Consider the following 144,179-nt stretch of genomic DNA (forward strand, 5'->3'; position numbering starts at 1 on the left):
TTTAGTCTTAATGGTATAATGAATGTTTATATGTTTATTTTTCTGTTTTAGGATAAAGAAAGAGGGAGAGATTAGATTTTTATATTGTAGGTATTGACATTTAAAGAAAGTAATGTTTAAATTTGTGTTTTGGAGGGAGTTTATAAAGAATGATGGATAATAATATAAGTATGATATTAGAAAATGTTTATATATTATAACGTGTTTAATGATTGTAATTATTATTTTTTAGAGAAGATAATCTGTTTAATTTAATGTATTTAGATTTGCTTAGGATTTATATGTGTTTTAAGTTTTTTTTTGAAAAATTTTAATTAAGCCTGTACTCAACTCTGGGAAGGTTGGGGGAGGGTATGGGAGGTCTGGGGAGGGGGGGAGGGTATGGGAGGGTGAGGGGGGGGGTCTGGGGAAGGGATTTGTTTTGTAAAATTTAAAAACTTTAAATAAAAAAAATATTGTCCTAGTTTCATTCCTATAGACAAACAGGCCACTTACAAGTTCAAGAAAGTAAAACAAGATTTAAAAGAGGTTGGTGATTTCTTTAGCAGATCAAATTGTCTTTTATGTACATCTCTACAGAAGATGATCTGCAGTATCAGTTTGGTTCTAACACAAATACAAAATGTCTTCTTTTCAAACCTCAGAAGTCTACAAATCCTATCTTATGGTTCTAAAAAATTGAACATTTTACCTAAGAGCTGGTTGATCTCCATAAAGTCAGTCATAAAAAGCTCCTGCTACTGTTAGACCTTTAATTTACTAGCATTATAATAAATAGGGAGCTGTGAACTTGCTTCATTCGTATTCATTAACTTCTTATGACCTAACTCCAAGAATAAAACAATAACTTACGACAGTTAAAGAATAAATAATTACCATTACCATTAAATGATCCTATTTTGCTTAACAAATAGAGTAAGAAGCATTATCTTTGGCAGAGGGAAACATTGTACGGATATTTTTAAATAATATCCTTAGATAGTCTCAGGTAAAACCTGCTCTAATTCTGTTATTTTCTATGAAGAATACTGAAAATCCAAAGCAAAATGTTAAGAAGGTTCTTCAGAACAAATTTTTGAGTGCTCTTTTCCAGGATGTTTTCCATTAGATTAACAGCAAGTAAGGCCAATATGAAGGCTGCACTATAATACATGATCTTCTATTATCTGCTTAAATTAGGTTTAAAAACAACCACCATCAAGAAACCGAGCCATAGTTCACTTTTTCTGATCATCCTAGTGGCAAAATATGGCCTTTTCTCTAGCTATTCATGCCACTGGGATTTAGCAAAGCCAAAGAGAATAAACACATTATGGTATATTATGCTAGATGATTCCCCAGCCATTTCTCTATATTTTTTGGAGTTCTAAAAACTCAGAAGAGTGTTTTTATTGGTACATTATGATGGGCTGATAATTCCAGTGGAAAATATTCCATATCTTTTTATACTGCTCCCATTTCAATGGCAATAATGAAACTCATATAAGTCTTCCCACTACTGAATTCCCAGTATCACTCAGCTAACTTTATGTATTTTGTTTATTATTAGGGCCAAACATAGGTCATACATGAAAAGTAGTTACATTTTGTGTTATAGTTTGTCACCAATAAAGGTTAATGCCTACTTTAAGATGAACGTTGTCACTAGATAACAATATCTCTTCCTCCTTTCCTCTAGCTTTAATTTTTCTTTTCAAAACGGTTTTTCTTAAGATAGTTTTGGTAATGCTGATCTTGTGATTGAAGAAAATGGAGATAAAATAAGCAAGTGCAATTTATCAGATTGCTCTAACCCAGTGGTTCTCAACCTTTCTAATGCCGTGACCCCATAATACAGTTCCCCATGTTGTGGTGACCCCCAACCACTTATACATCACCGGGTGCCAGGGGCGTGGCCAAAGAAAAGGGGGGAAAAATGGCGGACAGCCTTGTTTGGCGACCCCCGTGAAATAGTCATTTGACCCCAAATGGGGTCCCGACCCACAGGTTGAGAACCACTGCTCTAACCATATTGATTGCTAGATATTTTTTTTTTTTGCATGCTGACCTTTCCCAATCATTCAGACTGTTTTCCTTTTAAGACTTGTGTAACTCTTAGGGAGAAGGAGCCCATAAATGAACTGGCAGCCAGTACAGATCCAACAACTTTGGAAAAATGCACTCCAGAAAGCAAATATGAAGGGTCAGTGTTGCGTCCTTGGCGGGAAAGCAGACACGAGAAGCAGCTGGAGTTCTCAGTTTCTTTTATTCAGCGTTCAGCTTACAGGAAGATGGCTTCAGCCTCGCCCAAACGCCTCGCAGCCTCTTATATAGGCAACTCCCGGGTAAAAGGGTTACTTTTCCCGCGCCAGCACCCGCGCATGCGCACGGCGCTGGCGACAGCCTGTCTGGTCCTGGGCAGCTTTGCACCTGCCCGGGACTGCCTGCAAACGCCCGAGCCGTTTGCAAAGGCTCGGGACATAACACCCCTTTCCCCCGGGCTAAAACTACTACCAACATACAACATTTATTTTATATGACATTTTGCTCCCCAATGTTCCCACTGTTTACTGGCTTTTGCTTTGCCAGCAATGTTATGTAGTCTTCTAGGTACTTGGGAGATTTCTTTGCTCTCTGTGACCTTCTTAGCTCTGGATTACTGGCATAAGTCCCCTGACTGGAGGGAGGCGTGAGCCTTTTCTCTCTATTGTGCCCTGGTGTCTTCCAAGGACTGTGCCCCAATGCCTGGCCTGCTCGCTTGCCCACCGGGCTCGTCAGGCCAGGGCTTCTGTTGCTTTGTGACCTGGTTGACCTACCTAGCTGTAGACCCTCAGGCCCCTTGAAGTGATAGCCGCTGCTGGGCGTCTCTGTAGAACCTCCTAGGTCAATCCAAGACCTGTCAGGAGGCTGTCCATTCCCTGAACCCCATTCTGTGTTCGGGCTCGTGTGGGTTTCTGTACTTTCCCAAAACTCAGGTGTTCCCTGATTTGTGCTAGGGTTGTTGTAGTCGGGACTTGGTTCCTCGACTAGCTCTGTGTATGTTGGACCCCCTGTAGGATTTGGGGTAAGGTCAGGCCAACCTTGGGGATTGTGTGCCAGCTCTCTTGCGGGGAATGATTTGTTGGGATGCCCCCGGGTATCCTCCGTGACTGGAGTGCTGTGTGACGTATGTGGAAAGTGAGTATGCCCCCGGGGTGACTCCCTGGCTGGAGTAGGCGTGAGTGCCTGTTGTGTGGGTAAGCTCCATGACTTTCTTTTCGGAGCAATTGCGGAACCCTGGGATGGGCCGTTTGTGGCTCCCTCAGTGGAGATGGGCAGTAGCTCTTGCCCTTCCCTTTGCTCCAAAGGGTCCCCCTCCCCCCCTGGAAAAGACCCAGGAGTCTCAGCAGAAAAGTCTCGCCTAGAGCGAAGTTGGTCGATGTGCCGACGTAGGACACGACCGTTGTCCAGGGCAACCTCGTAGGAGAGAGGACCTGTGATCCTGGACACAGAAGTGGGGACCCATGTATGACCAGGCCCGTAATTGCGAGCCCAAACCGGGTCACCCACAAGTAGTTGTCTAGGTGCCCTAGGATGTGAGGTAGATGAAGGCAGTCTGTCCGGATGCAACCGGTCAAGTCTAGTAGTAAGTTGGCGCCCCCAACGAAGTTCAGCTGGACTTCTCCCTGTAGAAGTGGACGGTGTGGTGCGATAAGAAAGGAGAAAGTCAGCCAACCTGTGATGCCAGTCCCCGTAGGTGAGTCTCTTCAAGGCGTCCTTTGCGATGCGCACCATGCGTTCAGCCATACCGTTGGTGGACGGGTGAAAAGGCGCAGACGTGGCATGACGAATCAGGTTTGCCTGTAAGAAAGCTTGGAATTCGGAGGAGGTGAATTGAGGGCCGTTGTCGGACACAATGACATCTGGCAGCCCGTGTGCAGCAAAAATCCCCCTCAGTACCTGAATAGTCTTTGCAGTGGTGGTGGATGAGACAGGCACAACCTCAAGCCATTTTGAATGGCTGTCAACAAGGACCAAGAAGAACTGGCCCTGAAAGGGCCCAGCGTAGTCAATGTGCACCCTAGACCATGGGGACTGTGTTTCCTCCCATCTATGCACAGGAGCTTGGGGCATCTCTGGGCGAGATCGTTGGCAGAGGTGGCATGCGTGCACCTTAGCCTCAATATCTTTATCTAAACCAGGCCACCACAAGTGGCTTCGTGCAAGAGCCTTCATACGGACAATGCCAGGATGACCCTCGTGGAGGGATTCTAAGACCCTAGTCCTCATTGAGGTGGGAATGACAACTCTGTTTCCCCAAAGCAGACAACCCTGAGAAAGGGACAGTTCGTTCCTTTTGGACCAGAAACTCTGAAACTCAGGACTAGGGCAGTGCTCAGGCCACCCGGACAGGACCCAGGAGCGGACACGTGAAAGTGTGTGATCTGTACCCGTTTCAGCGGTAACATCCCTGGCACTAAGAGGGAGCTCGGGCAAGGCTTGGATTGATAGAATGTTGACAGCTGGCGCGGGGTCAGCTTCTACTACTGGCAGAGGCAACCTACTGAGGCCATCAGCATGGCCCATTTCTTTCCCAGGCTTGTGGAGTAATGAAAAATCATATGCAGACAAGAAAATAGACCACCTAAGCATTCTAGGGGAAATGATGTGGGGAGTCTGCTTACGTGTGGTAAACAGTCCCAGCAGAGGCTTATGGTCAGTGAAGACCGTGAAATGCCTGCCGTATAGAAAATCGTGGAATTTTTTAATTCCAGCAACAACAGCCAGAGCCTCCCTGTCTATCTGAGCGTAGTTGCGCTCGGCAGAAGACAGTGTTCTGGAGTAGTATGCATAGGAACCTGAGTTCCATCAGACTTGAGGTGACTCAGGAAAGCTCCAACCCCGTAGGGGGATGCATCACAAGCGATGCACACAGGAAGAGACTCGTTGAAATGTGCAAGAACACTGTTAGAAGTGAGCAAGGCCTTGACTTCTTTAAAGCAAGCCTCATGTGCTTGTGACCACAGCCACACAGCTTGTTTGTCTAGTAGCCTGTGAAGAGGCTCAGCTACACTAGCTTTTATGTGGAAGAACTTTAGGCCTGGGCCTGCTTCTAAAATAGCAGTTAGTTTGGATTCAGCAGGATGAATCCCAGCAGCATCAATTTTGAATCCCAGAAATTCAGTAGAAGGCACCCCAATCTTGCATTTGTCTTTTCTGAGCTTGAGGCCTGATTCCCTGAATCTTAACAGGACAGCCCTAAGTCTTTCAGCTAGAATGTGTGTGGAGTCTCCTGCAATCAAGACATCGTCAAAGTAGGGGCAGACCCCTGGTATACCTCGTAGTGTGTTTTCCATTACGCTTTGGAAAATCCCAGGAGCGACATTTACTCCAAACTGTAGCCTTTTTACTTTAAAGGCTCCCCTGTGGGTCACAATGGTCTGAGCTATGGCAGCATCATCATCAACAGGCAGCTGTTGATATGCTTGAGCTAGGTCAAGCTTTGCAAAAACACGCCCCCCCTTGAGAGAGGCCAGGATGTGACTGACCACAGGAACAGGATAGGCATGTTGCTGCAATGCCTTATTGAGTGTGCATTTGTAATCAGCACAAATGCGAATGTCCCCATTTGCCTTTAGAGGCGTGACAATGGGGGTCTCCCATGGGCTGGAATCAACAGGTTCTAGGATTCCCTGTTGGATTAGTTTGTCTAATTCAGTGTCAATCTTACTTTTTAAAGCAAAAGGGACCCTTCTTGCTTTAATCCTAATGGGAGTGACAGTGGGGTCTAGCTTTAAGGACACAGGTGGTCCTTTGAATGTGCCCAGCTGGGGGCTGAAAACATCTGCAAATTCTTTGCAGACTTCCTGTAGGTCGAGTGTTTGTAAGCTGTTGAGTCCTGTGACGTGTATCCCCAGGGCCTCAAACCAATCGAGTCCTATGAGACTCGTTCGTTCACCCCCTACTACTAATAAGTCTAGTGGACCTTCAAAACTCTTGTATTGCACGTTAAGGGTGGCCTCCCCCTTAACACACACTCTTGAGTTCTGAAAATCTGTTAATACAATATCAGAAGGCCTTAACTTGGCCTTAGACCCACTTCTGGAACAAATCTTCCTAAATGTATGCAATGAAATGATGGACAGGGCAGACCCTGTGTCTAGTTCCATAGATAATGGAACCCCTTGTAGCTTCACGTTGAGTGACAGCTTTTTCTTCATGGGCTTGTGTGTGCCTGTTCTACAGATGCTTCTTCGCGAAGCGCAAAAACCTACCCTATTCTGGCTGGGGAATCTGGTACCCTTCAGGCGTTCTTCTTGGGGTTGTGCCTTTCGTCGGCCCAGACACACAGCTGCAATGTGCCCTTGTTTGCCGCATGCCCGGCAGATAGCGGAGCGGAACTTGCAGTCGGTTCTTCTGTGGCGACCTCCACAGCCGATGCACTTGAGCGGAGCCGAAGAGCTTCCCTTCTGGTTCTCTTCCTTCGCGGGGTGTAGACGGTCGACTTCCTCGTCCGGATCCTCCTCGGAGTTTCGTCGGACGTCTTCCTGGTGCACGGACGCACCCTCTGCACTGTTTCTGATCGGCCGCATGTTTTTGATGGCGCCGCCTGCTGCTTCTTCTGCGGTGACTTCCCTTAAGGCGTCTTGGAAGGATAATTCTTCCTTGGCAAAAGTCTCTGTTGTAGCTCTCGATGCCTTAGCCCGCACACGAATCGGTCCCTCAGTCGTTCCTCGAGGTCCTTGAACTCGCAGGGCTTGGCGGCCTTCCGTAGCGCGGCGATGTATTCCTTGGCTGTTTCACCGGACCGTTGATCCCTCTGCTCGAAGGTGTGGCGCCATGAGATAACGGACACCTTGGGGTGGAAGTGCTCTTTCAGCAGCTTCTTCAGGTCTGCGTAGCTTACAGACTCTACTGGAACAGGTGCTGCAAGATTTTCTGCGATTTCGAAGGCGTCTTGGCCGCAAACGCAAAGCAGGGTGGCGGCCTTCAAGCTATCTTCCCTCACTTGGTTTGCCTTGAAGTAGTTCTCCATTCTGGATACGTAGGACTCCCACCGCTCTGGATGTGAGACGTCGAATTCCGAAAGCCTTCCGATTTTCGCCATCTTCGGATCTTCAGGAGACGGGTCTATCAGCCAGCCTACCCCCGAATGCGCACCGGATTGGCGGGCAGCTGCCGAGTCGACGCCGTTCCTCTTCCGCCGCTCAGGACTCCTTGGGTAAGCTTACACTTCTTCCTTTCCAGGTAGTGCAAGGCATCCCATCCTCGTCGCCAGTGTTGAGTCCGTGGCGGGAAAGCAGACACGAGAAGCAGCTGGAGTTCTCAGTTTCTTTTATTCAGCGTTCAGCTTACAGGAAGATGGCTTCAGCCTCGCCCAAACGCCTCGCAGCCTCTTATATAGGCAACTCCCGGGTAAATGGGTTACTTTTCCCGCGCCAGCACCCGCGCATGCGCACGGCGCTGGCGACAGCCTGTCTGGTCCCGGGCAGCTTTGCACCTGCCCGGGACTGCCTGCAAACGTCCGAGCCGTTTGCAAAGGCTCGGGACATAACAGTCAGTCTGGCAGTATTATTTTGCATCTGTTGAAGTTGCTCAGCAGTATTGTAAATTGTACACCCAAAATGCCTTTCCTGGTCTGTTGCTTTCCAGATCTGTGGAATACAGCATTCCTTAGTTTTGGCTGGTCAGCATATAAGTAAGGAAGGTTATTGAGAAATGAGGATAAATAACTTGGACATATGGAAACTGCATAGATCTAAAACTTACTGGATAGTGTGTAGCAGAGACAATATGAAAGGCTATCAGTCTTTTTTATTTCACTTTTGGTAGGAAAGCTTCAAAAAAGAAGAGTAAAAAATAATCTTTTGGAAATGGCACAGACATAAAAAAATTGATGTCATTGCCATGATTTTCACAGCTTCATAAGATCCTTGACCTTAAGTCTGGAATTATGACAATATATTTGGAATTGTTATTATGTGAAAATATATTGTGGCAATATATCTGGAATTGTTATTATGTAAAAATTATGTTAAAATACGTGCATTTTTAAAATATGTGCATTAAATGATAAAACTTTTTTCAGATGCAGATTGTCTTTCATCATGCTAGCCATTGTCTATCCACTGCAGGATGAAAAGCTCTTCTGCATGTTTCCAACAGTACAGTCTTGAGCTTTCTTTTGCCAATTGGGCCCACAATACTTACTGATGTTGTTGCTCCATCTTGTTCTTGGTCTCTTTTGTGGATGCTTTTTATCAAGTGGAATCCATTCTATGACTGCCTTGGTCCATCTGCTATCAGTTCACTGCCTTTATTACTGATTATATGGTGAACTTTATCTTGCTTTATAAGTGCTTGAACTTTTTCTTTTATTTCTCATGATCAGGTTGAAGTTTATGAATTATTATAGCTTGACCTATATTACGTCTAGAGACTTAGACTTCAGAAGCACCAGCTTGATATTCATTTTTAACCTTAGGCTAGGTTCATATATCATATCAAAACCACAGAATTGTGAATCATAGTTTGTTGAACAAATACAATGGATGTGTTTTTACATCATATAATACTAAGCCGTAGACAAACAAACTATATTGCATTGCATGCAAGAGGTAATGTGTGAAATCATAATTTATGATTTCATGATTATAAATGAAATGAATTATGATTATAATTCAAGGACAAATTGGTTATACTCATAATCTAGATTCTCAGAGCTTTATAGCACATGACATTTTCTAAAAATCCATCCAGGGTTGGGAAAAAAAAAAGCTTGGCATGAAGTCATGTTATAACAGTGAAGAATCTAAGCTGCATGTTCAATTTTCATTTGTATGTGAGCATAATCAATTATAGCACTTTGCTGTACTGATATTGTTTACAACTCCATGAAATGGAAAGCTATTGATAAAACTCAGTGATATGGTTGTAAGATATAAAATGACTATTTTTGTTAATGGTTCTATTATTCTAAAAGCATTAAGTGATAAGTGCATTTATTCCTAAAATACATTTCACTTATAACATTTTAACCTGATTTTCAGTATTAAAAAGAAAGTAAAAAAAATCATTGTGGTAATGCTGCTAACCTCAGTTTCAGTTATCTAGGCAGTGCTCAGATTTGCTTGTTTCTGTGATTTATACAACAAAATATTCATAGAAGCTGGCACTGCATGCGTGTAGCAAAGCAAAACAACAAGCAATATCCCTGTTAACAGACTAGATAAAGTGAATCTGTTTTTTATTTATTTAGCATATTTATATAGCTGCCCATCTCACTAAAAGTAACTCTGGGTAGTGTAAAAATTAAACACAGCAATGCACTTTTAAAAACAGGCATTATTAAAAATGGAAAAAACAATCCATGTTAAAATGGAAACTACCAAACACAGGAGAGATAAATGATACGAACAATGATGGACTCAAAATGTCACTAGGCCTCTGGGATCCCCAGACTTGCTGGCATACCTAGGTCTTGAGGAACTTCTAGAACAATAATAAGGAAGGAGCTACCTTCACTTGGCATGCGGGAGAGTGTTAGGCTGGTGTCACAACAGAGAAACTTCCTCCTAGGACCTCTTAATGAGGTGGTTGCTGGTATATGGGACCTGTAGCATGTTTTCTATGCCAGATTGATTGAGGTAATTGAAGAGAGCTGGTCCCTCAGATAATCTGGTCCCATGTCATGAAGGATTTTAAAAATTAAAACCTTGAATTGGACCTAGAAGCAGACTGAAACCAAAGCAGCTTGCATCACAAAGGTGTACATGTGCTGTACTGTATGCACACATACTTGGCCGCACCACTGCATTCTGCACCCATTGAAGCTTCCAGATATTTTTCATGGGCAGTCCCATTATGGTAGTCCAATTTGGAGGTGACTAAAGAATGGGTGACTGACACTTGCTTATTTGAAAATAACGTGATGTTAATTATGCCATATCTGTCAATTGGCAAGATTTTGGCACTCTCAAATTCATTTTATTTTCTGTTTGTTTTCTCTAAACAGATTTGAAACTAAGAGCTGGAAAAATACCACACTCTGAAGTTAGATGATAGATCTATTTTTCAAGGACAATGGATGGTTATCTGATCTCTGCTTCTCTTAAGGTATTTGTGGCCCAACAAGTATTTCTTAAAAAAACTCCACATATCAAACCAGAAGACTAAATACCAATTATTTGATTATGTTCTATTAGCAGATGGAAAACTAGTTGGTTACCAAAAACACAAAGTCTTTCTAATATTGCTACTTCTCCAGTAATTACAAAGTTTGTCCTTTATAGTCACATTATAAACACAATGACATCTCACTGAACTGTTGGTCTGCTGAGTAATGTTTGGGGAAACGACCACCACGACAATGCATCTCACATAGTACATATCCTACTAAAATAATAATAATAAAAAAACCAAACCAAAAACAATTCAAACAGTTCCTCAGAGAAATAGTTGATCTCTTTAATTTAATCTCTTGAAATGCAAAATTATAACGAATGATTATTGTTTAAAAGTTAAAAATAATCTTAGCATATTAGAATTGAGGAGGATCCTTTGGCTCTGTATTTAAGAAGGATTCACACACCCCATGCCTGCTTTATTAAAATATGATAATACTACACTGGAAAAGATTATATGCACTTGGGATTTTTCAACACATGGACATTTGTATTATCAGAACATACACTAGTGCTCCCCACCATCTGCCCTTTATCTATGTTTGGATATGTTGGTTAGGAATACTTGGCATTGCCATACAGGTAGTTCTCAACTTACAACCTTTTGTTTAGTGATTGTTAATATTTACAACAACACTGAAAAAAGTGACTTATGACCATTTTTTATACTTGTAATCATTGCAACATCCCCATGGTCACATTGTCAAAATTTGGATGCTTGGCAACTGGCTCATATTTATGATGGTTACAGTGTCCTGGGGTAGTGTCATGCCTCAGTCCGAGCCTGACTCCGAGGAAGACATGGAGTTCTCTGTTGAGGCCCAGGAGGGGGTGTCTATGGCTTCGGAGGACGACGGTAGGGAAGAGCAGGCTGAGGCAGGCCAGGGCCCTTCAGGTTTGGAACAGGGAAGACAAAGTTCAGGCGAGGAGCAAAGCCCACCCCCACCTGATCCTAGAGAAAGGAGAACAGAGAGGAGGAGAGAACAATGGAGGCAGGCTCACTTGCTTGGGAGGAGAGCATCCTGCCCCACTCCACCTGGAGATTAGGATTTAAGGAGACGCTGTGGGATGGGGCATTTGCCGGGAACAAACGTGGGATCTTGAGATTGTTGTGACTTGTGCTCTTGTAACCTGGACACTTTGTATTCCAGACCAGTTTGTTTCCTGCTTCATGACCACAGACTACTGATCTCTCCTTGCAGTCTGCAGTTTGCAGGCAAGCTGAGAGTTAAAAGGACTCTTTCCGTTTTCTTGTTATCTGTCTTGCCTTGAGAACAGTGTAAACTTCCCTGGCTGTATTGTTTGAACTCATGCCAGCATATGTGGGAGCTTTTGAGTGAACATTGGCAGTGATTAAAAGACTGTTGCTCTTGCCAGCCGACTGCTTTGCCTCTGTTTGGGGCCCTGGGTCATCACAGGTTATGTGATCACCTTTATGACCTTCTGACAAGCAAAGTCAATGGGGGAAGCCAGATTCACTCAACAACTATATTACTAATTTAAGAAATGCAGTGATTCACTTAACAACTGTGGCAAGAAAGGTCATAAAATGGGGCAAAACTCACTTAACAATTGTCACGCAACAGAAATTTTGGACTTAATTGTGGTTGTAAGTCAAGGACTATCTGACCACCACAGAAGATACGAGGCTGGAAAAATGATCTTACATAATCAACTTCAACTGTTTTGCAGCCATCATTTTTGCACACTTTCTGGTACCTGTTTACCACTCTAGATAATAGTTTTTGAAACAATTAGTGTAGTGAGCAGACAGAACTTAATAACAGTAAGAGAACCTGATAGTCTGTAGGACACATGTGGATTTGAAACACATTGATACAGGTTGTCTGCTAGGAATTATTCATGGTATACCATGGATCTGAAATACCAATCTTTGTCTTTTCTGTTGCTTCTGAGACTTTGTGACCTAACACAGGTAGTTCTTGATCATAGCACAACTTCCAGTCCTAAGCAAGATAGTACGGTAGTTAAGTGACTTGTGACCTTTTTTTGTTTGGATATGTTGGCTAGAAATACTTGGCACAACAACACTGCAGTTGTTGTGAATCACACAGTCATTAAGTGAATAGACTTCCCCCATTGACTTTGCCTGTCAGAAGGCAGCTGGGTTGCAAATGATGATCACATCATTTTGGGATTCTGCAATTGTCACAAATGCATGTTGGCTGTTGAGCAGCCAAATTGTGATCTTGTGACAATGGGGATGTGACAGACATAAATGTGAAGACCAGTTGTAAGTCACTTTTTTCAATGCTGCTGCAACTTTGGTTGCTAAACAAATGATTGTGAATTGAGGACTACTGTAGACAACAGCTTGCCAGGATTGTCTGTCAGTAATACAGTAGTTTCTTTAAGTCCTTATTAAGCTCATCTTGAATTATCAATGACAGCACAATATTTATCCACCTTGTCTCTCTGCTCATCCTTTTACAATTGTATAATTTTTCAACCATCACAATGTATACAATCTTGCTTTCACAATATAAGTTCAAAATATCTAAGCTTTAATTCCTAGTGTTTCTAATGAGCTGTCTAGTTTTATTGTATCTATTATTTACTGATTTATTTACTGATGTGTCCTCAAAAATTTTCTCTAGCCACCTAAGTCAAATGCATTGATGCATTTACTTTAATTTGATTGTCTAGCTGATTGTACCATACGGAGTTCTTCCCCAGTTCAACTCTGAGCTACATATATCTCTTCTACTGGATTATATCATATTTTACAGTGGAAAGAACATGGTGTAAGGTAATTTTAATAATATACCATTAAATTGGAAAGCTGAATACAATTACATTGCAGCAGAATTAGTTGATTGATAAATTTTGATATTGGAAAGAGAATAGAAAAGAGTTACAACCCTCTTTATGGACTTATGCAAATAATCTTTTAATAGATTTGTTACTGTAAGCAGCATTTGATTGGATATAGACAACACTCAACTACTCAATAAAATATGTCATTATGAGATTGACGTTATCCTTACCAATTGAGTTAATAGATATACAAGTTAAAATAGGTAATAAGCATATAGATACAATCCCTATGCCCTAAGATTTAAATATTTTGTTGTGATCTGTGATAGCAAAAGCCATTGTTTAATCAATTAAAAACATGAATGTTATTTCCATTTTCACTTTAACAATCATCTGTTTTATAATCCACATTTTCCTCATTTCCAATATTTCTACATAGTTTGGGATTTACTTTTCCACATATTTTGCATCTTTGACTTCTTTAAATCTTTTTCAAGAAATATGTTGGCAGGTATGGAATTATTGAAGTTGGTTTAGTTATAAGTTTCTCTCCCGGTTTTTCAAAGTGCCTTTGAAATGTCTTGAGTGTCAGACTTCCGGTTTTGCACCATAATGCCTGGTTGCAGGATTGTGGACCTCCACACCCTGCAGCTAGTTTCACCCTGCCAGGGGACCCTATATGGGTCTAAGTTGCCCCGGAGAGGCGGCAAAGAAAGAAGGGTGCCCCAACGATTCTGGAACAATGGTGGTCATTTTCTTTGGTTCGGGGGAAGCCTTCTAACCTGACAGGAGAAAGGCTCATCACATCCTGTTGATCAGCCCAAACTACTTGCAGCCGAAGTCCAAAGGCACTAACCAGCATGACACTGAACAGCGTGCTTGAAACTGGGTGAGGAATTTGATCTCTTTCCTTTTTATATTTGATTTCCTGGAAAACTTTCCCAAGAAGCAAAAAGCCTCCCAAAGTGAGAAGTGTGTGTGTGTGTGTGTGGGGGGATTACCTTCTATAGATAGAAGCGGCGAATTAAACCCTTATGGGAAATAAAAACATAAAATACCACAGTTTGGATAAATTTGAAAGCTAACAAAAATGTTAAAACTCTCTACCTGAAAATGCATTGATGGAATTATATATATATATCAAAAGAAGAACAAAAACAACTCTTTGTTTTAAAAAGTTGAAAAATGAACAATGACATCTAGTGGAGGATTAGAGAAAACTATGGCAGCACTAACCCAGAATTTGGCAAGGCACTTAGAAGCAGCAAAAAAAAAAAAAAAAAAAAAAAAAAAAAAAAAAAAAAAACCCACAGCTGGGAGCAAAGCATTGAGTTATATAATACTGAGTGAAACTATATATGTTTAGAAACTGCTGACCTTCTGGGATTATAAACACACTGAATTACATTCTTAAATCTTAATTTAAGAACTGTTTGCAAAGAAAGAAAAATTTTGGCCTTTGCCTAATCTTCTAAAAGAGAAATTACTGGAAAACTTTTAGATCAGGGGTGTCAAACTGCCAGCCTGTGGGCCAGATGCATCATAGAGAAACCACGCCCATCCCATTGCTGGCAATAGCAAAAAAAATTGCGATATGTCGCGACACGTCACATGACATTGCAAATTTTAGATGGTCAAACACTTTGAACTGAATCCTCTCTGGCTGATAATTATAAGACCCCTGAAAAGAAAACTGCCACAAAATATTGTTTTCAGTGGTGTCTTGACAATTGGAAACATACTGGATTATAAAACCACTATATAAAGATAAGAACTACTTAAGATTTGGCAGTTTAGATTTTAAGATGGACTGTCTTGATAAAACTAATTAAAAAGATTATGACACAGATGGAAACTACTTAGAGGGGAGAGATAAAATGGATATTATATACCTATCTAAAAGTAATAGAAAATTATACCTAACACCTTTTCCTGAAGACCCCAGTTTGGAGCTTCAAAGATCTGCAGGAACAATGACTCAAGACAATACAAATACATTCCAGAAAAAAATATACACAATGCTGCAACAGATTCAAACGATAATTGTTTCAAACCATGATAAGATTAGAAATAAGCTTGACAATATAAACGAACATGTCTCTAACTTAAACCTACAACTACATGACACTCAAAAAATGACAAAAAAGAATGAACAAACAAATCAGACAACAGAATATAAATTAAATGAAAGTGATTTAAATAAAAAAGCTACAAATGAAGAAAACTACAATTTAATTCAAACAAAAAAAATCTGCTCCAGGACTTCAAAACAAATTTGAGGATAAAAAAGAACAAATAAAATGGATTAAAGAACTGTCAGAAGAATTATCAAAACATGGGAGACAAAAACCTTATTTGATTTGTTTTTTTTGTCCCCCAATAACTCTTACAAAAATACAACTTAGCAAGCCAAACTTACTGATTTGGAAAGTGATCTGGCAAAAGAAGATCAAAGTTGGAGTCAAGAGACATTATTCAACTTATCAGATGGAATATTATATGATTAAGCATTTGGTAATGAATTTTGAGAAAATTATGACTGATAAGAGTGGTCTGAATGCTGAGGGGAAACTATGCTTCAATAAGAATCTTGAAAACAGGACATATAATAATTTAATAAGATGACTTTTATAAATACAATGGAAATAAGCTGATTAAAACATGTTATATGTTGATGTTATTATATGCATAAATGGTAAAAATGTTTATATTCGGCTTGGTTTGTACTGAAAATATAAAGAATTATATTTGTTTAATGTAGACAAAAGGAGAATATTACAGAAAGAAGAGAGGATCAAGAAATATATTGTCAACATATTGATTAATTGTAGAAATTAATTATTGATTGTTTTAAATATATGAACCCAGACAACACACTGTTCATAAAGGACTAAAGATTGTTATTGTAAACAATTAATAATAAAAAAAAAATGTCTTGAGTGTCATACATTTATCTGTCATCTTGCAAATTTCACTGTTCTTTTCCTATCTAAAACTTTAGTCCTCCCTAGTGTCCAATTCCTGTATTCACAAAATCTCAAATTTATTTTTGACTTTCCATCAATATTTTATTTTCTCATAAACTATTCATATTCCCATAATATTGTTGTTTAGTTCTATTTATTAATTTTTAAAATCTCTTAGCAAAAGTCCTAAAATTACAAATTATCTGATTCCTTAATCCATTTAAAATGTTTAAATTTAAATTAGTTAACATTTTTATTTAGTTTTTTGTCATTTATTTCATGTTCTTAAATTTATTAAACTGTAAATTATTTTTTAGTTCTATTTTAGAATGATGTTTTACTTAGCAGGTACATTTTTAGACGTTGTTTGGAAATAATAAATCAGAAGTAACTAGAAAGTGAGATTATATGAACTTAGTGTTCTTAATGGCTCCATTGTGGTTGAGAACTTGATGGCTTCCCTTGTCTGTTGTATCTGACCTGTAGGAGAATTACTGTTTTGCAGTCTCCTCATAAGGAGCAGCCACCTGGAATACAACTGGGTGATCTCTCATCTTCTTATTGTCCATAGAGAGTCTGTCTGTTGAAGAAAGTTGCTGACGATCCATTCGTCATAGCCATATCATTGTCTCTGCCAATTCAGAGACATCTAAATTGCCACTTTCCTTGCCCGGAAATTTGATTTTGGGGTCTCTGAGATACAGTTTTTCTACATAATTATCCATCTATCCTTTGGATCTTCTTTCTTAATCAGATATTTGCTTGCTGGGTCTTTTTTTTTTTTTGATGACCATCTTTGTATAACCTTTCCTTTGATTTCTATAATTTTTAAATAGATCTCTTATATTTGTCTTTTGATAGTTGCTCTCAATTTCTTTGCATTGCATATTGAGATGTATCTATTTTTTTCTGGAATTTGGAATGTATTTTGAATTTTTTTTTATTGCTTCTGCTTTTCATCTTTCTGTAGCTATTATTAACTTATCAGTAGACAAATTCAGTAGACTCTATTAGTCTGTCAGCTGTTTTGTTTCATATACCAATAACAAAATTTCCAATTATTCCAAATGCTCATTTATTTATTAATTAATTTTTATATTTAGCATTCCAGTCACATATATTGAGTATGATATCTTTATTTGGGATGTAGGTGGATCTTGTATTGACAAGTTATCACAACTGGGCAAATAATTGTTTAGTAACAGCTTCACTGCATCTGTGTATTGACTTTAGCACTCTTGTGTAAATAATTATACAGAATAGAACACAGAATACAGAATAACAGAGTTGGAAGGGATCTTGGAGGTTTTCTAATCCAAACATGTCACACTCAGATGAACAGGAGATCCTATATCATTCTAGACTGATTTCTTCTTAAAAATCTGCAGTGATGAGGCTCCAATAACTTTTGTAGGTAAGCTGTTCTATTGATTAATTGTTCTGTCAGGAAATTTCTCCTTAATTCTAGGTTGGATCTCTCTTTGATAATCTTCCATTCGTTACTTCTTGTCCTGTCCTCAGGTGCTTTGGAAAATAGGTTGACTTCTCTTCCCTATGGCAGCTTCTCAAATATTGGAAGACTGCTATCATGCCACCCCTAGTTCTTCTAGACATACCTAGTTAATTATAAGGTTTGGCCTCCAGTCTCTTCTCTGCATTCTTTCTAAAGCAGAAATATCAAACACAAGGCCTGGGGGCCGGATTCGGCTCACAGAGTGGTTTCATGTGGCCCGCGAAGCCATCCTGGAAACAGTAAGGGAACAGCCCCCTCTGCCTTGGCCCTGGCCCTGGCTGGCTGGGAGCCAATGTACAATTTTGTGGTGGCTATCTATGCTGAAACACATTCAGTCTTAGCTCCATAAGCCCCCCCCCCCGCATGGCCTGAGAGGAACAGTGAGGCTCCTCCAGTGGACCATGCCTTGGCACTTGCTCTGGTGCCATCCTCTTCTGCCAGAGACCCTCAGATATTCCCACTCCTGCCCAGGCTCCCACAGGTACCCTTGACGCGAATGATGTAGAGCTGGCCACGCCCACCCAGTAGGCCACACCCACCCTGGCCACACACACCCGCCCCCTGAGGGCAACCGCAATGCTGATGCAGCCGTCAATGAAATTGAATTTGATACCCCTGTTCTAAAGCCTCAACACTTTCTTGTACTATGGTGACCAGAACTTAATGCAGTATTCCAAATGTGGTCTTACCAATGCAGTATAAAGCTTGTACTATCACTTCATGTGATCTTTATATCCTTATTCCTCTGTTGATGTAGCCTGGGACTGCATTGGTGGACTGCTGGCTCATATTTAAGTGATTGTTCACTATGACAGCTAGATCTGTTGAGCCATTTGCCACCTATTCTATACCTGCACATTTGGTTTTTCTTGTCCATGTCTAAGCCCTTACTTTTCTAAAGATTATTCAGTATCTAAAGCAGATCTCCCCAATCTTTATGGCTTGGTGGCCCAGAAGGAAAGAGAGGATCAGGGAAATGTGTGCATGCGGCCCAGTGAGCGCATGAGCAAATGGGTGCATGCACAGCAGCAGCACTAGCGCATGCACACATGCACAAACAGTCCATGAGCATGCACAAGCAGCCCGTGTGCATCTGTGGGGTGCTGGTGGTATGTTGGTTCCCATGCGCATGTGCAAATGGGCCGCTGGCACCAGCACATATGCGCAAACAGGCTGCTAGCACCTGCATGATGCTGGTGGCAGTGATAGCACTCCCATGCCTGCACATTTCCACTGCCAGCCATTCCCACTGCATGGTGGCCAATAGGCCCATAGGTTGGGGACCCCTGTTCTAAAGTGTTGGCTATTCCTCCCAGCTTTAGTATGCGTGTGTAAATAATTATGGCTGCTTAATTTCTTCCGTGATTTTCTTGTCCACTGTAGAAGAGTTGGTGTGCCTTTCATATGACATGAGACATTCTAGTCCATTTCAGTTTTTGATTCCTAGGATCTTAATTTTCAAGTCTTGACATTCATGCTATGACATCAAGTTTGTCTTGTTTTATGTTTCTAAAACATAAAACACGTACCAGTGGCATATACATTTTTGCAGCATCAAACCTGTTTACTTTACATATGGCAACATCACCAGTTAGACACCTTTGAGCTTTAACCCAGGCACTTCATAATCCCACTGGCCCTCTGCTCTTTCTGAGTGACTAATTGAATAATTTCCAAATTGGGGACTGGCTTCATCTTCCTGTGTCATGTAGACATTGTCCTAATTCTGAATATCCATTAGCAAAATACTAGACTGGGTTGTCTTTTTTAGTGGATCATGCTTAATCTAACTCATTATGTATGCACATCCAACATGAGTAATCTTCTGGGAATGCTTATTCTCAACAATGTAGCTTACAGAGTGATTGGCATGTGCAAACATCTTCAGCAGCAGAAGGTGGTTCATGAAGGGGGCCATGAAGGGGAGCATGAAGGAGATTCATGAAAGGGATATTTGACTAAGCCAGTGTTTCTCAACCTTGACAATTTTAAGGCATGTGGACTTCAATTCCCAGAATTCCACAGCCAGCATTGCTGGCTGTGGAATTCTGGGAGTTGAAGTCCACATGCCTTAAAATTGTCAAGGTTGAGAAACACTGGACTAAGCCATCCTAAGCTATTCACTGAGCCTTGTGGGTTACAATAAGGAAAGTATGCTTTTCCTTCTACTTCCTGAGTGAAACACATTTTGTATTTCAATGGAGCAGAATTATTAAGCCATGCTCTGGAATTACCCAGCATAATTTGTGACCCACTGATACCAGTAATATTCATCTTGAGCATCACATATAGACAGACAGCAAAATCAGAGTATTGAATGGCTAGTGGTTATAATTGGCTTGATCGATTGCAAGTTGCAAAAGCCTGAACTCAAAGCCACAAAATATTTTCAAAGGAATGATCCCTAATTAAGCACAAACCAGGGTCTCAAACATTTGCAAGACCTCTCATGAATTGGGGAGTGCTACTGTGCTTGTGTATTGCAACTTAAATTCCTCAAATGCTATAGAAGCGGCACTAATCATTTTATGAGGCATTTGATTTTGTTTCTCCTGCAGAGACCCAGTTGCTTATATACACACAGAACTGGCAGTGTTTGAATGGGAAAATAGTCAAAAAGCACCTTCAGGAGAGTTTTTTTTGAAAGGCAACTGTTGTATATCTCACTGGATGTGATAGCCCTTACAAAAGGCTTGAAGAATGGCAGACAACCCTGCAGTTGGCTGAAGGGTACTCCCTCTGCCTTTTTAACCTTGTCCTTATTCTATTCTTCACTCTTGTTTTTAATTATATGCCTTTTATATATTTTATTGTTTGTATCTGTAAGCCGCCCAGAGTCAGTTGGATAGTGAGGTGGGTAATGTCTAAATATGATAAATAAATAATCAAATAATGTGATTCCTTAGAAGCACTTAATTCACTGGGCACAAATCCATGCAGGGCACTAAGGGTGATATTTTACTCTTTCCATCTGCTGATCCAAAGCCAGGCTGTTAATTTTCCAACATGTGGTGCACATCTACAGTGCACAGCAACCATTGGCAGGCATTAGATACATGCTGATCCAACTGACTTAGCATGGGGTCACATTTGGTGGCAGTAAATCATGACAGAATTCCTGTGCCAGCACTATTTCAGTTTTATATCACAATGAAAATCCTCATTTTTCAAAGCGCACATGCTTATGTGACTCTATAAATAGAAAATATCAGCACTGGGTTTGACAAATGTTTCTCAGTCAGAGAAATGTCAGGCTGAATACACCTGTGGAAATATTGTACAGTACTGGAAGCCTGGCACGTGATTGTTTTAGCCCCAGATGACACGACACCAATAAAACATTAGGCAGTTGTTACAAAGTACGGAATTTCCTGAATTTGCCAAAATTAAGCACCATGCCACCTGTAATTTTGAAAAAATAAAAACCCTATAGTGAGGTCTCCAGAGTGACACCTAACTCTATGTTTTGTTGCTGTCTTTTAGGATAAATATATGTCAATCTTTTGGAGGATGGGCTCCATTCAGTTACCAGCAAGGAGCAGGAAATACAATAAAGGTGCAGCAAGTAGCATGGCCTTCATTTAGCCTTGGGTTTGTGTAAACTTGAAGGAAGTGGCTTTTTAAATTAATGGGCAATTTCAAAAACAAATAGTGTGAGAAAATATTATGATCAAATCTTTGCATGTAAATGAATTATTTTGTATGTTGGAGATAAACCACAATACATACTTGGCAAATATTATATTAGTATTTGCAAAATGCCACAAAGAGTGTACAATCTTTTAAGTTCTCCAGGATTCTTCCTAAGGTAAAGAGCAAATTTTACAGCAGGATCTCAAAAGCAAAGAATTTCAGACCCCCACTCCCATTATTACAGTCACAAATGGATGTCATACTTTCACAACCAAAATCTGAGCTAGAGAATTGATGGCTGTCTCATCTAATTCTGATAACACAAAAGCTTGATGCATTTAGATATGTCTCCTTTCTTGGACAAAGTTAAAAAAGCTCCTTGGCTTGGTATACTTGTTAAAAGAAAATGAAATTTTTATCAGTGGATGGAATTCTTAAAACTATTTAAATAATTAACAAACATCATTCTTTGCTGCCAAAATCTGAATCCTGTCTCTTCTTGCAGACCCACTGGTCCCTCTTATTATCTGAGGAGCTCAAGGAGGTGAAGCAGAGGACAGATATATAACTTTAAATAAATGGAAGGAGGCACCAGAGAAGACACCTGTGATTTTAGGTAATTTTTTTGTTTTAAGACAAATGCTAGTGAAGCTTTCACTACTTCATTAATGTGAAAATTCCCCTTTCAGTGTTGATAGCTTACCAAACTGCAATGCTGATGTTAAACATCCGGTTTGAATCTGGTGGATTGTTTTTTTCTGTAATGGCCAGATCCATATGAGAAGCAGAATCACATCAGCTCCAGCAACTTGGATGGATGAGTTATTTATATCAAAGCAATAATTTTGAAAGTGCTGTTCTATCCACACCCAATTATTTCATTAATGCATTTGCTCCAAGAAATGGTACGGTCAGCCAAATAAATCAGTAAGGCTTAAAGTTTCCGAGTGACCCATAACGATGGTGTCTTTCAACATTTTGTTTACCAAAAGAAGATCTGCTGAAACAAATTTGTTCCAGGGAATGCCAGCTCTAAGCCACATTACAATCAAATGAATAAAGTTTTAGATCTGTTAAAGCCATAGGAGACTTCTAAATTATTGATATTTCATATTTATTGAGGAAGTAAGAAATTATCCATACTATTGTGTACTGGGTTTCAGTAGGCAAGGAGCAGACCAGCATAGTTACAACATCATTTATTGACTCAAACTAGAACTAGAGAAGTGCAGGCAATTGCCTGTAATTTATACTCTTAGCCCACAGGGCCTTAGCCAATCACAATACTTGAAAAAGCCCGCCCAGATATGAATGTTCAAAGTTTCCCTCCAAAACAGTTGGAGTTAACAGTCAGGGTCATCTAAAGGTTAGTTTCATTTTAGCTTCACAAGCAGTTGGAGTTAAGTTAGTTTCACTTTAGCAGGGATTAACACAACTTTATATATATATTCAATACATAACACATACTATTTTTAACAGGGTGCATAAATTACAGTCAATCTGACAAATACATTTCCCTTTTATCAAGTAGTGTATAACTAAGCAAGACTTGGATTCTTTAAATTATTTGAGACTATGCTATCTTCTTGTGGTCCCAGGATCACTTTTAAGTTGATGGGCTCCATACTGTGCCTAAAGTCTAAAGTCAAGTCAGATGGGGAGAAAGGCACCATTTCCTCCTTACTAGGCCTGAAATAGTTACTAGCCAGGTTTTAGGCCTTCTGAACTAAGCTCTATGCTCCTACATTGCTACAATACAGATAGAATTAGGTTCTAGAGATGTATGAAGAATATCTCTTAAGAAACGTCTTTCTTTTATATTAAAACCACAAGAGGAAGTTTCCTCCAGCTACTGTGGTTTGCTCTGATAATTCAGCAGAGAATCATACTGTATAAAAAAGTCAGTGAAGGGGGGCAAAAAAGAAAGACAAGAGTCTGAATGTGAGCCACTAGTTGTCAACGCTGCTAATATTGGATATTCTTGTTTTGAAAAAACATGCAGAACTGTCTGGTTTTTTTTTTTAGAGTTAACTAAGATGATGCTGGGAGGGGAGGAGAAAGAATGTATATAGGGAGTAATTAAGATAAGGAATATTCAGGCTACAGAACCGGAAGTGAACCTTTGCCCTTTGGCTGATTGGAGAACGTGATTTATGACTGCAAAATAGAGGAGGGGAATAGGCTGGAATGTTATGTGCAGGGGACACTGTATTTACATGATTAAAGACTTTTTAGGATTAAACAATGCCTGGAGGTTCTTTGAAGTGTTCCATTAGTCGGAACCATGACACTAGTATTTTCATTGTAGTACCCCAGCACTTCTTCATGGCCCATAATGATGCTGTCTTTCGATAATTTTTTTTAGTAAAAGAAAATAGTCTCATGTATAATAGTAATCTTAGTTACCGAGCATGGATTGTACTAGCAAAACTGTATCTAAGCAAGTAAAGTCCTAGCTAAAGCAGAGAGTAAGCTGGTAATGGGTGCTTTTAATGACAGTAGTGCAACCAGAAACACTCCCAGTTACCAATGTAATATTTACTTATCTGAAGAAAGATATCAGATTCAACCAAAGCTCTTCAAATCAGAAGACTGAAGAGAAATTTATGACGTTCTTGAACAACAGAATTCTTCACCACCAATTTAATGTACTCTAATATATGCTGATATTGAATCAGTGTTCAATAATGCTGGCAACACGTTCCTTCATTTCCATATCATACTGATCAAAAATTATTAATAATTTCTGTCAAAGTCCAAAATATTGACTTTATACATGGTTTAGCAAGATCTGACACAGCTGCCTCAGTCTAAACTCTAAGCAGGAAAGAGATTCATAGGCACCAATGCCAAATCTGTTCAATTGGGAATGACAAGCAAGGCAACTTATGTAGGAGTACATGAAATCACAAAACAAGGAATGGATTATGTTTTGTGTGTGGAGATGATGGGACAAAGAAACCGAGTGAGAGAGAAAGAATCGTTACTGATAAAATCACTCTGAAAAAATAATTATAGGATCTTTTTACAGAGTAAAAAGTAAATGTAAGCTAATGAGTATTCCCTGCCCTCCTAGGAAGAAAGCTTTCCCTGATATCCATATCAAATCAGTTAACTAGACTCACTATGAAAGAATCCATGCTAGACAGAAATTAAACCTCAGAACATCTTTGGATCCTAAACTATCACAACGCTAAATTGTTTCTTATAAAGGTAGATTAGCTTTTGCTTTCCCTGGGGGAAAAAAATCATAAATAAACACGGTACATCTATGAAATTTTCATACCCTACTTTTTCTGCACATCACTTTAAATCCATTTCACTTGCCTACCACTTTTTTTAAACAATTCATCCTGGAAGGGGAAACCACAACTTGTAATATAGAACATCACAGCAGCAGACAGGATCCATTTCCATTTTCTATCCTCTTCTAGCTTTGAAGTTCAGGATAACATGCTGTGGCTAATTATATTTTGGATTGAGTCAAGTTTAGTTTAGAGAATAACCTTCTTTGAAAAGCTAATCGAAAGTCTGTGTGTCTCTCTAAGTTTAAAATAAGTTTATACATCTCTAATCAGCTTTGTGATCAGCTGTCTGCTAAAATTCGGTATACAACACCCTGGTTGAAGGGTGGTCATTAGCATTCTTACCAACATTTATTTCTTGGCAGGGCAGCATTTGATGAACAGAGTTTTCTTTTGCTAAAAGGACAGTTCACATTTTATCTGGGAAAATCCATAAAGAATGGAATATGGCTGGCAAAAGGCCTTTGCTGTTACTGAGTTATTGTGCACTCCGCTCATCCTTTGTATCTTAATTTAATACAAACATTAAATTAGCTTTCCTGATTGCTGGTCCCTCTCCTGTCTTTATTGCTTATTGTGGGGTACTTCATATGCCTCCAAGATAATAGGTTTACAGATTTTGGACATTATGAGACTACCTTTGGATGGTATCACAATGAAGAGAAAACTATTGCTTTAAGAATGAAGGACATAGCCTAGGTCAGTGACATAGGATTGCCTCATTTAAAAGCTGGGTATGAGATCAAGGTAGCATCATGGGGACGGGTCTACAATGCTGGACAGTGATTCTCCAAGACAAATGTAAAAGTATGGGGGAATGACCTTAGAAAACTGGGCCCAGAGATGCTGCCTAGGGAATTATGGAAAACACAGTCTGCAGCTAGATAATGGGCAAGAAGCTCAGAAAAGACCCTCACTGTTCTTAGGGGTACAGGAACTAGCAGGAGAATTGTGTTTTCAGACTTACAAGATTCTGCTAATGTTGCTAATTAAAGTAGAATTAGCTTATCTAGTGGTGTTTCCTATCTGGTCTACCTGGTAAGGCTGATTGCAAGGACTTTGGAAATCATAAGCTTCACTAGTAATTCAGGGAAAACAATATTTTGTGCAGCTGTAATAGAATGTGGGAATGCCAGTGTGCAGAGCTTGAGCTAGGTCAGACAAGAGCTAGTTTAGTTCATAGAAGGAATGTGGATGTGATAAATGTCTCAGACCTTTCCTAATTTCTTGGATTGTAAAGGCAAATGGGGGGAGAAAAATACTTTCAGACTTGCACGATTTTGCTAATGTAGCCTTAACATAAAGTAGAATTAGTTCATCTGGGCATGCTTCTTGTTTGGACTACTTTGTAAGACTGAAAGTAGCTGAGTGTGACAAGGGGGTTTCTTAAAAAAATGTTTTCAGCCACAACAAACATAGGAATGGTATTTAATGAACAGGGTCAATATTCTTACTTTGGGGCAGGGAAAGGAATAGTAAATAGTTCAGGAGATTAAGATTCAAGCATAAGCATGTATATTACCCCTCAGCAAACAAGCGGCATGGATTATCCAAAAATACCAATTTGCTTTTTAGAAGTTCAGTTATGGGCCACTCTATTTGACATAAGGGGGCATGAGGGCTCATCGGCTACAGATACTGACCTTTACCTTTTATGTTCCCACCGTACATAGGGGTTTCCCTCTCATTGTCCTAAAGCACAATTCTTGTCATTGGCTGAGTCTAATGGGGCACCTAATTTAAAATGTATAGATATTACAGTTTTACATATCTTTCTCTTAAAATCCCTATCTTCTTCCTAGGGCAAAACAGATCACTGTCGCAGATATGATTTTAACAGGAGCTTTAACATGACATCCAGGGTAATTTTTGCATCAGAATTCTACATAGTTGGAATTTAAGTTTTGTTTACCAAGTGTAATGCTGAACGAGAGCTTGGATGAAAATAGCTGCTTAACAAAAAGAGTTTCTGTTATGTTCGATGATCGGTGAGACATTGAAGAGGCAGCAGGTGCAATAACAACTCTTTATTTAAGGTTTAAACAGAAGCCTGGATAACTGCCGCTCCACCCCTATTTATACACTCAGCAACTAGGCGGTGGCCAATAGGATTCAAGTATTAGTTTCCGCTTTTAACACACATTAATGAGCATGTAGACAGAAAGTTTGACACTTAACTGACAGAGTCCTATGACTGTTTTTTCAACATTTCTAAATAATTCACACCAATACATTACACCCCTTCCCTCTAGATAGTTCATAAAGACAAATGTTGAACATATTCCCTTAAATACATTGGTGGCCTTTTCGCCTGTTCCAAACGCCTCAGAACTGCTGGAGGCCCCTGGTCTGTCAGGCTTGGTAGACTGCCAGGCTTGGTAGACTGGGGCTATGGGACCCACCTATTATGGGTAGAATTGAATCTCTGTGGCTGGTCTGTCCTGATAGACCTGAACCAGTGTCCACAGGTGGAACAGAGTCCACCGGTCCAGAAAATGGAGCTGTTTTCTGGCATTGCCCATTGGTTGAAGTATCAGTGTTTGGAACTGACTCACCAGACGCTAGAGCCCCGTCCCTTAGCTGGAGAGTTCCGCCATTGCTGGCAGATTCTACTGCAATCGTGCTCCTCCTGAGTTTGACTGTCACAAGAGTCATGAGCTAGACTGTCACTAAAGTCATGAGCTATTGGCTGGTTTGCTAACCTCTGCTGCAGTTGGTTGATGTGCCTGGGTAGCACGCGACCATCTTCCAGGACCACTCGTAAGAAAGTGGCCCAGTCACCTTACAAACCACAGCTACCACCCACAGTGCCCCTTGCCCGTAGTTCCACGCCCAAACTGGGTCACCAACTTGCAATTGCCGTGGTGCCTTTGGCTGCGTTGCTTGTGAGGCAACTCTATTTGTATGTAGGCGATCCAGCTTTGTGATCAAATGCTGGCCCCATCTTAATTCTGCTGGGCTTCTGCCCATGGAAGTGCAAGGGGTTGTGTGTTGGCAGAGTAGAAAATCTGCCAGTCTGTGTTGCCAGTTGCCAGTTAGTATCCTCTTTAAGGATTCTTTAGTTGTTCAGACCATGAGTTCTGCTTCACCATTTGAGGCTGGGTAAAAAGGGGCTGATGTGGTATGCCTGATCATATTAGCCCTCAAAAAGGATTGGAATTCTGGATAGTCTGAGACTATCACATCGGGTAACCCGTGTATGGCAAAGATCCTGTGCAGTTCCTGGATGGTCCTCGCAATTGTCATAGTAGGGACAGGTGTGACCTCTAACCACTTGGAGTGACTGTCCACCACAATGAGGAAGAGTTGTGCCTGAAAAGGACCTGCAAAATCGATGTGGATCCTGGACCAGGGTGTGTGTGTGGTTTCCCATCAGTGGACTGGGGCGTGGGATATCTCTGGTCTAGATTGCTGGCAAATGTGGCAGCTCTGTACCTGTCTTGAATGCATTTGGGTTAATATAAAAGGGGAAAAAATGACATTGCCATAGGTGTATACTATAGGCCACCCAATCAAACAGAGGAAATAGATGGAACTTTTTGCTAGTCAGCTAACTAAGGTATGTAGGAAGCACATCACAATAGTAATGGGGGACTTTAATTACCCTGACATCAACTGGGAGACAAACCCTGCACCAAGTGGAAAATCAAACAAATTCCTGACAAACCTAGTAGACAACTTTGTCTCCCAAAAAGTAGAGAACGGAACTAGGGGATTAGTCATATTGGATCTAATTCTCACTAACAGAGATGAAATGATAGAAGGTGTTGAAGCCACAGGAACCTTGGGGGGAAGTGATCATGTAATATTGGAATTCAACATTATGGATGCACAAGCAATAGAACACAGTCAAATTAGAGTCTTGGACTTTAAGAGAGCTAATTTCAATAAACCTAGAGAGGGCTTGGGAAGGATTCCATGGAGGAGAATCCTCAAGGGGAAAACAACTCAAGAAGCTTGGGAAATTTTGAAAAGTGAGATAATAAAAGCCCAGTCTAGCACAATACCAACAAAGAAGAAAAATAACAGCTCTCAAAAGAAACCAGCATGGCTGCATAAAGAACTCTCTGATAAATTGAAAGATAAAAAGGACAAGTATAGAAAGTGGAAAGAGGGGCACATAACTAAGGCAGAATATCAGCAGATAGTCTGAGCTTGCAAAGATGAAGTGAGGAAAGCTAAGGCTCAAAATGAACTAAGGCTTGCAACCAAAGTCAAAAATAACAAAAAAAAGAGCTTCTTTCAAACATGTAAAAAACAAGAAAAAAATAAGGAAATGATTGGTCCATTAGTGGGGTAAAGTGGCAAGAAGGTGACAAGCAACAGGGAGAAAGCAGAACTATTTAACTCATGTTTTGCATCTGTCTTTACAAAAAGGGAAAAATCAATCCAACCTATCAAAAATAGTACCATAAAAAACAGAATAGAAACACAAGTTAAGATAGGCAAGAAAATGGTAAGTGAGCACCTATCCATCCTAGATGAGTTCAAATCACCAGGACCAGATGGATTACATCCCAAGGTTCTCAAGAAACTGGCAGATGTGATCTCAGAACCACTGAACTATATTTTTTAAAGATCCTGGAGCACTGGGAAACTACCAGAGGATTCGAAAGAGCTGATGTAGTTCCCATCTTCAAAAAAGGAAAAAAAAATGGAGCCAGGAAATTAGAGACCTATCAGCCTGACCTCAATACCTGGGAAGATTCTGGAAAAGATAATCAAACAAGATCATGCAAAGTATTAATACCACTCTACAATGCCTTGATAAGGCCACACTTGGAATACTGAATTCAGTTTTGGTCACCGTGATGTAAAAAAGATGTTGAGACTCTAGAAACAGTACAGAGAAGAGCAACAAAGATGATTAGGGGACTGGAGGTTAAAACATATAAGGAAAGGTTGATGGAATTGGGTATGTCTAGTTTAATAAAGAGAAAGACAAGGGGGGACATGATAGCAGTGTTCCAATATCTCAGGGGCTGCCACAGAGAAGAGGGAATCAAGCTATTTTCCAAAGCGCCTGAAGGCAGGACAAGAAGCAACAGATGGAAACTAATCAAGGAGAGAAGCAACCTAGAACTAAGGAGAAACTTCCTGACAGTTAGAACAATTAACCAGTGGAAAAACCTGCTTCCAGAAGCAGTGAATGCTCCAACACTGGAAGTTTTTAAGAAGAAACTGGAAAGCCATTTGTCCGAAATGGTATAGGGTTACCTGCCTGAGCAGGGGGTTGGACTTGATGACCTCCAAGGTCCCTTCCAACTTTATTATTATTATTATTGTTGTTGTTGTTGTTGTTGTTGTTATTATTATTACTACTACCTGTAGAATCAATAGAATGGAACACATCCTTTTGGTACCTTGTGATCAGCTTTTCAGTTGCTGGAGCATCCCTGAAGCGGATGTTTTAGCCAGCTGCTTGATCCACCCGTATGAAGCCAGACAGAGGAAGAAACATAAACATTTCAACAAAACCTTTGAAGCAGTGGCAATACCTGTTGTTGACTTGAGAAATATACATCCCATTTGTAGCAGTGGTCAGTATTTTGTACTTTGATCAGTATTATAGCCAATGTTATATGGAATGTCTATTGATGTATAATAATTACATCTTATTTGTAAGCGTTAGAATTAATCAGTGGTCAGCTATAGAATTAAGTTTAAAGAAGGATTATGTGGGATAAGAATATGGATTTGGGAAATGGTATTCTTTTATTTTCAAATCATGAAATACAAAAACCACAACATCAATGACAATGATTATACAGTGATTATATGGTGAAAAACTAAACCCTAGGTAGATCATAATAAAAATAAACATGACAAAAGAAAAAGAAAAAAACCCCACATCCATATAATTACCTATGTCAATGCTGCAAATACTGTATATTCTTGCTTTGACAATATGCAAAACTGTCTGGTAATTACTGGGTTAATACATAGCTTAGAGTGGGGGGGGGGGGGAAAGCCCAGGAAAGAAAGAGGAAGTAAACTTTTGACCTTCACACTAATTGGATAATATGACTTGTGACTGCAAGACAAGGGAGGGGTTTAGCAAGAAAAGATTGATGCCAGAATCTGACTTCCTCTCACTGGCATCAATACGTCCATGATGGTGACCGGCAAAATTGTAGCTCTGTAATAAAGACTTTAGGAAACATGCCTGAAAGTTCTTTGAAGTGCTTCATTAGTCGGAACCTGTGACAACCTACACATTAACTGTGAAGTTAATTCAGTCTTTAAGTTTATCATTAGATCAATACAAGAAGAGGAACAGTAGATTTCCTATTGTAATATTTTGTAATAATTATTTTAGTCAATCTCCCATTGCTAAAAAAGCAACCCACAATTCTTGTTATTTTGACAGATTTCCAAATACTTTGGTTATGGTTAACAAGAACATGTGCATCTTCAATAAACAGCAGTTGGCCCAGAATGATGTTAACAGTCTTGTCAATGTCAGTTTTAAGCATAACTCTAATTGGACAAGACCACACCATATGGAGTAATGTTCCAATTCCCGAATTTATCTCCATAGCAAGATGATTGGAACCAACTTTTATTCAACTTGTATCTCTGAAACATCCCATATACATAGAGCACATTGTTATTATTATCCTCATTTAAGATCTCAGGAAATATATTTCACATTGCTTACTTGATTACACATTCATTTATCAGGAGCTTCCAGAATTTAGAGTCTGCAGTATATCTACCAAAATATGTAGGGCTATGTGCATTTTGAAAATAATTCATAAGAAATGCAACACATTTTGCACAAGCATATACTTCTCTGCTTCTCATCAGTTTCTATACCTGGAAGGGGGGGGGGGAAGAGATTCCAATGACTTTAGATTTTAGAAGAGAATATATGTAGCTCAAGGTTGCACTTGGCATCCTTGGATGCTCTCTGAGCTTAGTTGTTTATTTGCAGACGTTTCATTACCAGACTAGGTAACATCTTCAGTGCACTTCAATGCATTGACTTTAAGTAGCTGACTCTTTAAAGCAGGGGTCTTCAAACTTGGCCCTTTTATGACTTGTGGACTTCAACTCCCAGAATTCCTCAGCCAGCATGCCTGCTTTAAAGCAAAGACAGTATTTGAGAAGAAGCTTGGAAAGGGGCATGGCTGCATTAATTACTAGCATAAAAGCATGTCTTCTGATCATTATTAAAATATATAAAGCCGTAGTGTTCAGATAATCAACAATGACAATGGATTAAATCTGGAACATTGGTATGGCCTATATGGCCTTTACTTTCCCATTATGTGTTTCTTTGATGGGCAAAAAGTCTATAAGAAAGAACATTCTAAACCAATAATTTTCCTTAATAAGACTTTGGCATGAATAAAGAACCTATTACTTTCACGTCCTGTGCAAATCTAATGGTGCCAGTGCCATTCATTTCCCAGCTTAAATTACTCTGATGCTTGTTACAGCAAAAGACAAGGAATATGTTTATTGCTGTATTAAAAAATCATCCTTAGCTGAAACGTGTGCTTGTTCACTGTGATTGATGAGAAAGGAGTCTTTGCTTTTCCCTCTTTTTCAAAATAAAGTATGCATAATCTATTTGTCATTTAAATGGAAATGAGTTCAGATAATGATAACCCATAGAAATTAATGCATCCCAGTATAAGAATAAATGTTATATATTCATTATAAAATCTGGTTCTCAATTTAAAAGTGATTCCATCTTTTCCAGACTTGCAAAAAAGTTCACAAAAGTTGCTGGTCTGCTAAGCTTGTATGTTTTTTTTTAAAAAAAGTAAGATTCTTTGTCTTCTATTGTCTCCTGGTATTGATACATCAATTATCCTTACTTTCTTCTTTTCAACCACAGTTAAATATGGTATGTTTGGCACCAAGACTTTATCAGTATGTAGTAGGAAATCCCAGAATATTGTAACTTGCTCATTTTCAACTTCTTTTGATCTATCTGTTTCCATGTTCTTATTACTGGCATATATTACTGCAGATGTTCCAGTGAATCACTTTAGTGAATGTATTATGTTATTATTTATAATCAGTTTATGCAATCTTCTTACACAAACTGACTATATAATCTACTGTTATTCTGTTTCCTTGTATAGCCTGCAGTTTCAATGATTTTTCAATTCTGGTTTTGATTATATTAGTCTGAATAGCTTGCTCTTGAACAGCCAAATCAAGTCTTCTGCGGTTTTTTTTAAAAGTTCAAGTTATAATCCATTGCCAAGTTTTATCTTTATCCACTTTCCCTTCAGTCTTTTGTAGAAATTGACTATATAATTCTTTTCCTTACCAGCATTCTGTTTGTTTTTATTACATTATTTTGACATTTATGTTTGGTTTCTTATACATTCAGTAAGTTCCAATTTTTAACTTGCATCAATGCTTATTCTTGTTTGTTCTTTACATAATCAGCCAATGCATGCTTTTCTGTTTGAAAGTTTGCTTGACTTGAAGTAAACCTCTTCCTCCATTTCTGTGGAGCAGGTATAATATATAAATATCACCACAGGGATGTAATGTATAGTAAATATTCATCAATGTTCATGTTTTTCAGAACTATCCTGTTCAGCTTGTGTCCAGTTAATAATCCCAGCAGTGTATGGCTTAGGTATTAATGGCTTTAATGGTGTTTCCACCATAAAATTTCATCTTTAACAGTTTTACTACTCTTCAGATGTATTCTTTACTAATCACATTTCATGCTTGATGTTATCCAACTGTAAACTATCCAGGAAGTTGTAGGTTTGATCCTGATGGCTTCTGATGGTTTGGCCATGTGGCATTTTAACTCCATTAAGGATTTTCTCTCAAATTATTGCACCTGTACCACATTTCTCCAAACTGTATTCCACTGTTATATCATTGCTAAAAATTCTTACAATGTTTGTCAGTTAATGGATTTCAGTTTCTGCTTTTCCATAAACCTTCGGATCATCCATATAAAGCAAACAGTAACTGTGAGAGGGACCTTAGAGTCCTAGTGGACCATCACTTGATTATGAACCAGCAGTGTGCAGCAGCAGCCAAAAAAGCTAATACAATTCTTGGTTGTATAAACAGAGGCATAGAATCAAGAACATACAAAGTATTAATACCGCTTTATAAAACCCTAGTAAGACCACATCTGGAATACTGCAGCCAATTTTGGTCACCATATCACAAAAAAGAAGTTGAGAGTTTGAAAAAAATGCAGAGAAGAGCAACTAAGATGATTCAAGGCTTGGAGATTAAAACATATGAAGACTGGCTCCAGGACTTGGATTTGGCTAGTCTAAAGAAAAGAAGAAATAGGGGAGAGATGATAGCATTATTCCAGTATTTGAGGGGCTGCCACCAAGAAAAGGGGTCATCTTATTCACCAAAACACCAGAGGGCAGTACAAGAAATGATGGTTGGAAACTGATCAAAGAGAGAAGCAATCTGGAACTAAGGAGAAAGTTCCTGACAGTGAGGACAATTAACCAATGGAACAGCTTGCCTCCAGAAGTTGGGGGCGCTCCATCACTGGAGATTTTCAAGAAGAGGCTAGACAATCACTTGTCTGAGATGGTATATGTCCTCCTGGTTGAGCAGGGGGCCGGACTACAAGACCTCCAAGGTCCCTTCTATTTTAAATGTGAGATTTTGTTAACATTTTCTGTTTCTTAGACAAAATTTGTTTCAAAATAATTGAAAATGGGATCGTAGTAATCACAAATAATAAGCATGACAATGAATTACTCTGGAAGATGCCTTTCCTAATGCTGACAACCTCATATTTTTTATTTACAACCACTAATGATGTCTTCCATTGCTTCATTATTATTATTTTTCTATAAACATTCTAGTGTTTTTTATTGACACAAATTGTTTCCAAACATTTGATGACCCAACTGTGGGATAATGAATCAAACACCTTTTTATAATCAGTCCAGATTATATGTAAATTGGTTGTTTAGTTTTTGCAATTCTCCAAAATTATTTTATCAATCAGAAACTGATCTTTTGTAACTCTCCTTTTCCTTTCCTTTCCTTTCCTTTCCTTTCCTTTCCTTTCCTTTCCTTTCCTTTCCTTTCTTTTCCTTTCCTTTCCTTTCCTTTCCTTTCCTTTCCTTTCCTTTCTGTTCTACTCAAAGAATATTATTTTCTTCTAAATTCTGATTGATGTTATCTGCTATTATTATTAGTTATTAGAAATGGCCCTGGGTCACAGTGGGTTAGTGAGAAATGGGCACTGACGTTCCTCCAGCTTTCAAGTTGAAAGGGGGGAATTTGGAGAGGAAAGAATGTTGATGTCACCAGTGGGGATGCTCATTTTTCTACAGGAATAAAAAATGTGTGTAGATCTGGGTGAATTAAGAGAAGGAAAAAGCATTAGATTGTCCTGTCCTACATACTGGCAGTGTTTAAAATTTAGCCATTTAAACTTGAATGCATTGGTATGTTAAAGGTGAAGGAAAGAAAAGGACAAGGTTACATTTCCTGAGGTTTTACTCCTTACAAATTCTACATACCGTAGTATCAGCACTCACTAAGTTCATCTTAAATATCAATGCCTATATTCATAAGTGACAAATCTTTCACAGACTTATGTGAGGAGTACATAAGTCTGTGCAACTTTTCTTACATCTCAATCCTGAAAATGTTCATTCTGAAGCTTATTTATTATGTTTCTGTATTGCCTAATCTAAGTGACTTATAGTGCTTTACAGGACAAATGTGGTCAATCATAAGATCATAGTTATTAATCTGGAGATCTTAGTAAAACGTACCTAATACATGTTGTTCTTGACTTATAATCATTCATTCACTTAGTGACCGTTTGAAGCTACAATGACACTGAAAAAAAATGATTTACAATTGGTTCTCACATTTATGATTGTCTCATCATCCCCATGGTCACAAAATCAAAATTCAGACTCTTGGCAACTTGCATGTTTTTACATGGGGGCATGTATAATTATCATTTTTGACCTTCCCAGGTGGCTTCCAACAAGCAAAATCAATGGGACAAGCTGGATTTGCTTAATGACTTAATTTTCACAATGAAAATTCTGGTCCCAATTGTGGTTGTAAGTTGAGGACTACCTGTAAAAAAAAATGGAATGCATTTCAGCCATTCCATTGAGATATGTATGCATTTATCATTTAGGGGGTACTCTGTAACTGAGAGAAAATTTAGAAACATTGGTGGCTCTTCTGTAATCTTTGAGAACTCAATAATGTTCTGTTTTAGAGTCTTCTCACAGGCTGAAGTGCTTTGCTGTGAAAAATGTAATACTTAATAGTTTCTGGGTCTCAGCAAATAGATAAACATGGCTCACTTTGTCTCTGCTCAGAATTTAAGCTATGTTGGATCTAATTAGTATAGTCAGTTTCCCAGGCTGAACACTAGATAGGGAAAATAAAATAAATAAAAATTCAAAGAAGACAGTTCCAAACCACTTTTATTCAGTAACCAAGAAAACCATCTGCCTATGTCCATACAAATCTCTGGAAGCTGGACTTGAATCCATTTTTACTATTTCCTAACTTTTCCAAGTTACTTATGTACCTTCTGGAACTTTGCAGTGATAAACTCTGCATAATTATTGTAATTATTTTGGCCTTAGGAGGGTTTCCCAAGGAAACAAAGTCTGATTTTAATTTTGATTTCATTAGATCATTTATATTCCTCTTCTGATTTTTAAAATATAGAATGGATATTTATTAATTATAAAGTTATAAAAATTGCATTAAAAGGGGGGTGTGGAGAAAAAAACCCCTAAGTAAAATTCACTGTTTTGAGGTAAGCCAGATAGCTATTTTTACTAAAATATATGTGATAAGCTCTCCCCCAAGACTTAATATTGTTATTATTTATTATTAATATTTTGGATGATTATTTTCTTTAATAGAAGAAAAAACCCATTATATCCAAAGACTTTTGATACTGCTAAACTGAGGTCATAGGGTGCTTACATCTTTCCTTTTCGTTCAAATTACGTGCATAAAGATGAATGGAAGTTTACTGTTTTTATTGCTCAATAGCCCTGGCAATAAATGACGTATGAAGAGGCAAGGCCTTTCCTGTGAGAAGAAATCAAGTGCACTGATAGTCTGGGGCAGGGGTAGGCAACCTTGGCTCTTTTATGACTCGTGGACCAACTCCCAGAATTCTCAGGAATTCTGGGAGTTGAAGTCCACGAGTCATAAAAGAGCTAAGGTTGCCTACTCTTGGCCTGGGGGAAGCCATTTCATAGTCCTGATTATGGTAAATGGATGTTCTTGGCTGTTATGCTATTTTATGTTGTTTTTAATTTTGGATATTTTTACTAATGTTTTATTCTGTTTTTAACTATTAGCTGTGCAGATGTAATGAGATGATTGGCCATATCAATTTATTCAATAGATATAGAAAAATAAATAAAGGGCTTCTAGTTAGTCATTGTCCAGAGTGGACCTTTGGATCAGATTAACCTGTGGCCTAATCCAACAAATTGGTTCTTATTTCTTAATTTATGAGCTTGCACAACTTATCCAAAATATCTTGAATGTGTAAAGAAGACTCAAATCTATCCATCAAATCTACCCTTGAAGTGACAATTTCCACCAATGACATTACTGTGATTTGGTAGAGAAACTACTGGCATAAGCACATTGTTAATGCTTCAGCTTGGGACTGCAGAAATCCCCAGCAAAAATAAAATACTAAGACTCAAAATTGCAGATTAAGAATTCTTGTAGAAGGGACCTTGGAGGTCTTCTAGTCCAACCCCTTGCTCAAGCAGGGGACCCTATACCATTATCTGAAATAGTATAGGATCTCCTGCGTGAGCAGGGGATTGGACTAGAAGATCTCCAAGGTACCTTCCAGTTCCATTGTTCTATGTTCTCTGAAGAAATAGGTCATTTGGAAGATGTTCATCATTATGAAGAAAACAGTTTTTATTCACAATGTGACATCAACATTCTGCCTGTTAACAGAGGAAATGCTAAGGCTCAAAAAGGGTTTCATTTTATAAAACAAACTAATTCAGTTGTGGGTCTTGTTAAGGTGTAATATCAAGGGCTTACTTTAGATACAAACAAAGCTGGACAAGGAGCATAAAGATTTCAGTTGCCTGATCTTTCCCCCATATTCTAAGAACTGTCTCCTCCAAATGTATAATGAACGAAGAATATTCCATGCATCTAAAGCAAGCTCTTCCGATCTAGAGTCTCCTTGCTCTGTTGGACTTTATCTTCAAGAATTCTAATGTGTTATGTGATTTACAATGTATGCAGAATAGTCCATGCATCTAGAGAACATTGCTTAGAGAAGGCAGCCCAGAAATCTTCCAGGCTGCAAATTTGTTACAAATCAGCTTGATAAAAGAATTTTAGGGGCTTTTCTGGTAGAGCTGCTGCTTTAAGACAGACAACTGTCCTGAGACTGAGAAGCTGTCTCCTTCAAGGTGCCCAACATGATATTTCCAATTCCTTTACTTTTATTTTATTTGAATGAAGTCCAGTCATTAAAATACTGTGAGTCTAAGAGATGCTTTCTACAGTCTATCTGACCTTTTCTTATTTTTCCAGAAATTAGTTCCTGCTATTTGTGTTGAGCTGCAGGACCTAACAGTCCTATCCAGCATGGCTCTTAGAATACCTGTATATATACATTAAATTTGTCCATGTAAAGGAGGAAACAAACATTTGAGTATTGGAAGAAAATTTACTTCTGTTTTTACAGTTGATATTTTTAATGTTAACAGCGACTGAAGTCTTACAATGTGTTTGTTTATAAGGCACCATCCTTTACTGTATAGTTTTCCAGCTAAAATTAGCTATGAAAGAAAAACAGGATAGACCAAACTGAACTGCAATTACTGCTATTTTGTTTTCTACATAATTGCACTTCATTTAAAATCTTTGACAGATGTTTTAAAACTTTTTTTTCCTGTTCACATTATTTGATTTACTGCTGGTAATTTTTCAACCATTTGCTAAACAAATAGTATCTAATCCTCCCAATGTATTTTAAAGCCTTAAATAAAACCTTAAATGCCTAGGTTTGAATGGTGCATCATTAGTGCTCATTGTCCCATTTATTTGTGTTAGAATTTTGGTTTATAAATCAAGTTGTGATATTATCTGCATTTACAAGCTTATCACTATTTATGATTCTCATTGTGTTGCACCAAATAATAAGAACCTCATAATTCATACTATTTTCAAGTGTATCAAAGCTATTATGGTCAGAAAGTTTTGCCTTTAGCTATATCCCCATTGTCAGGAGTATCCGCCGTCTTCCGCAAGAAGAAAGAATGCACTGGAACGCCGGTATACAACGAACCCATCAACTACTTTATTTCGTGGATGAAATGAAGTCAGCACTGAGAGTGGTAGTTCTCCGGTGCTCTATAACTGTGTGCCACACCCTGTTTCCCCACCCCCAGTCCCAAACCGACATCCGCCTAACTTCAATAAATGCCCCACCCTCTCCCTGTGTCCTTCCTTTCACCGACGCCATCCCACCTCCGCATTCCCCTGTTCGGCCGCCCGGCCCCTGTGCGTTGTTTCCACCCCCCACCTTCCCCCAGCTGGTATCCCACCCATCCGGTAAGTATCCCCCCCCAGTCCATTCTGAGCACGCCTGTAGGGTCCTCCGAGTTTGTCCATTTCGTTCTCCTTCGTCACGCGCTGTCTCGCTAGGTTGCTGTGTTCGTGCGCCGGCATTTCCCCAGCATGCCGGCGTCGGCTGGAGTTCGGCGCGCTGGAGGTCGGCGCGCCCCAGCATCAGCTGGTAGGCGCGCTCCGGCAGCAGCCGGTGGTCGGAGGGGTTGGAATCCGGAAGCGGGCTTGCAGCCGTCCAGACCGGCATGGCGGCACCGGGCAGCGAGTCGGGAAGACACACAGCCCCGGGGCCATGCTTGGTGTAGTCCTTGGCTGTGGCTGCTGGTATCTCTGCGTCCTCGCGGTTTGGGGGTTTGCCAATCGTGTTCCCTCGTCCCCATGTGTATGTCAAGCCCTTGGGGGCTTGACATGCGGCCCCTTCTACCATGTCTCTCCCTGAAAAGAAAACAGGAGAGGTTGAATCTGTTATATTACACCGGTCCTGCCCTGGCTTGTTTGGGAACCTATGGTGAAACTTCTGAAGTAGCTTCGGGGCCTGGATATCCCCCGCCCCCACCCACATAGCCTCTGAGATTGGGTATCCCTTCCATTGCAGAAGGTATTGGAGCTTTCCACGCCTCACTCGGGAGTCTAGGATATCTTGTACTTCGTAAAGGGACCCCGTGATTGGCCCAGGGCCCCTGGTGGTCGAGACGTTCCCCCGTGTTCGTTTAAGGAGGCTACAATGGAATATGGGATGGACCTTTCCCAAAGACGCTGGTAAGTGTAATTGGACCGTGACTGGGTTAATCACTTTGGTTATCTGGAATGGGCCCACATATTTCGGCCCCAATTTCCTACATGGTATTTGTAGCCGTAGATACTTAGTAGCTAGATACACCCAGTCTCCCACCCTAAAGGGCTCGTGCTCCGCTCTTTTTTTATCTGCTTGTATTTTGACAGCTGCTTCAGCCTTTTTTTGTGCTTCCTGGACCCGTTCCCATAACCCCGTTACCTGCGAAAGCCATGTCTGGGGGTCCCGACCCCTATCTGTTTCCAGTGACCATTCCAGAATGGGATTAAATTCCACACCATGCACCACTTTGAACGGGGTATACCCAGTACTGGTATGGATGGTGTTATTATAGGCGACCTCTGCGAATGGCAGGAGATCTACCCAATCGGTCTGCTGGAAGGATACATAACTACGAAGATACCGCTCCACCATCGCGTTAGCTTTCTCCGCCGCCCCATTGGTACTGGGGTGATATGCTGAGCTAAGCCCTTGCGACGAGCCCAGCTGGCGGATGAACTCTCGCCAAAATCGTGCGGTAAATTGTACCCCTCTGTCTGATATAATTCGTCTCGGGGTTCCATGGAGTCAATAGATATGTTGGATGAACAGTCGGGATAACCGCCTTGCAGATGGTAGCCCTTTACATGGGAGGAAATGTGCCTGTTTGGAAAACAGATCTACTACTGTCCAGATTGTATTGTAGCCTCGGTTGTCAGGTAAGTCTACGATGAAATCCATGGCGATTTCTTCCCAGGGCCGCGATGGGTCGGCCACCGTCTGCAATAAGCCCATGGGCTTCCCCGTCCAGGGCTTTGCGCTGGCACACACATGACAGTCACGGACATATCGTTCTACGTCTCCTTTAAGTCCAGGCCACCAGAACTGTCGTCGCAGTAGATGTAGGGTTTTCAGGAACCCAAAATGCCCTGCTTGCTTGGCATCATGACCCCTCTGGAGGACTACTTTTCGTAGGGTCTCTGGTACATACATTCTATCACCTTTCCAACCTATTCCATCTTGCTTAGACAACCACCCTGAATGCCCCTGGGCCCATTTATCTGTCCGCATGGCAGCCCTCATAGCTTCTAACTCATCGTCTTTTGACCTTTGATGTATACCAGTAGCCATATCCTGCCTAGTATAGGGTATCAATGCTTGTATGACCTCCTCCCATTTACTGTGATATTGTGGCATCCGCGATAATGCATCCGCCAGAAAGTTTTTTCCCCCTGGTACGTACTTTAACACAAATTTGAACCGAGCAAAATATTGGGCCCAATGGACATGTTTAGGTCCCAGGCGCCTCGGGGTTTGGAAAGCCTCTAGGTTTTTATGGTCTGTCCATACTTTGAATGGCGACTCGGCCCCTTCTAGCAGATGTCGCCATGATGTAGAGCCCATCGGACAGCAAAGGTTTTTTTTCCCATATCACCCAATTTCGTTCCGCTGCTGTAAACTTTCGGGACGTATAAGCGCAGGGCTGTAACATTCCAGTCTTATTCTTTTGCAGGAGCACCGCCCCCACAGCCACGTCACTGGCATCAACTTGTACCACGAACGGGATATCCGGGTCCGGATGGCGCAATACCGGTTCTTTTGCAAACATGGCTTTTAGAGCCTCAAATGCCTTTTGGCAGTTCATGGTCCATTCTAATGGTTGACTTGGACGAGGTTTTCCTGGGAGATGTTTTGTCCGCAAGAGGTCAGTGAGAGGCCGAACTATGGTGGCGAATGAAGGTATGAACTGGCGATAGAAATTTGCGAACCCGAGGAAGCTTTGCAGCTGGTGCCTCGTTTTGGGGGCTTGCCACTCCAACACTGTTTGCACCTTACTGGGGTCCATCTCCACCCCGTTCCCCGATATGCGATATCCCAAGTAGTCTAATTGCTTTTGGTGGAACTCGCACTTCGACAGCTTAACATATAGTTGAGCGTCAAGAAGTTTGCGTAACACTTGTCTCACTAGCTGAACATGTTCACCCATCGTTGTGGTGTATATTAATATATCGTCCAAGTACCCAAGGACCCCTCGATATAGATGGTCATGCAGCACCTGATTTATCAGCTGCATAAACACTGCGGGGGCCCCTTGCAATCCAAAAGGCATAACACGAAAACGCTGTTTTCCATTCATCCCCTGCTTTAATTTGGACCCTGTAGTAAGCTTCACGGAGATCTAACTTGGTGAATATACGACCCTTCCCCAGATGCGCTAGCAAATCCTTCATAAGGGGAAGGGGATATAAATGCTCGACGCACACTGCGTTTAGACCTCGAAAATCTACACATAGCCGCAACGATCCATCCTTTTTCTCCTTAAAGAGCACCGGAGCCGCTATCCGGGAACGGGCTGGTTGAATGAACCCCCACTCTAAATTCTGGTCAATATACCTGCGCAACTCTTGTACTTCCATTGGGGTCATGGCGTACATCCGGGGTTTTGGGAGCTTGACCCCGGTAGTAATTCGATAGCGCAGTCCATCGCTCGATGGGGAGGCAATTGGTTACAGTCCCTCTCACTAAAGACTTCTGCTAAATCCTCGTATTCCTTGGGGTATGTCTGTTCCCCCCCTTTCTCCTGGAGTTGCGCCACCCGGGGGACCTTAGGGATTGGAGTTCCAGCACCTCCCTCCAATGGCGACGGACCTATCCCTAAACATAATTTACGATACCCCCCTCCCACCATATCGTGGGGATCCATTTATCCAACCAAGCCAACCCCAGTATGACAATTTCCGTCATACAAGGCACAACGATGAAGCGTAAGACCTCCCAATGATCTCCCAAATCCATCCGAACCCGTTCAGTAACGTGAGTAGCCGGGGCCCCTCCCAATAGCGACCCATCCACCTGTTCAAACCGAATAGGTTGTTTTAACTTGTATATGCGGATGTTATTGCCTACGGCCACTTCGCTGCAATCAGCCCGGTCATCGTGCAGCCGAATGCCCAGCGCCTAGCCCGCATAAGGCCACACCCATTGGCAGTGCCACCCCGATGAAGAAACTCACGGAGAGTTCGAGAACTCCAATGCAGCAAGTTAGCCCGGGACAACTCGCCTTGTTGAAATGTGTGGCTGATGTGATGTCAGAACCACTGGAGTATATTTTTCAAAGATCCTGGAGCACTGGGGAACTACCAGGGGACTGGAAAAGAGCTGATGTAGTTCCCATCTTCAAAAAAGGGGAAAAAAATGGACCCAGGAAATTACAGACCTATCAGCCTGACCTCAATACCTGGGAAGATCCTGGAAAAGATAATCAAACAACGAATCAGTGAACACCTAGAAGCAAACTAAGTCATTACTAAAAGCCAACATGGGTTTGTCAAAAATAGATCCAGACAAATCTTATTGCATTCTTTGACCAGGTGACAAAATTAGTGGATCAGAGGAATGCTGTGGACATAATTTACTTGGACTTCAGTAAGGCATTTGATAAAGTAGATCACAACCTACTACTTGACAAGATAAAAAAAATGTGGGGTAGACAACATCACCACCAGATGGATCCGTAGCTGGATGACCGACTGTACTCAGCATGTAGTCCTCAATGGAACCGCATCTACATGGAGGGAAGTGTGTAGTGGGGTGCCCCAGGACTCTATTCTGAGCCCAGTGCTCTTCAACATCTTCATCAACTATTTGGACGAGGGGATAGATGGGGAACTCATCAAATTTGCAGACAACACCAAGCTGGCAGGAATAGCCAACACTCCAGAAGACAGGCTTAAGATACAGAAGGATTTGGACAGACTTGAACACTGGGCACTATCTAACAAAATAAAATTCAGTGGGGAAAAAAGCAAGGTTCTACATTTAGGCAAGAAAAACCAAATGCACAGGTATAGTATAGGGGGTACCTTGCTCAATAGTAGTAACTGTGAGAGGGACCTCGGAGTCCTAGTGGACAATCACCTAAATATGAGCCAGCAGTGCGCTGCAGCTGCCAAAAAAGCCAACACAGTGCTAGGCTGCATTAACAGAGGGATAGAATCAAGATCACGTGAAGTGTTAATACCACTTTACAATGCCTTGGAATACTGCACTTGGAATACTGCACCCAGTTTTGGTCACCGCGATGTAAAAAAGATGTTGAGACCCTAGAAAGAGTACAGAGAAGAACAACAAAGATGATTAGGGGACTGGAAGCTAAAGCATATAAGGAACGGTTGCTGGAATTGGGTATGTCTAGTTTAATGAAGAGAAGGACGAGGGGGGACATGATAGCAGTGTTCCAATATCTCAGGGGCTGCCACAAAGAAGAGGGAGTCAAGCTATTTTCCAAAGTGCCTGAAGGCAGGACAAGAAGCAATGGGTGGAAACTAATCAAGGAGAGAAGCAACCTAGAACTAAGGAGAAACTTCCTTAACAGTGGAACAACCTGCCTCCAGAAGCAGTGAATGCTCCAATACTGGAAGTTTTTAAGAAGAGACTGGACAGCCATTTGTCCAAAATGGTATAGGGTTTCCTGCCTGAGCAGGGGGTTGGACTAGATGACCTCCAAGGTCCCTTCCAACTTTATTATTATTATTATTTAAGACTGACCATCTAGCCCTCCACAAAATAATATGGTGTCTTTGTTCTCACAATCTCATTGCTAATTAGAAGAAGAATATAAAATGCAGTCCATCTGCTTATAAGTCCCATAACAACTAACTTTTAGCATTAATAGTTAAAGTATCACTTATGGATATACAGTATGAAACTATACTTTATATAGGATCACATTTATGGCATAACTTAATTTCTCTAGTTCCAATTTAGCATGCAAACCAAGCCACTGTGGATTATAAACTATATTTCTGGTTTTCTATAAGATATAAATCCAGCCATGCTGGTTTATGCACAAATCAATTATAGCAAATCATAGCATAATACTATGGGTGAATATTGCTAATGGCTGACATATTGGTCCTTTTAACTTAGGGAAGTAAATTTTAAAAGTGGGATCCATATTGATCTCATAATAGCTTGTTTGCCACTCTCCGTGTTTCAGTTTGTAATCTGAAAAATAGACTTTCCCCGTTTGCATGTCACTCACAAAATCTACCAGGTTAGGAGTAAAAGTTTGGACAAAATATTTATCTTGCATTCCAGGAGGCCAACTGGTATCAAAGATGCTACTCAGTTCACCTGACTATCCTAAGACTCTTTCCTGCTGTCTGAAGTAGTGCAACCAGTCTAATTCACAAGCTAATTTTACAAGCCATTTTTATCAGAATATCTTCTAATCCTTAATCCCTTTGTTTGGAATGTGGCTCAAGGTCTGAAAGACAAACAAACTCAATTGGAATTCCAAGAACAAAGATTTATTTGGATAAAGCTTTTGCAAAAGCTGCTGGACTTAACTCATGTAGGAGTAAGCCACACCCACAATTTTAAAATGCATATATTTATACCCTCTCATGAAGCTGGTTCCCCCCACGCCTATTGCACTCAACAGCCCACCTGCTCATCCCGATCAGCTAATGTGAAGCACTTAAACAAAATATATTTCTTTTTCCCCTCTCAGGAAAAAGCCCCTTGTGTCTGTACCTGTTGTGTTAACCATGACCTACTTTTGCTAGCATAAGCTCTATCTTTATTTTTGAATTTCCTCCAATTGCAGTTATGGCTGACTTCCTAAGAACAAGCTACATGTTTGAGATCTAAGCAACAATCTTGCACTTCTAAAAGCTCAAGTAACTCCATTTTATAACTATTAGGTCATTAGGATTAATTTTCTTCATAAGATCATTAAACAATTTCTGATCTTATTATCCCTTACATCTTCCTACTTATTTTTGCAATTCCTATAGCATTTTGCAAAGTTTGGCCTTCCCTGTTTATAAGTCTCTTAAAGCACAATGGGAATGATAGCACTGTAACTTTGAAATGCACTAGAATTGGTAGTCCATGAAAGCAGCGATGGCTAAAATATAGTCATAGAAATTTTTTTTTTGTTTTTGAGGGAAAAAATTCATCCGGTGGACTTCTGTATCAGAAGTTCTAAGAATTAGGTAGTTGCTGCACCAATAAAATATCCATATAGAACAAATTAATGTATTCTATGAGATTTCGTGTTCTATGAATTATACAACTACATGTTTTATTATTGGGTAATAGAAATGTAATGCAAGTGTTTTGGAGCAGATGTCCTCATCTGATGATGAAAAGACCCAGTTTTCCTTATTTTAAAAAGTGTAATCAAAATTCATATCATTTGCATTCACATACTGTGAAAAAGCTGAGCTCATGATAATTAATTCTTTCACTCTCACTCATATTTTTATAAATTTCCCCTGGAAGGCTGTCCAGTCCTGGTGTCTTATTATTCTTAAGTCTTAAAATTGCCCCTCTCAATTCTTCTCGCGTTATTTCTCTGTTTAGCATTGCCTTTCCCCCCTCCTCTAGTGATATAATCCAACAAGTAGTTGTCAGTTTTATCCATTGCTATTTCATTTTGTTCATAAAAATTCACATAATAGTTTTGTAGAATTTTCTTTTTTTCTTCTTCATTATTTTGTAGGGTCCCCATCTCATCATATAATTGTTGGATAATCCATCCTTCTTTTTCCTTCTTCAATTTGTAAGCCAGTTTTATTGGCATGTTCAAAAAAAATTGTTTAGAAAATTTTAAATTTCTTGCAATCTTCGCTTGTTCTAGTATGTTTAATTTATGTCTGTCAAGTGTCAAAGTTTCTTTAACTAATTCATCTCCTGGTTTTGTCTGAAGTTGATTCTCCAATTTTCCAATTTCTTCTTTAGAATATTATGCTGCTTCCATTTTTTCTTATTTTTCTTTGCCATATAAGCTATTGTTATTCCCCTTATATAAGCTTTCATAGTATCCCATAAGTTTGTTAATGAAGTGTGTTGTTTTTTATTTTCTTTAAAAAATAATGTCAATTCCTTCATTATCCTTTCAACATATTCCTTTTCTTTTAAGATTTGGGGGTTTAGTGTCCATCTTTTGAATTTCCTCCTTTGACCTCTCCATTTTATCTCAAGGGGATTATGGTCTGCCATGTATTTGGGGAGATCTTAATCTTTTCAATTTCTATAGCTAATTCCTTATTCATCCACAGCATATCAGTTCTAGACCAGGATGCATGGGGGTTGGAATAAAATGTATATTTATTTTCTTTTAGATGTAGGGTTCTCCACATAGCTATCAAATTTAGTTCATCTATCATTCTAAAAATGTTTTTCGTAATATATTTCTTCTATTCTGATTAGTTTTATCACTTACGTAATCTTTTTGGATATCTACTATCCCATTATAGTCACCTACTATGCATATATTCCTATGTCCTGTTACAATTATCTTTTCATTCAATTTCTTACAATACTCCCCCTGATTTTTATTAGGCGCATAAACAACTACCAACAAGATTTTAGTATGCCCTGGTTTTATTTCCATCATTAGGGTTCTTCCTTTTGGATCAGCATAAATTAGATTAGCCTTTATCCCTTCCTTAATATATACCACCACCCCTTTCTTCTTTTTCTCTGCTAGTGCTGTATAAAGTGTCCCTAACTTTTTATACTCTAAATATCTTTCATCCTGTTTTCAAATGTGTACCTCCTGGAGGCAAACTATGTCTATCTTTTGTTTACTTAGCTTTGTTAATATTTGTCTCCTTTTTATCACTGCATTTAATCCGTTAACATTTATTGATATTAATTTCCAATCTTCCATTCTGTTGTCTGTCTACTAAATATTAGTCTCTATTTGCCCTTGTAACTACTTGGGATCTTGTTTTAATACCTCTTAATTCTTGAATTCCTTTTTCTCTTTTACTTCTCTCTTTCCGGGTTCCTTCTTTAACTTGGTCTTCATCTTGGCTTACAGTTTCCATCTCCTCCCTACTACTCTGATCCTCTTCATTTCCCATCAACTGGTCAAAGAAGTTTTGTGCCATTGCTAAACTATCGATTTTAACCTTAACCCTTCGGGAATGCTTATTTCACTTGTTCAATTGTGCGGCCAGGAAGCGATAGCCCTTACATTGTTCTCGAACCCTTCTAGGAATTTGTTTCAGTATAATAATTTCCTTCCCCTTGTAAATCATTGGTTCTTCTTGGGTAGTGTTGTACACTATATCCCGGATTTTCTTTCGGGCAAATCTAATGTGAACCTCTCTAGGCAGTTTATGGCATCTTGCATAGTTCGTTTGTATTCAATATACTTCATCCAATTCATTCATAATTTCTTGTTTGTCACTTTGGAGAGATTCTGCTATAATATCTGCCATTATCTGTCCTAAATCTTCATCTTTTGCCTCTGTCACATTTTGGAATCTTAAGAAAAAAGATGCCCAGTCCATCTCTAATTGGATTATTGAGTCTTCAAGGTCCTTATTTATTGCCATCATTTTCTGATCTACCAGATCTAATTTTTCCCCAGTTTGTTCTTTTTCGTCTTCTATTATTTTTATTCTTTGTTCATTCTTCTGAATTGCTTCCTGAATTGAATTCATTTTATTATCCAATTTCTGAATGTCAAATTTCATTTCTCCATGGTTGATAGACATTGTGTTTTGCATTTTTACCATTGTTTCCTGGATCAATGTCAAAGTGGCTTGCATTGTTTGCATATTTGGGGTCGTATTATTTTTTTCAGCCTTTTGTGATCTTTCTGTTGACCTTTGGTTTAATGGGGAAGCCGTTGTTATTGTTGGATTTGATGCAATTTTCCCCCCTGCTTTTAAGGTTGTTGTTGTAATACTGGTAATCTCTTTCAGTACCCTACTTTGCTATCCCAGTATTCTATAAATATTTCTCCATACTGTCATCAACCATTTACTGTCTATCTTTTGTTGTTGTTATTATTATTTTTTTCCTTCTATTTTTACCTTCCTTACAGTATTAAGTATTAAATGATAATCAGTTCCACTAATCCTAGCTATCTTTATTCTTAATCAACTTTAAACAATCTTAGCAAATTATTTAACTTAAATACCAATAACCCCACAAGAACTTTAAATTAAATCAATAAGCAAATCTATATAAGTATAAATATAAACACAAATATAAATATAAATGAATATAAATATTAATAATCAATTGATTAATATATATCTAAGTTTGATTCTGATTATAATTATCAATTTGTACAAAAAATAGTTACAGTTATCAATATATAAGCAATTCAGAATATCTATATAATTAATTTTAAATGCTAAATTGTAAACAATATATCCAAATTTATAGGTGGTTGAATACAAATAAAAATTATTAATGAATTTATCAAGATGAGATTTTTAAAAAATTGTTTGAACTTCTTTTCCCAGATAATTTAATTGAAGGATAACGACCCTTTTACCAGATAAGATTGAAACATTTATTTGTCCTTTGTTAGATTTTGAAATGCTGACTTTTGTTTTTCAGCCTTTGAAAACCAATCTATTCAACCAGTGTCTCAAATGGTTGTCATAGTTCTTTGTCAATGAAAAATATATGTATTGTGTTGTATTGTATTATAAGATATGATTAGATATTTTATATTGTCAATATAAAACAATAGTAATGAGGGATTTGATTCAATATTCCGAGTTTTCATCTTATATCCCACACTTTCAGACATAAAACCTTTAATATAATCAGTTTATATAATACCTTCCTCCTATCACTAACATATATGTCCTTGTGAATAAGGTTGGATAGAGCCCCTAACCACATGCTTTTGTTCTGCTATCTCTGTAGAGAATTCTAGATGACTTCTATCTATACAGTCCTGAAAAAAATTCTCCAGTAGAGACTGTAAACTGTTTTTCCTTTCCTCCATCCAGGAACCAGAAATAGCTTCCTGGGCTGCTTAATTTTGTGTTTCTTTATGTATCATCCACCTTTACTTGTTGCTGAAGATTTGTAATTTGTAAAATTTTATATAGTGTATTTGACTTTTCATCTTATGGCTGTAATAAATACCAATTCTTAACTAGTAGGAAAAAGTTGACACTTAAAGCTACATTTCCCCTCTATGATTCTTTTTTTCATCAGTGAAATATGAAATATGGACCCTTTGCTATCTGGTGTATCTACTCTACGAGAATGGCTTGAGCTATTGTGAGAAGTCAGCTCCCCAGAGAAGGAAATATTAAAAGGGCAGAAAAATATATTTCCTCCAAGGATCTTAAAGAGACAGAAAAGCATGCCCAATTTTTCTTAACAGCCCCAAGTTCCCCAAGCAGAAACCAGCTCTGTACAAATGCAGATGTAAACTGTTAGATTTGCAGGTTGGAGGCATTAAGAGAAGTGTAACAACAAGTCTTCTTTATTGTTCTCTTCCACAACCAGCAACAGAAAAAATGGGGATAAATTTTTATATGCTCTTAATCGGCACAAATTATAATTAATGGGGGATTAACAGAAGCATTTAAAATTGAAAAGGGTACAAGACAGGGATGTCCATTATCCCCATTGTTATTCGTTTTAACAATGGAGATTTTATTAATTAAAATTCGTGAATCAACTACAATAAAGGGAATAAAAATAAAACAGAATGATTATAGGTTGAGAGCTTTTGCGGATGATTTGGTTGTGACTTTATCTCAACCGACAGATTCGGTGAGGGATTTGGTGGAAATCATAACCCATTATGGGAAAGTTTCTGGTTTTAAGGTAAATAACAATAAGACTAAAATATTACCGAAAAATATGTCTACGAAGGAAAAGGATATGTTAGCTAAATTAACAGGTTTTGAAATAGTGAAAAAGGTTAAATATCTGGGAGTATATATTACAGCTTCTAATGTTAAATTATACAAAAATAATTATGAGACATTATGGGTAAAAGTGCAAAAGGATTTAAATGATTGGAAAAAATTACAATTATCTTTGTTGGGGAGAATCTCAGTGGTTAAAATGAATGTTCTTCCAAAATTTCTTTTTTTGTTTCAAATGATACCTATTTTGAAAAAAGATACCAATTTGGATGAATGGCAGAAGGGTATTAATAAATTTATCTGGGCGGGCAAGAAACTAAGAGTTAAGTTCAAGATTATACAAGATGTACTGGAAAGAGGCGGACTTAAGACGCCTAATTTGAAATTATATTATGATGCGGTGGCTTTAACATTGATTAGTGATTGGCTTAATTTAACAAATATAAATATACTTTCTCTTGAGGGATGGGATTTACTATATGGATGGCATGCATATTTAATTTATGATAAAAAAGTAGATCAGGTTTTTAAATCCCATATTTTAAGAAGTCCTTTATTGCATGTCTGGAAAAAGTATTATTACAGGTTAAATTATAAAATACCAATTTGGAGGATTCCAGGATATGCGAGAGAGGGGGTATCTAGGGGTGTGAACTTGGATAGGATTTCTTATAAGGAATTACTTAGATTGGAAGGGAGTGATTGGCAATTAAAATCGTTAGTTAAGTTAAAGCAAGAAAATATGGTACAATCTTGGTTTCAGTATAATCAATTGTTGGTTAGGTGGAAGTTAGATCAAAAGGTTGGTATTACTTTAATGGATGAGAATTTGGTAAAACAGATTAAAGATCAAAATCGAGCGCATATAAAGAGAATTTATAAAGTTTTAATAGAAATGGATTCGGAAATGGAATTAGTTAAAGATTGTATGGTAAAGTGGGCTCAAAATATTCAAGAACCGATTCTATTGGATACATGGGAGGTAATTTGGGTTAGAAATGTAAAATTTACCCAGGAACAAAATTTAAGAGAAAATTTTTATAAAATGTTTTATAGATGGCATCTTGATCCTAAAAAGTTGTCTTGTATGTATCCTAATTTATAGCCCAAATGTTGGAGATGTGGTAATTTGGAAGCTACTTATTTTCATATATGGTGGACTTGTAGAAATATAAAAGCCTTTTGGATTAAGATCTGGTGGAATATTCAACAGATTTTTAAGAGAAAGATAAAGTTTACCACACAATTATTTTTATTGGGTGTTATTACAGTTTGTGATGTTAAAGAAATTAATTTGATGTTGAATTTGATAACAGCTGCAAGGTTATTAGTAGGGCAATATTGGAAGAAGGATTGCTTGCCTACTATAGAAGAATGGACGATTAAAGTATCAAATTTAGCAGAAAAGGCTAAGATTTCTGCTTATTTGAAGGATCATTCACAAGAAAGATACATTTCGGTCTGGAGAAAATGGATAAATTATATTCAGAATAAATATGGGACTAAAAAGTTTCATTTAGCTTACGAGTGAATTTTAGAGGATTATTATGAAATTATTATTATTTTTAGTATTAGTATTGTTTAATTATTTGGGGACTGTATTGTTTAATAATTAGGATATTAATTTGCTTATGTTCTCATTATTATTATGTTCACTTTTAATTTGCTTATATTTATGTTAAAGGGGAGTTAAAGTGCATTATGGATTTGGTTATTTATATAGTTGGTAATGTTAGTTAGATTATGATTATCATATTTGTAACCCTGTATTCAGCTCTGGGAAGTGGGGGAGGGAGGGGGGGTTTGGGTGGATAATATTGTAATTTTTATAAAACTTTTTAATAAAAAAAGAAAAAACGGCGCACAGGCCTTTTATAGTCTACACAACGCACAGATACCCACCCTGTGTTGGCTGGGGACCCTGGTACCTTTCTGAAGGAATTCTTCCCAAGGTTGCACCTGCTGGTGACCCAAACAAATGGTGGCAATGTGGCCTTGCTTACCACATGCCCAGCAAAAGGCGGAGCGGAACCGGCAGTCCGTGAGCTTGTGGCGTCTCCGCAACCGAGACACTGAAGGGCTGCTGGGGCCTTGTCTGGTTTCTCTTGCGGCCTTCTTACCACAGGCTGGTGAAATCTGTCCACCTCCTCTTCAGGATCCAGGTCTGGAACTTCTTGAGTGATCTCTTGATGGACGGTCGCGACAGCTGGAGCGTTTCTGGCGAGCCGCAAGGCCTTCACAGCACAGCCAGCTGCTTCTTCAGCTGTAACTTCATGCAAAATATCTTGGAAGGTGATTTCAGCTTTAGCAAAGATTTTTTGTTGCAGCTTTCTGCTTCTAAGGCCGTAAATGAAGTGGTCTCATAAGCGTTCTTCCAGGTCCTTGAATTAACAAGGCCTGGCAGCTTGTCTCAAGGCAGTGATGAATTCTGTAGCAGACTTACCCGGCTTCTGGTCCCTCTGCTCAAAAGCATGCCTCCACACAATTACAGACAGTTTTGGATGGAAGTGATCCTTCAGCATGTTTTTTAAATCTGTGTAGGTGACAGACTCCAGCGGTGCAGGGGCTACCAGATTTTCGGCCACGTCAAAGGTGTCCTGACCGCAGACGCACAGCAGGGTTGCCACTTTCAGGCCGTCTTCCCAGACCTGGTTAACCCTTAGGTAATTTTCTACCCGGGCCACATAGGAGTTCCAGCACTCCGGGTAAGAAATGTCAAATTCTGGCAAGCGTCCTATCTTTGACATCTTCAGCTTTGGAATGCCTCACTGCAAGCCTTCGTAGGGGGAAAGGCCCGTTTGCCAAGCTCACCTCCAGCGATGCTGTACTGGCAGGTGAGTGCAGAGCTGGACGCCAACTTCCCAGGCTTCAAGCTCTTCAGATGAGGCTTACCCTCTTTTTCTTGCCTTCTTCTTTGCAGCGATCCCAACTTTGTCGCCACTTTTATGTTTTGGGGTTCGCGGCATTGAAGCAAGAGACATGTTGTAAACAAATACTTCTTTATTCGTTCCTCAACTCAACTCTCTACCAAGCAGGCACACAGGCCTTTTATAGTCTCCCCAAGCCCAGGCAGTCCAGCCAATAGGGAAGAACCTTTTTTTGTGCCTTGCGCATACGCACAAGTCCAGCGCCAGCTAGTCTGGTCCCAGGCAGCTTTTTGGTTGCTCGGGACCATTTGCAACATTTCTGGGCCTGCTGAAATGCTTTAGCAGGCCCAGGACACAACAGAAACTTATGAAAGAAAACAACTAAGCTCAGAGAGCAACCAGGACCCCTCATTTTGGTAATCTATTCAGGATAACATGCATTCTTCCTTGCATGTTACAATTCTTTCCACCAGGTGCAGTTTTTACTTAAAAGACTTTTCTGTTTTACAAATTTATACCCATATAATACATTACCTATAGGTTTGAGGAAATAAATTGGTCAAGTTCTTATAAAGATGCATTCAAATGGATATCTCTAATAATGTTAAAGGCCCTATATATAATATGAGCTTAAAGGCGAAGATGATTTGGTAAACACATAAAGAAGGCTCCATTTGCTAACTTTGAACCTGGCATTCTTTGCTATTCTTCCCTCCATGCCTATTTAGAATGGTAGCATGTCACAGGTTTATTCTGGTTACATGGTATCTTGATTTGAAATGCCAAGAAGTCATTTGAGCCAAGTGAAAAACAGGTTCTGCCACTGTATAATTTGGCATTTCTGCATTCACTGGTATGAAGATCTAGCTAAATGATCTTGAAATTAATTTTGGAGTCAGATCAAATTTCCTTCCCAGGTCTTACTCACCTAAGAACAAGGCAGCAGAATTTGGTGTGAAGTTTTTTAGGTGTGAATCAGGTGTGAAGTTTTGTAGGCAGATTTAATGCACCTATTAAAAGATTGAAAGGCATTATGCACTTCTAAATTTTAATCTGGATAAAATGAGGATTAAAGTAGCTGTACAATTGAATGTATCTTCTCAAGTGGCACCTTCCTAAGGGAATGGAGTCATATCAAGTGAGGCTCTACCTTACATGTCAAACCATTGCACTACATACAACTCCACTTGTTTGCATGTCTGAAAGGGACAGAGTCTACATCATGATGGCATAGCTCTGTCTTCATCATTTTAATAACATTGGAAGTTTCTATCTGCATGTGTCTGGTAAAACAATGTAAGCCTGAAAAAGCATCCATCTCTTTATGGATAGTCCTCATTTAACAACCACAACTGGGAATAACAACTTGCTTAGTGAAATTGCAACTGCGCTTTCTTTATGGATAGTCCTCATTTAACAACCACAACTGGGAATAACAACTTGCTTAGTGAAATTGCAACTGCACTTATGATCAACTTTACTTTGCTTTACAGATTTGCAAAGGTTGTACATGTGAGGTGTGGTTATAAAGTGACTTTATCATCACTTTTGTACCTGTCATAAATAGACCATGGTCTACACAATGTAAAAAAGATGCTGAGTCTCTAAAAAGAATAAAGAGAAGAGCAACAAAGATGATCAGGGGACTGGAGGCTAAAACATATAAGGAACAGTTGCTGGAATTGGGAATGTCTAGTCTAATGAAGAGAAGGACAAGGGGTGACATGATAGCAGTGTTTCAATATCTCAGGGGCTGCCACAAAGAAGAGGGAGTCAAGCTATTTTCCAAAGCACCTGAAGGCAGGACAAGAAGCAACGGGTGGAAACTAACCAAAGAACTAAGGACTAATGTAGAACTAAGGAGAAAGTTCCTGACAGTTAGAACAATTAATCAGTGGAACAACCTGCCTCCAGAAGCTGTGAATGCTCCAACACTGGAAGTTTTAAAGAAGAGACTGGACAGCATTTGTCTGAAATGGTATAGGGTTTCTTGCCTGAGCAAGGGGTTGGACTAGATGATCTCCAAGGTCTCTTCCAACATCATCATCATCATCATCATCATCATTCATTAGACATAAATCTCAGTCAACTGAACATTCAAATTTCAAATTGGCTGGCGCTGATGGTTGACATGGATTGCTACCAGCAACCTAGGTGTCAACAAAGTACCTCCTTAAAATATAAGATGTTCCGAGTAGCATAGTGTTTTGTAACATTGCTGGAGTTATTGCAGGAAGCTACAGTTTCTTGATGTATTTTGCAAAGTTTTTGGACATAGTTCCCAGTGCCCCAATGACAATGGGTATCATTGTTACATGTTTCATTCATTCATGTTTCGATGGCCAGGTCATATATTACTATTACTATTACTATTATTATTATTATTATTATTATTATTATTATTGTTGTTGTTGTTGTTGTTGTTATTGTTGTTATTGTTATTGTTATTATTCTATTCTATTCTGTTCTGTTCTGTTCTGTTCTGTTCCGTTCTGTTCTCTTTTCCGCCCCTCCAAATAGTGTAGGACAACTGGGCGATATCAACAAACTAGAAAATCTATGGTTGCTGAAATATAAATACACAAAAAATGTACATGTGATCTTTTGCATGAAAACTATTCTCTATCTGATAGCTTTGGTTTTTTTCATAATATATCTTCAGCTGATTATAACATCCACTCTTTTACATCCAGTCTTTGTGTAATGTCCAGTCTTTGTGTACATCAATTTTTAGTGTAACAGAAGGCAAAATGTAAGCAAAGAATATTGAAATATAAAAAGGACAAGTATAGAAAGTGGAAAGAAGGGCACATAACTAAGTCAGAATATCAGCAAATAGCCCGAGCCTGCAAAGATGAAGTGAGGAAAGCTAAGGCTCAAAATGAACTAAGGCTTGCAACAAAAATAACAAAAAAGCTTCTTTCAGCATATAAAAAAACAAGAAAAAAGTTAAGGAAATGATTGGTCCATTAGAGGGAAAAAGTGACAAGAAGGTGACAAGCAACAGATAGAAAGCAGAACTATTTAACTCATTTTTTGCATCTGTCTTTACACAAAGGGAAAAAACAGACCAACCTACCAAAAATAGCGCCATAAAAAACAGAATAGAAACACAAGTTAAGATAGGTGAGAAAACGGTAAGTGAGCACCAGTCTAGATGAGTTCAAATCACCAGGACCTGATGGATTACACCCCAAGATTCTCAAGGAACTGGCAGATATGATGTCAGAACCACTGAACTATATTTTTTAAAGATCCTGGAGCACTGGGGAACTACCGGAGGACTGGAAAAAAGCTGATGTAGTTCCCATCTTCAAAAAAGGAAAAAAAATGGACCCAGGAAATTACAGACCTATCTGTTGCTGGAATTGGGAATGTCTAGTCCAGTGGTTCTCAACCTGTGGGTCGGGACCCCATTTGGGGTCGAATGACCATTTCACGGGGGTTGCCAAACAACGCAGTCTGCCATTTTTTCCCCCTTTTCATTAGCTGTGCTATTCCCTTTTATTCTATTGGCTTTTGAAAGCCAATAGAATAGACTGCTGAGCCCGCCAAAAGTCCCATTCTGCAAATGATGCTGCACCAGTTGAGTAGTCCTCGACTTACGACCAGTTGAGTAGTCCTCGACTTACGACCGGTTGGGAGTCGTGGCATTAAAAAGGTTGAGAACCACTGGTCTAGTCTAATGAATAGAAGGCCAAGGGGTGACATGATAGCAGTGTTCCAATATCTCAGGGCCTGCCACAAAGAAGAAGGAGTCAAGCTATTTTCCAAAGCACCTGAAGGCAGGACAAGAAGCAATGGATGGAAACTAATCAAGGAGAGAAGCAACCTAGAACTAAGGAGAAAGTTCCTGACAGTTAGAACAATTAATTTGTGGAACAACCTGCCTCCAGAAGTGGTGACTGCTCCAACACTGGAAGTTTTTAAGAAGAGACTGGACAGCCATTTGTCCGAAATGGTATAGGGTTTCCTGCCTAAGCAGGGGGTTGGACTAGATGACCTCCAAGGTCCCTTCCAACTTTATTATTATTATTATTATTATTATTAAACGGTAGGACAAATCTTATGAAAGCAATTTTTATTTCATTTTATATTTAGCAAAAGAAATATAAAAAATATATAAAGGGAAGGATTTAAGAGCAACAGATATAAGTATTGATATATTACCCTGGGCCAGGGATGAGAAACAAAATGGATAAATAAGGTGAAGGTCAATAAAAACTCTATTTATGTCAATCTCTGTCTGCCTATGAATTTAACTACTGGAGATGGAAACAGAAAATGAGAATAGCTAGAATGACATGACCTTTTATTTCCTGATCAAGAATAAAGATAAAGGTGACAGCATAAGAAGTTCCAAAACTAGCTATATCATATACCCAGTCTCCCTCCCGCCCAGATGTTGTGCAAACAGATTTCAATGGAAAAAAGGCCCCATAAATGTTGCTACGGGAAAGAAAGTTGGTGTGATTTGAACTTAGCATTTAAACTGGATGCAATTCAATACTTCTGTAAAAATCAGTTGCAATCTATATTTGCAGTAGAAGAACTCCATCTACTTGGAGAATGTCAATTCCATATTGTATAGTTCACAATATGGCATTTATATCATTTGAATTAAAGCTGCAGCTCTATTAGTCTGTATAAACATTTTATTGAGAGGTGTTAGTATGTCATTCATGTTCCTCCACATGGTGAGAAAAAGTGAAAGATCTTTTTGAAAAAACATTGGAGGAAGGAAGGAAGAAATGATTCCTTATGCTGAAAAAAATATAAACCTACCAAAGAAATTTTGTCTGCCTAAACTTTTTTTTGTCTTTGGGCACTTTAATTGTGATTTATTGAGGTAGTGCCATAGGGGGAAAGTGTCCCTGCTTCTGGATGTCATGGTGGCTTTTGATACCATCATTCATGGTATCCTATAGGATTGCTCTAAGGGCTGGGGGCACAGCTGTGTTGTGGTTTCACTCTTACCTTGATAACCAGATTCAGATGGCTGTAAGGTCAATCTTATTGCTATTCCCCAGAGCTCTTCAGTCACAAAATTCCATCTACACCCATTATTTGTTCTTGAATATCTTAATGAAGCATCTTGAATCACTGATCAGATGAACAGAGGGCCACCTCTGTAGAAATGACTCAATACATTATTTCTTATTTCCATCATCATTGTGTATGTCAGTGTCATCATAGGTTCCTGTCTGGACAAGATGAGTCTGTTCAAGACCAGGTGGAACAAAGTTTCTGGAGCCAGATGAGGGATTGTTAGCTAGAAATAGTTCTATTTAATTGGAGGAGACACCAAAAATAATATTAACATCTGTCTGTCTATCTATCTATCTATCTATCTATCTATCTATCTATCTATCTATCTATCTATCTATCTATCTATCTATCTTATCATATTTATTACTTTTACACATACAGTGGTGCCTTGGTACTCAACTGCTTCAAAACTTGTCAAATTTGGTACTCAACGCATTTTGATGTGAAAATATTGTCCTAGTACCTGGTGTTTGTTTAGTACTCAATGTGCTGCATTAGGAAAAGGGGGACAGCTGCAGAGAATGGACAGGAATTTGGACATGTTGGAGAGTTCACTGCAAAAGAAAGAAGGGATGGCCACAGTGGGCGGATAGGAAATTGGCCATTTTAGGAAGGTCGCTGACATAGGAAAAGGAACAGATAGAAAGTTATTCCTGGCCAAAACAAAGGGTCACATGGTAAGTCACCTGGTTTGTTTGGGACTTGTCCCTTTTAGTACTTCTCTATAAAAAAGGACAAATTTCTATGTATATTCAAAATAATCTAGTGACAGACAGAATCTGTAGAGCCGGCGGAGCTGCTCCAGATCGCGCTTGCGTGCAGTCACTCACGCCTCTGTGGAAGAGGGGAGACGGGCTGGCGGGGAGTTGAGGGGGGGGTGAGGCAGGAGGAGGAAGAGGAGGAGGAGGAAGGAGGGAGGGAGGGAAGGGTTGTTAGCTGTGGAATTAGCACGCCGGAGGGCTTTGCCGCGGAGTGGGTTCCTTTTGGAGGGAGTAATGGACATTTTATGGGGAAAAAAAATCTGCCTGCCAGCCCGAATTACAAGCTTCCCTTCGCCTTTTTCATCATGAATCCGGAGCAAGCCAACCTCGGGATTTTTCCTCCTCCTTCCTTTAAACAACTTCCTTTTATTCTGCCTCCCGCCTGGTCGGGATCCAAAGGCGAGGCTCTGATTGGGGAAGTGTATACTCCACTGCCAGAAATTGTTAGGAAAAAGGAAATGCATTGAGAGAGGGACTTGTCAGAAAACATTTAGATGAGAATCAAGTACGCTCAGTGGAAGGTGAAAATGTTGGAAGGAGGGAATGAAATAGCTGTAATCTGGGACAGCTGTAAAGTCGTATCCTTCTGTTTTGGGAAACTTCCATGAAAAATAGTCACGTAACCCTTCGCTTCATCCACAAAATTTTACAGGGGTTCTGATTTTTTATTTATAACCCTTTTCCTTTCTTCCATTCTCTTGCTGCTTTTCCTTCAATTGGTCATGTGATCAAAATGTGGATGCTTGGCAACTGGCCTGTATTTATGACGGTTGCAGTGTCCCAGGGTCATGTGATTATTTTTAGCAATCTTTTGACAAGCAAAGTCAAAGGGGAAGCCAGATTCATTTAACAACTGTGTTCCTAACTTAATAACTGCAGTGATTCACTTAACAACTGCAGTAAGAAAGGTCGTAAAATGGGTGCAACTCACTTAACAACTGCCTTGCTTAGCAACAGAAATGTTGGGCTCAGTCGTGGTCGTAAGTTGAGGACTACCTGTAGTTGTGGAATTCCTTTTGTTGGATGGTTCTATCTTCTGGAGTCTAGAGTCTGATCCTGCATATCAGATATTTACATTACGATTCATAACAGTAGCAAAATTACAGTTATGAAGTAGCAACGAAAATACTTTTATGGTTGGGGGTCACCACAACTTGAGGAACTGTATTAAAGGGTCGTGGCATTAGGAAGGTTGAGAACCGCTGTTCTACATGCTTCCTTGGGTCAAAAAGCCAGGCATTTGTTTGGGAACCTTTTAAACTAAACATTCAAATTAAGGGCTGATAAAGAAGAAGGTAAAATAATAAATTCAAAGCCATAGTAATTAGTGAAGTTATTGTAATCTGAAAAGGAGGAGGGTTTGGCAACAATGGGAACAAAAGAGCCTGGGTTTATGTCTCTGATGATTCATTAGGGAAAATGTGGAAAAAAACCATTCTTGTTTTTGCCTACAACAAACAAAGCACTGCTTTTATCTATTTATGTTTGATGTTGTCCTTTAAATAAAGTTAATCAAAAGTAGAAAAGATGTGTTCTATCTGCAACATTACAAAATAAAAGAATTAATTTTGTTACATTTTAGGGCTTTTAGGTATTCAAAAAAGCAGATTGTCATTTACAAGATTTCCAGAGCAAAACTTTTATTAAATTTTTGAAATTTTACAAGAACAAAACAACCCAACCCCAAACCTCCCCAACCCTCCCATTCCCTCCCCCCCGATCTTCCCAGAGCTGAACATAGGCTTAATTAAAAATTTTTCAAAAAATCTTAAAACAAAAAAAAACTATAAACCATGAATAAATCTAGATACTAAATACATTAATTAAACAAATTGTAACATAATTAGCAATAATATACATGTATAAAAAAAAACGTAAATACCAAAAGAATAATACTTAAAAGAGAAAAGAGTAAAGAAAAAGGAAAAAAGGAAAAAATAAAAGAAAATATAATAAAAATAGAGAATAAAAATACATAAAAATAAAATCTATAAGATATTTTAAATTTTAAATATAAGTTACTGAAAAACTAAATAATATTTTTTAATATCCAACTTATATTGTATAAAATCTATCCATTTTTTCCATACCACAAAATACTTCTCCTGCGATTGATCCTTCAAAAAAGCCGAAATCTTTGCCGTTTCCGCCAAATAAGAAACTTTAAAAAACCACTCTTGCAAAGTAGGCAAAGATTCCTTCTTCCAACATTGCCCTACTAACAGCCTTGCGGCTATAATTAAATTTAACATCAATGTGGTCTCTTTAGTATTACAATCAGTAACAATACCTAACAAAAACAGTTGTGGGGTAAATTTTACCCTCCTTCTAAAAATTCTTTGAATATTCCACCATATCTTAATCCAAAAAGCTTTTATATTTTTACACGACCACCAAATGTGATAGTAAGTAGCATCCAAACAACCACATCTCCAACATTTGGGCTGTAAGTCAGGATACATATGAGACATTTTTTGTGGCTCAAGGTGCCATCTATAAAACATTTTATAAAAATTCTCCCTTAAGTTCTGGGCTTGTGTAAATTTGACATTCCTCACCCAGATAATTTCCCAGGTATCTAGTAGAACTGGTTCACCAAAATTTTGTGCCCATTTAATCATACAATCTTTAATTAATTCTGCCTCTGAATCCAGTTCTACTAGCACCCCATAAATTCTCTTAATATGAGTTTGTCTTTGGTCTTTTACTTGTTTAAGAAAATTTTCATCTTCTCTAAGTAAACCCACATTACGGTCTAACTTCCATCTATCCACTATTTGTCTATACTGAAATCATGAATATATAATATTTTCTTGTGCTAGATCTTCCAAAGATTTTAAATGCCAATTTTTACCATCCCATCTAAGTAATTGTGCGTAAGAAACACCATCCATCTTGACTCCTCTTCTTATTCCCTCTATCGCATGCCAGGGTATGGCCCATAATGGGATTTTAAAATCACTTCTATAATATTTCCTCCAAACCCGAAATAGAGAAATCCTTATAATATGAGATTTAAAAACCCTATCAACTTTTTTAATTAAAAATTAAATAGGCATGCCATCCAAAAAGTAAGTTCCAACCCTCCAAGAGGAGTATTTCTACATTGTTAAATTAACCCAATCACTAATTAATGTTAAGACCACCGCATCATAGTACAATTTCAAATTCGGTACCTTGAGTCCACCTCTCTCACGAATGTCTTGTATTATTTTAAGCTTTACTCTTGGTTTTTTCCCCGCCCAAATAAATTTATTGATACCTTTCTGCCATTCATTTAAATTAGTCTTATTCTTTAAGATAGGTATCATTTGAAATAAAAAAGGAACTTTGGCAGAACATTCATTTTAATCACCGCAATTCTTCCCAAAAGAGATAATTGCAACTTCTCCCAATTTTTCAAGTCTCTTTGTATCCTGACCCACAACCTTTCATAATTATTTTTGTACAATTTTGCATTAGAAACAGAAAAAATAACCCCCAAATATTTTACCTTTTCAACAACCTCAAAATCTGTCAACTTAACCAAAGTCTGCTTATCCAGATTAGTCATATTTTTGGGTAATATTTTAGTCTTATTGTTATTAATTTTAAAACCCGAGACCCGTCCATATTGGTATATCAATTGTAATAACTCTACTACCGAATAAGTAGGTTGGGACAGGGTAACCACCAAGTCATCTGCAAAAGCTCTTAATTTATATTCTTTTTTATTAACTTCTATTCCTTTTATTTCCTGTGATTCTCTAATTTTAATCAGCAAAATTTCCAAAGTTAAAACAAACAGCAGTGGAGACAATGGACATCCTTGTCTAGTCCCCTTTTCTATTGTAAAAAACTCTGATAAACCCCCATTAACAATAAGTTGTGCCGTTTGTTTTTGATAAATGACACCAAGAGCTTGTAAAATTTTTTCTCCAAAATTCATTTTCTCAATTAATCTTAACATAAATTGCCAATTCACTTGATCAAAAACTTTTTCAGCGTCTAGAAATATCAATCCTGCAGAAACTTGGTTATTTTTATCTAGATATTCTAATAAATTAATAACTTGTCTGACATTATTCTTCATGTACCTTCCAGTTATAAAACCCGTTTGGTCCTTATGTATAACCTGATGCAAAACCCTCATAAGCCTATTAGCTAAGATTTTTGCAAAAATCTTATAATCTACATTTAAAAGAGATATAGGTCTATAATTCTTTGGTAAAGTAAGATCTTGATCTTCTTTTGGGATTAAAGATATAAAGGCTCTACCCCATGACGGGGGAATCTCTAAACCCTGTAGTATATTATTAAAAAGCTCTCTTAAAGGTTGAATCATCTCTTGTACCAAAGTTTTATAATAAATAGATGTCAGACCATCCGTACCCGGTGCTTTACCTAATTTTAATTCTTTAATCACTGTCTCAATTTCCTCACTAGTAATTAAACCATTAATTTCTTGTTTCTGATCTTCTGTTAGTTTAGGGAAGTTGGCTCCATTTAGATAATTATCTATATCTAGAACCTGTATTTTAGTACTCTTATATAGTTTTTGATAATAATCTAAAAAAGATTTCTTAATCAAATCCTTATGGTATACCAATTTACCATTATAATTTATTTTATCTATAATTCTCTGTCTCTATTTCTTAATTGATAAGCCAACCATCTCCCTGGTTTATTAGCATTACAAAATGTGTTTTGTTTCATATACAGTAAGTTAGTTGCAGTTTGATCAGCCATCAACATATTAAATTGTGTTTTAAGCAATTTTATAGATTCTTTAGCCTTTTCATCTGTAGGATTTAAGATCAAAATTTTTTCTTTTGATTTAATCTCATCTTCCAATTCCTTATGTTTCTGAATCTGCTTTTGTCTATGAGCATAATTCATTTGTATCAAAATCCTACGCATAAAGCCTTTACCTGCATCCCATACCATTGACATTGAAGTTCCCTTATGCATATTTAAAACAAAATAATCCTTTAAATGCTCCTTTAATTTTTGAACATTATTTTCTTGTCTAAATAAATTTTCATTCATCCTCCACGATTTCCTCTCCTCTCTTTCATCAACCAACTGCATCCAAACTGGACTATGATCCGTCAATGTCCTAAGAAAATTTTTAACATTCTTCACCCTAAAATATAAATCAGTTGTAATAAAAAAAAGTCAATTCTTGAGAAGGATTGATGTCTATCTGAGAAGAAAGTAAAGTCTCTCTCCTCCTGATTGCGTTCACGCCAGTAGTCTCGTAGCTCCCAGTCCTCTTTCAGATCAAAAAAAGCTTTAGGTAATTTAGCCTGTTTAAAAGTAATAGAAGATCCTTTTTTGTCTCTTTGTGTATCTAACACACCATTCCAATCACCCATTAATATCACAGATCTATAATCCAACAAAGTTAATTTCTGATGTAATAATCTATAAAATTGTTCCTGTTGTTGGTTTGGTGCATACAGTCCCACTATAAGTATTTTCTTACCATATAAGCCAACTTCAATCATAACATATCTCCCTTGAAAATCAGATTCCACCAAACAGGCTGATAAGTTTTGCTTAACATAAATAACTACACCCCCTTTTTTCCCAGGAGCAGAAGATACAAAATGAGATCCCAAACGAGCATTGACTAAGTATTTTTGATCTTTAGCTATAATATGTGTTTCCTGCAAACAAATAATATCATTATTATGTTGCTTTAAATAATGAAAGATTTTCTTTCTCTTCTGAGGGGAATTAAGGCCATTAGCATTCCAAGTCAGGAGCTTTACCATCTCCCTTAACCAGAAGCCTGGAGAAGACTGCTTGAAGATCTGCCATTGAAGAATGTGCTGCAGAACTCTTGGGTCTTGCTCCTCCCACCGGCAATGAAGCACTTTCTTGAAGAGATTCTTTAACTTCTTTCCTCTGTTGTTCCTTTTCCTTGCGTCTATGCACTGCACGGGTCATTCTTTGCTCTTTAATCTCTGCTTGTCGCGACCACTCCGACTGTAACTGTCCAACCACCATCACACCTAGTCCTTCAGACTGCTGTTCCACCTCTTTAACATCCATAACTTTCTGCATCATAAATGATGGTGAGCCTGCTCCCAGGACCGAACTGTAAAACTTCTTTGCTTTAGTGACTGTATTAAGTCTATAACGCGTCCCCGCATGGCTCAGAACAATACCCATCAGAATCTCCCATCTGAATGGCATCATCCTTTTTTTAAGTTCATTGGCTAAGAAAGCAAAATCTTTTCTCTTTCTTAGAATTTTAGATGGGATCTCCTTTAAAATAATGACATCTTGAGCAGCAATCTGAAACCTCTTATTGTAGAAAGCTTGTATAATTTCATTACGTAGAGATCTCTTTGCAAAATAAATCACCACATCTCTTGGTAAGTTTTTCTGTTTTGCGACCCAAGAGTTGACTCTGTATACTTTTTCCACTTCTCTAAGTATTCCCTCTTTCTCCCTCTTCAAAATGAGAGCAAAATCATTCACCACAATCTCTATCAGATCTTGATGCATATCCTCTTTCAGACCTCTGATTCTTAAAGCATACTCCATTTCCCTATATTGAGACATAACAATGTCATCTTGTGAAGTTTACATCTTTTTTTCCATGCCTTCAAACTTATCTTCCAAGATGTCAACCTTATCTGTAACCTCTTCAACTCTGGAGTCAAGCTTCTCAACCACAGAAGCAAGTCCTGATAGAGCCATAACTATATCTTGCCTCAAAATAGTGTTATTCTGCTCTAACAGGTTCTTCACTTCCCCTCTGATTTCAGTTTTATTCTGATCTAGAAGCTCTTTCATTTCCCCTCTGATTTGAGTTACTGCATTTCCCATTATATCTTTCATATCTTGTACAGATATTACTGGCAGAGGAGGAGAAGATGGTGGTGTAGCTTTAGGTTGTTGTACCGGTAGAATCGCAGGAGAAGAAGCCACCTTAGGAACTGTAGAAGCTGCTTGCCTTTTTGAAGCCATTTTAAAAAAAGATTCTTATTTCCTCTTTCTTCCTTCTTAAAAAAATAAAAAAATAAAAAAAAATCCTCAAAGAATAAAAAAAACAAAGGAGAGTTTAAAAGATATTTCAAAAACACAAAACCACCTTCAGAAAAAGAGAAAAAGTTTAAAAAGTTTAAAAAAGAAAAACTATATAATCCATAACGTTCCGTTTAACTCACTTTTTTTTCCCCGGAAAAAACTTTCAAATCGCCATTTTACTTTCATTCTCCACACAGACAAAAAAAACAAAAAAAGATCAGCCTAAACTAAAAAGCAAATAAAACTAAATAAGTCCAATCCTTTATCCAGCTCTGTCCGCTTTTTAAAGAAAAAATCACTCACCCGATCCCTTTAAGCGCTGAGATGGTAGCGGCGTTTCGCTTTGTTCCCAAAGGAAACAAAGACAGCTGGGAGGCGGAGGCAACCCGAACTCCGAGGGAGCTCTCTTTCCACCCCCCCAAAAAAATCCCTGGGGGGTTTGAGATGCTCTACCTCTATTCGGGTGGTTCTCTCCCCCCTCCCTTCGCCTGAGAGGGAGATTTCGAGCCACGGGACAGCTGGTGATTGCTGTGCTCCGCGGTTCTCATGCTGTCCCAGGAGGACGGCTACAATGTAGCCGCCATCATCGATGCTAACCCACTGGAAGTCCAATCAGAACAAAACTTTTGTAAACTATGTCTGTATGTTGACCTCAAATCAAATCTGTAGCTGGCTCCATCTTTTAAGGGTATTGATTTCCATGCAAGATAGTACTGCAAGGCTAATTGAAAATAGGCCTAATTGTTATTATTTTTCCGATATCTATTTTTATAATATAAGCTGAAGACAGGAGCAATAAGAAAATAATAAACATGGATAAGCTCCTAAGACATTAAAATCTCATGGCAGTATTTTCTAATAAAATATATTAACATTTCAGTTGGATGTTAAGGAGCATAGTTTAATTCTAAGAGGCAGGAGTTATAACTTTCATATAAAAGTATAAATCTTTGAAAATACACCCAGTTGTTAAAGATAGAATGTTATTGAAAATAAACACAACAGGTTACTAGATTTGTTTTGCATGTGAACTATCAGATACTAGTCAAAAATACTCATTTATTGCACCCAGTAGAAACCACCATGAAGACATAAAAGTGAGAAATGTTTAAAATATAGTGAAACATAATTTTGCAATAAAATTAAATGAATTTCCTAGTGGATTTGTTTGAAGTAATGATATTTTTTAAAAATGAGAGTTTGTATTTTGAGAGTCTTTTATGTTTTCTTTTCCCCGAGTCTATCAGTCTGCTGATATTTTCCCCATATTGTTCTGCTATCTGTAGCCCAGCTTTATCCCTGATAAAAATTTTTTACAAATATGAATTAGGAAATGATCACTAATTTAATATGGATTAATTGTATTTTGAGGAAGAAAATTCTGACTGTGGACATCTGTACAATTGCACAGGGGGCTTTAAAATTACTTTTTCTGCTTCCCCTATTTAACTGGAGAATAATAATGCTTCTCTTTTTTTCAAGACTCTTGTTGGCTCAATTTGTTGCTGACACTTGAAAAAATGATGGACATCTCTAGGCAGCACCCGGAACAAGGCATAAATATACTGTAAATGGTCTTTCAGTAAAGGGATGAAGTTATATCTTGTTAATTCTGCCTGATGGGCAGAGGAAATGTGAATTGGTTCCAGGCAAATACTGTAGTTGCTCTTGCCATGATAATATATATCTTCTTTTAACATTCTAGCATTCTAGTTTGTTGATTATATCCAGTGTTACAATAAAGCTAATCACATTTCATTGCAATCCCAGGTAAAGAATGATTGGGGGGCACAACAGCATTTATTACAAACAGCCAAATGTATTTATATTTTTTCCTCACTTCACCATCCTTTTTCCTATTCTCAAGTAACCCACTCTTTGATTTTCTTCCTGTATTGGGATAGCTTCACTCTTCTCTCTAATCTGATTTGTGATCATCTTTTAACTTACTTATCCTAAGTCTTTTACTGAAATGTTCCTTAAGTCATTTCTGCTACAGATTGATATCTATGGCTGCTATCTTCATTCTTATTTGGCCTTTTGTTCCTTTATCAGCTGCAGAGATTCATGAATTGACATTTGCTATCCTGGAATAGAAATGAGATACAATTTTCATAGACATCAGTTCTATTTCTAAATAAAAGATGAACATTTGGCAAGTTCCAAGACCAATGGTGGAAAGGGATAGGATTTGGAGTTCAAATCACTTGTATATCTAATTAGATATACCATATAATTAATATCAAGAATAACATTAGATCAACAATCAAGAAGCAAACCATACCCTTAATCAAGGAATTGCCAAACAAGCTAACAGTAAGCAACAACTCAATCAAGGAACCACCAAGACTACTCTTACCAGCACTGATAGGGCAAGTTACTAGTACATAAAATGAGAGCAAATTCCATTCTCTGTTAGCACTGATGATGTTACCTAATTTGGTAATGAAATATCTACAAGAAAGCAAACAAGCTCAGGGAGCACTAAGGTTCCCACAGATATATCACTACTTCCTTTCTTCTGATCACTAATTTTCTGATATACACATTTTTTAAAAGAAAGAATTAAGGAGACAGTAATACTGCATCCTAAAGATGGTCTGATGATTTCCTCAGGCACTTCCCCAGACTCCTCTCTGGATGTTATTTCGGAGGAGGAGGAGGAGCTGATTCTGGGCATGTTAGGAGGGGAGGCAGCTGAGGGCTCTGAGGTGAGGGTGTGTCCAAGTGAGGTGGAGCGGCTGCAGGGAGAGTGACCAGATGAGCAGCTGGCCAAGAGTGGGATGGTTGAGGCTTCGGATGAGGGGAGCAAGCAGCTTGCAGCAAGTCAGAAATAAGGAAGAGGAACTGCCTTCTCCACCTGATTTGAGAGCATGTAGGGCAGAGCACTGGAGGTCAGTCTGACTACTCGTGAGATGGCATCCTCACCCTCCTTAATGGGCTGCACAGGGAGCTGGGGAAAGATGCTGGGGACAATGTATCAATTTCCTGGCTGTGTGTGCTTCTGTGCTTCTGTGCTCATGACTCTTATCTTGGACTTTGGATCATGTTTCATGGACTCTGGACTTGTCTCTGCCCAATGGATTTACTTTGACTTTGTGCACTTGACTATGCTTCTTGGACTACCCTTTGTCTTGTGGACTTGCCTTGGATTTGTAGACTTGTCTTTGTTTCATGGATTTGTCTTTGATTCATAGACTTGCCTTGAACTTGTGGAGGGTATTGGTGAAGTGAATTTCTGGGGAATATTAGTTTGGAGTTGGAATTTTCAATAAAGACTCCCCAATGTGTGTGTGTGTGTGTGTGTGTGTGTGTGTGTGTGTGTGTGTGTGGTGTGTGTGAGACAGATACACTGGAAAACTCACCAACTGATTATGATGAATATTTAATCTAGTCTGCTGATTCCCCCCCCCCTCCGACAGGTAATATTGCTATTGCATTATGTGGAAATTAAATATAGAGCCTGAAGAGGGCAGTAAAGGCATATATATGTATCATAAAAGTTTTTTTACAGCCTTGTATTTTTTGTTGTAGACAGTGTAGAAGGTGTTTTGTCACCTTGTATTCAGAGGTGAGCTCTCCTGTTGAAAATATATTGAAAATATATTTTCAACAGGAGAATATATTGTTGGGTCACTGAAATCTTTTGTCAAGATTTATCCACCCATGTCTCTTTCCTTCACATGGTAAAGTCTTGTTCATCACTCATATTCTGCAAACAACTGATGAATAATGAATTTCCTAAGCCAAATAAGGTTCAGGAATCTTGATTGAGATAAGATCTTAATTTAGTTGTGCCAATGGATAAAAGTAATGATTTTATAGGTTGGCATGAATAAAATGTTATTTTCATAATTCTCTTTAACCATTTCAGAAAGGCCAAGTCTCCCTAAAAAAGACCAATGGGATTTCATGAGGTGGATGGAGGTTTAATTTTGTCTATTTATCTTTCCGAGGGACAGCTTGGTAGTTCATCTTGAATGGAAAACAAGGGTAATCATATATGAATCTTATATGAAAGGAGAGATAAATGGGTTAACAGAATAAAATAAAAATATTCTATTTTTATGGGCTGAACTTGCTGCATGATTCTAATTTCACCTTAGAAAAGGAATTGTTTTATTTTCATTTGAAAATTAATACAGATTAGCATCTAAATAATAAAATAAATAAAAAATAAAATAAAAAATATTGACTGTGAAATGAGATTTATTTTAAACAACACTTTTTAAAATACTTACATACACTCTTATTTCAACAGAAATATATTACAAAGAAACTATTTTAATTTATTTACTTACACTGATGATGTTACCTGGTAGTAGTATGATATGATAATGAAACCTGTGCAAGAAAATAACCAATCTCAGAGAGTACCAAGGATCCCACAAACTACTTTAGAATATAGAGATGTGGAATTTTAAGATGCTCAAAATAATCATTATTGATTGAATTCACAGAAGCAGAGGAAGTGATACCGGTTGTTGGTGACATAGGTATGACATACATGTGCCTTCCAACTACCAACCTCTTATGGTAGAAGTAGTTGAACATTATCTAAAAGTGTACTATTTCCATTCAAAAGAAGAATTGCAATAATCTTTTTACAATATGATAAAAATCATATTGTAAAGATGTTATTGCCAAGGATAATATTTTTCAAGTGAATTGGAAAGTTTAAGAGATGAAATGAATGACCTAAGTAATCAAATTTCCATGGATGCAAAAAAAGGGATTGAATATTGAGATCCCACAAACTGTGGGTTACACATTATCACATACAATGTTTTAAACACAACATTTTAAAATGTCATCTCAACAACTAGGAAGGTGAACTAAAAAGCTAACAATTCAATTTTAGAATCCCACATTTTTATCATTTGATATGAAGGATATATCGATTCATTTGGATGTCATGTAAAAGGACACCCAAATCATATCACGTTTTATTTATTTGATTTCTATAAATAATTCTAGTTAGCATACATTCATAAAATAACCTATGTATGAAAGGCACATGGGATTATGTTAGTATTCTATTATTTTTCACCCTTCAATTGTGATTAACAGGAATCCACAGTGACAGATTATTGAGGGAGTCATGTCCTAGTGGTTAAGATGCTGGGCTTGCCCTTGGAATGCATGAATGTAGATAAATAGGTACCACTTCATTGGGAAGATAACAGTATTCCATGTGCTTCGGCGTATAGTAATGCTAGTCACATGACCACAGAAGTACCTTCAGACAACACTGGCCCCCTCGGCTAGAAAATGGAGATAAGTATCACCCCCTTAGACCTGACTGAATAGGGGAAACTTTTACCTGTTTTTTTTAAGAGCTTATATATATATATATATATGTTTGAGATGGATGTAACAGAAACTGTACTCAGTTTTCTATTGTTCCATAACTCCATATGTATGCTGTTGAAAATAACAACAACTTTATTGTCACTTTGAATGTACACCAATTGGCATATATCAAAATGAAATTTTGTTGCCTACAGCTCTCAAAGGGTCACCACTCTGAGATACACTCCTTGTTTGTGGCCAGCTCAAGTTTCAGAATGTCCATTTTAGTCTCTAGGGAGCGAACAATGGCAAACAGGACAGATAGAAATGGAGCTTCATGTAGATTAGCCCTCAAATTAGCTTGTATTCCTGCATGACAACTTCGCCTCCTTTTCTTTTTCTGATCCTGTCTCTTCCACCTTTTCCTTAAGGGGCCTCGCTCCTTTTTGCCCCTGGAGCACACTGCCTCCAACGCCTCTCTCCCTTCCTCTGGGCCTGCCGATAGCCTCATCCAGTTTCTTTGCTCCATAAGCCCTAGGACCTCTCCTCCTCCACCTCCGTTGGAAACAGCCCTGATTTGCAATAGAATCCGTTGCTGTGCCAGCAGTCAGATCTTTCTGCCAGCAGAACAATTTCAAACAGTGCAAACGACTTCTAATGGTCTTACCAACAGTTCCGAAACAGCTAAAAACTCGTGATACCAGCAAAGATTATCAGTTGTATATTAGCTTAGTCCCACTATGTTGTTCAAACACATTAAAATCTCCCCTATCATGTGGCCTGTATCCCTTATATCCCTCCAAAATCTTTTCACCTTCGAGAGCCAATGCAGCCGCAGCCAATCCAGGTGCTGCCATCTTAAACATCTTATCTTTAAAATAAAACATATTGTAATATTTATTTACAGTTAGCCTGATGCCCCAGAATAGTATTGTAAGTCCAGTAGCTTTGTGTAGCTCCATCCTTAAACCACCTACCCAAATGTTGCCACCACGTGTGATGAAATCTATAATGACGACTATACTTATCATATGCAGTTATATACAAGTGCACTCAAAATAGTGAAAAACATTTTTCCTTAAAATATAAAAATAACAAAGTTCATCAGATTAATTTAAAAAAAAATCTGATTACATTATCATGCTGGATAATTCATGAGCACAATCACTGATATGCTTTCAGAACTGTGATTTCCATGATTTTCCAGAGTTTATAATTCACTGTTTAATCTTTCCTTTCCTTTACAGCAGTGAATGTGATATGACATATTGATATGCTAACTTTTTGAAAGGAACTTTTCAGAACCAAAACATGGGTGCATCTTCCTAAATATTTTTATGAAAGTTAAATATTTATGGCTGAACAGGTACTCTTTGCATAAAGAAAATATTATAAAGTTTTTTGAAACAGCATGAAGTAGATATTGATCGACAGCTTTTGCTGAATTGTAATAAACAGGAAACACTTATGAATGTCAGGTTGGAGAAAATAACATAAGGAAAGAAGGACACCTGGTAGATAAACAAAGGTTGCCTAATGAAAAATGTTATGTCCCGAGCCTTTGCAAACGGCTCGGGCGTTTGCAGGCAGTCCCGGGCAGGTGCAAAGCTGCCCGGGACCAGACAGGCTGTCGCCAGCGCCGTGCGCATGCGCGGGTGCTGGCGCGGGAAAAGTAACCCATTTACCCGGGAGTTGCCTATATAAGAGGCTGCAAGGCGTTTGGGCGAGGCTGAAGCCATCTTCCTGTAAGCTGAACGCTGAATAAATGAAACTGAGAACTCCAGCTGCTTCTCGTGTCTGTTTTCCCGCCACGGACTCAACACTGGCGACGAAGGTGGGATGCCTTGCACTACCTGGAAAGGAAGAAGTGTAAGCTTACCCAAGGAGTCCTGAGCGGCGGAAGAGGAACGGCGTCGACTCGGCAGCTGCCCGCCAATCCGGTGCGCATTCGGGGGTAGGCTGGCTGATAGACCCGTCTCCTGAAGATCCGAAGATGGCGAAAATCGGAAGGCTTTCGGAATTCGACGTCTCACATCCAGAGCGGTGGGAGTCCTACGTATCCAGAATGGAGAACTACTTCAAGGCAAACCAAGTGAGGGAAGATAGCTTGAAGGCGGCCACCCTGCTTTGCGTTTGCGGCCAAGACGCCTTCGAAATCGCAGAAAACCTTGCAGCACCTGTCCCAGTAGAGTCTGTAAGCTACGCAGACCTGAAGAAGCTGCTGAAGGAGCACTTCAACCCCAAGGTGTCCGTTATCTCATGGCGCCACACCTTCGAACAAAGGGATCAACGGTCCGGTGAGTCAGCCAAGGAATACATCGCCGCGTTACGGAAGGCCGCCAAGCCCTGCGAGTTCAAGGACCTCGAGGAACGACTGAGGGACCGATTCGTGTGCGGGTTAAGGCATCGCGAGCTACAACAGAGACTTTTCGCAAAGGAAGAATTATCCTTCCAAGACGCCTTAAGGGAAGTCACCGCAGAAGAAGCAGCAGGCGGCGCCGTCAAAAACATGCGGCCGATCAGAAACAGTGCAGAGGGTGCGTCCGTGCACCAGGAAGACGTCCGACGAAACTCCGAGGAGGATCCGGACGAGGAAGTCGACCGTCTACACCCCGCGAAGGAAGAGAACCAGAAGGGAAGCTCTTCAGCTCCGCTCAAGTGCATCGGCTGTGGAGGTCGCCACAGGAGAACCGACTGCAAGTTCCGCTCCGCTACCTGCCGGGCATGCGGCAAACAAGGACACATTGCAGCTGTGTGTCTGGGCCGACGAAAGGTACAACCTCAGGAAGAACGCGCCTGAAAGGTACCAGATTCCCCAGCCAGAATAGGGTAGGGTTTTGCGCTTCGCGAAGAAGCATCTTAGGACAGGCACACACAAGCCCATGAAGAAAAAGCTGTCACTCAACGTGAAGCTACAAGGGGTTCCATTATCTATGGAACTAGACACAGGGTCTGCCCTGTCCATCATTTCATTGCATACATTTAGGAAGATTTGTTCCAGAAGTGGGTCTAAGGCCAAGTTAAGGCCTTCTGATATTGTATTAACAGATTTTCAGAACTCAAGAGTGTGTGTTAAGGGGGAGGCCACCCTTAACGTGCAATACAAGAGTTTTGAAGGTCCACTAGACTTATTAGTAGTAGGGGGTGAACGAACGAGTCTCATAGGACTCGATTGGTTTGAGGCCCTGGGGATACACGTCACAGGACTCAACAGCTTACAAACACTCGACCTACAGGAAGTCTGCAAAGAATTTGCAGATGTTTTCAGCCCCCAGCTGGGCACATTCAAAGGACCACCTGTGTCCTTAAAGCTAGACCCCACTGTCACTCCCATTAGGATTAAAGCAAGAAGGGTCCCTTTTGCTTTAAAAAGTAAGATTGACACTGAACTAGACAAACTAATCCAACAGGGAATCCTAGAACCTGTTGATTCCAGCCCGTGGGAGACCCCCATTGTCACGCCTCTAAAGGCAAATGGGGACATTCGCATTTGTGCTGATTACAAATGCACACTCAATAAGGCATTGCAGCAACATGCCTATCCTGTTCCTGTGGTCAGTCACATCCTGGCCTCTCTCAAGGGGGGGCGTGTTTTTGCAAAGCTTGACCTAGCTCAAGCATATCAACAGCTGCCTGTTGATGATGATGCTGCCATAGCTCAGACCATTGTGACCCACAGGGGAGCCTTTAAAGTAAAAAGGCTACAGTTTGGAGTAAATGTCGCTCCTGGGATTTTCCAAAGCGTAATGGAAAACACACTACGAGGTATACCAGGGGTCTGCCCCTACTTTGACGATGTCTTGATTGCAGGAGACTCCACACACATTCTAGCTGAAAGGCTTAGGGCTGTCCTGTTAAGATTCAGGAAATCAGGCCTCAAGCTCAGAAAAGACAAATGCCAGATTGGGGTGCCTTCTACTGAATTTCTGGGATTCAAAATTGATGCTGCTGGGATTCATCCTGCTGAATCCAAACTAACTGCTATTTTAGAAGCACCCAGGCCAAAGTCTAAGGCCGAACTTCAGGCCTTCCTAGGCCTCCTGAATTTCTACAATTCTTTTCTTCCACATAAAGCTAGTGTAGCTGAGCCTCTTCACAGGCTACTAGACAAACAAGCTGTGTGGCTGTGGTCACAAGCACATGAGGCTTGCTTTAAAGAAGTCAAGGCCTTGCTCACTTCTAACAGTGTTCTTGCACATTTCAACGAGTCTCTCCCTGTGTGCATCGCTTGTGATGCGTCCCCCTACGGGGTTGGAGCTGTCCTGAGTCACCTCAGGTCTGATGGAACTCAGGTTCCTATTGCATACTACTCCAGAACACTGTCTTCTGCCGAGCGCAACTACGCTCAGATAGACAGGGAGGCTCTGGCTGTTGTTGCTGGAATTAAAAAATTCCACGATTTTCTATATGGCAGGCATTTCACGGTCTTCACTGACCATAAGCCTCTGCTGGGACTGTTTACCACACGTAAGCAGACTCCCCACATCATTTCCCCTAGAATGCTTAGGTGGTCTATTTTCTTGTCTGCATATGATTTTTCATTACTCCACAAGCCTGGGAAAGAAATGGGCCATGCTGATGGCCTCAGTAGATTGCCTCTGCCAGTAGTAGAAGCTGACCCCGCGCCAGCTGTCAACATTCTATCAATCCAAGCCTTGCCCGAGCTCCCTCTTAGTGCCAGGGATGTTACCGCTGAAACAGGTACAGATCACACACTTTCACGTGTTCGCTCCTGGGTCCTGTCCGGGTGGCCTGAGCACTGCCCTAATCCTGAGTTTCAGAGTTTCTGGTCCAAAAGGAACGAACTGTCCCTTTCTCAGGGTTGTCTGCTTTGGGGAAACAGAGTTGTCATTCCCACCTCAATGAGGACTAGGGTCTTAGAATCCCTCCACGAGGGTCATCCTGGCATTGTTCGTATGAAGGCTCTTGCACGAAGCCACTTGTGGTGGCCTGGTTTAGATAAAGATATTGAGGCTAAGGTACACGCATGCCACCTGTGCCAACGATCTCGCCCAGAGATGCCCCAAGCTCCTGTGCATAGATGGGAGGAAACACAGTCCCCATGGTCTAGGGTGCACATTGACTACGCTGGGCCCTTTCAGGGCCAGTTCTTCTTGGTCCTTGTTGACAGCCATTCAAAATGGCTTGAGGTTGTGCCTGTCTCATCCACCACCACTGCAAAGACTATTCAGGTACTGAGGGGGATTTTTGCTGCACACGGGCTGCCAGATGTCATTGTGTCCGACAACGGCCCTCAATTCACCTCCTCCGAATTCCAAGCTTTCTTACAGGCAAACCTGATTCGTCATGCCACATCTGCACCTTTTCACCCGTCCACCAACGGTATGGCTGAACGTATGGTGCGCATCGCAAAGGACGCCTTGAAGAGACTCACCTACGGGGACTGGCATCACAGGTTGGCTGACTTTCTCCTTTCTTATCGCACCACACCGTCCACTTCTACAGGGAGAAGTCCAGCTGAACTTCGTTGGGGGCGCCAACTTACTACTAGACTTGACCGGTTGCATCCGGACAGACTGCCTTCATCTACCTCACATCCTAGGGCACCTAGACAACTACTTGTGGGTGCCCCGGTTTGGGCTCGCAATTACGGGCCTGGTCATACATGGGTCCCCGCTTCTGTGTCCAGGATCACAGGTCCTCTCTCCTACGAGGTTGCCCTGGACAACGGTCGTGTCCTGCGTCGGCACATCGACCAACTTCGCTCTAGGCGAGACTTTTCTGCTGAGACTCCTGGGTCTTTTCCAGGGGGGGAGGGGGACCCTTTGGAGCAAAGGGAAGGGCAAGAGCTACTGCCCATCTCCACTGAGGGAGCCACAAACGGCTCGTCCCAAGGTTCTGCAATTGCTCCGAAAAGAAAGTCATGGAGCTTACCCACACAACAGGCACTCACGCCTACTCCAGCCAGGGAGTCACCCCGGGGGCATACTCACTTTCCACACACATCACACAGCACTCCAGCAACGGAGGATACCCGGGGGCATCCCAACAAATCATTCCCCGCAAGAGAACTGGCACACAATTCCCAAGGTTGGCCTGACCTTACCCCAAATCCTACAGGGGGTCAAACATACACAGAGTTAGTCGAGGAACCAAGTCCCGACTACAACAACCCTAGCACAAATCAGGGAACACCTGAGTTTTGGGAAAGTATAGAAACCCACACGAGCCCGAACACAGAATGGGGTTCAGGGAATGGACAGCCTCCTGACAGGTCTTGGACTGACCTAGGAGGTTCTACAGAGACGCCCAGCAGCGGCTATCACTTCAAGGGGCCTGAGGGTCTACAGCTAGGTAGGTCAACCAGGTCACAAAGTAACAGAAGCCCTGGCCTGACGAGCCCGGTGGGCAAGCAAGCAGGCCAGGCATCGGGGCACAGTCCTTGGAAGACACCAGGGCACAATAGAGAGAACAGGCTCACGCCTCCCTCCAGTCAGGGGACTTATGCCAGTAATCCAGAGCTAAGAAGGTCACAGAGAGCAAAGAAATCTCCCAAGTACCTAGAAGACTACATAACATTGCTGGCAAACCAAAAGCCAGTAAACAGTGGGAACATTGGGGAGCAAAATGTCGTATAAAATAAATGTTGTATGTTGGTAGTAGTTTTAGCCCGGGGGAAAGGGGTGTTATGTCCCGAGCCTTTGCAAACGGCTCGGGCGTTTGCAGGCAGTCCCGGGCAGGTGCAAAGCTGCCCGGGACCAGACAGGCTGTCGCCAGCGCCGTGCGCATGCGCGGGTGCTGGCGCGGGAAAAGTAACCCATTTACCCGGGAGTTGCCTATATAAGAGGCTGCGAGGCGTTTGGGCGAGGCTGAAGCCATCTTCCTGTAAGCTGAACGCTGAATAAATGAAACTGAGAACTCCAGCTTCTTCTCGTGTCTGTTTTCCCGCCACGGACTCAACAAAAAATATTAATCAACATCATTCTCATTTTTATTCAGTAGTTTTTATCTGTACAGTATGCTGTGTAACAGTACAGATACAGAAATATGGTAATATCTTTTGAATAGCCTATCTAGTAAAATACCATATACATTTATTGGCTGCAGATCATTGAATTTTCAAGCAGGATTGTCCCCATTTTTTTTTCCTAATGGAAGAAATTCTGAGAATTAAATCTAGGACATTCTGCATATACAATTGATACATTGCCTTAAACTATCAATAATTCCACTAAATTCAACAAGAGATTCTGAAATAATTGTGTATAGTACTGGAGCCTCATTTACTCCTACAATGAGGTAGACTGACATATCGGACCTACATTAGATATTAACTATTGTCACTATTGTAAATAATGAGATTGACAAAGAAAAATCCAAAAATTCTCAGACTAGAGATCCATTATATAAACACAATCACAATTACCTGATAACAGGGCCACCAGATGTTGGATGAAGTAGCCATTAATTAAGATAGTGGGAAGAAAAAGCTTCAAAGCTTCAATGAATCTTGCATTGCAATGGGCATTCAATGATAGAGTTTCATTCTTGCCTGGAATTAAGATTCTTATCTAGCCAAGCTATTCCTGTGAATGTCCTGTATACAAACTAAGCATGGTTCACTTACTATGCTTTACTGAATAAACCAAACTTTTCACAACATGTTAAATTAATAAACCATGATTTATAATCACAACACCTCAGTCTTTCCTCCATGCCATATTAAAACCAAACCGTATTAGGACTTAATCTGGTGTGAACTATGCTACTGTAGAACTGGGTTCTTCTCAAGTTGGACCTTTCTTATGTACTGACATTGCTACTATACTTTTCAAACTGGATTCTGCCTAATGTGAAGAGACTGGGAAAATTTATTTTTTTGCCCTCTTGCTCTTATAATTTCAGTTCAGATTTCCCTACCTAGGTCCAAAACTGATATACTTTTTCCCCTTGTAAACTTTTTTGCAATGTAAACTATGGACAGAGGGCTTTAAATAATGCAGTTCAGTGATGGTTTGAAGCAAAGAACAAATTGCTTATTTAAAGCTACTTAGAACATTTATAACTAAGATTTGAATTAGGGATTTTTAGCATCCAAATCAGATTTAATTTCATTCCTTGCTAAGGTCAAAGTAGATGCAATTCTAAGTGCATGAGATGAATGAAAGCTGCATCTCTTTTAAAATTGGTTTGCAGGAATCTTATTCTATTAGGATTTAAATCATGAGACACAGCAAGAATGCTATAAATTGGTTTTCTTCTGCTATGGCTTTAAATCTATTCATATTGCGATGGAAATTCCTACAGGCTCTAATGTGAACTGTCTATTAACGAATAGAAGCTAGATAGAATTTTCACTAGGACTGTAGGATGCAAGGAAAGGGGAAGGGAGAGAGAAAGAGAGAGAAATATATTTTCCAATTATGGGTTTAGTATTGCATCTGAGTCTCATACTGTATTTCAGTTCACTCCTAGAATTATTTAGAATTAGAAGTCCTCTGTTAATGTGTCATTTCTGCCCTTATAAGGCATGCAAGAAAGCTGTACTCATGGAACTCAGCTCCATCTGCCAAGGTTACTGATTTCAGTCTTGCATATCCTTGCATCAAATTCCTACTTCCAATTTGCAGTGTTATAAACAGGTACATTTGCTTATGTTATGGTAAATTTAACACATTGAGATGCACATAGCTGTTCACTGTCATCATTGCTGCATATCGCAATGCTAAAAAAAAAAGTCAGAAGTATCTGGTTTGCTTCTCATAGCCTGTGTGGTCTCTTTCCTCCCTTAAGTGCACTATAGAAAGGTAATAGATATTTGATACAGGGCCTTTAATTAATCAATGCACTACTAGGAAGATGCAATGCTATTGTGTGAGTTTGATTTGTGTAAAAAGCTTATGGAATTTCATAGTGTATCTCTGCATGGCATATTAAAAATGGACATTAATGAATTTTGAAGAAATTTGTGTTACTCAATGTCAGGATAAATAGTAGAAATATTTTAGATAAAGGCACACTTTAGAGTGAATAGAATAGGGTGTTTTGTATTCTAATGCTGAAGAGCTGAATATTTGCAACTATTTTTTCCTGTCCCCACGTTATGTTGACTAGTTTGTAATCTTGGCTTTTTGTTTCTTTGCTATTTTCACTGATAGTTTAAGGTGATTTCTCTATAACTTGCTATCATGTAAATAGTTTAGATTCCAATTTCCAGCATATCCAATCTAGCTGGCTAGAAAAAATGGAAGTTGAAGTCCAGCAACTGTAGCATGGATTAGAATTTTTAACATTTGTTTTATTGGAAGTAGGGTGGGTAATCTTTTGGTGGCTGGGGACACGGCTAACTTGACTTTCTCTTTTTAGAAGAGTGAGGATTGCAGTATCTGGACAGTGATACAATAAAGTGACCATGGCACATATCTGCATCACTTATTCGAGATGGGCAGCTACAGGATTTAAACAAATACATGAATAAATCTGATTTAATTTCCTTTAAGAAATGAAGCTAATTTATGTTGAGCTCCTGGAAGAGCCACCATCTTCTGCATTGTCAATAATAACAATAAAAAAATGATACGACTCTTTCTATAAAGTTAATAAGAGATAAGCTTGACTCGAAGAAGAATTTACTATTACAATATACAATAAACAAAAATCCCAACATTTTCCGAGCAGGGAATTAAAATTCACAAATGTTTCAGAGGTCTAAATAAAATACCCAAAGCAATTTCAGTGACAGCACAATGATCAAGCTCTTTATATTATGTCACGAAAGACCATGATATTTGATTCTATTCAACTATTAAGCATCATAGCACTTTCTTCAAGGTATATTTTTTCAGATATGACAGTGAAAAATCAAAACTTTGTGCCTTTGTCAGCCAGTTGGATTTCTCCAAAATGGTTCTTTTTAAGCATTAAAAAAAGTATGATTTCCCCCTAAACCTTTCTATTAATGTGTATTTATAGTCTCCTTGGGCTCTGTGCAATAAAACTTGTTAAAACCTTTAGTCCTTTTAGTGGTCAGATTTTATAGCAGAAGTTATTTTGTAGATTTTCTGCTCAGAGCAAGGTCAACGCATTACAGTGTATAAATTATTTTAAGTAATTGCCAGGCTGTTTCACAGTTTAGAGTTGTACAATGTTTTTTTTAAAATGATCATTCTTAAATTTAGCTTTTTTTGTGTGTGTGTGGGGGGGTGAAGGCTGGCAAGAGAAAGGCACCATAAATCAGATAGCAGCATGCCATTTGGGCATTGGGTTTTACCTAACAACCAAGTCCGGACATTCACTCTTTTCACAGGCATTCACACTGTTCACATTGTTTATTAAAGCCTCCCTTTGTACTTTAGCTGTTTTAATGGAATATTTTTGATTAATAGCCCCCTTGGAGTTTAACTCCATTGCACTTCATTAAAGCTAGATTGTACCAAAGGTTACTTCAATTAAACTGAAACCACAGCTTTAAATCTATATAGGTTTTGGAAAATAAAATGAAGGAATATTATGCTGATCCATCGGGATTAATAAGACAACTTCTTTTCTACTAAATATAAAAAGAAATATTTATGCCTGTCCTGAGTCAGCTGCTCATTTTGTATTGATGTTTTATGAGAAATTAGAAATCAAAAGAGCTTTTTTCTTTTTTAAAAAAAAGACAGATGGGAGAACTCAAAGACACTTGAGCATTTCAGGGTTTACATGAATGCTCAACATTTTTTAGCATTTGTCTGTTTGCATAGTTATGAGGGAATTGCCATGCTCTTTATGGCTCCAGTAAACTATAATGCAGTTCCCTGTTGCTTCGAAATTATTTTATTATTGATAGAAAAATATAAGTGAAAGTGCTTTAGATATTTAATTGACTCATAAGCAACCACCCTGGTTGTTTTCTTGAGAGGACAGCTAGCGCCACATGCACTTCCAAACAATTTCCATAAATTATATTTAATGAAAAAAATATAACTTTGCCACTGAGGAAAATAAAATAGCATACCATGTGCTTCACTGTCAATGAAAAGGAAATGTTGAAACTGGCATCTAGTTTTCCTTCATGGGAACAAGAAATCTGATTATCACAATTCCTGTCCCTATAGAAGAACTCTAGTTACATTATGTGAGTAGGTGTAGTAAGCCCCTTTCATACTGATAGCAACTGTGCAACATCCAAGAAGAAAGGCATGCATTTTAGCATATTAAATGTCTAATGAGATTCCCTTAACACTAACTGGCAGGATAATGGAGTGGTGTTAAGTTTTACATTGAGTGGACAAAAAACAGGCACTAGTCTCCCTCATTAAAGCTCATTAGGTGTCTCTGATCAGTCCGTACTACCTTACAAGGTTCTTATTGTTGTAAGAAAAATAGGAGGTGGGAGACTATATTAGCTGTTCAAAGCTTCAGAAGGAAATACTGAATACAAACCAAATAAGTATCAGTCTCATCCTTAAGTTTGAAAAGAGCAAATGTGCTATGCCATTTATGAAGCTATAACATCCCAATCTGTGCATTTCTCTATTTTATTTTTGTTAGCATGGATTTTGGGAAGTTTGGGAAGATTTTGGGATGGCAACCCACCAAGCACAATGAACAGAAATATACAGGTGAAACTTGAAAAATTAGAATATCGTGCAAAAGTTCATTTATTTCAGTAATTGAACTTAAAAGGTGAAACTAATATATGAGATAGACTCATTACATGCAAAGCAAGATAGTTCAAGCTGTGATTTGAAATAATTGTGATGATTATGGCTTACAGCTCATGAAAACCCCAAATCCACAATCTCAGAAAATTAGAATATTGTGTAAAGGTTCAATATTCTAGGCTCAAAGTGTCCCACTCTAATCAGCTAATTAAGCCATAACACCTGCAAAGGGTTCCTGTGCTTGATTGGCCAGCAAACTCGCCTGACCTGAACCCCATAGAGAATCTATGGGGCATTGCCAAGAGAAAGATGAGAGACATGAGACCGAACAATGCAGAAGAGCTGAAGACCGCTATTGAAGCATCCTGGTCTTCCATAACACCTCAGCAGTGCCACAGGCTGATAGCTTCCATGCCACGCCGCATTGAGGCAGTAATTGCTGCAAAAGGGGCCCAAACCAAGTACTGAGTACATATGCATGATTATACTTTTCAGAGGTCTGATATTGTTCTATGTACAATCCTTGTTTTATTGATTGCATGTAATATTCTAATTTTCTGAGATTGTGGATTTGGGGTTTTCATGAGCTGTAACCCATAATCATCACAATTATGACAAATCACAGCTTGAACTATCTTGCTTTGCATGTAATGAGTCTATTTCATATATTAGTTTTACCTTTTAAGTTGCATTACTGAAATAAATGAACTTTTGCACGATATTCTAATTTTTCAAGTTTCACCTGTACATAGAACACAACAGGCACAGACTGTTACATTTTGAAAGAAGGGAAAATATGCATTATTATCTAAAGCTCTCTAGACTTTAATATCCAAAGAATAATTCTCTAGTTGCATTGCTCCATGCTGTGAATGGAACCTCATTTTGAATCTTTCCACAGAATCTAGAAAGCTTTAGGTGCAAAATAACTAACATGAAAGAAAATGGATTTTTAAATATCTTTCTGCAATGGGAGTCTATGCCAGTGTTGGAACAATAACTTGTTTTGCTATTTTCCAGCTCTGTGACTTAGCTTTCTCACACCAAATTGTATCCTCACTCATCAGAGTCTTAGGAGCACCTGATAACTGTGTGTTGTTCCAGTTGAAATGAGAAGTGCAGTGTTTGCATGCAATTGCTTTTCCATCTTGCTGTTTGAAGAACTAAACAAAGAGACTTGTTTATAACTTCTTTAGTCTTAAAGCTTGCTAGTATGAGGATTTCATAGGAGGGGCAGCCTGCAAAATAATGGAAAAGAAACATTTCATAAGGTTGCTCTTGCATCTAAGGAAATGTCAGGTCTTAAGCTTCCTTTGGTTGAAACCATCCGAACTTTCTTCCAAATTTTCTGTTGGGTTGTAGCTCAAGAACTATGCCCAATATGAGTTTTCTTTAAGCTGTTTCCTTGACAAACTTTGGAAAAAAAAAAGGAAAAAACAGTGTGCAAAGTGTAGTTTTCTGATTTGTTGCAAAGTTACCATTTCACAATTCCATCACAGCTTTCAAATTTGTACTGCTATAGGTTTGGGAAAACTGCAATTTTTGGATGAACTTTCCTACTATCTTTTTTTTCTTTGAAAGGAGAAAGGCAATTAGTTTTTAAGTATGTCCTCTCCCTTTTCATCTGTCTGAAGTAGCTCACAGAATACCAAGCCACGTTCTGAATAAAATAGATGAGTGGACTGAGGCTGGTTCAGGATAAATACAGTTTATCACCACATTGTGCTATTTATCACACAAAAAAGAATCACACTTTTTATTGTTCTGTGGCAGCAGCCAATAATTGGGAGGAACACTTCACAAAGAGACACAGAGAGAATGAAAATGAGAAGGGTGGGATTTTATCGATCTTTACATTTGCTAGAAATAAGGCACTTCTCTACCAGCACTTTTCTACCTTCTCAAATACATTATAGCAGTTCAAAATTTGTTTTGTAATGATTTTATTAAAAATTACAGTTGAATAGATAAAAACAAATACAAACTAAAAAAAAATATAAAAAGAAAAAGAAACTGCAGAAACTTCAGAAAAGAGAAAAGCATAGGGAGAAAATAGAAAAGAAAGAAAAAGAAAAAAAGAAATGTATAATGAAATAACTTTCCCTTTCATCACAACAAATATAAACAATTTTAGTAATTTATCATATTCTCTTAGAATAGCAACTACTTTCTTTTTCTCATATCTCATCTCTTAACTATAAACAAAATTTTAAAATGTCATCATTCATTCCAAGTCAGCAACTAAGGGATACCAGAAATATTTTAACCTTGATCAAAGAAATCAACTTTAAATTCCTTCCCTGTACTTTTAACAGTCTTGGTTTTTAATAATGTCTCTGAATCCTGATTATTATTTCATTTCTTCCTTGTCCCTTCTTAGGAAATTCTTCAAAAATTTAATAGGTCTCTTTTGTAAATCAAGTGTAGAAAAGTTTCCCAAATCACTCTTCTGCTTTGTTTTTTTTGTATCTCCCATTTAATTATTAAAACATCAACCAGTTTCATTTGTAAATGCAATATATGATAAGATAGAAAAATGTGGGTTAGACAGCATCACCACTAGATGGATTTGTAGCTGGCTGACCAGCCGTACCGAGCATGTGGTCCTCAATGGAACCGCATCTACATAGAGGGAAGTGTGTAGTGGGGTGCCCCAGAGCTCTGTTCTGAGCCCAGTGCTCTTCAACATCTTCATCAATGATTTGGATGAGGGGATAGATGGGGAACTCATCAAATTTGCAGACAACACCAAGCTGGCAGGAATAGCCAGCACTCCAGAAGACAGGCTTAGGATACACGAGGATCTGGACAAACTTGAACACTGGGCGCTATCTAACAAAATGAAATTCAATGGTGAAAAAAGTAAGGTTCTACATTTAGGCAAGAAAAACCAAATGTACAGGTATAGTATAGGGGGTACCTTGCTCAATTGTAGTAACTTTGAGAGGGATCTCAGAGTCCTAGTGGGCAATCATTTAAATATGAGCCAGTAGTGTGCTGCAGCTGCCAAAAAAAAGCCAACACAGTGCTAGGCTGCATTAACAGAGGGATAGAATCACGATCACGTGAAGTATTAATATCACTTTACAATGCCTTGGTAAGACCACACTTGGAATACTGCATCCAGTTTTGGTCAACATGATGTAAAAAAGATGTTGAGACTCTAGAAAGAGTACAGAGAAGAGCAACAAAGATGATTAGGGGACTGGAGGCTAAAACATACAGGTATAAGGAACGGTTGCTGGAATTGGGTATGTCTAGTTTAATGAAGAGAAGGACGAGGGGGGACATGATAGCAGTGTTCCAATATCTCAGGGGCTGCCACAAAGAAGAGGGAGTCAAGCTATTTTCCAAAGCACCTGAAGGTAGGACAAGAAGCAACAAATCGAAACTAACCAAGGAGAGAAGCAACCTAGGACTAAGGAGAAACTTCCTGACAGTTAGAACAATTAACCAGTGGAATAACCTGCCTCCAGAAGCAGTGAATGCTCCAACACTGGAAGTTTTTAAGAAGAGATTGGACAGCCATTTGTCCGAAATTGTATAGGGTTTTCTGCTTGAGCAGGGGGTTGGACTTGATGATCTCCAAGGTCCCTTCCAACTTTATTATTATTATTATTATTATTATTATTACTACTACTACTACTACTACTACTACTACTACTACTACTACTACTACTTTTTCCATATTGTTTTTGTAGCTTCTAATTTTAAAATCCACATTCAAATCTATTTCAGTGTCGTTCAAAAGAGCTTGTTCCTTTTCTGTAATATCATTTGCACACCATCTATCTATGATAACAACCATTCTTAAAATTAACTTCTGAGCCCATTGTTCACAAATTATGATGGCATGTCTATTTGTAGCAACAGCAGCATGAGAAGATGTTGCCAACTCAGACCTTTCCCAGAAGGACACCCAGATCAAGAGACTGGGTAACCCTGGGCTGTAGGGGAGAAGAGGAAAGAGGTTCAAGGTAACCATACTCTAGAATCTCTCAAGAAATACCTACCGTAGTAACTTTAAAATTTAGATGTAAGCAATAAAGGATTAGACTTGATTGGATCTTATTGTCTCATCTCTGGGTTTGAGACTGACACAAATACTCTTCAAAACATAAAATCTTAAAGCATTTCATTGCACTGTAGTAAAAAGATTTATTAATAATTGCTTCTAAATACTTACAACATGAGGAGGATATGACCTCGGCCAGTCAGGTGAGCCCAGCAGGGAAGGTTTATGTTCCAGAACTTGATCACAAGGAAACCTGGAAAAAGGAATAGAAAAAGGGTTTGGGCTCCTTTCCTCACTTCCCTGCCCTTTGGAATCCTCTTCTGGGTTCTTAGATAATTAGCAAGGAGACAGTAATGTTTGCATTTACAGCTTATTGGCGAGGAAGAGATTATAAGAGAGTAAGTAAGCACAAAATGAGAAATACAAGTTGAACGGAATGCCTTGGTAGGGGCTACCTGCTTAACATGCTGCTGGCCACTGAGGAACAAAAGGAAGCTTTTTGAGTGAAACTGATTAGGATCATGCCAATTTCAGATAGTAGCAAAAGCCAAGGGTACTAATTAACTAATCAGAGAAAGAAAAGCAGTTTAGGAAGAGAGAGCTTGTTCAAGTGATCTCCCCCTGCTGCAAAACAGGAAATTCTGCAGTTGGGCAATCAGGCACAAGACAAACAGAAAGAGGAGGATTAGATTTACCTGAACTGAAATAATATTTTGCAGTGTGCTGTTTGGTTTGGATGAAAGAGTGGATGCTGCTGAGAACAGAAAGCTTTTGAAGTTAGAAGGACATGAATTGAGATTTGGGTGGCATGGATATTTGTAGTAGGACAAAGTTAAGATCAAAGATTTTAAAAATCATTGTTACAATAGATACAAATCCAGGTTATACCCCAAAATACCTTTATGGCTCTCAGTGCAAGAAGCATTTTATGGACAAGAAATAATAAACAAACACAAATGGCTAACATTGTGAAAAAGCAGGGATGAATATTTATCGTATCTGTTGAAACTGCCTCACAATTTTTGAAGCCAATTACTAGAATATTAGAAAGATGTCAGGATGCAATTTACAATAAGATCTTTTGGTCATATGGTTTAATAGTTTGCAAACATTTTATTAGAAAATTCTGAAATGAGAATCTTTTTATATTATGAGTTACACCAGTGGTAGGATTCAAATAATTTAACAACTGGTTCTTTGCCTCACCTTCCCTCCACCTTGGTCGGGGTGGAATGCTCAGGAGTCGGCTGGGGTGGGGGCAGGAGGTCCCAGCAGGGGGAGGCAGGAGCTTCCAGTTGCAGAATTGCTGGAGGTTCCAGCTGGAGGGGCAGGAGGGTACGGTTGGGGGGGGCTGCAGAAGTCTCAGACAGGGGTGGGTGCAGGAGGGTGGGAGGGTCAGCAAGTCCCAGCTGGGGGAAGGTGAGGGGGTCCAGCTAGGGGGGCAGGAGGAAGGAAAGCCACTGTCCTTGCCAGCCAAGCCTCTCATCCACACTGTGGTCACGTAGGATTGCATAGAAGGGGCAGGGGAGGAATCAGAGCCACCACAGTCTCCCTTCCACAGAGCATCCCTATCAATGTAGGCAGAGATGGCCCTGGGATGGCTGCTGCTGCTCCTGCTGCTCCGAGCCCCTTGATGAGCTGGCCATGCAGAGAAGCAGGAGGAGGCAGGGTGGCCAGGGGTCTGGAGCTGCCTCAGCTGCCTGTGAGTTGGAAAGCATTTCTCTGCCACCATGGAGCTGGAGAGGTTGCCCCACCCACCACCACCCAGATGTCCTCGCTTCCCAAATCATTTCTTTTCTAACCTTCTTTCTAGCTTATCTGTCTCTTCCTCCACCACCATGTGCAGTCTGACAAACAAAATAAGTTTGTGGGACTAAAAAAAAAGTTCAATCAATCAATTCTAACTTTGCGAGATCTTTTTTTTTTTTTTTTTTGGTAAGGAGTTGGAATTGATTGATTGAATTTTTTTTTTTAGTTCCACAAACTTCTTTTGTTTGTGGGACTGCACATGGCGGCGGAGGAAGTAATGGAGGACCACATCAGATATGGAAAGAAGTTATCACATGGGTCCGATTGGGTGTGGGAGGGGGGCGTTTCTGCCATTCATCAACCAGTTTACCGAAGTCAAAAGAAATTAGCTACTGGTTCTACTGAACCAGTGCAAACCGGCTGAATCCCACCACTGAGTTACATGTAAAACCAAGAGGTGTACTCTCTTTTGGGGACTGAGTGTTGAAAATATGAGATTTGGCATTTTAGGATACAGCTCTTTACATTAAATTACAATAACAAGATGTATAACTCACTTCCTACTTCTTGGTCTGATGCATTCAACCAAGACACTCCAAAGTAATGAAGCAGTGATTGTCTTCAGCTAGAATTTGCTATCACAATCTTCCTTCTTCTATTCAACCATGATGATTGGTGTAAGGAGAAACAAAGTAAGATGACAACCAAAGAGCGCTTTAAATGCAGATTCTGGTAGTGTTGTGCAGAATCTGAAGTGTGGCTTGCAAAAAAATGCAAGAAGCCAGAAGATGCCTTTTAAGCTTTTGCGTTTTTATTCAGCTGAACAAAGATGTTCCTTTGTGAATGTTCTCGGGTCTCCTGGGACATTGCATTTTTGCTGGGTGACCTCCCATGGCCTTGCATCCCTGACCTTGCAAGTGCCCAAAGACAGTGGGGCCATAGGCAAATATTCATGCTTTCCATGCTTTCTTCTGACTCCTGGTCAACAGTAGTCTGTCTGGACACCCCCAGATTATAATTTTTCAGGGCATCAGTTGGAACTAATGGGTTCTGTTGAAACACATGACAGCAAAGAAAAATACAGATGGATATTAAGTTTAAAGAATGTCAGAAATGGTTTAAGCATCAGATTAAACATCAGCTTTCAAAATAAATAGGTACTTGTATTAAATACATACAAAATATAGCCAAAATATAGTCTATCTGGTTTTGTACTGCATCTAGAAAGCTACATGGATTTAAATTACTTCCCACTTCTTAAGGAACTTAGATTCCTTTCTTTTCTTCTCCATAACCAGTTGGAAAAGTCCAAAGGACATAACATTGGGCAGGCTCTTGAAGGGAGCTGGGGAAATGTTTTTGATCTGACTTCCAGTCTACAAGATTTCTCATATTAATATAGATAGGATTAATGTACAGGGGAATTGTGAGTATGTCCAAATCTATTGAGAATATCTAGAATATTACATTGCTAGGTGCTCCTTACCAAAGGCATTTGTAAAATATTTTTATTAATAAACAGTTGACTACAAAATATCCAAAGAAAATCCAAGACAGTTTAAAGCCATCCAGTGTGCATTGGTAGGAATTTTGTAATTGTAAGGAATCTGACTAGAAAGATTATAGGTAATTATTGCAAGAATATGCAATACTAAAGAAAAAAATATGTGGAAGGCTACGGGACCATTAGATGAGACCTTCTCTAAGGAAAGCCTTCTCTAAGTGAGAAGTGACAAATCTATTGTGGTCCTTCCTGGATTGGAGCAAAATCCATTATTATGACTGTCCAATCACTAGATAAGATACAAGATATACCTGCTCTTATAATAGACCAGGATATACAGCAGTCCAGTAAGGGAAAATGTCCTACAATGCAATGTTAGGTATACAACTGTTCTCAGAAGCAAACTGCACTGAATTTAATTGGACTTTTTCTTAGGTAAATATGTATAGGATTGCAGCCAGGGCCATTGTCTTAACATTTATTTCAATACATGAAAATGTATTGTTTAGTTACTAGGATTCTTTGCACAGTCTGCATAGTGATTAGCAGGTTAACTCCAAGATCTCATGTTAATCTTCAAAGGCCTTCATGGCATTGGTACAAATAACATCAGAGTCTGACTGTCTCCCTCTTCCTCTTTTTTTCTGCAACCATCCTTGACAACTGTATTCCACAGGAATTATAAAGCTGTCAGTCTCAAGAGTGAATCCCAAAGCAGTAATAGACAGAGGCTGCTTAGCTGCATAATTGAGATTTCATGACATATATAATCATAGAAGCAAGAATTATCACTAATCTTCCTGCCTTGTGAACAATGAGTAAAAACTTTTTCCCCAGCAAGGTTTTATTGAAAAAAGAAAGTTTAAGAGAAAAGGTCAGAAAGGAGCAACAAACGAGAAATATCCACTGATACATGTGTATGGAGATTCTCAGTCATTCAGGTCATAGTTATCCCAAAGAGCAGACGTCAACTAATGTCAATACAAAGCTGAAGAAGCTTCTTGGATGAGAAGAGAAACTTCTTCAAAGAAAAAAAAGAAAGACAGTTGCCTGGCGAAAAAGCATCTTTGGGATATACACTGATACATTTTAGTTAAGTTCAATGAAGAAGAATTTAAAATAAGCAAATGAAATATATAATACAATGAAATAATTAATTTTGGTGTTAGATCAAGCTCAGGTTCCAGTCTGCTCTTAATTACAGAAGCTCAGTGGGAGAATTTGAGTTAGTCATTTTTTCTCAGCCTCACCTATCCCTTGAGATTGTTGTTATGGGGCAAAAAGGGAAGGAAAAGTGCAGGTTACATCATCTTGAACTCTTGAAGCAAACATGAGATATAAGTCAAACAAACAAATTGATTAGGTGTGTGCATATTTGTCCTTTGCAAATCCCCTTTTGTGGATGTTGAAATAACTATGATAAAGCAAGATTATAGGGAATATTCTTTTAATTATAAGGGAGGTTGCATTTCAGGAGTGTCCTTTAAAAAAACTTTATTAGAGAAAAGATTAGATATCATTAGTTGACATTAGTTGACATCTAATTTCTTGAAACATGGTAGGTAAGTAATAAAACCCAAGGAAACATATCGAAAAAACCCTGGTCTAAAGATAAAAAAAAATGTATTTGCAAAGGTTCACTGTAACATAAAAGATTCCACTGTTTAATGGAATCTTTAGTGCGAAATTCTCATTGTCAACCAGCCAGTCTTTCTGTCTTGCAGGAGACTAAATAGTATTCACTTTTGTCTTTTCTAACACAACAGTTTGTTTCTATTGAACAAACTCACATTACTGGGATATTTCAGACTCTCCTCTCCTTTCACTCTTTTTAAAGATATTTCTTGTATTTCTGAAAAACATTGGCTTGTACCCCATGCTTTCTCTTTTGCAACTGTTTTTATGATACACTGTAAAAGACACTATTAATTTGCCATATAGGATTAAATGAAAAACATGGCTTATGAATATATTAATAAAAATAGTACATTCATGTTTATGCGTTTTAGAAATGAAGAACAACACAAGACACCATTATTATTTCTGAGAAATGGATCATATATTTCTAGTTACATATCTTGCCAGATGCTATGGATAAATTTATCATTCATATATCTGGAACCAGTAACGAAATATAGTATACATAAATAAAGCTCAATATGTCTGTCAAAATAATACAATCTGGAGCTGAATTTGTGAAAAAGCAGAAAAATTAATACAAGGGATTTTCTTTTATTTTAAAAGCATTTTAAGTAATTTCCAGTAATAGTAGAACTTCTGGAGGATTGGCAACATTAAGCTATGCTAAATTCAACAACTTTACTTGCTTATCAACACAGCAAAAATGGATGCTTCATATTGTTCACCCCAGCTATTTATTATTTTAAAAGACATCATATTTTCTCATGGTGATTAATATTACTTTTATCTCTTTGCATCTTTGCATTTTATAATGCTATTGTGCAATTCCATTGCTAAGGAACAATAAATAAATAAATAATGGAAAATAGAAAGAGGCAAATGGATAAGATGATTCATTCTGGATTCATACATCCACTGGCTATAAAATTTAAACTTTTCTCAGTTATTAACTGTGCCTCAAAGTAATAATTTGAAAGATGGTGGTATTATGAAAAGTGTACGCTCATAAACATTTAGCAAAATTTTCGTGTGGACATGCTACTTGATGGAAATTCTGGTTTATTTACTTGACTTAGTTCTTATCTTCTATTAGTTGAACATTTTATTTAATCATTGATTTATATTCCACATTTCCTTTAGAAGATCAGACTATATATCCTATATTCATCTATTTTTCCTACCACAAACTTAGTGGCAGGTTGGATTAAGAGAAAGTAACTGGCTCAAACTCAACCAGTGAACTTTTTTTTTCAGACTAGACTAGACTAGAATTCTTTATTGACCAAGTGTGGTTGGACACACAAGTAATAGTGATAGATCATGATCATAAACAACATAAAATACATTCATCATAAATCATAAAATATAACACTTCATCATAAATCATAAGAGCAACACTTAGTGATAGTCATAGGATACTAGCTAAGTAACAGCATAAATCACACTAGGATACTAAATAAAACAATATAAATTGTAAGATACAAGCAACAAAGTTATAGTCATAAGAAGATAAGAATAGGTAATAGGAAAGATGAGAATAATAGTAATACATCTTTACTAAGTAGTTTGATGGTGTTATAGGAGTTGGTTGTTAAGCAGAGTGACAGTGTAGGGGAAAAAACTGTCCTTATGTCTCATTGTTCTGGTGTGCAATGCCTTATAGCATCGTCTTGAGGGAAGAAGTTGAAATAGTTTATGTCCAGGATGTCTGTTAGATATTTTCACAGTTCTCTTTCTTGCTCATGCAGTATACAGGTCCTCAATGGAAGCAGGCTGGTAGCAATGGTTTTTTCTGCAGCTCTAACTATTTGTTGAAATCTATGTTTGTCTTGTTTGGTTGCAATTCTAAACAAGACAGTTATAGAGGTGAAAATGACAGATTCAATAATTCCTTTGTAGAACTGTATGAGCAGCTCCCTGGGCAGTCTGAGCCTTCTGAGTTGGTGCAGGAAGAACATTCTTTGTTGTGCTTTTTTGATGACACTTTTGATGTTAGGTGTCCATTTTAAAACTTGAGATATTATAGAATCTAGAAACTTAAAGGTCTTAAAGTTTGTATTGTCTGCAAACTTCAGTACTTTAATAGTACTTTACATCTTTTGAGATGTAGTCATTGTTATATAGAGGAAAAGAATTGGAAATTGCACACAGCCCTGCCCCCCCTGTGTTAACTGTACAGGTATCTGATGTGATTTTGCTTAGCTTCATTTGTTGCTTCCTGTCTGTTAGAAAGCTTATGATCTACTTACAGGTGTGGTCAGGCATGGCTAGCTGATTTAGTTTACTGAGAAGAATATCTGGAATGATGGTATTGAATGCTGAGCTGAAGTTTACAAAAAGGACCCTTGCATAGGTCTTTGGAGATTCAAGATGTTGTAAGATGTAGTGCAGAGCCACATTAACAGCATCATCTACCAATCTATTTGCTTGGTAGGCAAATTGCAAGGGATCTAACAGAGGATCCATGATGGTTTTCAGGTGGGCCAGCACTTACTTTTGAAAAGTCTTTATAACTACGGATGTCAGAGCAATTGGTCTATAGTCATTCAGTTCCTTGATGGAGGGTTTCTTTGGCACTGGGATGATAGTAGAGCATTTGAAGCAAGAAGGAACATAGCACATCTCTAATGATTTATTAAAGATGCGGGTGAAGATGGGAGCCAATTGGTCAGGACAAACTTTCAATCAAGAAGGAGTTATTTTGTCTAGGACTGGTGCTTTTCCAGGCTTTTGTCTATGAAATAGACCTTGCACATCATTTTCTGTGATCACCAGAGATGGGGGACCCAAGGGGATGGTGTCAGTTGTAGGAGGTTTGGCTGTTGTTGGTGTATCTAAGATGGAGATTGTGGAAAAAGGTGACAGTGATTTCCTCTCAAACCTACAGTAAAACACACTCAAGGTCATCTGCCAGTTGTCGATTTCCTTCAGCATGGAAAGGAGGTTTGCTGTAACCAGTGATGTTTTTTTTTTTTAGAGTTTTCCACATATTTGCTGGCTCGTTTGTTGAGAACCAATTCCTTAGCTTTTCAGAGTAGCTTCTTTTTGCTTCTCTGACCTCCCTTGTTAATACATTTCTGGCCTGATTGTACAGCATTCTATCTTCTTTCCTGTAGGCTTCCTCTTAGGCACGATGTAGCTGCTTGAGTTTAGCTGTGAACCAAGACTTGTTCTTATTGTATATTCACAAGTTTCTGGTTGGCACACATACGTCTTCACAAAAATTAACATATGATGTTACAGTATTATGTGAGTTCATCCAAGTCTGCAGAGGTATCTTTGAAAACTTTCTAATCAGTGCAGTCAAAGTAAGCCTGAAGCTTTAGCTTTGCCTCCTCAGTCCAAGACTTCACTGATTTAATTATTGGTTTTATGGTTTTAAGCCTTTGTCTATAAACAGGTATGAGGTGAATCATACAATGATCAGACTGTCCCACAGCTGCTCATGGTAAAAACCGATAGGCATCTTTTAGTGTTGTGTAGCAGTGATCTAAAGTATTCTTGCCTCTAGTGAGACAGTTGTAGTGCTGAAAGTATTTTGATAGCTCTTGGCTTAAGTTAGCACTGTTGAAATCTCCTAACATAATGAGGAGTGAATCAGGATGTTTTTCTTCAGCCCATATAATCTGGTCAGCTAGAGTTTGTAATGCTTTATTTGTGCAAGCTTGCGGCGAAACGTACGCTGCGAATAGGACAAATGAGGAAAACTCTCATGGAGAATAAAATGGTTTGCAATTGATAATTAATGTCTCTAAGTCAACTTTAGTGTGGAAGGATCAATCTGAATATGGCCTTTCCAGTCTTAATTAAACACATTTACTATTAAAACACACTAGAACTTAAAGCAGGTTGGGGACAAATCTATCACCATAATCTATTTCTGTGTAGTTGGTGATCTTTTTTTATATAAATATTTTAATAATTTTCTAGTTTTATACTCAAGTATTTAATAGACAGTGTGTTGTCTGGGTCCATTAGTAATTCAGTGGTATATATTAAATTCTTTAATCTAGATCCAATATTATACCAACAAATGTTTTCTCTCTTTTTCCGGTAGTACCTGTTTTCCCACACTAGGCAAATACAATTCTTATTGTTATTAATAAATATACAATTGAATATCAACATCTTTGTTACATTTTTCTCATAATATCAATAATGCTGGTTTAAGACAGCTTTTCTAACCAAAACATATCTTAATTGTATTTGCATTTAATATCCATATATTCAATCAGTATCCTGTTTTCACTTTTTAAAAAAAACTTAATTTCCCCTCAGTATTCAAAATATCTCTATTTTTATAATTTCAAAGTAAGTTATATTTGGGCAATCAAAAGCTTCCCTTATTCAAACTCTTGGCATTTTCCTGTTACTGTTCTCATACCCAAATCTAATGTTTTAATTATAAATCTTATCTTTCTAGTTATGATAATATTTCTATTTCTAGTAATTATCTATTCTCCACCATATTCAAACATCTAGTTAATAATATAATATCCCATCTAACGAATCAAAAACCTCTATTTTCTTCAGTCTAACTCTAGCTTTCTTCCTTTGCCAACTAACTTTCCAAGTCAATACATTTGAATCATGAAGTAATTTGTCCTCTATTTTTGTGTATATTATTTAGAATAAGAAAGACCGTTTGTGTTATGTCCCGAGCCTTGCAAATGGCTCGGGCGTTTGCAGGCAGTCCCGGGCAGGTGCAAAGCTGCCCGGGACCAGACAGGCTGTCGCCAGCGCCGTGCGCATGCGCGGGTGCTGGCGCGGGAAAAGTATCGCATTTACCCGGGAAATGTCTATATAAGAAGCTGGGAGGTTTTGGGAGCTGCTGAAGCCATCTACTTGTAAGTTGAACGCAGAATAAAGAAAACTGAGAACTTCAACTGCTTCTCGTGTCTGCTTTCCGCCAAGGACTCAACACTGGCGACGAAGGTGGGATTGCCTTACACCGCCTGGAAAGGAAGAAGTGTAAGCTTACCCAAGTGAGTCCTGAGCGGCGGAACGGCGTCGACTCGGCAGCTACCCGCCAATCCAGTGCGCATTCGGGGGTAGGCTGGCTGATAGACCCGTCTCCTGAAGATGGCGAAAATCGGAAGGCTTTCGGAATTCGACGTCTCACATCCAGAGCGGTGGGAGTCATACGTAGCCAGGGTGGAGAACTACTTCAAGGCAAACCAAGTGAGGGAAGAGAGCTTGAAGGCTGCCACCCTGCTTTGTGTTTGCGGCCAAGACGCCTTCGACATCGCAGAAAACCTTGCAGCACCTGTTCCAGTAGAGTCTGTAAGCTACGCAGATCTGAAGAAGCTACTGAAGGAGCACTTCCACCCCAAGATGTCCGTCATCGCATGGCGCCACACCTTCGAGCAGAGGGATCAACGGCCCGGTGAGTCGGCCAAAGAATTCATCGCCGCATTACGGAAGGCCGCCAAGCACTGCGAGTTCAAAGACCTCGAAGAATGACTGAGGGACCGATTCGTGTGCGGGTTAAGGCATCGAGATCTACAACAGAGACTTTTCGCTAAAGAAGAATTGTCCTACCAAGATGCCTTAAGGGAAGTCACCGCAGAAGAAGCAGCAGGCGGCGCTGTCAAGAACATGCGGCCGATCAGAAACAGTCCAGAGGTTGCATCCGTGCACCAGGAAGACGTCCAAAGAAACTCCGAGGAGGATCCGGACGAGGAAGTCGACCGTCTCCACCCCACGAAGGAAGAAAAACAGAAGGGAAGCTCTTCAGCTCCGCTCAAGTGCATCGGCTGTGGAGGTCGCCACAGGAGAACCGACTGCAAGTTCCGCTCCGCTACCTGCCGGGCATGCGGCAAACAAGGACACATTGCAGCTGTGTGTCTGGGCCGACGAAAGGTACAACCTCAGGAAGAACTGCGCCTGAAAGGTACCAGATTCCCCAGCCAGAATAGGGTAGGGTTTTGCGCTTCGCGAAGAAGCATCCTTAGGACAGGCACACACAAGCCCATTAAGAAAAAGCTGTCACTCAAGGTGAAGCTACAAGGGGTTCCATTATCTATGGAACTAGACACAGGGTCTGCCTTTTCAATTATCTCCTTGCATACATTTAGGAAGATTTGTTCCGGTAGTGGAACTCAGGCCAAGTTAAGGCCTTCTGACATTGTGTTAACAGATTTTCAAAATTCAAGAGTGTGTGTTAAGGGGGAGGCCACCCTTAACGTGCAATACAAGAGTTTTGAAGGTCCACTAGACTTATTAGTAGTAGGGGGTGAACGAACGAGTCTCATAGGACTCGATTGGTTTGAGGCCCTGGGGATACACGTCACAGGACTCAACAGTTTACAAACACTCGACCTACAGGAAGTCTGCAAAGAATTTGCAGATGTTTTCAGCCCCCAGCTGGGCACATTCAAAGGACCCCCTGTGTCCTTAAAGCTAGACCCCACTGTCACTCCCATTAGAATTAAAGCAAGAAGGGTCCCTTTTGCTTTAAAGAGTAAAATTGACACTGAGTTAGACAAACTGATTCAACAGGGAATCCTAGAACCTGTTGATTCCAGTCCTTGGGAGACCCCCATTGTCACGCCTCTAAAGGCAAATGGGGACATTCGCATTTGTGCTGACTACAAATGCACTCTGAATAAGGCATTGCAGCAACATGCCTATCCTGTTCCTGTGGTCAGTCATATTCTGGCCTCCCTCAAGGGGGGGCGCGTTTTTGCAAAGCTTGACCTAGCTCAAGCGTATCAACAGCTGCCTGTTGATGATGATGCTGCTATAGCTCAGACTATTGTGACCCACAGGGGAGCCTTTAAGGTAAAAAGGCTACAGTTTGGAGTGAATGTCGCTCCTGGGATTTTCCAAAGCGTAATGGAAAACACACTACGGGGCATACCGGGGGTTTGCCCCTACTTTGATGATGTCTTAATTGCAGGAGACTCCACACACATTCTAGCTGAAAGGCTAAGGGCTGTTCTGTTAAGATTCAGGAAAATCAGGCCTCAAGCTCAAAAAGACAAATGCAAGATTGGGGTGCCTTCTACTGAATTTCTGGGGTTCAAAATTGATGCTGCTGGGATTCACCCTGCTGAATCCAAACTAACTGCTATTTTAGAAGCACCTAGGCCAAAGTCCAAGGCCGAACTTCAGGCCTTCCTGGCCTCCTGAATTTCTACAATTCTTTTCTTCCACATAAAGCTAGTGTAGCTGAGCCTCTTCACAGGCTACTAGACAAGCAAGCAGTGTGGCGGTGGTCACAAACATGATGAAGTCAAGGCCTTGCTCACTTCTAACAGTGTACTTGCACATTTCAACGAGTCCCTTCCTGTGTGCATCGCTTGTGATGCGTCCCCTTACGGGGTTGGAGCTGTCCTGAGCCACCTCAGGTCTGATGGAACTCAGGTTCCTGTTGCATATTACTCCAGAACATTGTCTTCTGCTGAGCGCAACTACGCTCAGATAGACAGGGAGGCTCTGGCTGTTGTTGCTGGAATTAAAAAATTCCATGACTTTCTATATGGCAGGCACTTCACGGTCTTCACTGACCATAAGCCTCTGCTGGGACTGTTTACCACACGTAAGCAGACTCCCCAAATCATTTCCCCTAGAATGCTTAGGTGGTCTATTTTTTTGTCTGCATATGATTTTTCTTTACTCCACAAGCCTGGAAAGAAATGGGCCATGCTGATGGCCTCAGTAGATTGCCTCTGCCAGTAGTAGAAGCTGACCCTGCGCCAGCTGTCAACATTCTATCAATCCAAGCCTTGCCCGAGCTCCCTCTTAGTGCCAGGGATGTTGCCGCTGAAACAGGTACAGATCACACACTTTCACGTGTCCGTTCCTGGGTTTTGTCTGGTTGGCCTGAGCACTGCCCTAGTCCTGAGTTTCAGAGTTTCTGGTCCAAAAGGAACGAGCTGTCCCTTTCTCAGGGTTGTCTGCTTTGGGGAAACAGAGTTGTCATTCCCACCTCAATGAGGACTAGGGTCTTAGAATCCCTCCACGAGGGTCATCCTGGCATTGTTCGTATGAAGGCTCTTGCGCGCAGCCACTTGTGGTGGCCTGGTTTAGATAAAGATATTGAGGCTAAGGTGCATGCATGCCACCTGTGCCAACGATCTCGCCCAGAGATGCCCCAAGCTCCCGTGCATAGATGGGAGGAAACACAGTCCCCATGGTCTAGGGTGCACATTGACTACGCTGGACCCTTTCAGGGCCAGTTCTTCTTGGTCCTTGTTGACAGCCATTCGAAATGGCTTGAGGTTGTACCTGTCTCATCCACCACCACTGCAAAGACTATTCAGGTACTGAGGGGGATTTTTGCTGCACACGGGCTGCCAGATGTCATTGTGTCCGACAACGGCCCTCAATTCACTTCCTCCGAATTCCAAGCTTTCTTATAGGCGAACATGATTCGTCATGCCACGTCTGCACCCTTCCACCTGTCCACCAACGGTATGGTTGAACGTATGGTGCGCATCACAAAGGACGCATTGAAAAGACTCACCTACGGGGACTGGCATCACAGGTTGGCTGACTTTCTCCTTTCTTATCGCACCACACCGTCCACTTCTACAGGGAGAAGCCCAGCTGAACTTCGTTGGGGGCGTCAACTTACTACTAAACTTGACCGGTTGCATCCGGACAGACTGCCTTCATCTACCTCACATCCTAGGGCACCTAGACAACTACTTGTGGGTGCCCCGGTTTGGGCTCGCAATTACGGGCCTGGTCATACATGGGTCCCCGCTTCTATTTCCAGGGTCACAGGTCCTCTCTCCTACGAGGTAGCCCTGGACAACGGTCATGTCCTGCGCCGGCACATCGACCAACTCCGCCCTAGGCGGGACTTTTCAGATGAGACTCCTGGGTCTTTTCCAGGAGGGGAGGGGGACCCTTTGGAGCAAAGGGAAGGGCACGAGCTGCTGCCCATCTTCACTGATGGAGCCACAAACGGCCCATCCCAGGGTTCTGCGAGAGCTCCGAACAAGAATTCTATGAGCCTACCTAACTACCAGGCATCCACGCCTACTCCAGCCAGGGAGTCACCCCGGGGGCATACTCATTTTCCACACACATCACACAGCACTCCAGTCACGGAGGATACCCGGGGGCATCCCAACAAATCATTCCCCGCAAGAGAGCTGGCACACAATCCCCAAGGTTGGCCTGACCTTACCCCAAATTCTACAGGGGGTCAAACATACAGGGAGGTGGTCGAGGAACCAAGTCCCGACTACAACACCTCTAGCCCAAATCAGGGAGTAACTGAGTTTTGGGAAAGTACAGGAACCCACACAAGCCCGGACACAGAACGGGGTTCAGGGAATGGTCAGCCTCCTGACAGGTCTTGGACGGACCTAGGAGGTTCAACAGAGACGCCCAGCAGTGGCTATCACTTCAAGGGGCCCGAGGGTCTACAGCTAGGCAGGTCAACCAGGTCACAAAGTGACAGAAGCCCTGGCCTGACGAGCCCGGTGGGCAAGCAAGCAGGCCAGGCATCGGGGCACAGTCCTTGGAAGGCACCAAGGCAAAATAAGGAGAACAGGCTCACATCTCCCTCCAGTCAGGGAACTCATGCTAGTAACCCAGAGCTGAGAAGGTCACAGAGAGCAAAGAAGTCTCCTAAATACTTAGAGGATTACATAACATTGCTGGCTAAACAAAAGCCAGGTAACGATAGGAGCACTGAGAAGCAGAACACTGCATAAAATAAATGATTATATGTTGGTAGTAGTTTTAACCCGGGGGAAAGGAGTGTTATGTCCCGAGCCTTGCAAATGGCTCGGGCGTTTGCAGGCAGTCCCGGGCAGGTGCAAAGCTGCCCGGGACCAGACAGGCTGTCGCCAGCACCGTGCGCATGCGCGGGTGCTGGCGCGGGAAAAGTATCGCATTTACCCGGGAAATGTCTATATAAGAAGCTGGGAGGTTTTGGGAGCTGCTGAAGCCATCTACTTGTAAGTTGAACGCAGAATAAAGAAAACTGAGAACTTCAACTGCTTCTCGTGTCTGCTTTCCGCCAAGGACTCAACAGTTTGGTTAAAGTATTTTTGGAAGAATGAACCCAATGATATTCCTTAATATCCTTCTCCAATTCCCCATAGTTCTCCTAACAGTTCTATTTTCCATTCAATCAGTTCTTCCTTTTCCTCAAATGTTTTCTGCATTTTTGATGCCTTTTCCATTTCCGATATTATTGCTCCATCTTCTAGTTCTTCAGTTGTCTGAATATGTCAGTTAATTCTTCCTTTAGGTCCTTCATCTTTGGAACTGCTTCCTGCAGTTTTCCTTCTATTTTCTGAGTTGCTAGTTCCTTTTCTGTAGTCATGTTCTGAGTTTGTAAATTTAGATTAGAAAATTGTTCTTTTATCTCCTTTATGTTATTTCTAGTCTCACCATGAGCTAAAGCAATAGTCTCTTGTATTGATTTCAACATGTAGAGAATTTCTTTCTGATCTTCATCCATATTTTCTTGGTGGTAAATCAAACTGAAGACTTTGGAGATAGGTGTTAGAGATGGTTTTTTACCATTTAAAGCTGAGTATGGGACATCCATTTCATTTTTTGTAGGTGGTCTTTATAATAACAATGTCATGGTTCTGACAGATGAAATCCTTCAAAAGAACTTTGAGGCATTGTTTACCTTAAATAATCTTTTATTTGGGAAACAAAGTATTGGCACTACATCGTTGAACCCAAAAACTAAATTCCCCTCCCCTGGATACAAAGTAACAAAGTAAAATTCCCACCTCCAATAAACAGTCATAAATCACATTCCCCAATTAGCTTGAAGCGTGGGCTTCCTCCCCAGCTCTCCAGCCTGCGAAAACGCTATCAGCTTTGGGCCCAATGTCCTTGGGTTCTCATGACTGAGTTATTATTATTATGATTAGCTGGACTCTCATCCCTATCCCCCATCCCAGCATCAACTAATTCTAAAAGCATAGAGAAAATGGCTGCATTTTTATCTGTTGTCAAAGCAAGAACATCCAATGTTAGCAGCATTGACAAACAATTGTTCACCCACCAAAGATTTGTAATCCAAAATATTCCATCATCTCAAGCTTCTTCAGATCAGACATAAGGGCCTCCACCTTCCCGTGATCAACGAGGGTCTCCTCCTTGCTTGTCACCTCTATGGGGCTACTTTCAACCCTTTCCAGGGTCCCCAGTGGGGCAAAATCAAATGCAAAAGACAGAGCCAAGTCTGCTTACACCCATCTAGCCACAACATCAAAACTGGAAGCCCAGTTGGATGATCTTTGATGGGCTTCAGCAATGGCTCTGATCTGTGAATGCACTTGCCTGGACAGTCCAGAGTGTTCCCACTTTTTAATTAGCAAATGTTAGTTCAAAGTACAAAGCTTTCCATGAGGACAAGCCCAGTGACAAAGTTGTTAAATGGCATGCATACATATATAAAACTGTGGTTTCCCCTAAACTTAAATATACAAAATAATCATAAACTATTAAGAGTAGTGATTTTGAAAATTTTCCTGACAATGGATGTAAAAGTTGGTCAGATAGTTTGTCAAAGAAAAAGTGTTAATTAATATGTTACACGAATCTAGTAAAATTAAGTTTCTACCATTAAAATAAAGAGGAAGAAAGAAGGATAATATCTTTTCTAAAAGCTCTCTGTGGGCTCAACTGCACAGCCCAGTAATTTCTATTAAGATCACACCAAATACAAGTCTAGTTTAATCTAAAAGTTTATCTCCAGGCCCAGAGGAATTCTAGGTCTTTCTACATTCCAGCCTTCAATTTTATTGATGTACTTTAAGTTTCAAAGCTTCACATTGATCGTTCAAACTGTCTGTGTTTAAGATTCCCATCTGGAACATCACTGAAAATCAATAGCATTGCTAGATGTGTGTGCTTCTCTCTGTTTCCAATATCAATGTTTTTTTTAAAGCTGCATTCTTGGTTCATGAGAGCAACAGAGTTTAATTTTTAAAGAAGATATATTTGTTTTCATTGCATCTTGTATTACAACAAACAAATATACAATCCAATAGCAAAAGCACTAAGATACTGCTAATACTACAAAGATTAGGCAATACATTATTTGGGCACATGCAGAATCCAATTCACACATATCTTCCTTACCCGTTTGCAATAAACACAATTAGAACAGAACAGAACAGAACAGAATAGAACCTTGGAAGTCTTCTAGTCCAATCCCCCACTCAAGCAGGAGAACCTATACCATCTTAGAAAAGTGACTGTCCAGTCTGTCCAATTGAATATGTCTAAGTCATAATTTATTGCTGCAAATTTATTAACATCTGCAAAGATAATATAAACCATGTGGTTTTCAAACAGACTAAGTTTAAATAGGTAAAATAAGGTTGGAATCCATAAATCTTCAGTTATTTAATGTAAATTATGAAGTTTATATATTTTATTTTGAAATACAGACATACTAACATTTAGAAGGGGAACATGCTATATTCCATAAATACAAGCTATTTCAAGTACTATTACTTTTTAAAATGATTTAATTTCATCCTGTTGCATTTATGGGATGCCTCTTTGGAAGTATTTCAGAAATCTGGTGATTTGTCAGCACAGACTAGCTTCAAAACAAGCAGTAGAATCGTGCAGCTCATAAAATTTATCTGCTGCTCAATTTAACTGCTGTTTATGTGTTTCTTTTTTCAGATGAAAACATTAAGAACAAACTTTGGTGTAGTAAATGCAGGAATGAACACTATATCAGGAGAAGATCTTTAAGTTGTTGCAAAGATAATCTAAATTAAATTGCCTGATGGCATCTGTACAGGAGACATATAGTAGACATAGACTTGGAACAAAGGCAATCAATCAATCAATCAATCAATCAATCAATCAATATATCAGTCAGACTTGAGTATCTTTGGTGAGCCTGGAAAATTGACTGACTAATGATTTAAGCAATAGTTCAACTGATTGTTTGAACAGTTGAACTATGCCCAATGAGAAAGCAGAGATGGAACAAAATAGGGCATCTGGAATTCTAATGAAAACACTCCATGCCACAATAATTTGCTTTATGTTTCATTTTGTGAAATGTATGCTTTTTTGTATGTTTTTCAAATAAAAAAAAAATCAGAGGGTAACTGTGAGAAGGATCTCGGAGTCCTAGTGGACAATAACTTAAATATGAGTCAGCAGTGTGCTACAGCTGCCCAAAAAGCCAACACAGTGCTAGGCTGCATTGACAGAGGGATAGAATCAAGATCACGTGAAGTATTAATACCACTTTACAATGCCTTGGTAAGCAATGGATGGAAACTAACCAAAGAGAGAAGCAACCTAGAACTAAGAAGAAATTTCCTGACTGTTAGAACAATTAATCAGTGGAACAATCTGCCTCCAGAAGCTGTGAATGGTCCAACACTGGAAGTTTTTAAGAAGAGACTGGACAGCCATTTGTCTGAAATGGTATAGGGTTTCCTGCCTGAACAGGAGGATGGACTAGATCAGGGGTGTCAAACTGCCGGCCCGTGGGCCGGATGCGCCACACCAAAACTGTGCCCATCCCATTGCTGGCAATGGGAAAAAAGTTGCGATATGTCGTGACATGTCACATAATATCATGAGTTTGACATCAGTGGACTAGATGATCTCCAAGGTCCCTATCATCATCATCATCATCATCATCATCATCATCATCATCATCACCACTATCATCATCATCATTATTTAGAGACCATTATTTCAAGAGACAAAAATGCAAGAGTTTATTTTCTTTCCCTTACATGAGTTTCTTCAATACATTTTGAAGTGAAAACATCTTTCTATGTCCCATACTTCTCAATCAGTGTGATATGCACCTAATCCGGGCTCTTTTGATATTTGCAGAACTATGCAGAGATTAAGACTCATGATTATATATATAATCATGATTATATTTATGATTTGTGGATTTAGAATATGTAGAGGACTATCAGCCAATCAACAAAAAACATTCTTAATAAACATCCCATCCTCCCTTTTCTCCTCTTTGCAGATGGAAAAGAAATGTGTTTGTAATGGAATCTCTGGTTAGAGTGGGGAGGAGGATGGCTAGCTTAAAGTCATTCCATGGGAAGAAGAGACAATGCCAGAGTCTTCAAACCTTTATCTACCTGTTCCCAAGAGAATGCAGTTAGTCTGGCAAGATTCTTGTAAGTAGAAGAATGTTAACGAAACTACTTTGATACATTCACAACATCAATCTCATTCCTTCTGCCTGACAGTTTCATTTCTGTTTGTCCACATTTTGTGAAATTAAAGAGTTTTTATCATGTCTTTTGACTGCTAGTTAATGTTTATGGATGTGTTCTGTTGATCTTCTGCCTGTTTGGCTAGGGGATTCTGGGAGCTGAAATCCATACAGCTTAAGTTGCTGGGGTTGACAAACGCTACTCCGCACAACCATACTGAGCATCAGTTGTGAAATGTTTGTGAAGAGTAGAATTTGTGTGCTTGAACTGAGTTAGTGATGTTTTTACTAAGAATTAAACATGAAAGTATAGTTATCAGACCAGGAAATTAAACTCCATGTAAACCATGAATTGGAAGTTTTATGAAACACCTGCTCTACTCTCATGTCTACATAAAAGAGGAGTCTGTGGATGGTGAAGTCTCTAATTAATCTTTTGGCCTAGAAATAGAAAATGAGACCCTTATTGCAGGTGTTGCCTATGGAACATGATGGGAAGGATACTATGGAAAAGCAGACAAAAAAACCATGCTAAAGGAAAGATAGATCTGATTCAGAATAAGGGGAAAATGAGCAAACTAGATGAAGTTCTTTGTCTGGCAGACACTTCACATTATGCCTTAGTTTGATGCACTATTCTAAAATATCACCATCATTTGTTCCTATTTATTTATTTATCCTTGATTAGATTGCACATATTTAGTAAGTTTAATAACTTACTTTCAGACTAAAAAATAATAGAATGTATTCTTCCTGGATAATTTCTTTATTGAAGGTTGGATTGCTATAGAAGAAATCAGACCATCTAAAGAATGTCAGAATATAAATCCACTCACTGATGGTTATGTCCAGTCATTGTCCAGCTCCCAGAATTACACCTTTCCAAGCTTATATTAGCAAGCCAGAAAATTGACAATATCTTCATCAAAGTAGCTGCTGCTATTACTGTCACAAAGAGCTCTTGGAATAAATCCCATATGGCCAGAATCCTGAACCTGTTATGAATTATGATTGAAAATGAGCTTGAAATAGTTCTAGCTGGAGCCACCAGATGCTGCTCTAGAGATTCTGATATTTGACAGATATGTGTCAGCCCACCAATACAGTTAAGTAATGAACAGTTGCAAAGGAGGGAGAAATATGTTTGAAAATCAAGATCAGTTTTTACAAATGCTTCATATAGCACCCAGATGATTGATTAGCAGACAATATAGAACTGCGATTTGCAGAATAACATCACCTAAACAAAAACTATAGTTTGTTTTTCTGCCTTCAGTTTGTAGCAGACTTCCCCAGGCTGATGCCCTCCCAGAAATTAGGATTTCAGCTGTCATATGATTCTACAATGTTTAAGATAATTGGTATGTTGTTTTGGGATTATGAAAGCTAAAGTCAACAAAACTGGAAGACATCTAACTTCTGACAGCCTTGGACAGAATGATTTGCTTGGCCAATTAGGTTTGCTATATCTATGGAGGAAATCTTATGCATGCAAAAGTGCCTGCGTCCAGATTTAGACTAGTTACATTTTGGCTGAGGAATTGCTATTTTATAAAGAAATTAAGGGTGAGAATAGCTTTATTGTTCCTGCTAGTTTATTCAGGCATTTGGTACCTCTGAATACCTAACAGCATGAGCAGGGCTTATGTCTTTTTCTTCCAGGACTACTTTAGTCTACTTAGGTAGAACAATAAATAACCATCAAGATGGCTAACTGATGGACAACTGTGAAATTAGCCATTACCTAATCATGTTTTACAATTCATTTTTCCTCTAGCATGCTTCTGCAACAGCTTAAGTTAGACTTCTACAATCTTTTTTTTTTAAAAGTATTTTATTAATTTTCTTTTATAACAATTCATTAGTGCTTAATAAACAATGTGTTGTCTGGGTTGATTGTTTGCTTAGTAATAAAAGTTAAGTTCTTACTCTCTATCTCATTTTTCCAGCCATTGATAAAATAAGTTCCATGTTTGAAAGTATTCAGTGTCTTTTTTTCCTTTGATTCTCAATGGAAATCTATCCATTTCAGCACAATCCAGTATTTTCTTGATTATCGCTTCATCCAATGGTGTTATCTCATTTTTCCAGTGCTGAGCAAATACAGTTCTTGCTGCTGTTAATACATGTAATATTAAACATACACTTTATCAAATTTTTCTGGAATTATACCTAATAAAAAAATTTCAGGTTTAAAATCTTCGTGTTTCCCTACCAGCTTTTCTAACCAAGGATGAATTTTTATCCAATTTTTTTTGCTTTAACACATGTGTCCATCACAGGTGATAATATGTATCAGGATTTTGGTTACATTTCCAGCATTTACTAGACATATTTTAAAACATTTTGCTAATCTAACAGGTGTAAGATGCCATTTATAGAACATTTTATATATGTTTTTTTATATGAAGTTGCCATGTCAATTTATAGTTTCTTTCCCAAAGATTTTGCCATTTCTCTAATTCTATATTATATCCACTTTTTTGCCCATATTATCATTGTTTCTTTCATTTGTTCATCTTCTATTTTCAGATTCAATAAAAAGTTATACAAATTTTTAAATCAGTTTTTCATCAGAAGTCAACAACACCTGATCAAACATTGTCTGATCTTTATAAAAACCATATATTTTAACATCTTTGTCATACCTCGGTTGCATTTGCAGTCGAGGCCACCATGATAAGTCAATACCCTGATCTTCTAACTCTTGTATAGATTTTAGTTTCCCATCTGTATTCAGAATATCCTTATATGTTAGAATTTTCTCAAATTTAACTAAGTTGGGTGAATGGATGCTTGCATCATTGATAGCCATCCTAGGATTTTTGTATAGATCTTTGGTTTTATCTTTTCCCATACCAATAATAATAATGTGTTTCTTATATAGTGATAGACTACTACAATTCTGAAGCTTTCCAGTTATATTAGACCAATTTCGTAGCCAATATATCTAAAGTATTCCAGGTTGAGATAGACTAATATACACATTCACATTTTTGGGATTAAATAGGGAGGCCATTCTTTTTTATATGACTGTACCAGTAGAAGCTTTGGCACAAGCGAATCATCTTTCATCTGTCAACCTCATGCAGTATATTTGTTGCATACAAAGAGTGTTGAATTTAAATTAACTTTAAATTAACTTTTCAGTTTCTAAAACAACCCAATGTATTAAATTGCCACTGATCACAGCGATACACAAGCTGAGCCATCTCACCCCAATGGGACTAGCCCCTTCACTTATTCCAGCAAAAAGATATATTTTGGATCTTGTCTGCCAAAGAATTTTGGCTGGTGAGGTCCAGGAGAAGAGCTAGAATATTGTCCCACTGGAGATGAGGTCTGCCCCTATACTCTTGGCCTTCTAGAAGAGCCTAAAAATTGGGCCCTACTGCTTAGCCTGAGACTCTAACAGGTGCCTGCTACACTGGGGGTATCTGATGGAGTAAAGAAGATCCCCACCCTCAGGCCTCCTAGCTTTTTTGCTTAATACTTCTAATGTTAATTGCCATGTATTAGCTTTTAAAAAACTTTTATTATACTGTATTGTAAGTCATCCAGAGTCATTGTCTCAGTAAAATGGGCAGCATAAAAATTTAATAAACAAAAAGCAAAATTCTTAACTTTCTAACAAGAATTTTCAGGAGATTACTAGAGCACTGCAGCTTTCTACAACTAAAGCTTTCCCTTTAATAAATGCTGGTGTGTTTGCTCCCCACAATGAATGACAAACTATCCATTGCCTTTCAGCTGGGGTGAGATTAGTTTAAAGTGTGTACCCGCAGCAAACTCACAGAAATGGTGGACGGTGACAATTGCTTAAAAGACAAAATGCTATTATCACTAATAGCTTATTGCTACAGCAGAATAATAATGACAATATTTGGTCCAAAATGAGACCACTCCATCATCTTGTTCTTTAAATTAAGCTTGATGCTGTTTTTGTCTGGGAGTCATTTTAATGAAGCATACTTGCTGAGTAACATTGGTATATCATTCATTGGATGCTTTCATTTATTGCTAAATAATACATTCATCAACCACGCCCACCCCACTGCTGGCAATGGAAAAAAGTTGCAATACGTCGTGACATGTCACATGATGTTGCGAGTTTGACACCCCTGATTTAGATGATATTATCATAGTAAACATATATTATAGGATACATTAATATCTGATAGGTCAAGATACCAACAGTGTAATAGTTTATTAACTGTAGTTCCAATTCATTCTGAGAAATGTATTACCTTGTGACTGATACACTTTTTTTTTTTTTTGGTAAAGAATGGGATCTGTTTAGTAAAAACACTGATGATTGGATGAGGTTATGATCAAAGTGTCTTTTCAAGGAAAGACACCACTAGAAGATGTTTCAGGAGAACAATATGATTTCAAGGGTGAGCAGAAGTGCAGAGTGCTTCTGTTTCTTGCTCTAACCAAGCCATCTGGTTATGGAGATTCTCACAGTCATCCAGATCATGGTTGTCCCAAAGGTGCTTTTTTTCAAGAGGCAACTGGACTTTCTTGTTTTTCTTTGAAGATGTTTCACTTCTGGATGAGAAGAGAAAATGTCTTCAAAGAAAACAAAGAAAGTGCAGTAACCTCTTGAAAAAGCACCTTTGGGACAAAGCAATCTGGCCTATCAAGATATTCAATTTTCCACTCCAGATCACCAAGTCATCTAAAATTCTGTGGCCACTGAACATGCTAACTTGGCCATCCATTTTACTAATTTCTTTAAAAAATGTTTTTTTAAAAATTAATATTCTACTTTTGAATTTTTTGTAATACGGACTTAGCAAATTCATGGAGCATAGGTAATGTATACTCTCTTAAAGACAATGTGCATAGGATACTAACTACTAAGAGTAGCAGAAGATCATCATCTTCATGTCCTGTATATGAACTTCTAGGATGCCTCTGGCCACAAAGAGACATGGACAACTGATTAATTAAGCCTTTGACCAGGGCTTTTCTTTTGTGAAACCTTGAGGTTCTTCATGGATGATTCCACAAGGACAAGTGAATTATTATCTATAGCAATAGGTTTTTATTGCTTGGATTTAGCTATAATTGGTGAGATAGGCTGCATAGAAGTTTAATAATAAAATTAATTTTGGGATGTCACAGATTTCATCTAGCACGGAGTAGTCACAGCTGTCATAACATCTGGAAGTACTGGATTTTCAAACCCTGACATATGCAGCATTCTGCAAAACCTACAGTATTGATATTATATTTCCCTGGAAGCTGTTTTCTTCTTCTGTTTAACCTCCTTTGTCTCTCTTTCTCTCTCTGTGATAAACACACACACACACACACACACACACACACACACACACACGCACACAAACATAAATGTGTTTTAACTATGTATGGATAATATATATATATATATAAGTGGGTGGGTGTATATATGCATATGTATGAATATGTATCTCATATATACATGAAATGAATGGGACATTGATTTCTTAGTTTGCTTCTGACAATTCTCTTGCCTGAGCCCCTAGATCAGGGTTTTCCAACCGGTGGTACGCATACCATCTATGGTACTTTGGCTCATGGCAGGTGGTGTGCAACTATCCTAGAGAAGTGTAGCGGGGGAGGGGAATGAGCCAAAGTGACCCAAGCCTGAGGGAACAGGCAGCTGAAGCTGCAGGACTGTTGGGGCTTAGCAGAAGCCCCAGGACCACCAGCAGGGCTCCAACTGATTGGCTCTAGCTGATTGGCTCCAGTTGATTGGCTGGAAGCAGCATGGAACTGGAGGTAAACTGAAGGAAAAAAAAAGGGGGGGGGGAGGATAGGATAGGATATAAAAGGAGGTGGTTTTGGTGGAAAAGAGAAAAAAAGACAACAGGAAAGAGAAGAGGATGGAGAAGAAGCTGTGGAAGGAGAGCTCAGCAGGCAGGGAGAAAACAGGGACAGGGAAGAAGCAGCTGTTGCTGGAAGAAAAGGTCCCCTGGTTTGTTTTCTCCAGCCAGAAGAATGCAATCAGTGCTGATGAAATGAAAAGCAGGGATATCAGCATGTTGGAAAGGAGTGGGTTTATTTCAGAAGCCAGTGGATTCCTGATCAACTGGCAGCTTGAATGGATTATCGTTAGGATTTTTATACAGTTTTTACAGCGTTTTGTAATTCAGAGGCTTGGTTTGTGTGCTTTGGTTATTGGAATATTTTAGTCTGTTTCACAAAGGTTAGCAATGAGTCCAAGTGTTGGCTTCCATAGGTTTAATTCCTTTAAGTTTAAACAAATGTAATTAGTTTTACCCCCTTATCTTGAGTCTGTCTATGGATTTTGCAAGTTTTCTTTGTAGGTAAACAGGCCTAATTTAAGTTTATTGCTTTTTGCAACTGCCGAGCCTTTGCTACATTGTTTAAATAGAGACACACCTGAAGCAGCTTAAAGACCCCCCCCCAGAGTTTAGTGTTTCTTTATTCTGGGAGGCTTTTGTAAGCCTTTCTTGCTTTCCGCCTGATTCCTGTGTCTTTAAGGGTACAGGAAAGGGACTGGGAAGGTGCATTCTTACTACACTGTGGAAGGAGAGCTCAGAAGGCAGGAAGAAGAAGAAGAGAGGGAGAGAGGAAGAAGGGCTGACCAGCTAGCTCAGGGGTCTACAAACTTAACAACTTTAAGACCTGTGGACTTCAACTCTCAGAATTCCTCAACCAGCCATAATGGCTGAGGAATTCTGGGAGTTGAAGTCCACAAGTCTTAAAAGTACCAAGTTTGAAGACCCCTGAGCTAGCTGGTAGTGGTGTATATTAATAAACATGGATAAATTCATCATACATTTGTCAGTGCAAAGGGAAAGTGATTCAGCCAAGGAACAGCCACTGAAGATTTTAAAATTGGTATTTTTTTACTTTTTTCTACAGTTTGTAACATTTTATTAGTTTATAGAATAAAATACAAAAATACAAAAGCAAATAGTAGGATACAGTGGGGAGGAAAAAGGGGAAAAAAGTGAAAGTGAAAAAAGGGGGAGAAGGGAAAAAGAACAGACTTCCTCTCTTGCAGTAGAAGGAAGCATTAACATTGAACCTCAACTTTTTACTTTTCCATAATATTATAAACTAGCCATTTCTATAACAAGTGAATCTAATCAGTAAAACCCAAAATACAGCCCCCCCTTGTTAAAATATTGTCTTGTCCTAAAAGTGCAATTAGCTTTCCCAGTTGCGATGTATGGCTGTGAAAGTTGGACCATAAGAAAGGCTGAGTGCCAAAGAATTGAGGCCTTTGAACTATGGTGCTGGAGAAGACTCCTGCGAGTCCCTTGGACTGCAAGGCGTTCAAACCGGTCAGTCCTAGAGGAGATCAACCCCGACTGCTCTTTAGAAGGCCAGATCCTGAAGATGAAACTCAAATACTTTGGCCACCTTATGAGAAGGAAGGACTCACTGGAGAAGGGCCTAATGCTGGGAAAGATGGAGGGCAATAGAAGAAGGGGATGACAGAGAATGAGGTGGCTGGATGGAGTCACTGAAGCAGTAGGTGTGAACTTAAATGGACCCCAGAAGATGGTAGAGGACAGGAAGATCTGGAGGAACATTGCCCATGGGTGGCAATGGGTCAGACACGACTTCACAACTAACAACCACAAAAGTGGTACAATCTGTGAAAATGGGATAATGATGATCTGCCCTAGATCATCATTATCCCAGAACTCATGCAAACTGTCACAAGTAATTTGGAGGGGTTTTGGCTAGATAATTTGAGATGTCTGCCATTAAAGGGGTAAAAATCTTTTTTTTGGGGGGGGAAGTCGTCTTCTATCTATCCCTATTTTAAGTAAATATAATTAATTATAATTTTTCAGGTTTGGAAACAACCATAAACAATTAGCATATCAAACTCTGAATTACTTCTTGAGTTTTGTAAATGTATTTCAGTTAGCTCTCTTTCATCTTTCTGAAAGTTTGTTACCATTAATTACAATGATGCAAAATGTGCATATGATGACAGCAATAAAGAGGAATTAACAGTCACCTTTAATTTAATTGGCTTTACCTTCTAGTTTAGCAGGATAATGGAGTATAATTGCCATCTAAAATCACTGTGTTCTATTTCTACATACTAATGAGCTGATTTCTGAGTCTGGCAACCTTTCAGAAGTGAGCAAAATAGGAGTAAACAATGCAACGATTTAAAAGCAGTAAATGTGGCATGCAAGATATAAAGAGGATTTTGGAATGCCTTGAAGACATATAATAAACTTTTAAAAGTCCTTATAGTATTTGAAGGTCCAATTTTGGACTTTTGAACTATCTAAACAAGCAATCATTACATGGAAAATACTTCCTACAAATGTTTGGAGAAGCTTAATTTCTCTTGGCATCTATTTATTAGGCAGAACAACTATTGGATAGGTAGCCTCCCATGAATGGAAGCAGACTTTAAAAAGAGCTGGTTTTTGTTCATTTTTGTTGGTGCTGATCATACTTAATAGGCATCTCTCTGTGTCATCAGATGCCAGAAAAATATACTGGCCATGAGCAAAACCATCCCATAACTTCAGTTGTGTGAGTTTTATAGTACTAAGACAGTTTCCACCCAGATGGCTGCTTTTATAACAATCTCCATAAAAGGCCACTTTCTCAAGGCTCAGGACTGTAGGTGAGTCCTCAAAGTTTGGCATTCAACATCCAGAAATCCTATGAATTCTAAATCAGTTTCTTCATCAGTAAAGAATAATTATCATGATTTTAAAGCATAGAAAGAGAAGAGTATTTTTCGATGCTGAAGGCTAATACTATATCTTCCTCCTTTCAACGAACCATGAACAGCTCCAGATACAACTTTGTTCTCCATCTTTCTTTGGGAGATTTTCTACCCATATTCCATTTTTTGGGGAAAGCGCCTGTACTCTTACTTCCCATAAACAGTTATTGATTGGCCCCATTGATGACCAGTGGGTTGGAAGTGCATGGCAATCTGTAAATAGTACATATCTCTATCTCTGTCTCAATCATTTCTATCTCCACCGTCTCTCTCTCTCTCTATCATCTCCATCTCGCCATCCCTCTATTTCTCTATCTTTCTCCCCTCCCCATTATGCCAAGATTGGGAATATTCAATTCAAACCCTGAACTGAGTCATAAAATAAAACTCTTCTGGTGATTTGGAGTTTAAATATTTGCTTAAATCATAGGATTAATCTACAGAAAAAGAAATCTGATGTTTCTTAAATATACCCAATGGCTGAATTCTTGTTATTTTTATTTGGTATATTAGGAGAATAACAGCAAAAGAATATTGTACTTGATATTACAAGATCTTGAACATCTAAATTTAGATTTTAATGAAACATTCCTAGTCGTTCCCTCTTACTTTCCCTTTCCATCTTCTCCTTTAATGGAATAGATGTAAGTAGATGATTCTACAGGCATCAACTATTTATTAAAGCAAACTGCCTGTTCAACAGGATGCCAAAATTGTTGTTTTTGCACACCCTAAGCATTACAATCATCCTTCTTCCAACATCAATATTAAAAAGCCACTCATTCAAATTGTATTTAATAACAGAATTATTTATGATAGGTTCTATTAAGAACCCTCTGTGAATTTAGTTCAGAATAATTTCCCAGTGTGTATGTCTGTGTCTTCTAGAAACTCTGCTGAAAAATAATTCAAAACATAAGGAGCTTGAACGATGAATGGCACATAATGTGTATAATTACCCTCAAAACAGCTTTAGTTTCACAGAGTTCTTAATTCCTACTGTGCTGTTGCCTTTTTTATGTTAAGACATTTGAAGGGCACCTCATTGTGATCATTACAGATGTCAAGAAATTTGTTGTAGTTAAAGTGTTGTTGGTTCCTTGCATTAGTCTTCTTGTCACAGAGCAAAGTTAAATAGAGTGGAAACAACCACACCAAACAGGGGCAAAGTGATACTCCATGCATAATAGTCAAGGGCTGGTTGCTCTGAAGCAAGCTGGAGCCTCCAGGCAGCTCAGCTTGATTGTATTGAAGGGTTTCAATCATACGGATCATAACTATTGAATAGGAAATTCCCTTTCTAATAATGCAGCTGCCAAGACTGTATGCTGCTGAGATAAAGTGTCATAGTAGGGTTTGTGTTGTGGCAATTAGTTTCTATCACACATTCAAGATGAAAAAAAAAAAAAAACCCAACAGGAGTACATTTTAATAGTGTCAACTCCTCCATTGAAAAATTATAGAATTATAGAAATCATGGCTATTTGGGTCAGGTATTTTTTTGTTTATACAATTTGAATAGAGAACAGGAACATACATATAGTTCTAGATGTTCAAGCAAACATTTTGTCTGCTCAGTGTTGATTCTTTGTCTGCTGTTCCTTCATGGCTGCTCTTTGGCAGCTACGTGAAACAGTGTAGGTTTATTTTGGCTACCATAGCATTTGGACTGTAATCTAACTACCAACATGTTTCTTCATAATCCCTTTTCTCTAAGCAGTTGGAAACATGCAGATTCATTAGCAAGCAGCCAAAAGGTATCAACAATACTTTAAGGAACCATTTTTGGATATAAGCTGTTCTTAAAACCCAAAGTAAGAACAATAACATTCTCACTATAATCTGACACACAACCATGTAGATCTAGGCTGTTCTTTTAACGTATCTCATAATGTAAAGGGATTCTATTTTAGACTGAAGTCCAAAGCACACATGTATTTCTATACTCCAGATCATAGCATGAACCATTCTTGGACGTCTAATGTTTAATGTTTTTCCCCTGCTGCATTAAAAACAAAAAACCCAAGGAATACAATATATCTCTCATTTCACAGTCGCTTCCAGATTTAGTGCTCTATCCATTCATCATTTTGGCACCAAGGATAATTGCAAGCAACTTTCTGCACAGTTTGGAATGTGGCACTTTTATCAACTATGTACATCTCACTCTCTCCCATAAATGCTATTGAATGTGACAGAGTAGTGTGTACGTTCAATTAAATAAAGCAGAGGATTTGTAATATTTTCTTTCTATTCTTTTTTTGATTTTAAAATAGGGCATAGACACAAAGTGACTTTATGCCAATTCAGGAAGAAATTCTAAACTTGTGATTCCCCTACTATGTTGCTAAGTCCACCAGCTGAAACCAATTTAATTCTGCCTCTCTTGTGGTGTAACCTGAATTGAGAAAATGAGGATCTTTTTGTAATAACAAAGCTCTGAAGAGCTAGTGGGTGTTGAATTTCTCCATTGGAGGCAACTTTTGTTTCATCCTATTTTAAGCCCCTGAGATTCAGCTGCCTTAGGAGGTCTTGTAAGAGGAATACTGGCTTGACTTAGCATTAGGAAAATTAGAAGTTGGGCTTGTTTTCTCTTTCTCTTTGGTAAAGCAGTAATCTATTTCATTTTTCATTTTATGCAATTCTGGGATTTTGGCTGCTCCAGAGGAAGGGAAAAGGTAGGGTGATGGAAGGGCGCTTGCAATGTGCTCCTTTTCTCTCCCTGTAGTTACTATTGCAGCCTACAGGCATTATGAAACACATGATGCAAAACTGCAATACTGTTCTCTATGAAACTTGGAATTTTTTATACAGTATATAAAGATAGTGATTTGATAGTTAAGCAACTTCATCTCATTAATAATTACTGGGTTCTTTCCTTCCTTCCTTCCTTCCTTCCTTCCTTCCTTCCTTCCTTCCTTCCTTCCTTCCTTCCTTCCTTCCCTCCCAGAGTGTATATATAAAATGATATTTGTTACTTTGTTTAATATGTTTAATACATTTTAACAAATAAAATGTATTGAAAACATGGATGAAAATGGGACATTACTAAATTATATTATTTTTCTTTTAGGTAGAATGGGATCTTCGTTGTTGTTGCTGCAGCCCTGGTTGGGTATCTTCTGCAGGGTCATCTTGGGAGTTCAAAGGAGAACACCAATTGTCACATTGTGTTCTCAGAGTTCTGAAGTGGGTAGAAGTGAAGATCAGCAGGACATTTCAAACTGCTTTGGAAGGATTGGGGAGTGGATATGTTGTTGCTCGGAGCTTTTGCATGATAATATTACCTGCTTCTGAAAATGACTTTTATCTCAAATTGTAATCCTTTTAAGGATTTTGTTTTTTAGCTGTCATTCTGTCATTCTCTAACATAAATAACTTCCAGATATGCAACTTCAGTTTTCAGAATTCTTATAAATGGTCATGTTTGACTGGGGAATTATGAAACCTATAATCTACATATCTGGAGATATAGAAAATTACTCTCTTCCATTGCTATTATTTCAAATAATGAAAAGATGGGGAAATAAAACAGCTTCCCATCTCTTCTTCATATAACAGTGTATTCCCAGGAATTCATTTCTTAATTAATCTTCTGCCATTATTCCCAATGCAGAAACCACAGATCTCACTTTGGCCAGTTGTCATATGAATCTGTGCAAAACTATCATTAGAACATACTCAGAGTTAACAAGTTCTTCCAGAAAGCCAAGGCTTCCTGTTTTTCATTTTCAGCTTTCAATGAAAAACACATTTGATCTGAATATTATATCTATTTGGACATCAGAATTCTCTAAGCATGGGCATATTTATATACTTATAAGTCTAGAGCAGTGGTTCTCAACCTTTTTAATGCCGCGACCCTCAACCAGTCATAAGTCGAGGACTACCCAACTGGTCATAAGTCGAGGACTTTCCCTGCCCGGAAGCGCTACACATGCGTGGTATAGCCCCCTGCACCAGCCGAGGTGTAGCTGGCAAGCGGCAGAGACAGCGCAGGCCGACCACCGGCTGGGCGACCAGCTGGCCCAGCCCAAGGGAGGTAAGGCACCCGCCGGGCCCCACGCATGCCAGCAACCCTTCCACCTCCCACCCCTGGCCCTCTTTTACTTATATTTTTAATAGTTGCTCAGCAGGGAGGGGTGGAAACTTCCAGACAGCTCGCCTTCACTGCAGACAACTTGCAGCATCATTTGCGGAATGGGACTTTTGGCGGGCTCAGCAGGGCAGAAACAGCCTGGACAATTCCTATTGGCTTTTGAAAGCCAATAGAATTAACTCTATTCAAGAGACTCTATTCTATTGGCTTTCAAAAACCAGTAGAATAAAAGGGAGTAGCACAGCTAAGGAAAAGGGGGAAAAATGGCAGACTGCGTTGTTTGGCGACCCCCGTGAAATGATCGTTCGACCCCAAATGGGGTCCCGACCCAAAGGTTGAGAACCGCTGGTATAGAGCTCAGAAGAAACCATCAGCCAATCAGTGCTTGCTTCCTTTGCCCAAGAAATGAGTTTGGAGACTTACCATCAATTACGGCGCACATACCAGCTGATAATTGAGTTCCTTGCTTTGGCTCTTCACATTTATTCTGCATAGAATAAATTATTAGAACCTCTGTCTTTTTTACTAATCATAGCAGCAAACCTTTCTTCCAAACACTTAATTCTGGCATGCTGGTAATTCTGCATTTGAGTTCCCTTAACCTAAGCATGTCAATATACTGTTAGATAACGAGAGCTTGAGTGAACCACATGTAGGAAATGAACAGGCTGAGCTTGAGGAAGGGATCAAACATGTCATCAGTCATGAATCCCTTTGTGCTCACAAGAGATCTAGATCCAGCCACCACTGATTCTTCTTGTTGTTGTTGTTAATTACGAAGTCGTGTCCGACCCATTGCGATCCCATGGACAACATTCCTCCAGGTCTTCCTGTCCTCTACCATCTTCTGGAGTCCATTTAAGTTCACACCTACTGTTTCAGTGACTCCATCCAGCCATCTCATTCTCTGTCGTCCTCTTCTTCTATTGCCCTCAATCTTTCCCAGCATTAGGCCCTTCTCCAGTGAGTCCTTCCTTCTCATTAGGTGGCCAAAGTATTTGAGTTTCATCTTCAGGATCTGGCCTTCTAAAGAGCAGTCGGGGTTAAGCTTTTCTAGGACTGACCGGTTTGAACGCCTTGCAGTCCAAGGGACTCTCAGGAGTCTTCTCCAGCACCATAGTTCAAAGGCCTCAATTCTTTGGCGCTCAGCCTTTCTTATGGTCCAACTTTCACAGCCATACATTGCAACTGGGAAAACCATGGCCTGGACTATACATACTTTTGTTGGCAGGGTGATGTCTCTGCTTTTTAGTATTCTGTCTAGATTTGCCATAGCTTTCCTCCCCAGGAGCAAGCGTCTTTTAATTTCTTGGCTGCAGTCCCCATCTGAGGTGATCTTGGAGCCCAGAAAAATAAAATCTGTCACTACCTCCATTTCTTCCCCATCTATTTGCCAGGAATTGAGAGGGCCGGATGCCATGATTTTGGTTTTCTTAATGTTGAGTTTCAAGCCAACTTTTGCACTCTCCTTCTTCACCCGCATCAAGAGGCTCTTTAGTTCCTCTTCACTTTCTGCCATTAGAGTGGTATCATCTGCATATCTTAGGTTGTTGATATTTCTCCCGGCAATCTTAATTCCAACTTTTGATTCATCTAGCCCTGCCTTTCTCATGATGTGCTCTGCATATAAGTTAAATAGGCAGGGCGACAGTATACAGCCTTGCCGGACTCCTTTTCCAATTTTGAACCAATCAGTGGTTCCGTGTCCAGTTCTCACTGTTGCTTCTTGACCCGCATATAGGTTTCTCAAGAGACAAATGAGATGGTCTGGTACTCCCATCTCTTTAAGAACTTGCCACAATTTGTTGTGATCCATACAATCAAAGGCTTTTGCATAGTCAATGAAGCAGAAGTAGATGTTTTTCTGGAACTCCCTAGCTTTCTCCATGATCCAGCGTATATTGGCAATTTGATCTCTAGTTCCTCTGCCTCTTCGAAATCCTGCCTGCACTTCTGGTAGTTCTCGATCCACATACTGCTGGAGTCTAGCTTGTAGGATTTTAAGCATAATTTTACTAGCATGTGAAATGAGTGCAATGGTGCGATAGTTTGAACATTCTTTGGCATTGCCTTTCTTTGGAATTGGAATGTAAACTGACCTTTTCCAATCCTGTGGCCACTGTTGAGTTTTCCAAATTTGCTGGCAAATTGAGTGTAGCACTTTTACTGCATCGTCTTTTAAGATTTTGAATAGCTCAGCTGGAATACTGTCACCTCCACTAGCTTTGTTGTTGCTCAGATTTTCTAAGGCCCATTTCACTTCACATTCTAGGATGTCTGGTTCGAGGTCAGTGACCATCTCATTGTGGTTATCTGGGATGTTAAGCTCATTCTTGTATAGTTCTTCTGTGTAGTTTTGCCATCTCTTCTTAATCTGATTCTTATCTACTGCCAATTTACTTGTACCATTAGTATTCAGATTCTGGTAGAGAGATTAAGCTTGCAATAAATCTTTATATCCATTTATACTACTTGGATCTTCTGATTTCCCTGGCACTTGACATGCATACTCTCAGCTAGGAACACAGGCTATTCTATCAAGCAGAAGGCAGTGATATATTGCTATTTGTGAATCACTATTCTTTGCCTTAAAATGGCATTTCCCATTGATCCATACAATGCCACCAGAAAAATATTATATTCAAATTAGAATTGCAGAAAAATGCAGTCTGAAGAACAGATATGCTCTGTGGATTAACAGTTTCTTGGCCATGTTAGTGTACTTTTTTTAAATTGGAAAATCCCAGGGCAAAGTGTAACTTTAACTGTCTTTCTGTTGATGCTTTGGTTCAGAAGTGCAAAATTACTTTTGGCTGCATTCAAGTATGGCTTCATCAGATATCTCCTTGACGCTTACCTACAGCAACATTTGGTTTAAAGCAGGGATATTTCTTCAGTGTCTCTCTTCTCATACCATGGATCATTGCCTGTTTTCCACACTCCCTTCCATCTGGTCCACATATTTTTTTCTTTATTAAATTTTTTCTATGCAGTTTTAAAAATCAGCTAAATACCTGTCCATTGTGTTAATATGGACAAAAATATTTGGCTCAGTGTGTATCTACCCTATGAAGACATATGTGGGTAACCCACTGAATCCCATTTGTGATTGGTATTGGAGATTGTAATTGAATTTCATTAATTAAAGTCTTGCCTTCATCTTACAGTTGCCAGATTTGAGCTGAAAAAATCAAAAACACACATGGATATAGAGTAGTTTTTGCTGCTAGCTAATAGTCATCCAGTGTTATGCAGCTCAGATCTGGCAGCTTCTCTTTGCCTGCATTACTTTGTTAATTGGGCTGGACCTACCTTTTGGCTAAGTGACCAAGGTAATGAAACAGGGAATAGTATTGGTATTGCTGTATATGTTGTGTGGCTGTCATGCAAAGCTAGGTGGCTTGTACATTCATTGAAGCCATGGGATTATCCTAGTGACTACAGATATCTTGACCACTCCAGTGGTTCCCTGAAAACACAATTCTAAATGAAAACCAATCCAGTCAAATAACTTTTTAAAGGACTAGGGTAACCACTCTTAACAAGAAGGGGATGATGAGATGGGACCTTTAAGGTCTACTCTCAAGTCCAGTATGTCTATATTATAGTTGACTGATCATGTGTGAAATGAGAAGGTTATACAGCATATATTTGAACATAGGAGGTAAACCTTGATTCAACCTTTGTTATTTACCATCCCTAGCTGCTCTCTTCAGCATTTGCCAATGAGCTTTCAACAGAGCCACCCAAGGGCATTAAAAAGTCAAGAAGGCATTCATGACTATGCAGGTTGAAACCCTGAACCTTTTCCACAGAGCTTTGGTCATCCATGGTAGCCATCATCTTGCTTTTTAAAAACTTTTCCTATGGATGACTCTGCCCCTACAAAGAAATTCAGTGCAAACCAGCATAGCATATGATGCTTGGTTTTGTAAGCATTTCAAATTCCTTATTGCTCTTCTTTATTTTGCTAGCTACACCTCATCTACAGCCTTTGGATATATACCTTTGAAATGTCATACTTTAGTCCACCTTTACCTTGATCTTCACTGTGCATAGTTTTTTTTGGAGGTTTTTTTTTATTAAAAAGTTTTTATTTTCCATTTATTCATACAAAATACAATTAAATTCCTAACCATTGGTACTGCCTGCCCATTCCCCCCAGGCTGCGTCCACCCTCTCTAACCTTCCCCACATCCCTCCTCTTTCTCTCCTCCCCTCCTACTCTCTTCCCCTCCCCTTCTCCTCTAACCATCCTACTTCCTCCCTACTCCTTCCTCCCCTCTCATCCCTCTCACACACATGAACACAGCATAGGGGAAATGCCCACGTGTTTACCATGACTATATTATCATTACCCACCCACTCACCCACCCACCCACCCTCAACCCTCCCCCCCTCACTTCCCAGAGCAGAGTACAGGGTTATTATTAAGAAAGTTAACAATAATAAGAAAAGAAAAGAAAAAAGAAAAAAAGAAAAAAGAAAAAAAGAGAAGAAAAAATATCATACTTAACCTTTAACTCCCCTTAAATTAAGTCATATAAACAAATCTCTACAACAGTTACTATAAAATTTACTCATAAAATAAATGAAACTTTATAGTCCCATATTTTTTCTGAACATAATCTATCCATCTTCTCCATACAATAATATATCTTTCTTGTGTATAATCCTTCAAATAAGCAGAAATTTTTGCCATTTCTGCAAAGTTAGAAACTTTAAATAGCCATTCTTCTAAAGTAGGCAACGAGTCCTTCTTCCAATAGGAGCCTACTAATAACCTTGCTGCAGTTAATAAATTCAACATTAAAGTAGTTTCTTTGTCATTTAAATCCACAAAAATACCCAATAAGAATAATTGAGAGGTGAACTTTATCTTCCTTTTAAAAATCTTTTGAACGTTCCACCAAATCATAATCCAAAAGCCTTTACCTTTTTACAATTCCACCAAACATGAAAATATGTCGCATCCATATTACCACATCTACAACATTTGGATTGTAAATTTGGATACATACAAGATAATTTTTTAGGATCTAAATGCCATCTGTAAAACATTTTATAAAAATTTTCCCTCAAATTTTGAGCTTGTGTAAATCTAACATTTGTAATCCAAATTGTCTCCCATAAGTCCAGTGGGATTGAATCCTGGATATTCTGAACCCATTTAATCATACAGTCTTTAACCAATTCCGTTTCAGAGTCTAATTCTATCAAAGCATTGTAAATTCTTTTTATATGGGCCTGACTCTACTGTGCATAGTTTTAATGGGTTCAGTTGATTCTGCTCTTTTCTGAATTCATGCTTAGTTGACAGGTGGGCAGCTTCTTTTCTGTGTTAATTCTGTATTCCTTTTCTCTGTGTTTGAAAGATAGCCTGTACCATGTTCCTTAAAAAAAAAAAAAAAAGATGCTCCATCCAGCTCTCAGATAGCTTAAACTTTTAAAAGTAGACTATGTGAGGAGCAGTTTACAGGCTTCTTAGAAAAATATTAATTCTATTAAAAATTTGCAGTCAACTACCAAGGAAGTCCTGACATAATAATCTCTAATGCTTGTATGGTTTTAGAGGGAATAGCTCATGCTATATAAATGAAATATACGCCAAGAGGAAAACGTTATTTCTTTATGAATCAGATATATTTCTTTTGTAACACACTGCATGCTGTTACTGCAGGTTTCTGTGAGAATAGAATATCTAAGCTGAAAAATACAGAGGCCTGATTTTTTAATAGCAGGCAGAAATGAGACAATTAACAGTCCTCTTTCTCATCAAGAGTATAAAAACCACAATTTGCTCCAAAACTCTTTTGTAAAATGTCTAGAAATCCTGTTAAAATATGTCTGGTTTCCCATATGAACAATATTCGGACTGGATTACAATGTACTGTATTGGACCTGGCGGAGGTGTTCAGTGAAAAAGAATGTGATGCCCTACCCCCTCACAGACCCAATGACTCCTCCATCGAACTGGTGCCTGGAGTCTAACTCCCACGTCTGAGGATGTATGCTATGTCCCCCCTCGAAATGGAGGAGAACAGCGATATGTGAACAAAAACCTAGTACATTGCAGTACATTGAATTTCTACTTTACTGCAAAAGAGTTTTCTCCCTCAGCTTCAGAAAATGTTAGAATCTTTTCAGAGTTTCCTTTCGAAGAGTTTTGGGCTAATTCTGTGAGATGTTGAAGGATGTGAATCTATTTTTGTGGGTGATTTTCATGTTTCTCCATCCCTTGGCAGCCTTTTTGGCTGTCCTGAATTCCTGATCTGGAAAAACAGGATGAAATAAATATCCCTATTTTATTGGGGCTGACTTGTGGGTAGCCTAAATGGATGTTGTCTATACAATGAAAAATCACATCTATCACTTGACTACCTTATAAAAATGCAAAAAACTCATCATGACACCATTAAAGAGTCATCAAATAGTCATTCTCCTTTGGACATTTATTTCACAAATTTATATGGCTACTCATCTTAATTAATAACTCTGGATGGCTAAAAAAAACCAGAATAAATATAATACATAAAAATAATAAAAGCATAGTTGAAAAACCTTCAAAAATTCTCTAAAATATACCCCAATGTTGGTGGAAATATTTCTGAAAAGTCAATAGCATTGGGTCATTTAACTCTCAGGGAGGAGTCTAAGGCTTCTGAATCTTTTCAAGGGCAGCCCCATTTAGAATGTATTGCAATATTCAACTGAGAAATGATTATAACATGAGTAGGGATGGGTGCAACTAGAGCACAGGATGAATTTCTGTAAATGGCATCCTGGCCACGCTTGCCACTTGTTTTTTGAATGGGAGCTGAGAGTTCAGATGGGCCCCCAAATTATGTAGGAACTCTGTGTATAGGAATGTTATCTCAGCCAGACCTGATAGAGGAAATTCTCTAGACCTGGGGGAATCTAAAATCTACAACCTTTCTTGGGTTGAATTGAAGCCTATTCTTCCCCATCCAATACCATACAACCTCCAGGCACTGGGAAAGAACCTCAGTGGCATCTCTACATATATCCATTGCAATTGCAAATTGACATATGTTCAAAGTCAATTGCAAGTGCAATCTGTCTCAGCCTATAATCTAACCTGAAACCAAGAGAAGATTGTCTTCTGTGCAGTACTGCAGGATACAGTGATGGCCTCTTAAGGAGAAGATCACTGATTCCTTTAAGACAAGTGGAATCACCCCTTTTCTCAAAGATTCCTCCAGGCTTCTACTTAAGTTTTCTCGGGGATCCAAATGACCACCAATCTTGTTTAGAAGAACTGTGAAGAACTAGCTCTTTACTCAGACTTTAGGCAAGGGTGAGGGAAAGCTCCCACTTCATTGCACTTTCCATCTTTATTTTATATGTTTGATTGATTTTATTGTAATTTCTCAGAGCTGCCTGGAGTGGTTGAGAGTCAGGCAGCAACTTGGTTTAATAAATTATTATCAATATAATATATAATATAGTTTGTTAGCTTGTTTAATCTGGGTTGGATTTCTATAAAATCTCTGAATATCAGGCATCTTTGCCTGCAGGACTGGATGATTGTGAATCTTCATGAACAAAATCATTTAGTGTTTCCTGTCTGAGTTACCTGGGAGGCCTGACAACAATCTAGAAATTATTCAATACAATTGAAGGATTTAATTGTAGAAAATACCACCATCTCTTGTAAGTGTGATGGAATCAAAGCTTGTTGGTCATAGGGAGGTATATATTAAATCTTGTAAAGATTTAGGATCAAAGCATTGTTGTCCTCTTGAATTCATATGCATGATCAGATTTCATCAAAGAGCAAGAATGTTTTTGCATGGCTAAGAATAATAGGACATTTTATCTATTTCTTGAGATGTAATTAGAGCTTTATTGTCTATTATATTTTATTATAAGAAGTTTTAAGCACCATTAGGGGCATAAATATGAGATTTAAATAAAATCAATTGATAAATATCATTTTCTTAAAAACTAACCATGACTACTTCATGCAATGTGTGCTGAGTTATTTGTCTTTCTTTGTGTATTTTTGTTAAAACTGGAGCATTTTGAGATAAGCAGCCTTTCCATGTCCCAAATCCTTAATTGGAACAAGACTAGTTCTACTTTAAATGGTCACTTTTTTACTACATGTCTTTAACATTTGTAGAACATAAACAGCTAATCAGAGCATACCCTTCTGGCCACTATCTTATATGTCAGAAACTGAATGCTTTATCCCATTCTTATTTTTCCACTAAAAAGAATTCTCTTTCCTTTCCCCATAAAACTAATAACAGATAAAAACTGCAAACATCTCATCTTATTATTATGATGATATACCCTTGAAATGCAACTTTCTTCCTTTTGTTGTGTCCATGCCCAATGGATAGTGGATTGCTACCATGTCTATGCTTTACAAGTGGAAATTGCTTGGAAATGGAAGTTCCCCATTTGCACAAGGCCTTATGAATACAGCAAGTGCAATGATAATGGTCAGTGATTGCATTGACTGATCTACACAGGGCTCAGCTTGATATACAAGAAGATTGGTAGCAACATTGGCAAATGTCTTGAAAAAACTTCATGGCTTGATATCTTAGAGCAGGGGGCTAAATATAATTTTGAGATCTTCTGTTTTGGTCAGTGCCTATGTAAACAGTTTTTGGCCTATTAAGAGTACCATCCATCTTAAACTGATTATATTTATATTAATATTCATCACCATCATTCTCATATTAACAGGTGTGGACAATAATAATAGACTTCAAAGTGTAGATCACAAGTCATGTTAGTGTTTTCCATCAGAACTTTAATGGACCATCATTTTGCCTCTAGCTGATAGCTACCTAATCAGATGTTAAGCACTGATAATGACTGAGTTGTCAGGTGTGATTGTGTTAATAATAATTGTTGCATGACAGAATATTTCAGCCAGTGAGATTACAGACAAGCTAATAAATGACTTTGGATTAGTGTCTACACAGCTCAGTACACAACATTTCAAGCAGCTAATATCTGCTGTTCCAGCTGTTCCCCTCAAGATTTATCTGGATGATGGGGTCCCTCAGAAATTCTGGCCCACCTGCTCCCTCAGACATCTGCCTCCAACTTAATATAATGTTATTCTCAGCCATATTAACTGCAATCTTAATGTCATGTCATTTATTAATCATCAGCAGAATCTACCATGGAGCAGCAATAATAATTATAACAAAAAGTTTCTGATATATTGGTAGTATTAAAAGTCTGCCATTCATTTATAGGAAAAAAAACAAATTATCACAACTATCCTTAAAGCTGTAATCCTTTAGGAATATTTTAGGGTGAATTGGTGGGGAAGGGGATGGCTTTGTCACAGATTAGCAAATGGCTGAATCATTTTGGAATCAGAAAAACAATTAGATGAGACTCTCTACTGAAGGAAGAAATCAGGATGATAGCACATTTCATTCCCCTGCACCACCTTTACTATTGATTCCCTATATCTCTATAGTAGCCTTCTTCTATCACTACAGCTTATCTGTATCCAGTCCTACTATACAGATATCAGAAGAATATGATGCACATTTCTGTAGTAGACTAAGCTGCAGGTAGTCCTTGATTTGCGACCATTCATTTGGCTACTATTCAAATTTATGATAGTGCTTAAAAAAGTGTCTTTTGACTGGTCCTCACATTTATGATAGTTGCAGCATTCCTGCGGTCATGTCACAGTGTCCCTGTGATCACATGATTGTGATTTGAGTGCCTGGTAACCGGCATGTATTTTTGAAGTTTACAGCATGCTGGGGTCACATGATCACCATTTGAGAACTTCCCAGCTAGCTTTGAAAAGCAAATTCATGGGGAACCACACAAATTGCTTAACAACCATGGCAAGATCAGATACGCTGATGTGATGCCTCTCTTAATGATTGCATCGCTTAATGAATTTTCTGGTCCCTATTGTTATCATAAGTTAAGGATTACCTGTACTGATGAATTATCAAATGCACACAAAATAGAATATTTATATTTGAATTTTTGGAGAAATACCAAGATATATTCCACCTTTGGAAGTTTTGTTTATTCTCTCTTTTCTTCCTGACAATCAGGTTGTATCTCATCCTCATTTTTAGCTTTACTTGTAAAAATCTACTATACTCTCCATGGTTCTTTACCTGTCATCTTTGCTGGTCCCTGCTTGATTTCTCCCCTGCTATTTATTTGCCTACAAAGATGTCCTGTTAAATTACTCGTGCATGTCTCTTGCAGAACTGAACATCTCACACTGCTCAAAAATATATTAATAAGATGAAGCACAGAAATAAAAAGTGTCTATGTCCATTGAATTGCTATAAGTACAATTGAGAAGGCACTGGCATCCATTCCATTAAAACCGCTTATGGAAGTGCTATTAACATTGACTTTTGACATATATAAGCTGTATACAGGCATTCAGACTGGTGGGAGTGAGTCTGTATGCCAGCCCTACATTTTGATATATCCCTGCAACTTGTTCTTCTACTGAGCCTTATTAATGGGGCATTAAGATCCAAAATGAGTTGAAAGCACAATCAACTTATTGACTATCCTTTATATTTAGAATTATGTCCAGAGTTTGCCAAAATTTTACACATTTCCTTTTATTAACTGCTATCATCATTTCTTCAACCACTTTAAGATCACCTTTGTCCTGTCTTTTCTTTCACTACTCCATGTTATTATCTTAGATGACCATAATATAAGCAAGACTTGTTTTTATTTTTCATTTTTTATTGAAAAAGAAAATCTATCAGGCAGTTCTGTTTTGTTTTTTTTTTTTTTGACATAGTATCTTCCATTGCAACTTGTCAGTTATCAACTAAGGAAATTGATGATAGTGGGAGTGGAGGAAAGTCAAGGAACTGAAAAAATTCTTCTCCATGTCAGGAAAAGAAACAAAGAAGCCTGAAAAAATATTTCTGTAAACTTACTTTCACTGCTGATTGACTTTATTCTGATGGCAAAGAGAATCAGGAACTAAGTTAGTTATTAGAAACTCTTGTCCAAGTTTAAACAACATCACATAACAAGATAGGTGATTCTTGACAGGAATTATCTTCTTATACTAAAGAAACACATATACGTACTCCCATCCTCTTCTATCCATGTCCCTATTCAGAATTAACAACTGGTGTAGAAATATTCAGAGGGAACAAAAAATATATTTTTTAAAAAAATATGGAAATAATTGGACTTTTGAGGAGTTGTTCATGAGTGTGATGAATGCCACAAACCTTGGCACAATCTTATAAATAATATGTGACAGAGGCACATTTTCACCACACATGAACTTTAGTGGGCCCAATGTGCCCATTGAAAAAAATAGAAACAACCTTTGTGAGGTTTTAGCCATAATTAAGAGGCTGTGGGGCTCAGTGGTTAAAGAAGCTGACAGCCCGGGTTCGAGACCTGAGTGCTATGTAACAGGGTGAGTTCCTGCTACTTGCTCCAGCTCTGACCACCTAGCAGTTTGAAAACATGCAAATACAAGTAAATAAATAGGCACCACTTTGGTGGGAAGGTGCATTCTGTGCACCTCAGCATATAGTCACGCTGGCCACATGACATGGAAATGTCTTTGGACATTGATGGCTCCTCAGCTAAGAAATGGAGATGAGCACTGCCCATAGAACTAGACATGACTGGAGAGGGAAACATTTATCTTTACCTTAAGCATAATTAAGAGCAGATTCATGTGCCTTACACTGTTTTGACTGGAAGTTATAAGATTGTTTTCTATGGAACTTTGGTATCACTAATTAATATGGTCAAAGAGATGGTATTGCAGCTTTTAAATCAGGAGTTCCAATGGACATTGTTGTTGTTGTTAGTTGCGAAGTCGTGTTCGACCCATCACGACCCCATGGACAACATTCCTCCAGGCTTTCCTGTCCTCTACTATCTTCTGGAGTCCATTTAAGCTCACGCCTACTGCTTCAGTGACTCCATCCAGCCACCTCATTCTCTATCATTCCCTTCTTCTATTGCCCTCAATCTTTCCCAGCCTTAGGCTCTTCTCCAGTGAGTCCTTCCTTCTCATTAGGTGGCCAAAGTACTAAGAGTTTCAACTTCAGGATCTGGCCTTCTAAAGAGCAGTCAGGGTTGATCTCCTCTAGGACTGACCAGTTTGATCGCCTTGCAGTCCAGGGGACTCGCAGGAGTCTTCTCCAGCACCATAGTTCAAAGGCCTCAATTCTTTGGCACTCATCCTTTCTTATGGTCCAACTTTCACAGCCATACATTGCAACTGGCAAAACCATGGCCTTGACTATATGTACTTTTGTTGGCAGGGTGATGTCTCTGCTTTTTAATATGCTGTCTAGATTTGCCATAGCTTTCCTCCCCAGGAGCAAGCAAAGAATTTGGGAAGAAGGTTTCTTTAACGATCTTCAGGGAGAGGAGAAATTTCTAACAATTTCTCAAAGGCAGGACTGTCCCAGCTTTCACAGATAGCAGTAGTGTCTTTACTGAAAAAGTGTGATGGGAGAGTCTGTTAAATATCTTCCAAAGTGTACAAAAGCATGGAAGCTAGGAGATGTGATGATGAAGGATAGACATTCACACATTCATAATAAGTGAATGAAAACTGCCCTTCCATCATTATAAATTATTCTCCACTCATTAACACTGTTTTCCATTGATCATAAAAAACAATAAAAATGCTGCTCTGAGTTCTTTATAAACAATAATAAAGGTGGGATAAAAAACAAACAAGCAAACAGTTCTCCAAAATTCTCTTTCCCTTTGAAAGAAGGGAGCTTTTTCTATGTACAGTTCAAATGTAGAATGCCCTTCACAGCTTGGTATAATTGCTGGAATTTTAACTAATATCAAGGTGACTATCCCCCCTTCCCCCCTGCCACCCAATTTCTCTTGCTCTCTTCTCAGCTTTTTTGTTGATTCCACTGTAATTCCTGAGAACATTTTGTAATAAATGTATATAAGTCAAATTGGTAAGTAAATTCATTTATCCTATTCCCTCTAGAGTTAGCAGAAACAGATTGTTTCAACAGGGCACATCACAGCAGGCCCAATTTTGTTAGTTCTGCAGTTATCATCATTTTTGGAGAACACTAGAAACAAAAAGCTTCTCTTTATCATTTCAGTAGTTTTAAGTTTCTGTGGTTGCCATTCTGAGAGACACAATCATACACTGCAACCTGGGTATTACAGCCTAGTGTTAAAGAATACTGTTTCACAATATTAACTAGAGTAGAAGTGTAAGAAACAATAATCTGGCTAACATTTTAACATGAAGTTCTTTTCTTATTTCCTGGATCAGTCTGTAAACACCTACCATTTTTTTCTACATTCGAAATAATTATTATTTGTTACATGTTTGATTTATGTTCTGCCTTCAGGAATTCATAATGATGTATGTTGCATTCCCTTCTTGTATTTTCCCCTCCTCCAACTACACTTGGAGACATAGGTTGAGTTGAGAGATCAATTTGCTCAAAATGACGGTAGTAAAAAGTAGTACTGGTAGAACATAGAAAGGTTCTAGGGCTGAGATAATAGAATCATAGGGTTGGAAGAGATTTTGGAGGTCTTTTAGTTCAACCACCTGCCCAAGGCAGGTGTGCTCATACTATCCCAGACAAAAGGTTGCCCAATCTTGAAAACCTCCAGCGATGGAGCACTTACTCCAGGAGGCAAGCTGTTTCATTGATTAAATGCTCCACTGTCAGGAAATTCATCCTTAGTTCCAGGTTGTATCTCCCTCTGACAAGCTTCCACCAATTGCTTGTTGTTCTGTCCTCAGGTACTATGGAGAACAAATCAACCCCCTCTTTCCTGTGATAGTCCAGTATTAGAGTATGGCTATCATGTCACTTCTAAGCCTTCTTTTTTTTAGGCCAGTTTTCTTGGCCATTCATTATGTAATGTATCCTCCAGAGCCCATATAATCTTTGTTGCTCTTTTCTGCACTCTTTCTAGGGTTTCAGCATATGTTTGTATTCTGGTGATCAGAACCGGATGCAGTATTCCAAGTGTGGCCTCACTAGTGCAGTATAGAGTGGTACTCTCACTTCCCATGATCTTGATGCTATCCCTCTATTGATGCAGCCTAGGACTTCATTGGCTTTTTTGGTAGTTGCAGCACACTGCTGGCTCATACTTTAACAGTGGTCTACCAGGACACATGGATCCATCTCCCAGGAGCTACTGTTGACCCAGGTACTGCCTTTTCTGTACCTGTGCATTTGTTTTTTTCCTGCATAAGGGCAGGAGCTTTTTTCCCTCTTCATAACTGAATTCCATCTTGTTGGATAGATAGATGAACTTGGGTCTCCCTGATCCTAGACCAGAATCTTAATCAGTATATACTGGCTCTCGGAGGAAATTTCTATCTATCTACTTCAAGGAAAGATACACCCAGATTAGATTTGTCTCTGCAGGATATTATACTGATTTGGCAAATGTATAACTGAATACGAAAGTCTTGCTTTATCCCAGTTTGTATTGACACCCAGGTCATTATAAATAGATCATGTCTTAGTGATCAATATAGGTAAAAATACCTGATGGGCTAAACACTCTGTGAAAACAAAAATCATGTAAAACCTTGTTTAAGAAGGCATGGCATAATATCTATCTCTATGGTCTGAGAGCTGAAGAAATGGAAATTCAATTGTATATATTATTCTAAAGATAGTCCCTTTTCAGATACAATAAAAAAGAAAGTTCATTTGTAGGCTATATGTTGAATGTTCCTGTATTAAGATGGCAAGCCTGTGTATATTACTGTAGAAATCCATGTTTACTGATTTTAATTGTTCTTAAATTAGAGTTTATTGTAATAAAAATACAAATGGAAATAAACATTAGAGGGGAGGGAGGAAAACATGTAAGATAAAAAGAAAAAGAAAAGAAAGCAGTGACTTTCTATTCTTTGGTGTAGTAGAATACAAAATATAATTATACAACCTGAACTTTTTGCTTTACATTTCTGATAGATACAAGATATTTCTATAAAAACAGTTAATATAGTTATCAAAGCTAAAATCAAATTTTGATTCCCCCCCTGTTCTGAATATGAAGTCTAATAGAGGTTTCCAAGTGGAAACAAAATTGGACAAATTCTTCTCTTTAATTAAAACAATTAGTTTTGCCATCTCTACTAGTTCCATAAATTTGTCATGTCCACTGAACTAGAGGAAAAGCTATACTGGACCTAATTCTTACTAACAGAGAAAAAGTGATAGAGGGGGTTGAAGTTGCTGGAACTTTGGGCAAGAGTGACCACATCATATTGGAATTCAATATAATGCAAACACAAGCAAGAAAACATAATCCAGCCACTGTCTTAAACTTCAGAAGATTTTAATAAACTCAAAGAGAGTCCGAGAAAAATTCCATGGATGAAAATCCTAAAGGGGAAAACAATACAAGAAGCATGGGAAACTCTGAAAAATATGATCATAAAAGCCCAGTCCAGCACAATACTACTGAAAAAAGAAAATATGAAATCCAAGAAGAAACCAGCATGATTGTACAAAAAATGGAAAGAGGGACACATAAATAAGACAGAGTATCAGCAGATAGCCCGAATCTACAAAGAATAAATCAGGAAAGCAAAGGCTCAGAATGAACAAAGATTTGCAACAAAAGTCAAAGATAATAAAAAAGTTTATTTCAACATCTAAATAAGAGGAAAAAAGTCAAGGAAATAGTAGGTCCGCTTAAGAGAAAAGATGGCAAGGAAATAACAAGCAGCAGAGAGAAAGCAGAATTGCTTAACTCATTCTTTGCATCAGTCTTCAAACAAAAAGAAATTATAGCCCAACTTACCAAAAACATAACTTAAAAGAAAGACCAGAAATAAAAATTACAATAAGCAAGAAAATGGCTGGAGAACACCTGTCTGATTTTGATAAATATAAATCACCAGGAGCTGATGGATTACATCCCAAAGTTCTATAGGAACTGTCAGATGTTATCTCAGTATTATTGTACCATATCTTTCAAAAATCTTGGAACACTGGGTAATTATCTGAGGATTGGAAAAGGACTGATGTGGTTCCCATCTTTCAAAAAGGAAAAAAAAAACAGACCCAGGAAACTACACCTCAGTCAGCCTAATGTCAATACTTGGGAAGATTTTGGAAAAGATAATAAAAAAACAGATTAATAAAGTTATAACTGAAATCCAGCATGGGTTTGTTAAAAATAGATCATGCCAAACCAATCTTATTTCATTCTTTGACAAAGTAACTAAATTAGTAGACTAGCAAAATACTGTGGAAATAGTATACTTAAACTTCAGCAAGGCATTCGACAAAGTAAACCACAACCTACTTCTTGGTAAGCTAGAAAAATGTGGGTTAGACAACATCACCACTAGATGGGTTTGTAACTGGCTGACAACCATACTCAATGAGTTGTCCTACATTAATTACATCAACATGGAGGGAAGTAAGCAGTGGGGTACCACAAGTTTCTGTCTTAGGTCAGGTACTCCTCAATATCTTCATAAATGACTTAGATGAGTGTATAGAAGGGGAACTCATCAAATTTGCAGATGACACTAAGCTGGCATAAATAGCCAACACTACCAGATGTATTTGTATTAGGATCCATTGAGATCTTGACAGACTTGAATAATGGGCCCTATCCAACAAAATGAAATTTAATGTGGAGAAAAGCAAAGTTTTACATTTTCTTCTTCTTGTGCCATATCCGTTATCGGATGTTGGTGATCATGTTGGCGATCCTGTTTTTATCAGGGGCCACACGGAAAAGTGCTGCTGAGTTTTGTCCAAACCAATCCCTTAGATTTTGAAGCCATGATGTTCTTCTTCTGCCTGGACCTCGTTTGCCTTTAATCTTTTCCTGGAGGATTAAATGGAGTATGCCTTATTTTTCTGGGTGTCGCATCACATGTCCGAAATATTTTAATTTTCGTTTTTTAATTGTTTTGATGATTTCCCTTGGCTTTTCCAGGCGGCTTATCACCTCCTCATTTCTGATCTTGTCAACCCAGCTTATATGTAACAGCCATCTGTAAATCCACATTTCAAATGCTTCTAGTCTCTTCAGGTGGCCTTCTGTCAGAGACCAACTCTCTACTCCATAGAGCAGGATAGAAAAAATATAGCATCCGACAAGCCTGATTTTCAGTCTTAGGCTCAGGGCTTTTTTTCTCATAGAAAGCACAGAACAGAGTTCCGACACCTTTTTTGGATGGAGCCTTGTAGGTTAGGTAAGGCGGGTTGTATGATGTGTGTGAGTTCCGGCACCTTTTTTTTTTATAGAAAAAAAGCACTGCTTAGTCTTATGTCATGACTGCAGAAGACCTGTTTCATTTTGAAGAATGCTGTTTGAGTTTTCTCTATCCTTGAAAGTTTTACATGTAGGCAGGAAAAAACAAAGGTACAAGTACAGATTAGGTGAAACCTTGGTCAAAAACAATAACTGTGAGAGAGACTTTGGAGTCCTAGTGGATGATCACTTAAATATGAGCCAGCAGTGTGCAGCAACAGCCAAAAAAAAAAAAAACACACCCTAATATAATCTTTGGTTGTATAAACAGACATATAGAATCAAAATTACATGAAGTATTACTATCACTTTATAAATCCTTAGTAAGGCCACACTGGAATACTACATCCAGTTTTGGTCACCACATTACAAAAAAGATGTTGAGACTTTGAAAAAAGTGCAAAGAAAGCAACTAAGATGATTAAAGGCCTGGAGACAAAAACTTATGAAGAACACTTGCAGGATTTGGTTTGACTAGTCTAGAGAAAAGAAGGACTAGGCGTGACATGGTAGCAGTATTCCAGTATTTGAGAACAGTTCTCCTAACAGTGAGAACAATTAACCAGTGAAACAGTTTGCCATCAGAAGTTGGGGGTGCTTCATTACTGGATGTTTTTAAGAAGAGACTGGACAGTCACTTGTCTGAAATGATATAGGTGCTCCTGCTTAAACAGAGGTTTGGCTAAGTAAGACCTTGAAGGTTCCTTCCAGCTCTATTCTGATTCTGATTCAGAATAAAAAAGACAGTTCAGATAGAGATTCTACATGCACCTGCTAGAAATGTTTTCCTAAATGGTGTCTTATAAAGAGAAAGGAAGGATAGCGAGTCAACAGCGACATGTCTATATAGAAAAACAGATCCTTTCACCGTCATCCTTCATTTTACTTTTTAAGGGCAAAAAAAAAAAAAAGAACAGAAGGACTCTACAAGTTTAATGTCGCTTCTAATTGTTGAGAGGAAATGGCATCTCCCTGGGAACATCTCCTGCTGGCTAAGTATTCTCTGCCAGTGTTTGTTTGACTTCATGTTGTGTGCCAGCAGGCATGACATGTCACACTTTGCATCATCATCTTACTTCCTGCTGCTTGGTGTCCAACCATATCAATGGATTCCTTTTGGGACTATTCCAGCCAGTGCTATCTGATGAGCAGAAGGTTGGGAATAAGTTTGAGACTGTGCCCTTATGACTCTTGAAAATGGTTGTTATCATGCTGTGGTAGCAGATGTACATCATCACGGGAGAATAGGCTGCAAAATAGGAAGCTTAAGCAAACACTGAAGATACTTGTAGGAGGGGCAACAACATGCCGAATTTAAAGTTTCCTTCACTTGGTAGGATTGTAGCAATCTTGGCAATGCTTTGTGCAAAGAAAAAATATAGCTTTATTTCTTTTCTAATTACACATGCTGTAGAAAGACAGTGAGCATTTAAAAGAAAGCATTAGCTTTTCATTCGCTAGCTACTTCCCCATGAGAGGTGAACAACAAAACAATAGGAGGAGATGGTGGATCTAAGCAGAGAGGAGGAACATTGCAAATTGTACAATAAATTAATTGTTTTAATGCTATTTGTTTAAAAGATGAAAGTTATTTTAGTATATTAATAGAACATGAACTGGCACAGATGGCCTTTTGAAATTGTCCATCCAAAGTGGGAAAAAAAAAAGCTCAAGTAATTATTCTCAAATAATTTATCAAGAGCAGAACTTATTTTTACAGAGGACAGCAGTTATTGAAAAAGTCCAATGGAGGACTTCCTCATTAAGTGTTGTCTTGAGAGTTTAGGTGAATCATGAGAAGGCACGCAGACTGCAGGTCACTGAAGAAACAGTTGTGTAGTGAAAAAGACATTCTTATAAGTAAAAAAAAAATACAAGAATACAAACACTGAAAAGAGGCGTTGTCTTACCTGAACACCTTTTCTCAGCATGATGATGGAGAATCCACTAGTGGGTTGTCTTAATCTTCCTGCTCCAATAAGACTAAGTCTGGAAAGTTGCCATGCCTCTGCTGTGCAAGAACCCCCCAGTTTACGACTTAGTCTCTTGCTCCTCAGACGTGTGTTTCGTGCTTCCTTCCAGGAGTAGCAGCAGGTTGTATCATCCCTAGTGGATTTTCCTTCTTAATTTATTTCACAATAATGATTACAAGAACCTATACTGGATAATTTGAATTACTTTTACAAGAGGTCACAGGGAATGGGGCTGAGGGGGGTTCCTTTCCCATTTCAGGAGTCTATGCAGGCTCTGCCTGACGATGATCAGGTAGAGTTAGCTTCAGCGTGAGCCCTCCCGACAACCCAAATTGAAACAGCTGATCAGCACCGGGTTGTAAAGAGCCTTGAAGGCCGCCGATCTTCCCCTCGCTTTGACGGAGCAAGCTGCAACTGGAGGCAAACTACCTTAGCGGATTGAGTGACGGTCTCTTGAAGCCTCGTGGCCAGTATCCGTCTCCATCAAGCGCCTCCATGGCACAGAGCCAGGGGAAAGTTGGCTAATTCTTGAGCTGATGCAGGCTTGACTTTTCCCCTCCTCTCGGCTTTTTGGCAGTTCGTAGCAGCGCCGGTATCACCATGCCAGACAGGACTTGCTCAGCCATCCAAATTCAAAAGATGCGCGACAGCCATTTTGAACACCACATGGCTTAATTTACATGTTTGGACGGTCACCATTTTGAATGCCCACATTGCTTAATTAGCATAGTGGGACGGTCGCCATTTTGAATGCCCACATGATTCAATTAGCATAGTGGGACGGTCATCATTTTGAACACCCACATGGGCCGATTTGCATAATTGGATGGCAGCCGCGGAGGCCTGTCCCTTTACCATTCCAGGGTGACTGAAGGCTCTCATTTTATTGGGTTCTGGGGAGGGCAATCCAGCCCTGATAAGGCAACATTGCCTGTGGATTGGTCACACCCCCCACCCCTCCAGTTGGTTTTGGGAGAGGGCAATCCAGCCTCCCACTCCCCCCCACCCAGCAGATGGATTCCTCTACAGGATTCTATAGCCTGGAGGGAGAGTGTGGGTTTTCACGCGCCCAGCGGGTCTCCCATGAGTGTAGAAGAACAGACACGAACACGTGGTTTCCTCGGGATGGGAGCCCCGAACAAAGCCGAAGCATCCCTTTTATTGTGTTACCAGAAGGCGGGTTTATATGCACCTTGTGACCACATCACACCAATCACACTGTTGCAACACAGCATATTAGCACATTACACGTGCTACAGCTTTGTTCTGCACACATCCCTATACAGCTGTTACACCCGGCACCAATAACGCACCAAACACATTCCTTTGCACCGCACGGCATTTCTTGGTATTCTCCCAAACTTCTTGACTTCCGACTTTCTTATACCTTGGCCTACTGCAGCTGATGACTCAGCCTAACAGGCCAGATAACCCAATAACTCCAACAGGAGAGGACTGGTCAACAGTCTAATATCATTGGGGATACTGAGTCACCTCAGATGACTTAGGATAGCAACAAATGCTATCAGCCACTGGACTAGAGGGAAAATTATTGGGGCCTTTAAGGTCCAGTTGGAGGCAGCATAGTAATTGAACCATTTCTGTTCTCCTAATAGGATGACCGATAATTCCGAGTCTCAAGCCCAGGGCATTCCTGACTCCCCCGGCAGGAAGAAACAAAGAACCTCCACAATGGAGGCAGCAGAGAGATCAAAGGCAAAGGCCAGGGCCCAGCCCAATAGAAAGACCTCAAAAACAGCAGACACGGAGGCCAGTGAACATCAGGCCTTAGGAAGGGAATTCTCCAAGGCAGGTCAGCCGGCTCCAGAAGATGCGGAGATTTACAAGTCTTCTCCAACTGTGATGTCACTATTTGAATCCCAGATAGCCCCCTCTAGTCTGGCCCCAGGGGCCTGGTCCCCTCCAAGGGAGGCTGTGCAGCTAGAACCCATCATGCTTAACCAGGGTCTAGAACCACAGAGGGTTACAACCAGGGGCACAGGCTACCTTTACGCCCACCACAGCAGGTCTTCGTCCCTGTGAGCCACAGGCAGTGTGGCCTGATCAATTCCAGGCCATGATGGCTCAGGCCTTCGCTCAGTTTATGGTCTCCTCAGTTGGTCAGCGGTCCCAATAGGTTCCAGCAGCATCTTCACGGCCAGTTCATTAGACGGATAATCCGGCACTTCTCCAGGAGGCTTCTTCGGAATCGGATTCTGAGGATTGCGATCCTTCTGGACTGATCCTGTCAGATGATGAGGACGTCTCCCCACTGGACATGACATCTATCACAGGCCTGTTTGACCAATCCTTGTTTGGCTCGCTGCTGCTCAAGGCATGTTCCTCAGCTAATATTGCTCCGGAAAAGGAGACTCAGCCGACTCCTTCTACATCTCAGGACCCAAACCCATTGTACTCTGAACTGGTGGTAACTCAGATGCATATTCCCTGTCCCCCCTTCTTCCGCAATACGGTGCAGAAGCAGTGGGCAAAGCTGGAATCTCTTTCCACTCTGGGGGTCTCAGAGAGAACTCTATTCAATGTGGCTCCCTCTTTTGCATCCTTGTTGGAGGTTTTCCTGATAGATGAACTATTAAACTCTCTATTTTCTAACTCCACTATTCCAGGGGACATGGCAGAAGCACTCAAAGCAGAGGACAAGAAATTTGAATCTGCACTTCGCAGATCTCACCAGGCTTCAGCTTGGGCGGTCAAGGCATCTACATCCCTGGCCTTCTTTGCCTGGGCTTCCATCATATGGCTGTGTGAGCTCCAGGACCTGGTGCCCCCTGACCAGGTTCGTGCCCATCAGAACCTGGGTAAGTTGGTGGCCACATTGCAGTACATGGCTGACGCTTCACTCCATGCTGCCAGGTATTTCTCATGGGCCATAGCAGCAGACATCTCAGCACGCAGACTTCTATGGCTCAAGAACTGGCGTGCAGACTTAAAGGCCAAGTGGCAACTGGCTACTGAGCCTTATAATGGGGGTCACCTTTTTGGTGAGGTCCTCAACCCTTACCTTGTAGAGGGCAAGGACAAATGTAAGACCATGATAAATATGAATAGGAAAGGAGATAGGCATCCAGGCAGTGGCACTTCATATCATTATTTTCGCAGGCAGTCCTTTCGACCAGCCTCAAATTGGGACTGGCCTCAAACCTCCCGTATCTTTAACCAGAGACCAGGTCACCAGCAGGACCATTCCACAGCAGGGACAAGACACAGTTCCAGGCCAAGTGGCCCTTTCAAGGCTCAGGAGGCCGTCCTTTCAGAAGATCCAAGTGACTCCAGAGATATTTCACCCATAGGTGGTTGACTGTCACTATACACCAACCTATGGGAGGATACCACCACAGACTCTTGGGTGTTAAACACTGTCACCCACAGTCTAACTCTGGAATTCTGGTCCAGTCCTCCGGAACATTTCCAGCCTTGCCCCACGCCCAAGAACACAAGCAAAGCAGAACTCATGTCAGAAGCCATTTCACATTTATCACAAATAAGGGCTATAGAACCTGTTCCAGATGATCAGAAGGGTTGGGGGTTTTACTCCAATCTTTTTGTTGTTCCAAAGACCTTGGGGGGCTGGAGGGCAATTTTGGACTCAATTACTACTTTAGACTATAGGAAGTTCAAGATGCAGTCACTCCAGTCGATCCTAGCCAGCACCAGAAAAGGGAATTTCCTGATGTCAATAGACTTAACAGAGGCATACTTACACATACCCATCCTCCCTGGGCATTGCAAGTTCCTCAGATTCTGCTATGCCCACCAGCATTTCCAATACAGAGCCCTTCCATTTGGGTTCTCCTCGGCTCCCCAAGTGTTCACAATGATATTGGCAATGCTGACAGCCCACCTGAGACAAATTCCAATCCGTGTCCAGTGCTACCTGGATGATATTCTAATACAATCTTCATCCTTCCAGCAGGCTCAGTCAGACCTAGCCTGCACCATAAAAACCCTCCAGACTCACGGATTTTCTGTCAATTTTCAGAAAAGCCAGACAGTCCCACCAACCCATCTCCTCCATTTGGGGGAGGTTATCGACACAAACACTTGCATAGTTTCTCTGTCACAGGACTGATGGGACAGCATACAGACACTGGTCCTACGAGTACGGACGGAGTGGATAGTATCCCTGGCTTTGTTGTCTCAAGTCCTGGGGAAGAGAGTGTCTTGTATAGCAATTGTACCTTGGGCACGCCTTCACACCAGGGAATTACAGTGGATCTTGCTCCCGTTCCAGAAGCTACACATCAGCAATTCCAACTGGAAGGTCCAAGTTCCGCGTCAGGTGTTGAACTCCCTTTGGTGGTGGGCCTCCCCAGCAATGGCAAAGGGCACCTGGTTCAAAGAACCGGTCAGGATTACCCTGACAACAGATGCCAGCCTCTTCGGCTTGGGAGCACACCTTCACTCAGAATTGGCTCAGGGCCAGTGATCCCAGACAGACTTACAGAACAATATAAACTGGTTGGAGCTCAGGGTGATACATCTAGCCTTACTTTCAGCAGCAGGGTGGCGGGGCAACATGTCCTAGTGCTCACAGACAGTATTGCTGCAAAGGCTCATGTGAACAGGCAGGGGGGGGGGACCAGGTCCCGGCCTCTCATGGAAGAGGCCCAGTTGCTGGGGACTTGGGCGGAAAACAATCTGTCCTCCATCAGAGTGGAACACATCTCTGGAGAGGCAAATCAACAGGTGGATTCCCTGAGCAGGATCACAGTGAATCACTCAGAGTGGCGCCTGGAACCCAGCTTGTTCAGGAAGATTGAGGACAGGTTTGGCCATCCAGCTTTAGACCTTTTTGCCTCTCCAACCAACTCTCCACTCCCAAGGTTTTTTTCCAGGTTTCCCTCTCGGGGAGCAGAGGGGACGGATGCCCTCCAGAGCCCCTGGCCCAGGGAGTTGTTGTACGCCTTCCCTCCCCTTCCTCTGCTCCTGGCGACAATCCACAAGATACTACACGAACAGGCAGAGGTCGTTCTGATTGCCCCACACTGGCTGAGGCATCTGTGGTTTGCCGACCTGGTGGAGCTTTCCATCTCTCAGCCATGGAGGATTCCTTCGGATCACATCAGCCTCAGTCAGGGAGTACTCCAGCATCCGGATCCCCAGTGGCTCCAGCTAACCACCTGGCATTTGAGTGGAGGGCCTTGACCAGTGGCTCATACTCATCAAGGGTGATTGCAATGATCCAGAGATCCAGACGCTCCTCCACAAATAGGATTTATGATATCACATGGAGGAGTTTCTGTGCCTGGTGTTCTGATCACAAAGTGGATCTTTCGGGCATCACTATTCTGATTATCCTGGAATTCCTGATGGATGGGTTGGACAAGGGGTTATCACCTAACACCATACGCAGATAGGTTTCAGCCCTCTCCACGATGATCGTGTGTGACAACTCCGCCCCCTTGGGGCAACACCCCATGGTGCATTCTTTTCTAAAAGGGGCTACCAATGCCAGGCCTCCAGCAGTCCACCGTTACCCCTCCTGGGACTTACCCAGGGTGTTACAGGCCCTCACATCATCACTCTTTGAGCTCATTACCACGTGTTCCCTGAAACTGTTATCTATAAAGGTGGTCTTCCTGGTAGCAGTCACATCGGCCAGACGGATTTCAGAGCTGGCCGCCCTCTCCGTCAGAGAGGACCTGTGCATTTTCCATGCAGACAGGGTGACTCTGCACCTGGACCCTTCCTTTGTTCCCAAGGTTTATTCCTTGTACTATAGGTCACAGGAGGTAGTGCTTCCTAACTTCTGTCCTAACCCGACTCATGATCTAGAAAGGCAATGGCATACACTGGACGTTCGCAGGGCCCTGCGATGTTACATCAAGAGGACCTCTGCCTTCCGCAAATCCGAGGCACTGTTTGTTTTCTTTCAGCCGTCATCCATGGGTCAGAAGGTTTCCTCATCAACTGTTGGCAGGTGGATCCAGGCTTGCATCTCCCAAGCCTATCGGTCCCAATCGCTGACCATCCTCGGTCGCATCACTGCCCATTCCACCTGCAGTGTGGCCACATCAGTGGCCTGGAATACTTAGGCACTTATTGGGGAGATCTGCAGGATGGCGACGTGGTCTTCACCATCTTCATTTGTCA

At 39.4% G+C, this 144,179-nt stretch overlaps 1 long non-coding RNA gene across 1 annotated transcript; it reads left to right on the forward strand.

The window, feature by feature from the left end:
- The first annotated feature begins 20,939 nt into the window (after nt 1–20,939).
- On the forward strand, nt 20,940–105,900 carry LOC120311318. Its single transcript, XR_005557583.1, has 3 exons — nt 20,940–20,955; nt 21,538–21,648; nt 105,806–105,900. It is a non-coding gene; the product is annotated as an uncharacterized LOC120311318 (long non-coding RNA).
- The last annotated feature ends 38,279 nt before the right edge of the window (nt 105,901–144,179 follow it).

This window comes from Crotalus tigris, unplaced genomic scaffold (genome assembly GCF_016545835.1).
Source record: "Crotalus tigris isolate CLP2741 ecotype Arizona unplaced genomic scaffold, ASM1654583v1 scf7180000018347.1145750, whole genome shotgun sequence".
Classification (NCBI taxonomy): Eukaryota; Metazoa; Chordata; class Lepidosauria; order Squamata; family Viperidae; genus Crotalus; species Crotalus tigris.